The sequence below is a fragment of the Hyperolius riggenbachi genome, chromosome 3, assembly GCF_040937935.1.
Source record: "Hyperolius riggenbachi isolate aHypRig1 chromosome 3, aHypRig1.pri, whole genome shotgun sequence".
Lineage (NCBI taxonomy): Eukaryota > Metazoa > Chordata > Amphibia > Anura > Hyperoliidae > Hyperolius > Hyperolius riggenbachi.
Window position 1 is genome coordinate 92,404,839 of NC_090648.1, and position 144,179 is coordinate 92,549,017.

General features: G+C 44.0%; 3 protein-coding genes across 6 annotated transcripts; 1 reads left to right on the forward strand and 2 right to left on the reverse strand.

The window, feature by feature from the left end:
• Positions 1–17,826: 17,826 nt before the first annotated feature.
• Positions 17,827–77,122, forward strand: LOC137561049 (phospholipase DDHD2-like). Of its 4 annotated transcripts, XM_068272270.1 has the most exons (17): positions 17,827–18,291; positions 26,460–26,650; positions 30,501–30,590; positions 31,591–31,711; positions 36,452–36,541; positions 40,157–40,298; positions 41,427–41,635; positions 45,753–45,823; positions 48,758–48,880; positions 56,864–56,959; positions 60,499–60,600; positions 65,055–65,210; positions 66,947–67,049; positions 70,077–70,217; positions 73,088–73,226; positions 75,082–75,215; positions 76,931–77,122. In XM_068272270.1, the coding sequence occupies exons 1-16, from the start codon at positions 18,111–18,113 to the stop codon at positions 75,158–75,160; spliced, it is 2,034 nt and encodes a 677-aa protein (XP_068128371.1). In that variant the 5' UTR covers positions 17,827–18,110; the 3' UTR covers positions 75,161–75,215; positions 76,931–77,122. The 4 variants fall into 4 exon arrangements, with proteins under 4 accessions (XP_068128371.1, XP_068128373.1, XP_068128372.1 ...); XM_068272272.1 differs by lacking the exons at positions 75,082–75,215; positions 76,931–77,122 and adding an exon at positions 71,553–71,738 and having other exon boundaries at positions 73,088–73,163; XM_068272271.1 differs by lacking the exons at positions 75,082–75,215; positions 76,931–77,122 and having other exon boundaries at positions 73,088–74,185.
• Positions 77,123–96,901: 19,779 nt separating this feature from the next.
• On the reverse strand, positions 96,902–126,757 carry LOC137562184 (sialin-like). Its single transcript, XM_068273515.1, has 10 exons — positions 126,542–126,757; positions 122,406–122,639; positions 117,374–117,461; positions 115,118–115,204; positions 113,068–113,186; positions 110,674–110,832; positions 110,287–110,419; positions 106,224–106,371; positions 101,904–101,994; positions 96,902–97,039 (listed from the first exon to the last, which is right to left on the reverse strand). Exons 1-10 carry the CDS (start codon positions 126,755–126,757, stop codon positions 96,902–96,904), a joined length of 1,413 nt encoding a protein of 470 aa, XP_068129616.1.
• A 114-nt stretch (positions 126,758–126,871) lies between these two features.
• LOC137562185 (olfactory receptor 1E16-like) lies at positions 126,872–130,211 on the reverse strand. The gene is made up of 2 exons (XM_068273516.1): positions 129,258–130,211; positions 126,872–126,931 (listed from the first exon to the last, which is right to left on the reverse strand). The coding sequence occupies exons 1-2, from the start codon at positions 130,209–130,211 to the stop codon at positions 126,872–126,874; spliced, it is 1,014 nt and encodes a 337-aa protein (XP_068129617.1).
• Between the last annotated feature and the right edge of the window lie 13,968 nt (positions 130,212–144,179).

Genomic DNA, 144,179 nt, shown 5'->3' on the forward strand with positions numbered 1-144,179 from the left:
TTCCAGAGCAACAAGGATTGCAAACGACTCGACGCACCCAGGCCATCGCTTCTTCCAATGGCTCCCGTTGGGGCGCAGATTCCGGGCCATCCCCACCAAGACATCAAGACACAGGGACACTTTTTTCCCCACGGCAGTTAGACTCTTGAACTCTGTACGAGCCCTTCGGGGTCCCCCGCCACCCAGGGAGGCATCTACGTAGTCTGACACCAGTGTTAATACTAATGTTCTACTTCTCTCTGTGCTGCTCCTCTTGAAATGTCTCTGTATCTGCTGATGAGTTGCTTACTGTCATGTTGTTTTTTATGATTACTTTGATTTTTTGCTGTATCTACTGCTTTCTTCTACTGTCAGTGTGTCTATGTAAACAAGTCTAAGGTGTTCTGTGCTGCTAAAACCAATTCCGGGCATGACCCAAATCATGCTTGGCGAAATAAATGGATTCTGATTCTGATTCTGATTCTGAAAAATCGACTCAGCAGCACTGAAAAGGTTTGGTGTTTCTTTAACAGTTTCACAGCATCAGAACTTTGTTTCTCTTATACAAGCCTCATTTTTAGCTGCACAGAAGAAAACTGCCCGGGCATTTTTCCCCTGATGCTGTGCAAAGTATGATGGGATTTCTGATGTTGTTGCTCTCCTTCTGCTGTTTTGGTGCAAATGTTTTTTTCTTACATTTTGAATTTGACATTTAAAGCCTAGCACATGCAGCTGGGAGGGGTTATCAGGACACAGGACCGTTGGAACTGTGTCTCCTGCTCACTGTCACCTCCTTTCAACCAAAAAGATGGCTGCCCCCATGACAAAGATGGCAGCCCCCATGACAAAGATGGCAGCCCCCATGAATCACAAACATTTGCCTGTTCTTTTAAAACAGGGTTAGTAAGAGATTATATTACCGTACCTATCTATTCTAATTAACATAACTAATGTAACTTAATGACAGTATGTTTGTTTAGGCTGAAGTTCCCCTTTAAAATGTTTTTTTTTTTAGATATCCCACAGTTTTATTTTATATTTAAATCTAGTTTTTTAAGTTTTTGCTCTCTGAAGCTATTTACTGACAGGATAGTATTTTATGGCTGTAATTAATTATCAATGATGGTTATGCTCTAGTCTGACCCAGTCTGACGCGGATAGAAACTATCACTTGCATGCCTGATGTTTAACTCTTTCAGACAGATAAAGAAAAAAAGGATCACAGCATAGTCATTTGTGTGCTAGGCACTGTACTTACACATTATCTCATCATATCACATGTCTCCTCGGTTGTCCTTTAAGGCCCGTACTCACCTGGAGATGGACCAGGGAATATACAGCAATGCGACTCGATTAACGAGCATTGCCCGATTCATCTTCCTACCCGTTAGAACGCGTGATGTCACACCATAGCACACAACAGACGTGAACGAGAGTTCAAGTGATCGTGACACTTTGCGCGAGAGTTGTCGGGGATCTTAAAGAGCTGATCTGCCATGATGGCCATAATTGCCACGCCTTGCAAAATGTCATTCGAGTAATCTCGCACACACATCCATGTTGCGAGAGCGCAGAAACGATCACTTGTTGTGCAAAAAAATGCGGACAGAGGAAACATTTTTGAAAAATCGCGACGTGTGTATGTAGCTTATTTCATTTACTGGCCTTTGGCAACAGCATAGCCTACTTCACATCGCCACTCAACAAATTATGCCAAACTGCAAACTCATGGGAAAGTGCGCATAAGAGTTGGGGCCACATTATGGTATTTAAGGAATTGGTGGAGAACATTGTCAGCAGAGCAGGGACAAGGTCCTCCAGCACCCAAGGCTGAGACACCAAAGTGCGCCCCTCCATCCCTCCCACCTCAGCTGTCACACACTGATTGCTATTAGACTAAGAGGGCCACAGGGCCCACAATCTCCCCAACACCTTAATATCTAGTTATCCGGCTTGCAGTCACTGCTATGTATCCCCTTTTCTTATTTCTTTCTGCTTCATACACAATTAGGAATGACAGCTGAATGAATTGTGCGCCCCCTCCTACACTGCGCCCTGAGGCTGGAGCCTCTCCAGCCTATGCCTCGGCCCTGATTGTCAGTTATGGTGTGCTCCTGTCTGTCATATCCATTAACCATGAAAACTAAGTAACTGAAGATTAAAAAAAAAGTTAATAAAAGAAAAAAGAGAGGAAATGCAATAATTCTATTACTTACCAATAGCTCAGATGCGTCCTGTCCTGTCTATGCGTGACAGTTATCTCTCACTGAAGAGGAAATCACTAACCAGTTGAATAGGCTGTAATGTGATGCTTCAGCAAGGATAGGAAAGCCTGTTTCTTGCTGGAAAGCTGTGTATACATTACTTTCATACATTTTATTGCTCAGGCACTCTGTAGCCTTTGTTGTGTTTTGTGGTTTGGGTATTGTTGATGTACTTCTATAAGTCACGGTACAGTATACTAGTCAGACTCAGTATTATTTAAATTATGTTTCCATCAATGCAGCTGTGGTGAATAGTATACAGATGAATCGCTGCTCTGTGCCCCCAGGGGTCCACCTCAGTGGCGTAGTAATAGGGGATGCAGAGGTTGCGACTGCACCGGGGCCCCTGGACCGGAGGGGCCAACTAGGGGCCCTCCTTCTCCATCCTATTAGCTTTTCATTGCTGTTATGCTGGTAATGAACATCTCTGTATGTGCATTGCATAGTGGTAATCCTTAACAAAATGTTTCCTTTCTCTAAATACACCTCTCCTTGGCAGGTTTTGGGCTCCATACCAATAGAGTGCTTAGGGCCCCATGTAAAACTCGCACCGGGGCCCCAAGCTCCTTACTTACGCCGTTGGTCCACCTATTGGATTCTAGGTCACATAATGACAATTACTTATCTGAAATAGGTGGCCGGGCATCATGCACAACACACAACAACCGGAGCTAGTCTAGTTTAGGGGACCCACCGCAAATCCCCATAGACAATTTCAGCTGGGCTACAAAACGGAACAAATGTCTTCCGTCTGCTTGTTTAAACCTCCACAAGCCTTATATCCTCTGGTAGCTAAGCATGCCCTCTAACGAATTTTGCGGGTTTCGGTAAAAAAAAAGTTGTAACTGACTGTACAGGAGCCGCCGAATGGCCGCAATTTCGGGTCCGTCAGCCATCTTGGTTCTGCTCTGCATGTCGTTTCTTCCTCCTCATTGGAGGGATTGTTCGGTGGGGGCGTGCCAGCTTCTTTCAGCAGCTAACAAACCCTCCAATGAGGAGGAAGAAAGGACCTGCACAGCAGAATGAAGATGGCCGACGGAACCGAAATTAAGGCCATTCGGCGGCTCCTACACAGCCAATTTCAACTCTTTTTTTGACCGAAAACCTCACAATTCGTTAGAGGATATCAGGGGCGTCGCTAGCCCTATTTTGGGGGGGCACGTGCCCCCAATCTGTCCTGGGGTGCCACGGATCTCCGCCCGGCCGCCCCCTCTAGCAGCGGCTCCCTCCAGCCGCCGCCGCCGCGTCACTCAGACCTCAGGATCAGGCGGCGAGCCGGCGACCAATCGTGCGGGCGCTAGGACCCAGCGCCCGCACTGATATGCGGAAGTGACATCACTTCCACATATCGAGCGGGTGCGTCCAGCGCCCGCTCTTACTGGTCGGTCGCCGGTGATCCTGAGGTCTGCTACGAGGTAAGGGGGGTGGGGGGAGCGGCGGCGGCGGGGCCTCCCTGGCACTCACTCACTCCCTAAAGGGGCTCCCTGGCACTCACTCCCTAAAGGGGCTCCCCCTGGCACTCACTCCCTAAAGGGGCTCCCCCTGGCACTCACTCCCTAAAGGGGATCCCCCTGGCACTCACTCACTCCCTAAAGGGGCTCCCTGGCACTCACTCACTCCCTAAAGGGGCTCCCTGGCACTCACTCACTCCCTAAAGGGGCTCCCTGGCACTCACTCACTCACTCCCTAAAGGGGCTCCCTGGCACTCACTCACTCCCTAAAGGGGCTCCCTGTCACTCACTCACTCCCTAAAGGGGCTCCCTGGCACTCACTCACTCCCTAAAGGGGCTACCTGGCACTCACTCACTGCCTAAAGGTGCTCCCTGGCACTCACTCACTGCCTAAAGGGGCTCCCTGGCACTCACTCACTGCCTAAAGGGGCTCCCTGGCACTCACTCCCTAAAGGGGCTCCCTGGCACTCACTCACTCCCTAAAGGGGCTCCCTGGCACTCACTCACTCCCTAAAGGGGCTCCCTGGCACTCACTCCCTAAAGGGGCTCTCCCTGGCACTCACTCACTCCCTAAAGGGGCTCCCCCTGGCACTCACTCACTCCCTAAAGGGGCTCCCTGTCACTCACTCACTCCCTAAAGGGGCTCCCTGGCACTCACTCACTCCCTAAAGGGGCTCCCCCTGGCACTCACTCACTCCCTAAAGGGGCTCCCTGGCACTCACTCACTAACTCCCTAAAGGGCCTCCCTGGCACTCACTCACACCCTAAAGGGGCTCCCTGGCACTCACTCACTCCCTAAAGGGGCTCCCTGGCACTCACTCACTTCCTAAAGGGGCTCCCTGGCACTCACTTACTCCCTAAAGGGGCTCCCTGACACTCACTCACTCCCTAAAGGGGCTCCCTGGCACTCACTCACTCCCTAAAGGGGCTCCCCCTGGCACTCACTCACTCCCTAAAGGGGCTCCCCCTGGCACTCACTCACTCCCTAAAGGGGCTCCCCCTGGCACTCACTCACTCCCTAAAGGGGCTCCCTGGCATTCACTCACTCCCTAAAGGGGCTCCCTGGCACTCACTCACTCCCTAAAGGGGCTCCCCCTGGCACTCACTCACTCCCTAAAGGGGCTCCCTGGCATTCACTCACTCCCTAAAGGGGCTCCCTGGCACTCACTCACTACCTAAAGGGGCTCCCTGGCACTCACTCACTCACTACCTAAAGGGGCTCCCAGTCACTCACTATCGGGGTCCCTGTCACTCACTACCTAACTGGAGGCGCCTGTCACTCACTAGCTAACCTGGGGGTCCCTGTCACTCACTACCTAACTTGGGGGGCTACCATATTAAGGGGGCATTCTGCCTATTTATGTGAAATGCTGTCTATTTATGTGCCTCATGACTGCTGAATTTGTCTTGTTGGGAGCCTTATGATTTGTTGGGGGCCTCAAGATGCTGAATTTGTCTTGTTGGGGGCCTCATGATTTGTTGGGGGCCTCATGATTGCTGAATTTGTCTTGTTGGGGGCCTCATGATCTGTTGGGGGCCTCATGATTGCTGAATGCGAGACTATGGGAAAAGCTGAATCCTTATCATATGAGACAATAGCATTAAACCTACTTTTTTAGCTTTTTAAAACAGAAAATAAAACTGGGAGGTTCTAAAAAAATGAATACATTTTTCAGGAGTAGGATGGATGAAATTGTTTATCTTCACAGTTTATTTTCAACTTGGATTTTCCATAATGTTCATGTATGAGTTAAAACGTTTGTACAGTATTTAGTTTAAATTGCGGTTGCCACTTTGTGATAGATAAGTGACTTTTGGATTGCAGTTTGGGGACTCGGCCTCCAAAAGGTTCGCCACCACTGTCATAATCTAACGTCCCACCATTGCTAGGTTCATGTAAATTTGTCTCCACCCGGCCGTTACCACACCTATATTCTGGTCCATGGCCCACCCATTTTTCGGTGCGGCACAATAAGCACGCCGCACAACGTGATCCTCATATTTTTGGCACGCTAGCTGCAGTGTGCTGAATTCTGCTGCCTACAGTATGTACAGTATATGCTGTTCTCTAGTGCCTGCACTGTGTGCTGATTTACCTCCAGTGTGTACAGTGTAAGGTGTTACTCTGTGCCTTTACTGATTGTAAACCAGCTATATTGTATGCTGATCCCTGCTACTTTCAGTATGTACAGTATTAGCTGTAAAGCCTGGTACACACATACAATTTTGATTAGCCAATTTTAGCTCTGTTCATAAAATTCATTGTCTGTTGGCCCACTTACTGCACGGGGGTGGTAAAATTGGGGGTCAGTGATTGACCAATCAAAATTGTATGTGCGTATACATCTTTGATCTATGCCTATACTGATTGTAAATTATCCAAATAAAGGACAGGGGGCTCCATCCAATATTTCGATGGGCAGGCCCGTTATCTGTAGCTTACACCGCTGCTAAGTTCATGTACATTTGGCCCCGCCCACTCACCGCATGGCCACGCCCATTTTTGCCTACCTCCACGCCTGGTGCCCACAGGTGCCCCCGATCTCCAAGGACCCTAGAAACGCCCCCTGGAGGATATGCTTACCTATCCATGGGTATAAGGCTTGTGGGGGTTTAAACAAGGTGAAAGCGGACATTTGTTCCGTTTCTGCAGCCCAGCTAAAAGTGTCTATGGGGATTTGCGGTGGGTCCCCTAAAGTAGACTAGCTCCCAACAACCAACACGTGGGGGAGAGGCCGAGTGAGAAGTATAGTGCCACGGAAGACAATGGGTGGAGCCAAGTGATACTCCTGGATGGCACACTTATGTGGCACCAGTAGTGTCCTGTCCTATGGAGAGGGAAGTATGAAGCCAAGCATGAGACATCCCACTGACGGCTGCTGACATAAACTTACACAAAATGGGCCAAATAAAGGCAATGCTGAAACTGCAGCAGACATTAAAGTGGATCCAAGATAAACTTTTACTCATTGCATACTTGTGTTCCTTTCATATGGTTTATTGGGCATTCCTCAAGCCAAATACTTTTTTTTTGTTTGTTTTAATACTCTAATTCCCGATAAACTAAACAAGCCTCGCCCACAGCTTCTCTAGAGCCTTGGCACTCTGAACCTTACTAGCAAGGGCTTATGGGAGCTCAGTCTGGGCAGGAGGAGGGGGAGGTGTTACTAGCCAGAGATTTTAGAGGCAGAGGGGAGGAGGGAGGAGGAGGGGGGAGTAAGGTTTTCACAGGCTGAGGGCTGGAGATGCACAGCAGCTTGCCTGTGTGTAATGTGACAAACAGAACATGGCTGCTCTCATTGTATCACAGGAATAAATAATCATAAGCTGTTGAAACGGTTTGCAGCTAGATTTGCTGTGTAAACTATCTAAACTTTAGATAAGATATATTGACAAGTTACTTGTTATAGTTAGTTTTTCATCTCGGATCCGCTTTAAAGGGAATCTGAAGTGAAAATAAACTTATGAGATAATGAATTGTATGTGTAGTACAACTAATAACTAGTATACACAATGACATGTTTTGGCAGATTTACTGCCAGATCGATTATTTCCAACATGTCCAATCTGAATTCCAATCGATTTTCTATAAAGGTGAACTGAACATCGATCAAAAATCAGATGGGACATGTTGGAAATAATCGATCTGGCAGTAAATCTGCCCAAAAAATCTCATCAAGTGTACTAGGCATCAGACGTTGAAAAATAGCAGCAAAGATATGAGTCTCATACTGTTTCCAGTACATGAAGAGTTAAAGTGTACCTGAGATAAGGTATTAAAAAGAAAATATATGTATACCTGGGGCTTCCTCCAGCCCCCTCCAGACTTATTGATTCCACGCTGTCCTCCTCCACCTTTTCATTGGTCTGCAACCGGTAAGTCTTGCAGTCAGGGCAGCTGGCGCAGTCTGGCCGTCCGCACTCTCCCGCTGCGCTCCCGACGCTGGGAGGTTTCTGGGCCTGCACAGGTGCAGCATAGTACTGCGCAGGTACAGAACGCTCCTGGCGACAGTGCATGGAGGGAGAGCATGACGCAACGCCGTGCATGTGCACTTGGCCCTGATCCAGAGGACTTGCTGGGGCCAATTGCAGAAAAACACGGAGGAGGACGGAGTGGGAGCAATAAGCCTGGAGGGGGCTAGAGGAAGCCCCAGGTATGTACAGTATATTTTCTTTTTAATCCCCCATCTCTGGTTCCCTTTAAGAAACTATGCAAAAGAGCTTTTCTGAGCTCTTTGACCCAACTTGGGTCAAGGACAGTACAACAAACAAAATGAGATAAAACTACCCTTCAGGATAGCCCAAACATCACTACCTAAATAGCAAGCAACCAAGCTAGACAAGTGCCTAAGTAGGGGAAACAGTGCAACCGTACAAACAGACAGAAAATAGAAATAACATTCATGGTATAAGGCACTGTAAAATATCAATAGCTTTATTAGTAGAAGATTGGGACTAACAGGTAAGAATACCCCACAATTGGTCACATTGTCGATTGGGCATGCTCTTGGCAGCACCGATTTTCATCAGATTCGATAATAATTATCAAATCGGATGGTCGATAGGCCGCCAAGTTGAGTAGTGTATGACCACCTTTACAAGGGTCTGTTTCCACTAACGTTTTCATTGTATGGGAGAATGGATGCATGATGCAGAAATCTGCATCAGAAAAATCGCGTGTAGTGGAAACAGGCCCATAGGCATTAATTGGAGTCAGTTTTTCTGCTTCCAGAAATCGCGTGTAGTGGAAACAGGCACTAACTGATGTTTAGGTTGTGTGTAAGAACATATAGAAGAATAGTAGAGACAATTTACTTTGCTGAGTAAATAAAGGAGTAGTGTTATCTGCATGACTGATTGGGACAGCTGCACTGATTGGCAGCTCTGGCTGAAATTGTAGTAGCTGTGCAAGAGCTAATATAAAAATGTAATTGGCTGCTGTTACCACTAACTGCAAAGTGGAATGTGGATATCTGACTTTTATTTCCTCTCTGCTCCAATGATTTTGTCACTCCAAGTCTAACAACACAACCCTGTTAAAAAATATCCAAAATGGTTCAAACTCCCCCATTAACTTCACCAGAATCCTTATCATGTGGTTGCAGAAAGTGCATTGCCAGCTTAACCACTTCAGCCTACAGGGTTGAGAATTTTTTACATCTGAGAAACTTTCACCTCCCATTCATTTACCAATAACTTTATCACTACTCATCACAATGAATTGATCTATATCTTGTTTTTTCCGCCACCAATTAGGCTTTCTGTGGGTGGTACATTTTGCTAAGAGCCACTTTACTGTAAATGCATTTTAACAGGAAGAATAAGAAAAAAATGGAAAAAATACATTATTTTTCAGTTTTCAGCCATTATAGTTTTAAAATAATACTCCATAATTAAAACTCACGTATTGTATTTGCCCATATGTCCCGGGTATTACACCATTAAAATTATGTCCCTATCACAATGTATGGCGACAATATTTTATTTGGAAATAAAGGTGCATTTTTTAAATTTGCGTCCATCACTGTTTAGAAGCCCATAATTTAATAAATCATATTGATATACTCCTTTGACATGAATATTTAAAAAGTTTAGACCCTTAGGTAACTATTTATGTTTTTTTTTTATTATTGTAATTTTTTATTTTATTTTTTATAAAAACTTGTATGTGGGTATTTTTTTGGTGTGGGAGGTAAACAGGGGATTTTACATGTGTAAAAATGTATTTATTCAATGTAAAGTGATTTTTGGTGTAGTTTGCTATTTGGTCACAAGATGGCCACAGTCAAAAAGTCCTGGGAGCGATAGATCTCGCTCCCAGGAAGAAGATAGAAGCAGGGGAACTTTTTGATCTCAGAAAAGCCGCAGCGTCTGAAGAGACGCTGTCGGCTTTTCTCCGGGGGGGGGGGGGGGGGGGGGTTCCGATCAGTCAATCAGCATTGGCGTAACAATTGCCTCTGTGACCCCCGCCAGTGCAGGGGGGCCAGAGGCTTTGGAGTCCTCTGCTCCTCCTCCCTCTCCCCAACTCACAAGTACAGCCAATTAGCCAACAAACCTCCCCGTTCAATCCAAAAAAAATGTCCCCACCAACTCCTCCCGCCATGCAGAGAAGCAAGTAGCGGGAGGGGGTGTGATGTTTTTCTGTTTCCAGACGCTGCTTCACAGCACAACACTCTGCTGCCATTCACTGGCTCCCGTTCACATGACTCCATGGGGGTTCGAGGACCAAGGGGCTCCATACTATCATTTTTGCAGGGGGGCCCTATTAAATCTAGTTACGCCCCTGTTCAGGTGGCAAAATGTCTAGAACAGGCCATGGACTGAAATTTTCCATGCCGACAGTTTTTTTTTTTTAACAATATCATTTTATTGAGAAAAGCAGCAAAAATCTTACAAAACATAGCATAATCATGTGTATATTAAAGCATAAAACCAAGAGCCCAATATAGTGTAGTATGTATTGGAAAATGGGTGAGATTGTATAGAACGTAAGTATTATACTTACAAACCTGGGTTACCACCAAGGCAACCACTGTAAGTGCAGGTGGGGAGCACAAGCCTGTCCCCACTCAGGATTAAGACGTCGCTCTCTGTGAATAGAGGAAAAAAGATGGTGTGACACCCTTCCACCAAGGGTGGATATCTTACTTTATAGAGATGTAGAGAGGCGCCAGGAGGATAAAATTTGTTAAAAACATTTAAAACGTTGGTGGTAGTGGACCAGCCGTCCCAAAACAGACACAATGCTGTTGATTTCAGTAGAAAATATTTATTCACATACTCCTAGAACAATTCGCAACGTGTTTCGCAGGCAGAATCCTGCTTCATCAGGCAATAAACAACAGGAGTATCACACAGCTAGATTGGACCCCTAGCTGTGTGATACTCCTGTTGATTATTGCCTGATGAAGCGGGATTCTGCCTGCGAAATGTGTTGCGAATTATTCTAGGAGTATGTGAATAAATATTTTCTACTGAGATCGACAGCATTATGTCTGTTTTGGAACGGCTGGTCCACCACCCCCCCCCGAATGTTTTAAACGTTTTTAACAAATTTTATCCTTCTGGCGCCTCTGTACATCTCTATTCTCTACATGTGTATATTAAAGGATATGCAGAGATAGCCATGTACATTAACCACTTCAGGACCACAGTCTTTTCGCCCCTTAAGGACCAGAGCCTTTTTATCCATTCAGACCACTGCAGCTTTCACGGTTTAATGCTCGGTCATACAACCTACCACCTAAATGAATTTTACCTCCTTTTCTTGTCACTAATACAGCTTTCTTTTGATGCTATTTGATTGCTCCTGCGAGTTTTACTTTTTATTATATTCATCAAAAAAGACATGAATTTTGGCAAAAAAATGATTTTTTTAACTTTCTGTGTTGACATTTTTCAAATAAAGTAAAATTTCTGTATACATGCAGCGCGAAAAATGTGGACAAACATGTTTTTGATAAAAAAAAACCCATTCAGTGTATATTTATTGGTTTGGGTAAAAGTTATAGCGTTTACAAACTATGGTGCCAAAAGTGAATTTTCCCATTTTCAAGCATCTCTGACTTTTCTGCGCACCTGTCAGGTTTCATGAGGGGCTAAAATTCCAGGATAGTACAAATACCCCCCAAATGACCCCATTTTGGAAAGAAGACATCCCAAAGTATTCAGTGAGAGGCATGGTGAGTTCATAGAAGATTTTATTTTTTGTCACAAGTTAGCGGAAAATGACACTTTCTGACAAAAAAAAAGAAAAAAAAAAAGTTTCCATTTCTTCTAACTTGCAACAAAAAAAAATGAAATCTGCCACGGACTCACTATGCTCCTCTCTGAATACCTTGAAGTGTCTACTTTCCAAAATGGGGTCATTTGTGGGGTGTGTTCACTGTCCTGGCATTTTGGGGGGTGCCTAATTGTAAGCACCCCTGTAAAGCCTAAAGATGCTCATTGGACTTTTGGCCCCTTAGCGCAGTTAGGCTGCAAAAAAGTGCCACACATGTGGTATTGCCGTACTCAGGAGAAGTAGTATAATGTGTTTTGGGGTGTATTTTTACACATACCCATGCTGGGTGGGAGAAATATCTCCATAAATGACAATTGTTTTATTTTTTTTACACACAATTGTCTATTTATAGAGATATTTCTGCCACTCAGCATGGGTATGTGGAAAAATACACCCCAAAACACATTATACTACTTCTCCTGAGTACGGCGATACCACATGTGTGGCACTTTTTTGCACCCTAACTGCGCTAAGGGGCCCAAAGTTCAATGAGTACCTTTAGGATTTCACAGGTCATTTTGAGAAATTTCGTTTCAAGACTACTCCTCGCGGTTTAGGGCCCCTAAAATGCCAGGACAGTATAGGAACCCCATAAATTACCCCATTTTAGAAAGAAGACACCCCAAGGTATTCCGTTAGGAGGATGGTGAGTTCATAGAAGATTTTTTTTTTTTGTCACAAGTTAGCGGAAATTGATTTTAATTGTTTTTTTTCACAAAGTGTCATTTTCCGCTAACTTATGACAAAAAATAAAATCTTCTATGAACTCACCATACTCCTAACGGAATACCTTGGGGTGTCTTCTTTCTAAAATGGGGTCATTTGTGGGGTTCCTATACTGCCCTGGCATTTTAGGGGCCCTAAACCGTGAGGAGTAGTCTTGAAACCAAATGTCGCAAAATGACCTGTGAAATCCTAAAGGTACTCATTGGACTTTGGGCCTCTTAGCGCACTTAGGGTGCAAAAAAGTGCCACACATGTGGTACCGCCGTACTCAGGAGAAGTAGTATAATGTGTTTTGGGGTGTATTTTTACACATACCCATGCTGGGTGGGAGAAATATCTCTGTAAATGACAATTGTTTGATTTTTTTTTACACACAATTGTCCTTTTACAGAGAGATTTCTCCCACCCAGCATGGGTATGTGTAAAAATACACCCCAAAACACAATATACTACTTCTTCTGAGTACGGCGATACCACATGTGTGACACTTTTTTGCAACCTAGGTGCGCTAAGGGGCCTAACGTCCTATTCACAGGTCATTTTGAGGCCTTTGGATTCTAGACTACTGCTCACGGTTTAGGGCCCCTTAAATGCCAGGGCAGTATAGGAACCCCACAAGTGACCCCATTTTAGAAAGAAGACACCCCAAGGTATTCTGTTAGGAGTATGGTGAGTTCATAGAAGATTTTTTTTTTGTCACAAGTTAGCGGAAAATGACACTTTGTGAAAAAAAAAACAATACATATCAATTTCCGCTAACTTGTGACAAAAAATAAAATCTTCTATGAACTCATCATACACCTAACAGAATACCTTGGGGTGTCTTCTTTCTAAAATGGGGTCACTTGTGGGGTTCCTATACTGCCCTGGCATTTTACGGGCCCAAAACTGTGAGTAGTCTGGAAACCAAATTTCTCAAAATGACTGATCAGGGGTATAAGCATCTGCAAATTTTGATGACAGGTGGTCTATGAGGGGGCAAATTTTGTGGAACCGGTCATAAGCAGGGTGGCCTCTTAGATGACAGGATGTTTTGGGCCTGATCTGATGGATAGGAGTGCTAGGGGGTGACAGGAGGTGATTGATGGGTGTCTCAGGGGGCGGTTAGAGGGGAAAATAGATGCAATCAATGCACTGGGGAGGTGATCGGAAGGGGGTCTGAGGGGACCTGAGGGTTTGGCCGAGTGATCAGGAGCCCACACGGGGCAAATTAGGGCCTGATCTGATGGGTAGGTGTGCTAGGGGGTGACAGGAGGTGATTGATGGGTGTCTCAAGGTGTGATTAGAGGGGGGAAATAGATGCAAGCAATGCACTAGCGAGGTGATCAGGGCTGGGGTCTGAGGACGTTCTGAGGTGTGGGCGGGTGATTGGGTGCCCGCAAGGGGCAGATTAGGGTCTAATCTGATGGGTAACCGTGACAGGTGGTGATAGGGGGTGATTGATGGGTAATTAGTGGGTGTTTAGAGGAGAGAAGAGATGTAAACACTGCACTTGGGAGGTGATCTGATGTCGGATCTGCGGGCGATCTATTGGTGTGGGTGGGTGATCAGATTGCCCGCAAGGGGCAGGTTAGGGGCTGATTGATGGGTGGCAGTGACAGGGGGTGATTGATGGGTGGCAGTGACAGGAGGTGATTGATAGGTGATTGACAGGTGATCAGTGGGTTATTACAGGGAATAACAGATGTAAATATTGCACTGGCGAATTGATAAAGGGGGGTCTGAGGGCAATCTGAGCGTGTGGGCGGGTGATTGGGTGCCCGCAAGGGGTAGATTAGGGTCTAATCTGATGGGTAACAGTGACAGGTGGTGATAGGGGGTGATTGATAGGTGATTGATGGGTAATTAGTGGGTGTTTAGAGGAGAGAATAGATGTAAACAATGGATTTGGGAGGTGATCTGATGTCGGATCTGCGGGCGATCTATTGGTGTGGGTGGGTGATCAGATTGCCCGCAAGGGGCAGGTTAGGGGCTGATTGATGGGTGGCAGTGACAGGGGGTGATTGATGGGTGGCAGTGACAGGGGGTGATTGATAGGTGATTGACAGGTGATCAGTGGGTTATTACAGGGAATAACAGATGTAAATATTGCACTGGCGAATTGATAAAGGGGGGTCTGAGGGCAATCTGAGCGTGTGGGCGGGTGATTGGGTGCCCGCAAGGGGTAGATTAGGGTCTAATCTGATGGGTAACAGTGACAGGTGGTGATAGGGGGTGATTGATAGGTGATTGATGGGTAATTAGTGGGTGTTTAGAGGAGAGAATAGATGTAAACAATGGATTTGGGATGTGATCTGATGTCGGATCTGCGGGCGATCTATTGGTGTGGGTGGGTGATCAGATTGCCCGCAAGGGGCAGGTTAGGGGCTGATTGATGGGTAGCAGAGACAGGGGGTGATTGACTGGTGATTGACGGGTGATTGACGGGTGATTGACAGGTGATCAGGGGGGATAGATGCATACAGTACACGGGGGGAGGGGTCTGGGGGGGGGGGTCTGGGGAGAATCTGAGGGGTGGGGGGGTGATCAGGAGGGGGCAGTGGGCAGGGGGGGGGATAAAAAAAAAAATAGCGTTGACAGATAGTGACAGGGAGTGATTGATGGGTGATTAGGGGGGTGACTGGGTGCAAACAGTGGTCTGGGGGGTGGGCAGGGGGGGGTCCGAGGGGTGCTGTGGGCGATCAGGGGGCAGGGGGGGGGAAATCAGTGTGCTTGGGTGCTGACTAGGGTGGCTGCAGCCTGCCCTGGTGGTCCCTCGGACACTGGGACCACCAGGGCAGGAGGCAGCCAGTATAATAGGCTTTGTATACATTACAAAGCCTATTATACTATTTCCATGCGGCGATCCGGGTGCTAGTAACCCGCCGGCGCTTCCGAACGGCCGGCGGGTTACTACGAGCGGTGGGCGGAGCCAGTCCCCGGCGGCTGATCGCGTCACGAATGACGCGATCGCCGCATAGCCACCCACGCAGCCGCCCCCGCCGATGGGCGTATTGCGGTCGTTTGGGCCCGGTCTTTGCCGCCGCCCATCGGCTGGGGGCGGTCGTTAAGTGGTTAAGCACAAAAGAAGCCTGACATAAGTCTGTGCATACCAGACTTCGGGTTTACACAGACCAGTATGACAATGGGATTACAATAAAGGTGGCCACTAACAGTCCAATTTCTAGCGAAAAATCGTTACAGCGAATTTCTGATCGGATTGGTTGAAAATAATCTCAGTTGATGGGCACAATCGATTATGAGCGATTATAAAAAAAATCGTCCGACTGGATTTTTGTCAAACCAAAATTTGGATGTTTTTGATTGGTTGTGATAGACAGGAAGCAAAGATTGGTTCGTTGATGGTGTAGTAAACGATTTTTCTTCTGATCAGAATTTCTGATCACTCGAACGATCTTTTGCTAGAAATTGGACCATTAGTGGCCACCTTAAGAGACCAGCGTTCTTGGCTAAAGAGGGCTAACAGGAGCATGAAAATACTTATTCCTAGGTGCATATTTTGGCTTAAGATTGGTGTGCCCTCTAATTAGGGAGACACTTGATCTGAGCTGGGTACAGTACATGGTATTACGTGAACATACAAGAAGAGAAAGATGTCTATCATGAAGGTCAGCGTGCACAAGACATCCTACACACAGTGTAAGTATAAAATTGCTGCAGGAGGAAATAGCGAGAAAAAATGAGAGTGAAGATGAAGAAGGCAAGATTAGAAAAAGGGCAGAAAGAGAAAGGATGGGAAGAGTTTGCTGGATCTGGGGCCCAAATCTTCAGGACTTAGCAACACGAACCAGGAACAAATTTTGTACTATTATTGTAGGAGGATTACGGGGACAGTTCAGTCACAACATTTTGCCCATGAAATGTTATAAAATGTATTAGGGCAGTTTCTATTGCGGTAGATAATTTTATAGAGACTGTCTGATTAGGGAAGAGGATTGTTCCATCTAAGTTATTTCTTAGCATAGTGGCGCAGTACTTTAATTAATTTTTTTTATGTCTTCTCATGTGATCTAATTTTACCAATCTGAAGACCACCAGCCTGGTAGTTAGAGGACCAGGAAACTCAGAGACAAGCTGTATCGTCTTCCCCACACCTGGGGGGCACATCCAGACCACATGTACAAAAGTACCCTCGGTCAACACACATCTAGTGCAGTCTGCTGACACAGATGGAATTAGTTTATGTAAATGAACAGACATAAAGTAGATATGGTGAACTATTTTAATGGCTATCAGCCTATCCTTGGCAGCTACCTACCAAGTGTGTTTGGAGGTCAGGGATTGAGGACTCAAGGTCTTCAAAAATCGAGGTCAGAGACCTCGGAACGCCATTGCTTTTGCATTTGTCTATTCTCCCTGACCTGTTCCTCAATAGGCAGTCATATGTTGCTGATAGTGGTTTATCCACTTTTAATGTAATGTACAGGATTTCCAAGTCCAAGTGAGCCGAACTGTAGAGGCAGACGCTTGAACTGAAACTACATCGTGTGCCTAGCTTGGTGGCCACCTCCCATGCCTTCAGAGTAGCCAGCATGGCAGCAGTAAGACGGTAAGAATTCCTGACTCTGGATCTATATTAACTATAGGGTTTGGGGTCACACACATCGAGGCTGCATAATAAAAGTAAAAGTTGGGCAACCCTTAGCCATCCTGGTTCACCTTAGGTTGGAGAGACTCCAGGGACATCCTAGGGAGATTGCTTCAGCATATAAATGTAGTTTAATTTTATCAATATTCTGGAAATAACATTTAGGGAATCCAGCAAGAGTTGCAGAAAGTTTTGCTAAAAAGAGAACATTTTAATTAGGTTAGATGTTCCTAATAGGGATGCAAAGAGTTCAAAGCCTTGCATATAACCTCAAATTGTTTAAGTCCAGTTGAACGTTCAACTAAACAAAACGTCTATGGTCGGAGGTAACTTGGATATCCAAATATTTAAATTGTTGGATCCATTGCAATGGAACGCTGAGCAGACTCTGGGATGGGGTCTAGTGGGAACACAGATTTGTCCCAGTTGATCCTGACCCCCGAGACTGACGCAAACTCCTCAATCAACTCCAAGGCTGGCGGAAGGGAAGATAAGAGTCACTGAGAAACAGGAGAGTGTCAATTTGTCTAAACAACCCACCCTAAGGCCCTGAATTTCCCAAGGCAATAAAATAACATGCATACAGTCTGAAAGAACATTCACTATCCAGCAAAAAGGCAGTTTTCTTTTTCTTTTTTTTCTGTAATTGTTTATCAGTGACATCATCCATATTGCTTCATCTCCAGGCAGGTCATCTTCGTCCATCTGATTTTATGCTGGCAGAGTACAAAGTCTGTAGTGGTATGTTACTTTGCCTGTATTAGTCATCTATTCCTGTGGAGCACGGCAGCATTGGATGGCAAGCGAACTGCACTCGAATCACGCAGCCAGCCTGCCAGGAAAGTGTCCAAATAATAAAGCTTTGCTTTCAGTAGGTGATGTCATCCATGTGGGCCACTGGTAGGCAGATCAGCTGATATAATGTTACTATGACACACTGACTGTCATAGTATACTACTCTTCCTGAATGACTTACTGTATGTGGGTGGCATTGCTACGATATAGTAGGTTAGGGCTACACTCTGTTATCAGTCACCTGTTAAACATTGATATGATTCACCTGGCATTATCTCCAGCGGATCCCATCTGATATAATGTTGGTAGAGTCCAAAGTTTGTAGAAGTTTGTTACTGTGAATCGACTATGGAACTGTATAGAATTCATCAAAGGAGGATTGGCTAGTCTCATCCGATATCTTGTGGCTGAGGACAAAGTCTGTAGTAATGTGTTTATAAGAGGCATGTGCTGTAACTGTATACTACACAGTGAGCATTGCATCCTTGAGAGCTCTAATCCTGTGTATACTATAAAAAGAAAGCATGTCTACTTCGGAGACGTCTCCAATCCCCGTTCCTCTGAAGACCAGTGAGATCGTGGAGGCCACATTGACCTACGAGGCAGTAGTTCCTCATTGGTTGTACCAGAGATGTGACTCCAAGGAGCCTTGGAAGCCTTTCAGCAAAGAAGATTCAGACAAACTGGAGGCTGCATTCCGCTCTGGTATAGTAAAGTACATTAAAAATAACTTTCTATAGCTGAGCCATTGATAAAGCACAGATGAGATGCCTCAGTAGGGCAGGAGGGCTTTGGTGACAGGTAGAGTTCCAATTGTCAGTTGTAGGAATATGTGAGAAAATGTGTGACCTGAACACGCCTCTTAGCTTTGTTGGGATGGAAAAGAGAGACACCTTCCAAGGAAAAACTATTTAAGGACCTGATCCCCTTGGGCGATATCGCTAGTCCGGGCTGCACACATGCATGTCAGCTGTGTAGCTACCAATGCATTTTGTTGCTTGGCGTGGGGGGGGGGGGGGGGGAGGGACTAGCAGTGCATGCGGTGGGCGGGGATGTGGCATGAACAATGGGATCGGTGTTGCCGGGGGTGAGCTGATTCGCTTGGCGGAATGCTTGCAGATTGGTAGTTGGCGTACACACACCTGATTACTGGCTGAGGTGGTTGTTATCGGCAGCCTCAGATGACTTAAAGAGAAACCGTGACCAAGAATTGAACTTCATCCCAATCAGTAGCTGATACCCTTTTTTACATTAGAAATCTATTCCTTTTCACAAATGGATCATCAGGGGGCGCTGTATTGCTGATATTGTGGTGAAACCCCTTCCACAAGAAACTCTGAGGACCATGGTGCTCCAGGCAGTTTCCTGTCTATGAACCTTGTTGCATTGTGGAAAATAGCTGTTTACAGCTGTTTCCAACTGCCAAAAACAGCAAGCAGCAGCTACATCACCTGCAGCAGTAAAAATGTCACCATGTAATAAATGTCAGAATGTAAATCAGGGATTTAAAATATTTTACAATGGGCAAACACTGACTAAATCATCATTTATACATAATTATTGTAAAAATGAAGCACTTTTTAATTACATTATTTTCACTGGAGTTCCTCTTTAAGTCAGCCACGTGCAGAGGTTGTAAAATGTTGTCAGTCAGCCCAACTCCCCCCCTCCCCAACCCCTCAAAGATATAATACAAACACAGAGCACTTAACCACTAAATAGTGAAACACAGTACATCCACACAGTTAATAAACCAGTCTCCTTCCCAATCTCTCTCAGGGAAGATGGGCGGGAGCTTCATTGCTAGATGGGCAGGGATGGGAGGAGTAGCATTCGCTTCTGGGGCAAAGCTCAATTTCCTCTTCTTTGCACATAACAGTGGCCACTTTTTACCATGTCACTACCTAAAATGGTAACATCTGTTAAAATAAAAATAAGTGACAATAAAGTTGCTCAGATCAAACCTGTTGTAGTCAGTTACATAACTAATGCAGTTTATGGGCTTGATTCACAAAAGCGTGCTGTTAGCACGCCAGTGAAAAGCTGCTTATCACATGCAAACTGCCTCTTCGCGTGCTAATGCGCGCGTAATAGTTTGCGCGCGTAAAGTTCAGTGCGCATAAAGTTTTGCGCGCGTAAAGTTTTATGTGCCCATTAAACCCTATGTGACTTTACGCGTGCACCGGACTTTGCGCGCGGGACTTTGCGCGTGAGTTTATTCCTCAAAACGGTGCTAACCTACTTAGTGCAATAGTTATCAAGCCCAAAAGTCTTTAGGCGTACTAAGTAGGTTAGCACCGCTTTGTGAATCAAGCCCATTATGTGTTTTGGGCTTTAGCAGTAAGGCTAGGTCCACACTTGTGCCCTGCAGAACGGATCCATTTAAAACGGACCCGTTTTTGTAAACAATTTTTTTTCTCTCCGTTTTGAGAGAAAATGGCTATTTTACAGGGACGTTTGCAGTCAGTGCAAACGTCCCCAGCCCTTGCCTTGGGGGGAGGGGCACCATGCTGAAGGGGAGAGCAGGCAGGAAGTGGGCAGCGTGGGCAGCTGGGGCAGCGGTGGGGAGGGGGGACGCCCCCCTTCTCCCTCACCTGGGTCCCCCCTTCCCTGCTCCCCCTCCAGCTAGTTTCAATCATTTAAAAATAGTTTAAAATCAATATAATGTAGCAGGTAGCGAGCAGAGAAATTATTTCCTTGCTCTCCACCGCTCACTTCGTCACTTCCTGTAATGCCGTCCAATGAACATCAGGGGACAGCATTATAGGAAGTGATGTGGCAGTGGTGGGACGCAAGGAAGTAAATTCCTCGCTTGCCGCCTGCTACATTATATTGATTTTAAACTATTTTTAAATGATTGAAACTAGCTGGAGGGCTAGAAGGGACGGGGGACCCAGCTGAGGGAGAAGGGGGGCGTCCCCCTCCCCGCTGACCTCTGCCACCCCCTTCCTGCCTGCCATCACCCTCCAGTATGGCGGCCCCCTATCCCCCCCCCCCCAGGCTGAAACACAAACGGATTCGTATCTGTGTCAAAATGTTCCTGTGTAGAGGGAAATCCATTTTCCCATTGCCTTTCATTACCCCTCTGTGTATCCGGCTCCAGACCCATTACGTGAAAATGCGGCAGATCCGGACCTTCCGTTCAGGTTTTGAAAACGGGTGTGAGTGAGGACGGCTGCTATTTTGAACATTAGTATCCAGCACTTTGTTTTTCATCAGGGCTGAAAAACGGAGCCATGGATACATTTCCGAACCTAGTGTGGACTAGGCCTACAAGGTTGCACCCTTAAAGGAATACTATCGATTAAAACAACTTTTTTTTTTTAATACTCTATATTAGTGTACACATTACCACTAGTGCTAGGGGCACTTTATTTATTCACCCAGGTCTCTCTCTCGCTACCCCTGCTTAAAAATTCATTTCTCACACAGCTCATAGCTTTGGGTCACCCTGAGCTGCTTGGTTACTCTGTCACACAGCTCACAAATATATTTCACTGTGTCACTCACAGCATGCAGCAAACATGAGGAGAAATAGGCTGATCTGAGGTGGTAACAGGTAACTAAATGAGCTGGAATATTGTTGGAATATAACCAGGGCCGGCCCTAGACTTTTTGCCGCCTGAGGCAAAATTAGAAAAAAATCGCCCCCCCAGCCGTGGGGGGCTGAGCTGGAGGGGTAGCTGGCAGAAAGGGGGTATTGGGCCTAGCGGCGGGGTGGGTGGTTGGACCCCCCCCCCCTCCCTCGCCTGGGTGCCCCGATCTGCGCTCCTCCTCCAGCGTAAACTACCAGCCAGCGCAGAGGATTCACTAGGGTTGGCGTCACCCGGTGCGGAAATACATGGCGTCACCCCCCCCCAAAAAAAAAAAAAAACCACATCCAATACCAGACCAAATGAGCATGGCTATATTGTGCAGGCGCACGTTTGGCCATGCATAGTAGCACACTATGAAGATTTACACTGGCAGTCTTTCTCCTGACATACCCAACAGGTAGATTCCTCTCTGATCATCATCTGATCAGAGATGGATCTATCACTGACACACACTATACATTGCTTTTCAATAAATAGCATGAAGTCTATTAAAGATCCACTGCCACCGCTCCCCCAGGTGTCTCACCTGCTAATGCTGCACACCCAGGGGCCCTATGCAGAGTATTAGTGCAGCAAAGGACTCTAACTCACCTCTTCAGCCAGCTGAGCCAGCATGCTCCTTCCTCTGTGCTGCTGTCATCTCCTGATGCCTGTAGTGACCCGCTGAGAGCATGTACACAAAACATCAGTTCACGGGTCACTATGGGCACCGGGAGATGACAGCAATGAGAAGGAAGCACCCTGGGAGGAGGGGTGAGTGAAAACGCTTTGCTGCACTAATACTCTGCATACCAGACTTCCAAGATGAAATTTGCTAAAAATCGATGTGCAGTGTGTGGCAGTAATAGATCCATCTCTGATCAGATGTCGATCAGAGAAGAATCTGTTGGGCACATCGGGAGAATGTCTGCCAGTGTATGGGGCAGGGTTTAGAGACTGTCATAAAGGCAGGAGGAACAGAAAGGTCTAAGTGGTAGTGTGCTGTTTCTTTGCAGCATTATATTACTAGAGATGCTGCATTGCTCTGTGTTAGGTTTAGCTTCAAACCTGGCCTGCAACACAATTCAGTGCACATAGTATAATGGGGGAGAGGGTGGACTGGCTGCCTCTGCAGAGTGTTTCTGGCTGGGGGAGAGAGGCTGTGATTGCAGGGGGTGGACTGGATGTTTCTATTTACTGCTGTGTTCAGAGACCCTGCGTTTCCTATCCCTTCCACTCTGCAGTGCTCACCCGCTCAGATCCAGCTTCAGAAGCTGCTGCGTTCCCCAAACTTCATCAATCAATCGGGACAGGAGCAGAGTTAACACGGAACAGCTTCACTTGTTGCATAGCAATGCAGACGCTACCCATTAGCCCCAGTCACGTGCTCAGGTCAGAGCAGCTCAATACAGCTGTCTGCAGGGGGAAGTAAACGCAGATCTGCTGTAAGGTACATGAGCTGGCAACTGCAGAACTAGCATGGGAGTGCAGATTTTACCTCTCCCAGCGGTAATAAAAGTACAAAGCCATAATTTTCAGGGGAGTGTCAAAACACAGTTCTGCTGCAACAGAACCTGGTGTCACCCCCTCTGATAGTGGAATGGGGGAACCCTGGTGCGGATCGCACCCCACGCACCTGGCTAGCTACGCTAGTGAGCCAGCGTGCATATGTTGAAGAGGCAACGGGCGGTGGAATCACTCACCTTTTCCGCGTTCCATCGTGCGCTCCACTGACGTCACTTCCTGCAAGGCCGTCCACTTACAATACAGTGGGCGGCATTGCCGGAAGTGACGTCAGTGGAGCACGCGATGGAACGCGGAAGAGGTGAGTGATTCCCCCGCCCGTTGCCTCTTCGTTCGTCATATGCACGCTGGCTGGTACTTTACGCTGGAGGAGGAGCGCAGATCGGGGGACCCAGGCGAGGGAGGGGGGGTCCGACCCCCCTCCCCGCCGCTAGGCCCAATACCCCCTTTCTGCCCGCTACCCCTCCAGCTCGGCGGGCGGCCCCAGCGTCCATGGAGAGGCGGGTGCCGCCCCCCCAGATTTGCCGCCTGAGGCAAATGTTTCACCCCGCCTCATGAGTGGGCCGGCCCTGAATATAACTAGCTATACCACGAGTCTGTGTTTACACTCAGACTGGCTGCCTGCTTGAGGTGATTCACTCCAGGCTGCATCCACTTTACAAGCTGTTGAGAGGGGCAGACCACTGTCTACAATTAGCATTATTAGTATCTTTATCAGTCAAGAGAAGCAAAGATAATAAACACACATTGCTAGAATCTTTAACCCCTTACCACCATATCAACAAGATTCTTTCAGCAAGGTGATAATTAAACTATAAACTGAGGAGCTGATAGCAACTCCCCTGTGCAGAGATATGGTCTAGCCCTCTGGGAGCAGTCAGTATTAGATACATTTTGTATCCAACACTGACGCTAAAACTGAGGGAGGATTTTACAGCTAAGAGGAACAGCTGTGTGAGGAATCAAATTGCTCCTAGTACTTGCCCTAATGTGTGCTACAACATACAACATTTAAAAATAAATGCATACATCGATAGTATTCCTTTAATGCATTCATTCCCATTTTCTAAAAAAGGCACCACGACACATATAACAGGATAACCAGTTTTACGTTAATTATCCTGGTCTCAGCATCAGAAGCACTTCCTGTATGTACCGTATTTTTCAGCATATAAGACTCACTTTTTTCCCTGAAAAATGGGGAGAAAAAGTAATTGTGCCTTATATGACAAATGGAGGTAGTCCCCGACTTACGAACGCCTATCAATACAAACCGCTCACCTTCTGCGATGCCGGGGACTCTGTATCGTCCCCATGTCTCTCTCGGCCCCCTCCATGTTCTCCTCCGCTCACCCGTGTATAATTATAAGCAGCGCCAGAATGACTCACCTCATCCGTGATTGGCAGATGCAATCAGCAGAAGCCGGCACTAGGGGAACAGTGAGGGAGAGGACAGGTCTCTGACCGCCACTGGAGACGATGGATGAGGTGATAAGAGGACACGGGAGGGGGGATGGGCATGGGTGACAGAAGGACACACGTGGGGACAGAATGGGACACATGGGACAAAAGGACACACATGGGGACAGAAGGGAACACAGGAGGACACTTGAAGTACAAGGGGGGGGGGGCATGATAATAGAGGGGAGAAAATCTACAAGACACACCTGGACCATGGATTCACCAGGCTTGGTATCTTTTTTCCCCTGGTTTTTTCCCTCTAAACATAGGTACGCCTATAGTCCAGAACATCTTATATGACGAAAAATACGGTATATACTGTATTACAGTATATTGGTATGTAACCCACCCTCCCAGTGATGTCACAGCCTAGGCTATTTTAATGCTTGCTTCTGCTCTGTGGGCAAACCACAGGAGTGTGAGCAATACAATGCAAATGTTTAGCCAAGAATTTTACCTATTATTATTACTTAGTATTTATATAGCACTGACATCTTCCGCAGCACTGTACAGAGTATATATAGTCATGTCACTAACTGTCCTCTCAGAGAGGCTCACAGTCTAATCCCTACCATAGTCATATACAGTGGAGGAAATAATTATTTGACCCCTCACTGATTTTGTAAGTTTGTCCAATGACAAAGAAACGAAAAGTCTCAGAACAGTATCATTTCAATGGTAGGTTTATTTTAACAGTGGCAGATAGCACATCAAAAGGAAAATTGAAAAAATAACCTTAAATAAAAGATAGCAACTGATTTGCATTTCATTGAGTGAAATAAGTTTTTGAACCCCTACCAACCATTAAGAGTTCTGGCTCCCACAGAGTGGTTAGACACTTCTACTCAATTAGTCACCCTCATTAAGGGCACCCGTCTTAACTAGTCACCTGTATAAAAGACACCTGTCCACAGAATCAATCAATCAAGCAGACTCCAAAATCTCCAACATGGGAAAGACCAAAGAGCTGTCCAAGGATGTCAGAGACAAAATTGTAGACCTGCACAAGGCTGGAATGGGCTACAAAACCATTAGCAAGAAGCTGGGAGAGAAGGTGACAACTGTTGGTGCGATCGTTCGAAAATGGAAGGAGCACAAAATGACCATCAATTGACCTCGCTCTGGGGCTCCACGCAAGATCTCACCTCGTGGGGTGTCAATGGTTCTAAGAAAGGTGAAAAAGCATCCTAGAACTACACGGGAGGAGTTAGTGAATGACCTCAAATGAGCAGGGACCACAGTCACCAAGAAAACCATTGGAAACACATTACACCACAATGGATTAAAATCCTGCAGGGCTCGCAAGGTCCCCCTGCTCAAGAAGGCACATGTGCAGGCCCGTCTGAAGTTTGCCAATGAACACCTGAATGATTCTGTGAGTGACTGGGAGAAGGTGCTGTGGTCTGATGAGACCAAAATAGAGCTCTTTGGCATTAACTCAACTCGCTGTGTTTGGAGGAAGAAAAATGCTGCCTATGACCCCCAAAACACCATCCCCACCGTCAAGCATGGGGGTGGAAACATTTTGCTTTGGGGGTGTTTTTCTGCTAAGGGCACAGGACAACTTAATCGCATTAACGGGAAAATGGACGGAGCCATGTATCGTGAAATCCTGAACGACAACCTCCTTCCCTCTGCCAGGAAACTGAAAATGGGTCGTGGATGGGTGTTCCAGCACGACAATGACCCAAAACATACAGCAAAGGCAACAAAGGAGTGGCTCAAGAAGAAGCACATTAAGGTCATGGAGTGGCCTAGTCAGTCTCCGGACCTTAATCCAATAGAAAACCTATGGAGGGAGCTCAAGCTCAGAGTTGCACAGAGACAGCCTTGAAACCTTAGGGATTTAGAGATGATCTGCAAAGAGGAGTGGACCAACATTCCTCCTAAAATGTGTGCAAACTTGGTCATCAATTACAAGAAACATTTGACCTCTGTGCTTGCAAACAAGGGTTTTTCCACTAAGTATTAAGTCTTTTATTGTTAGAGGGTTCAAAAACTTATTTCACTTAATGAAATGCAAATCAGTTGCTATCTTTTATTTAAGGTTATTTTTTCAATTTTCCTTTTGATGTGCTATCTGCCACTGTTAAAATAAACCTACCATTGAAATGATACTGTTCTGAGACTTTTCATTTCTTTGTCATTGGACAAACTTACAAAATCAGTGAGGGGTCAAATAATTATTTCCTCCATTGCACCTAATTAGCTGTTTGGCTATACCTGCCATTGAATAGGAATGTAACTATAGTTTCCACTATACAGCTGTAGCTACAGTTTGAACACTTTCTCTTTTTTTACCTCATTTACCAGGAAAAAATCCCAACAGTATTGTGATCCCAGTGTGTGGAGGACGGTACGACGTGTACCTGGGCAGTCGCCGGATGCTGTCTGTCTACTGGGAAGAGGCAGATTCCATAGTGCAGAGATGCACTTGGTTCTATAAAAAGGGAACCCTTGGCACATATGTACCATATCCGGAGAATTTCAGTGAAAATCTAGAAGTAAGTACATTTTCTCAACTTCTTTAATTAGTTTTCATATTTATTTATATCTCTCTTCTGTTTTTATCTATGTGTAACGCATGCTGTGCTTTCCAATATTGAAATGGTATATAACAGAGTAAGCATGAGGTTCTCTCCAGTTTACTCTGCTAGAGGGGAGGAGGTTTAGCCTTTCTAAATGAGTCAGGTTACTGTGTGTACAATATGATCTTTTAGTCTGTTTTGAAACACGACTGCTGTATGTGGCTGCATCCTATGGGAGGAAAGCTCTTTACAAATGTTATTGTATTGTAACATAGTATGCAGCACTGTAAAATAAATAGGGGAAACATCACAGTATTATTAAACAAGGTACAGGGACAGGTCACATAATACGATGCAGTGGGAATCAATGGCCCTCATTCAATTAACTTTTTCTCCCAGGAGATAATTTTTCAACTTCCCTTTTTTTCATCTTCCCTATGCAATTGGAAAAGTAACAAAAATCAGTTGAAAAAGTACTGTAAACATTACTTTTAGTATTTTCTTGCTTCTTGGTAAGGTGTGACAATATCAAGAGCAAGAAAAAAACTCATGAGAAAAAGTGAATTGCATGTGGGCCAATGAGTCCATGCGATGGGGGAGAGATAACATGAGGGAAGAGGGCTCTGCCAAATAGGCTTAAAGTCTAAGTGATGATAGTGATCGACTTTATTAACCACTTGAGGACCCACCCTTTACCCCCCCTTAAGGACCAGCGTTATTTTTTGTGATCTGTGCTGGGTGGGCTCTGCAGCCCCCAGCACAGATCAGCTGGCACACAGAGCGATCAGATCGCCCCCTTTTTTCCCCCCTATGGGGATGATGTGCAGGGGGGTCTGATCGCTCCTCCTGTCTGGCATGTTGCGGGGGGGGGGCACCTCAAAGCCCCCCTCCGCGGCGAAATTCCCCCCTCCCTCTCCTATCTGCTCATCCCCGGTGATCGGGGCTGCACAGGACGCTATCCGTCCTGTGCAGCCAGTGACAGGCTGTCCCCTGTCACATGGCGGCGATCCCCGGCCGCTGATTGGCCGGGGATCGCCGATCTGACTTACGGCGCTGCTGCGCAGCAGCGCCGTACAATGTAAACAAAGCGGATTATTTCCGCTTGTGTTTACATTTAGCCTGCGAGCCGCGATCGGCGGCCCGCAGGCTATTCACGGAGCCCCCCGCCGTGAATTGACAGGAAGCAGCCGCTCGCGCGAGCGGCTGCTTCCTGATTACTCAGCCTGCAGCTGGCGACGCAATACTGCATCGCTGGTCCTGCAGCTGCCACTTTGCCGACGCGCGGTATGAGTGCGCGGTCGGCAAGTGGTTAAGGAACTGACTTTGGTATGGTTGATGGAATGTCGATCGACTAGTAACCCACACATTACAAATGATATCCTAAGCGATTCACCTTCACATGCAATATGATTAGGGATGCTCATTCGGATTCCGCGGAAATGCAATTTCCATCTGAATGCGGAAATCGGTAATGCAAGTGCGCATCGCGGAAATTTCCTCCGGAAATCGTGGAAATTCCACCCGACTTTAACATCGATTTTCTCAAAAACTATAAGGTCTTTTTGAAAACTTTTTTTGCATCTTGTTCACAAGATTCAGTTTAAAAATTTGGTGTTTCTAGGACTTATGGAAGCTTTGCTATTAACCGCTAAATTCGGCGGATTTTTACTGTAATGTAAAATGCAGAAAATCTGCATCTGCCTATTTTCTGCATTTTACATTACAGTAAAAATCCGCCGACTTTAGCGGTTAATAGCAAAGCCCCCGTAAGTCCTAGAAACACCAAAGGGTTTTTAGAGTTTATTAAACAGACTCTTCTGAACAAGATGCAAAAAAAAGTTTTCAAAAAGACCTTATAGTTTTTTAGAAAATCGATGTTAAAGTCAGGCGGAATTTCCGCGATTTCCGGTGGAAATTCCGCATCAGAATGCGGAAATTGGTAGCGGAAAGCGGAATCAGTAATTGGCAATGGCGGAATGCGGATTTACCCCGGAATCGGAAATTGGCATTTCCGACCATCCCTAAATCTGATGTTGTGTCTCCATGCTCTGAATGCATGGTCTGTGAACAGTAGACAATTTCTGTGCGATTGACAGATATCTTGCATCCTGCTCGACTAAGCTGGTCAATTCGACATGAAATCTGCCACTTTTCATTGATTGGGAATTGTGGAACACTCTCGATTCTCTCGAGTCTATAAAATGATTAAATCGAATGGTCGATCTTACAGCCAAATCGCTAGATGTATGGCTACCTGAAGGGTCTAGGACATTACTTCCTATTCCTCACATGCTGACTCCCAGGCTAAACATGAAATATATTTATAATTACTATTTCATACGTTTAACCTTATTAGAAAAAAATGTGTTAGCAATGAACTTACTTAATAAATATACTGTAAATAAAAAATGCATTGATTTAAATGATTAGGCTCACACTGGGAATGCCTGTAGTTGTTTCTTACATAGGGATGCCATATTGTGGCTGATATAACCAGTCTGGTGTACTTATATTATTCTCTCCCTGGCAGTGGCATAGCTAAGAAGCTGTGGGCCCCAGTGCAAGTTTAACATTGCCCCCCCCCCCCAAGCATGCTATAGATTACAATTAATACAACACACCAAAACCAATCACGGACAACCACAGCGTCAGAGATGCAAGAAGGGGATGGGAATCTGTGTGTTAATGATCACTACTGTTCAAAACAACTATAGAAGTGAATATTAACAGCAAAGGACCAATAAAGACAATAATACTGTGTTTGAGTGGTGGGCCCCTAGGGGCCCCTCTAGCCCAAGCCAGGGCCCGATGCGGTCGCTACCTCTGCACCCCCTATTGCTACGCAACTGCTCCCTGGGTATATACACAAAAGTTTATGAATTATAAATAAATCAAACTCTAGGTAATCCTGTATTAATGACATCCACCACAGGTTTGGCTGGGAGGTAGGATAACATTCAATAGAAGGATCCTGGGATTAATTTTGTGCCAGATGCCCAGAAGACAAATGACCATGTTTCAAGGAACTATGGGTAGGAGACCTGGTTACCCCATATTACATAAGGAGCCACAGGAGCAAGTAACTGCATAATTTAGTGTACTTTCTTGTGAAACCTATCATTGGGAGGCAGCAGAGCAGGCAGACAGCAGCAGGCAGTGGAAAAGGGCAGTGCTGGGCAAATACAGCACCCTTTTTAGCAGCAACATCTGAGTATCCTGATCTCTGCCAAACCAAAATTTGTCTGTCAGAGCGCACAACGGGACAGTGGGATTCATCACTCCAAAGCTTGTGTTACCACTACTCCGAATTATGTTTTGCGATACATGAAGGACTTGCTGAAACTGCACCACACCTCTCACAACCTCAGATCAGCAGGATCTATAAACCTGGTCACTCTCAGAGTGCACCTCATAACCTTTGGAGCCAAAGCTTTCTGTCATGCTGCCCCTACCCTTAGGAATTTTCTACCACACTCAGTAAAGACAGCCTCATCCCTGGAGCTATTCAAATACATGCTGAAAAGCCACCTGTTTAGCCTGACATTTGCAGACTTATAGAATTTTCCCTCTGCACCACAATTTACCAATCAATTACTGGTCTGAGCCATGCTTATGAACGTTGAGTCCTGTGGGAGAAAAGTGCTTTGCAAATGTTATTTGTTGTTGTTGATATTACACATATTCCAGGCTTGTGTGCAGCTTCTTTACCTGAGAACCTCCCAAGCAAAAGTTCTGGTGCCAATCTGACATACATATAGCTCCTCAGTAGGGCCGATTCTATAGATAATCTTTCTCTAAATATCAATCTACCTGTGTGTTCCTGCAGGAGGCTTATATGATAGCAGTGACCCTGAATGAGTGGGAGAAAAGGCTGGAATACCCTCCCTCGGACCTCATTGTTCTGCACAGCCCAGAGGTAATATCATGAGAAGTCTATGCATGAGATGACTGCTGGTGACATTGGGATTGGAGATTGCAAACTATACAGCTTGGCTTGTGGGAATAGTTTGTGTTGGTTGATTGCAATTCACCAGGTTCATCTTTGTTCCGTCTGAAAAAATGTGGGATGAATCTCCATATTAACGGAGAAAATTCTAATAAATGATCCAATAAGAAATTATTTAACTTACCTATCCTGTTGCTCTTAGTGTTCAGTGCCATCATTTAAAGTGGACCCAAATTAAAAATACAAGATTTCAAAAATTAAATTTATTTTCTAAATTATAATAATAAATAGCAGCCTTTTTTCAGCTGCATGATGACAAATATAAAATATTTTACATTTATTGGAGGAACCCCTCCCTTCCTTTCAAATTGTCGGGACAGAATCCGGCAAACTGGTGGAGTAGGTGGTGTCCGGCAATGGAGAAATTGCTAATGGCTGCCCCCAGTATAATCCTAGTTATGAAAAGAGAAGGGTGAAAATCATGCACTGAAATGCTCATAGGTTTGAAGGAGTGTTTATTTATCTTTGTATGTGTCAGAGTAGTGCAACTCAATATTTTTAATTAAAAAAATGTTTGGTTTGGGTCCGCTTTAAGATTGATATGGCCTAGCTCCTGGCGGCTTTCTGGCATCTTTCATTGAACAAATCCCGGCGTGTCATCTGGCCCGTACCGGATCACATGACATGCCGGGAGCCGTGCACGGACGCCGGAAAGCCGACAGGAGATACAGGAAGGCTAGAAGACGGTGCAGGAGGCTCGGTGAGTATTTTATTCTCTGCAACTTCCCCAAACCCCCAAAACACAGTCCCTGTTATCCCCTCATTAGTTGAGAGTTTTGGTTGCCTGGGTTCCGGATAACGGGGACTTTTCTGTATTTTGTCTTGGTAGATGCTACATATATCTTTCGGTTTAAGCTGTCATACTTGTGCTATCATGTGAACTTCCTAATTTCCTCTGATGTATTTACAGCTCATGGTGCACTACAAGCCATCAAGAGTCCCCGTGGAGTGGGGGGATGTACCAAGTGAGCAGGGCCACGCCAACACAGTGAAGAGAGGGGTGGAAAATATCGCTGCAGAAATACCTCGAGGTAATGCAAAATTGTGGAAATATAGGCAAGCAGCCTGATGCTCCTTGCCAGCAGTAAACATTAGAGATGGCCCAAACTGTTCGCCGGCGAGCAATATTTTGCCAACATCCTCTGTTCGCATTTGCAGCGAACAGTGAACATTTGGCATGTTCGATTTGCCCCCTATACATTATCAGTGAGCTAAACTTTGGCCCCTTACCTCACAGTCAGCAGACACGACACATGGCAGCCAATCAGCTAGCACCCCCTCTTGGACCCCCCAGCCCCCTATCAAAAAGCAGTTGCAGCGGCCATATTGGATCCATTCTCTGCTGGCTGCTGACTGTTAGTGAGAGCAGGGTCAGACTTGCTGCAGATAGGTAGGGAAAGCATTAGCTAGGCCTGTGTTCTTGTACAATAGGAGACCATTGTGTTAGCCCTCAAAAGGACTGGGGGGGGGGGGGGTCACTTGCTGACACCCCCCCCCCCAGTCCTTTTGAGGGCTAACACAATGGTCTCCTATTTTTTTTTTTTGCGTGTGACACTCCACAGCCCACTGACACCCAGAGCTGTGTGCACACTACTGCTGTTGCCTCATTACTTTGCAAGCACAGAACCACTTTAGTGCATTATTATTTAATTGTATTCTGATAGTACTATTGCATTTCTCTGTTTGTGACACTTCACAGCCCACTGACACCCAGAGCTGTGCATAGTGTGATTTCTGCCCTTTAGAGATTAAAACCCGACTTTGCGCCAACTCCGTGATTTTTGGTGGGACTTTTGGCATGGATCCCCCTCCGGCATGCCACAGTCCAGGTGTTAGACCCCTTGAAACAACTTTTTCATCACTTTTGTGGACAGAAACAGTCTTTGTAGGTTGTTCAAATTTGCCGGCCCATTGAAGTCTTTGGCGGTTCGCCAGATTCGCCTGCTCGCGAACATTTGCGGAAGTTCACATTCGCCGTTTGTAAACAGAAAATTCTATGTTCGCGACATCTCTAGTAGACTTGTCACCACCTGTGATAAATCTCAGAAAATAAATCAGGGTGAGGAAGGAACACTGACTAAATGATTTATTCAAGAATATTGTAAAATAAATAAAGTGTTATTTTCAGTATGGTTCCTTCATGTAAGGCAGATGGGTAGTGAAAAATTAGATTTAGTTTCACAGCAAACCTGACGTAAACCGATGAGATAATTAATTAATTAATATAGACCTAATCCTAAATAAGACTTTCCTGGAACCCCAGAGCCTTATTTTGTATTTAAAAGTTAAAATCTATATTAACACTTTTTTACGGTCTAATTAGTTAAGCTATAGTTCAACTGCAGGGAAACTGCCTATTAGGAACTATACCTTTGTTTTCGTGCTGTTAGCAGCTAATGGTTAACTTTCTCTGTTAATTCGCCAGCCACCAGTAGGTGGCTCAGATGTTTGCTGTTGTTCCTGATCTCGCCTGTGGATGGCGCATAGAGTCACGTGTATGGACTCTCTTCCACCAGCAGAGGCTGCCACCCTTCTGCTACATGTGCAATCTATTGCAGGTAGCCATAGAACATAGAAGAACTGCTCTGGCTTGCAGCAAGTGCCAGAACTTCAATACCCTTGTCCTGAGGAGCTGCCTGGCCTCTTCTGTCTATTGCTCTCTGTGATCTGGTCATTGATCACAGAAGATATCACTGTTCTCTAATCTGTTGTATCTGAACTTGGCTTGTTTGACTACGATTATTGTCTGCTGATTTGGTCCTGCGGTTTTTGTATATAGACCCGGTATATTATTGTTCTGTATATATGTATATTAGCTAGTTAGATACCGGTAGATAGGTTGTGGTGTTTGGAGGTTATGATCGTGGTGTTTTGGGATATTTTGCTATATGTCTGCATTGCTGTGGTTACATCACTGGTGCACTTTATAAATGTGTGTTTAACCCTCTGGGGACCGTCTGCCTAACCCCCCTTAAGGACCAGGGCATTTTACATACGGAGGGGGTGGGGGTAGGGGAGGGGGCGTTTGGGGGGTCAGGCAGCCAGATACCCAGTACAGATAGTGTCCCCATTGGTGTCTCCAGTATAGCCAGTAGTCCCCCCGCATAGCCAGCAGCCTTTACTCACCTTCCTGGGTCCTGCAATGAGCAGCTCTAGCCCCCTCTGCTCTGGCCGGCATCCCTGCTCGCACTGATGATGTCATCAACCCGTGACCCAACACTTTTGTCAGAGCGAGCAGAGATGCCGGCCAGAGCGGAGGCATGCGTCGATCGCCGGGGAATGTCAGAAAGGTGAGTCCCGTCTTCTGGATCCTCTAACCGTGGCTGCACAATAGTGATCACTACGTTCGGCCGGCAATCGTAGTGATCATGTGATCAGGAGCCAATCTCGATGGCTCCTGATCACTGAGTTGAGATGTCATTTGTCATGTGAGAGCTTAATCTCCCCTCTCGAGTGCGCACGATCGCATCGGGAGTGGAAGCAGCAGGTAGCGTAAATCCTACGCTGCATCAGAGTTAGACAGCCACAAGTGTGGTGTAGGAATTACTATCAGTGGTCCGCAGGAGGTTAAACATATGCAAATTCTGTCTTGTGTTTCTCTGCCATTGTGGTGTTCACTAACCAAACCCATTTGTAACAGTAGGCCAGAACTTACTTTTACTTCCTCCGCTGGTGGAAGAGTCCATACACGTGGCTCTTTGCGCCACCCGCAGACCAGATCAGGAACAACAACAAACATCAAAGACACCTGCTGGTAGCTCGTGAAATAACAGAGAGAGTCGAACGTTTGCTGCCAACAGCAGAAAAAAATAAAAAACACTGACAGGGAAACTTCCTGAAATCCTTCTGTCTTATTTTGTTTCTAAAAACTAAAAATCTAAGTTTTAAGTTTGTATAGTTTCAGTTGAATGATGACCATTTGTTGTTTTTACTGCTCCAGTTCTTAAGTATTAACCTTTTTATCTGTTATCTACACTTAGAAGTGTTCCTCTACCATACAGTAGTTTTATACCTTCTAAGTAGTTCTCAGTGAGAGGTACACTACCGTCTGTATCCGACTTTCGGAGAAAGTCCTGGATTCTTAACCCTTAGGGCTCGTTTCCACTGTTACGGTGTGGAATCGCCTGGATTCCATCGCTGATGAAATCGCATGCGGATGCGATTCCGCATGCATTTTTTGCCGTAAGGGTATATGCGATTTTAACCATGTCACTACCTGTGTGAATTTACATTGGTACCTATGTGAATTCGCATGCAAATTCGCGGCAAAAAACGCATGGGTAAAACGCATGCGATTTCCCTATTGAATACATTGTGTGCGATTCGCCTGCATTCCACACGCAGGCGAATACTGCAGGGTGTTCCGTGCAGATTTTCTCCACACAATAAAACGCTCCCGCAGACGCATAAGTGGAAACAGGCCCATTCACTTATATTGTCTATGCGAATCCGCATACGCAAGACGCATGCGGATTCGCGATAGTGGAAACGGGGCGTTATAGCCAGAAAAAAAAATAGGAACACAGTCTAGTTCTATGTTGGCTGGGGACTGTACATGCAGACATTTATCTTATCATGGTACATATCTTTAATTGAACTTTCCTGCAGTAAAACCTTATCTCAAGCTGCCACTCACTGTTTCTCTGTTTAAATGCTTCAGAAAACAAGTTTTTATCTCTTCCTGTACTGGAAAACAACACGGGACACCAGGTCAAATGGTTTGGAGAAATGGGGGGGAGTAGCCATAAACTACCACCTGTCCTTGTGCCCACTGCTGCCCCCATTCTCCTCTCTGCCCCTCGTAGCTCAACTAAAAGCTCCCCGGGATCCTCTTCCGGTCAGCCGGAACTTACTGCGCAGACGCCGGTGTTGTGTCTGATTACGCTGCCTGTTGATTTGCGCTGCCCCGCATGCGCAGTAGGAGACTGTGCGGCCACAGTTCCTATTGAATGATGCTGCTGGTGGTAAAATAGTAAATATCTCCGCTCCCACACCTCTTACACTCCCCAAATTTTAAGGGTAGGGAGGGAACCCATAGAACAACCTTTATGCCAAATTGCAGCCCCCGAGACCCACTGGTTCCCGAGATAGGTTTCTCTAATCTATTTCCTGAACCAGCGGGGCTGCAATTTGGCATAGAGGTCGTTCGGGGGATCCTCTCCCTACCCTGAAAATTTGGTGAGTGTATGATGTGTGGAAGCGGAGATATTTATTATTTTACCACCAGCAGCATAACTAACTTCACACTGAGCATGCGTGCTACTCAGTGTGGAAGGGAGCTTCCGGGCAGCGCAATCAGACATTACACCAGCTGAGATGCATCCTACAGTGTGCAACCGTGGCGGGAAGTCCACTACCTATGTGTATGACATCACTGCGTCATGCACATGACGTCATACACATGCGCAGTGCGCCTTTGGCCACTGGCACCAGCTGTAGGACGCGCAGCCTGGCCGGCGCCTGTGCAGTAAGTCCCAACCCGGCCGGCCGGAAGAGGATCCCAGGGGGCTTTTAGGTGAGCTACGGGGGGCAGAAAGGAGAATGGGGGGAGCGGTGGGCATAAGGACAGGACAGGTAGTAGTATATGTCTGCTCCCCCCCCCCCCCCCATTTCTCCAAACCATTTGAGCTCTGGTATCCTTTAAGCTAGTGCAGTGCCATGTATAGATGACCACTACAGGGAGATGCTGAAAGCTGTGAAGGCATACGGTGTCTCTCTCTAGCATTTAACATTTCTACACTTTAATTTGATCGTTTACTTTTGTCTTTCAGGGGAGTCAGAGCAGATTGATCACTTGGTATTTATGGTTCATGGTATCGGGCCAGTTAGTGATGCGCTCTTTAGAAGCGTTGTACAGTGTGGTAAGTTACACCATTTAAAGTAACCCCTTAGTGAATCAGTGACTTCCTAACTACTTCAGTAGTGTTGTCTAGGTTACGATTGGGGCTCTCTTGAGCTCTGGTGAATGACCACAGGACTCTACTACTTACTGATCAGTATCTCCCTACCCTCTCCCCCTTGTGGAAAGCAATGGTGTTATCAGGAGGGGTGTGGCAATGGAAAGGAAAGGAAAGAATTTGGCACAGGAGGAAAGATGTGTGACTGAGAGGAAGTTTGCATGACTCGGCCTTCAAACAAGAAGTCCAGCCAGACATTGGCACTTACTGCCAAGATTTCTGGAGAGGGCCTTTCACACTAGAGGCTGCGGTAGAAAAGGCTGAAAGTCAGCCTTTTGCTTAACGCCAATACATAGCGTTTTCAAAGCGTTTTCAAAGCCTTTTGAAAGAGTTTTACAGCCCATATGAAAACGTCCTTTTTTTTTTCTTCTATAAAAGTAAGTGAACAAGATAGCTGTAAAACGCTTTGAAAAGGCTTTGAAAACGCTGAAGTTGGCGTTTTCCATTGACTATCATTGAAACGCCAACAGCCAACTTCGGCTGTTAACAGCCCTGAAAAAGCTCCTGGGAGCGTTGAAACGCAACGCTCCAAAACGCCGAGTTAGATGTGAAAGGTAAAATGAAAGTCTATGGACTTTCTTTTACCTAGCAAAACGCCAACTTCGGCCGTGGCGTTAAAACGCCAAAAAATCCCTCTGGTGTGAAAGGGCCCAAAAGTCCCCTACTGAAAAAAGCACAGCAGAATTCAATTTTGAGTTTCTCAAGTCTAGACCAGGCATGGGCAAACTTGGCCCTCCAGCTGTTAAGGAACTACAAGTCCCACAATGCATTGCAGGAGTCTGACAGCCACAGTCATGACTCATGAAAGCAAATGCATTGTGGGACTTGTAGTTCCGTAACAGTTGGAGGGCCGAGTTTGCCCATGCCTGGTCTAGACCCACCAGAAAAAAAGTTGGTGGCTCTGGTTCTTCATCTCATATGGGAACTGTAACATCCACAGTTACAGCCATCTGTAAATTTATTGGAAGTTTGTAAAAATGATCCCCTTTTTATGTTCTGTCCATGGAAAAAAAATGCTGCCTGTCATTATCACACCTCCCCCTTCCCAGCACTAAAACTGTGACACTATAACCAGAGCAGGATCATCCACCAGGAGACCTAGGCAGTGCTTGGGGCCTAGTGGATATCAAAGGGCCCACCAGCCACCTTCTCTGATCTCTCTCCACTTCAGCTTACCAAAAGGACCACAAAGGGGAGCCATGTCTACTACCTTGCCTAGGGCCCCATTATATCTTAATCCACCTCTGACTATAATGAGGAGTATCATAATGGGGCCACTATAAATGGGAGCACTAGGGAAAAACCCAAAAATATATATACTGTGTATATGTTTTTTTTGCGTACACTTATACATAGAAATGGTATTGGATGCTGATATTATTTATTACTGTATGCATCTGCAACATGAATTAGCTAGAGGTGCATTGTTGACAAGTGTCTCTGGATGTGCATCCGAATTTTGAGGGCAGGAAATTTATAAATAGCGGCTTTAGTGAGATAAATAGCAGGTGTCGGGGTGCAAAGTAAAATATGGCTACAAATAGCAGGTAGCACTGGTTAAGGGTAGGAGAGTGAGGGGTGGGGAGGTTAGGGTTAAAGTGGACCCAAACTAAAAATACAAGATTTCACAAATAAAATCTATTTTCTAAATTATAATAATAAATAGCAGCCTTTTTTCAGCTGCATGATGACAAATATAAAATATTTTACATTTATTGGAGAAACCCCTCTCTTCCTATCATATTGCCGGCAAATAATCCGGCAAACTGGTGGAGTAGATGGTGTCCAGCAATGGAGGAATTGCTAATGGCTGCCACCTGTATAACCCTAGTTATAAATAGAGAAGGGTGAAAAGCATGCACTGAAATGCTCATAGGCTTAAAGGAGTGTTTATTTATATTTGTATGTGTCAGAGTGGTGCAACTAAATATTTTGAATTAAAAAAATGTTTGGTTTGGGTCCGCTTTAAGGGGGGCAAGACGGTTGAGGTTAGGCATGGGGGCGGTTGAGGTTAGCCATGGGGGGTGGTTAAGGTTAGGCATGGTGGGGGGTGGTTAAGGTTAGCCGTGGGAGGGTTCTATTATCAGCTATTCAAGTGTGGCCAAATTTCCCCGTGCCATTTTGCTCAGGATGTTTCTTCTTGCTTTTTTGGAGAAAAAATGTGTACTCTGCGAATGCTATTTTCCTGATCGTTGTGTTGATTCTCTGTCTTAATGACTTTATGAATGACTGACTGGGAACAAATATGTAGATCAGGTGTTCGGACATAGCTGGCTGCATGCTAGTTCCGGGTATGTGGCTAAAAAACGCGTACATCAAAAAAGGGCGTCGGGAAAAAAGGGCGCGTGGTGTAAACGATAAACAGTATTATCGTTTATTGAAATATTGTGTAGAATTTCGTTTAGAAATAGTGTTTTAAGAATTTATAAATCACTAAATAATGTGTATGAGATCGGCAATTCTTAAAACGTTAATCTTCCCCATTTGTAAACTGAAACTTATATTTACGTTTGTTAAAACCCTCCCTGTACCTATCCCTAACCCCTAGACCCCCTGTTGGTGCCTAAACCTAAGACCCCCCTGTTGGTGCCTAAACCTAAGACCCCCCTGTTGGTGCCTAAACCTAAGACCACCCAGTTGGTGCCTAAACCTAAGACCCCCCTGTTGGTGCCTAAACCTAAGACCCCCCTGTTGGTGCCTAAACCTAAGACCCCCCTGTTGGTGCCTAAACCTAAGACCCCCCTGTTGGTGCCTAAACCTAAGACCCCCCAGTTGGTGCCTAAACCTAAGACCCCCCTGTTGGTGCCTAAACTTAAGACCCCCCAGTTGGTGCCTAAACCTAAGACCCCCCTGTTGGTGCCTAAACCTAAGACCCCCCTGTTGGTGCCTAAACCTAAGACCCCCCTGTTGGTGCCTAAACCTAAGACCCCCTATGGATAATAATGTTTTACAGACATTAATAAATAAAAAATGTAAATAAAAAAATGTAATTAATTTTTTGGGGTGAATAATAATGTTTTAGAAATGTTTTAGAAATAGTGATTTAGTATCTTTATAAACGTTATTCGTCACGGGCTCATTTTGTAAAGTTAAATCATCACAAACATAGTTATAAATCCTTAAAAATCTCCGGGCGCCGTTTGTTAAAACGTTAATAATCTCCGGCGCCTTTTTTCCCTGTTCGGCGCCCGGTAAACGATATTTATAATGGGAGTGAATGGGGCGCCCTTTTTGTCCACTTGTCTCATGCGCCCAAATCTCCTGCTTCCCTAAAAAACTACTAATGTCAAAGCATCACCAAGGTACCCACTACCAGGTAATTAAAACTAAACATGGCAGACGCCAAGCTGTCAGGGTTTTTTTTGTATTTTGGCAACCAATCATTCTGTGTTTCTCTTGTAATGGGCTTTAAAAATGACAACAAGGAATCTAAGGATTATGGGTAGTTTTTTCACTCATGCCAGGAGGAGGAGCTTTGTTTAAGTTTGTAACTGTGGCTTATCTCCATCTCTTTGTCAGTGAATGATTTCCGGCTTATTTCTCTGAATTTTTTGCACACCCACTTTAAGAAGGCCCAGAAAAATCAGCACATTGGCCGTGTGGAGTTCCTGCCTGTGACCTGGCACAACGCCCTCCATGATGGCTCCAAAGGAGTAGACAAGTATGTCTGTAACTGTCTGTAATACCATTGGTGTTGTTTCCCTCCAGTCTGGACCTAGTCCGTCTATAGTGTACCCCTCAGTGATAAGGAATTACAGTCATAAAACATTTTCCTGGAAGGGAACATCTTCTGACTGCATGTCAATAATTCATATATTTTAGATTTTGGGACACTGAAAAACTCTATCAGTCTAATGAAACGGTACAACATGTTTTAGCTTATACACAAAAAAATAAAATAAAACTGTGACATTCTAAAAAAAGGGGGCCAGTTTTAGGAGTAGGAGAATAGATACAATTATTTATCCCATTGTTTTTTTTTCACGTTGGATTATTATTATTATTAGATTTATATAGCGCCAACATATTACGCAGCGCTGTACAATAAATAAGTTCACTTATAACGTCTTAAATGGGCCCATTTCACTAATGAAATACATGTACTTTATTGATCTTAGCCCCATTTATAATAATACTGGCATGTCACCCGCAGTATACACATATACTGGCAACCCTGCTGATCCTCTGCCTCTAATACTTTTAGCCATAGACCCTGAACACGCATGCAGCAGATCAGGTGTTTCTGACATTATTGTCAGATCTGACAAGATTAGCTGCATGCTTGTTTCAGGTGAGTGATTCAGACACTCACTACTGCAGCCAAATAGCTCAGCAGGACTGTTAGGCAACTGGTATTCTTTAACCTCCCTGGCGGTAATCCCGAGCTATGCTCAGGCTAGCTGCCGGGAGCTCTATGCAGAGTGTAGCGCACAGCGAGCATTTTACTCACCTTCTGGTGGATCCAGACGTCGGTAATCGTTTCCCTTACTGTCCTCCGAGGCTCTGAATCACTCTGGTGAGATCGCCGTCTTTGATCTCACCACAGAGTTACAGCGTCACCCAGAGGATGGAGGTAGAATTGCAGCACAGGTGCCCAGGGAGGTGAGAGAGTGCTGGGGCTGCTGCAGAGACTCTGGCGGCATAATTTTTCCTGATTTTAGGGTCTGAAACGTTTTAAAAAGACCCTAAAATCTGGAAATAATCATACCGCCAGGGGGGTTAAAAGGAAATAAATATGGTAGCATCCGTATCCCTCTCATTTTAATGCATGTTTTTTTTTCTTTCTTAGAGAGATTGAAAGGATTACACTCCCCAGCATCAGTCGCCTACGGCAGTTCAACAATGACACGATTCTGGACCTGTTCTTCTATAATAGTCCAACGTACTGCCAGCTTATTGTGGACACAGTGTGTGGGGAGATGAATCGCCTGTATGGGCTATTTCTGCAGCGTAACCCCTCCTTCACAGGGCGTGTCTCAGTGACCGGACACAGCCTTGGTATGTTTCAATCTGTGCTTGTAGGTGATTCCTGATGTGATAATCGCTTATCGATGACTGATCTGTTTCTTATGCATCTTGGGACTGAATACCATCCAGTAAGATGAGTACTGGTGGTTGGACCTCTTCACCTCCCGAGTCCCCCCACTTCACCACGGACAGGGGCAAACCCAGGATTTTCAAAGGGGGGATTCCAAAAAGGTCTCCCTCAGCCACGCACCATAAAGTATAATAATACGGTAGGACATTATGCTGGGTACAAACAATGCAATTTTCTGTCCTACTGACAGGATCTGACAATTATTTCATAAATGTCCGATCTGCTCCCGGTCGACAACGGGATCGATCAAGAGCAGTTTGGATACAGATAATAATGAGGACAGCCGACATTGCTTATGAAGGGGAAAGTGAAGCCTTCAAACAGAAGGGCACAGGGCTGTGCTCATACCTGACTCTGTTAAGTTCCCCAGAGCTGCTCCATGCTCTGTACACACACTGCTGCTCCATGCTCTGTACGCACGCTGCTACTCTATGCTCTGTACACAAGTTGCTGCTCCATGCTCTGTACACCTGCTGCTGCCCCATGCTCTGTACACCTGCTGCTGCCCCATGCTCTGTACACCCGCTGCTGCTCCATGCTCTGTACACGCGCTGCTGCTCCATGCTCTGTACACACACTGTTGCTTAATGCTCTGTACACCCGCTGCTGCCCCATGCTCTGTACACCTGCTGCTCCATGCTCTGTACACACACTGCTGCTCCATGCTCTGTACACACGCTGCTGCTCTATGCTCTGCACACATGGTGCTGCTCCATGCTCTGTACACATGCTGCTGCTCCATGCTCTATACACATGCTGCTACTCCATGCTCTGTACACACGCTGCTGCTCCATGCTCTGTACACACGCTGCTGCTCCATGCTCTGTACACACACTGCTGCTCAATGCTCTGTACACACACTGCTGCTTAATGCTCTGTACACACGCTGCTGCTCTATCCAAAGTCAACTGTAGCAGGGAAAGAAAGGGGGCAGTGCTGTGGGCTGCAGGATACCTGCAGATATTCTGGTGTCTCAACCTGTTCCTGTCCCCAGACACTGCACTGGCCCTGGTCTGAGGGGGGATTCTGGGCAACTGTAATCCCCCCCCCCCCTCCCATGTTTGCCTATGACGGAAATGTTATAGATATGTTGTGCATACAACTCATTCATTTCACAAAGTACTCATTGCTATGTTGGAATCTGCCTGCCAACCAAAAAGTCTTCTTCAGGTGCAAGTAGACATTATTACTACTGGGCAGCAGGGTGGTGTAGTGGTTAGCACTCTGGCCTTGCAGTGCTGGGTCCCTGGTGTCTGTATTGGTTTCCTCCAGACACTTGGTTTAACTCCCACTTCCCAAAATCATACAGATGAGTTAATTGGCTTCCCCATAAATTGGCTCAAGACTACAATACACACCAGGGTCGGGCCGAGGCAGAGGCGAGAGAGACTCCAGCCCCAGGGCACAGTGTAGGAGTGAGAGCACAACTTACTCAATTATCATTCCCCTTTTGTGTTTGAAGTAAAGAGAAATAAGAAGAGGGGATACATGACAGTGACTGCAAGCCAGATAACTAGAGATTAAGTTGTTAGGGAGGGGTTGGGGGCCCTGGGGCGCATCTTAGTCTAATAGCAATCAGTGTGTGACGGCTGCAGTGGGAGGGATGAGGGGGCACACTTTGGTTATCTCAGCCTTGGGTGCTGGAGGACCTTGTCCCGGCTCTGATACACACACATGCTATACGACACATACATAGACATATGACTATGGTAGGGATTAGGTTGTGAGCCCATCTGAGGGACAGTTAAAGTAGATCCGAGGTGAACTTTTACTCATTGCATAATTGTGTTCCTTTCCTATTGTTTATAGGGCATTCCTCAAGCCAAATACTTTTTTGTTTTTGTTTTAATACTCTAATTCCCTATAAACTAAATAAATCACACCCACAGGTTTTCAGAGAGCCTTGGCAGTAGCAAGGGCTCATGGGAGCTCAATCTGGGCAGGAGGAGGAGGAGGAGGTGTTACTAGCCATTGATTTCAGAGGCAGAGGGGAGGAGGGGGGATTAGGTTTTTTTCACAGGCTGAGTGCTCAAGATACAGATAAGCCTGCCTCTGTGTAATGTTTACAAAAAACATGGCTGCTGTCATTGTATCACAGGAAGAAATAATCATTTTCTGTTATAGCTGTTTGCAGCTAGATTTGCTGTGTAAACTTTAGATAAGATATATATATAGACAAGTTACTTGTTATAGTTAGTCTTTCATCTCGGATCCGCTTTAAGTGACAAGACTATATACTCTGTACAGCGCTGCGAAAGGTGCTGGTGCTATATAAATACTAAATAATTATTATTATTATTATTTATGTATAAAGCTCCAACATATTCTGTGGCGCTGAACAAAGTTGGGAAAACAAACATGGGGCACATAATAATACCGACAATAGTTTACACTTAATATAGACACTGGAACAAAATTCAGGATTGGTAATTACAGTGACATATTTAACATGCTGAATAAAATGTACAACAGATTGTAAGATACAAAATGAATAACACATTTCAAGACGCAAAAGGGTGAGAGAGACCTGCCTTTGCAAGCTTACAGTATAATCTAAAGGAATGAGGGGCGACAAGAGGTGGGGAAGTATGCAGTATTCATACAGGCAGTGTGTTTTTAGGTTAGTAAGGAGTACAACTCGGAAGAGGTGGAAGAAGGAATGGCCTAAGTTAGAGCATGTGCTTGTCAGAAAAAGTGAATTTTGAGGGAGCGTTAAAGATTTCAAAGACTGGAGAGTGACAGATGTGCTGTGGAAGGGCATTCCAGAGGAAGGGTGAGGCACGTGAGAAGTCTTGTATATGTGAATGCCAGGAGGTAATTCTAGAGGAGGATAAAAGAAGCTTGTGTGCAGATCTGAGATTGCAGTTGGGTTAATATCTGGAAACTAGTGAGGAGATGAACGGGGAGAGAGAGATTGTGGAGAGCTTTGTAGGTTAGGGTTAAGAGTTTGGAATGGATTCTTTCGCTAATTGGCAGCCAATGAAGAGTTTGGCAGAGAGGAGCAGCAGAGGAAGAACAAGAAGAAAGATGAATGAGTGAAGCAGCAGAGTTCAGTACAGATTGGAGACATCTCTCCTTTTCCTGTCCGTGCTAAAAGGATGAGTCATCAGTTAGGCTACGTTCATACTGGTGCCTTGCACCGGACAATATAATCACATTGCTAACTAGGGAAGGTCAATGATATGCAAATAATTTCGAGTTGATGCAGCATTATGCAAATTTGTATGATAATTTATGCAGCTTATAAATGAATCAATCAAATCCTGCTGAGGTAAAATTCGACCAGCTGATTTCTTGTCGATAAAGTAATTTTGTGAGGTATTTTAGATGTCAGGATGGAGCTTTTTGAATTATTTATGCAGGAGTTTAATTGTATCCAGTGGAGAGCTCATCAGAGGAAAAAGATGTCAGTCATGGCTACTCATATCTTTAGACCTCGTATGGTAATAAGACCTAATTACCGAATGCTTAGACCAGGTCTAAAAACAGGTCTAAAACATTCGGTAATTTTTAGTGAATTCCCTTTTGATGTGACTGATTGCCGGTTTACACCAAACCATAAGTAGATTAAAACCATCAGTAGACTAGTCTAAACTGCTTAGTGAATTGAGACCATTGTGTACTGTATACAGACAGAAATAATAAAATCTCTCTCTAGCTGGGACAAGGCATCTGCCAGAGGCTCCTACCCCACAATAGGTGCAATGGAATCACAGACAAAACCTCAGTGCTAATGGAAGCCAATCTGGATACTTGTGTCCAAACAGAAGTAATTTCCTCATTCTGGTAAATTCGATTTAGTTGCTACAGCCTTATAACGCTACCCTTTGAATGTGAACTGAAGTCAGCCGTGAACTGACTAGAGCAGAAACTGTCAAACATCATGGTTGAATTGTCACTTTGAGCAGATCACAGCTTCACTGCAGAGGGTTTTCAGCAGTCTAGTAAACCTTTGTGTTACAATTCCTACATGTGAAATGTTTATATGAACAATATTATGCTGTTTCCTTCTCACAGGATCTCTGATCCTATTCGATCTACTAACTAACCAGACAGATGCCTCATCCAGAAACCAAGAAAGGCTGGAGGTATGTACTGTATTCTCAGCCTTTATTCAGCTTTTTACCCCAGTATAGGCTCCAGTCAGTGGGGCTCGTCCTTTTCTATCATGCTTTATTATCGTGAAATTAATCTGTTCATTGACTTGGGTGTTGTTCATTGAAGGGTAACTATAATTTTCACTCTTTCTATTGGCTTGCTACTGATACAAAAGAAAATAGAATTCTTTGATTTACATACAGTACATCTGCACTTCTTGTCTGCACCTGTACTTTCTTGTACAGCTAATATTATACTAGCTATGATAGTGTCTGCTTAAAGCAGCAGCCATATTATGCCAGGAAAAAAAACATATATCAGTAGATAAATACTTGTTCTACTAACATAACATATGTATTGTACTGTCCACGTTTTGATTTCAGTGAATTTTATACTGAAAATAAAGAGAACACTGTGTCAGGCATTTTCCATCTTTACTGCCTCTGACTGAATCCAATCCTGATGTAATTTCCCCCTTACTCTTTTTTTTCTCCTAGAAACTACACTGTCATATCTAGCTTACTTTGTAAACACATGTGAGCACAGCATGAATCATATTTCATCAGCTTCTGCAGGAGTGAGGTGTAGTTCCCATCTCAGCCTCCTGTCACACTGAACTGCCCTCAGCCAATCAGTGAGGAGCAGGAATGTGGGAGGGGAGATTACAAGCTTCCCTCTCCCCAGCAATGTACCAGAAAGAAGCCAGGCTGACTGAGATTATAACATTTATGATTATATTGGAATGCTTGCAATGTAGACTGCATGCAGACTACATAATAAACAAAAGTACAGTGGGTACATTTGATTTTGTGGCTTCAATACTTCCTCGACCGGGAACTAGTTCAGAAACTCTGAGGCAATTTTCACATCCGATAGTATTCTCAGATTCCTTCACCGGCACCAAACAATTCCCTGCTGAGATCCTTGTGTGATATCCTCTAGCTCTGCAATTATTACATACGGTAATAAGTGTAGTATCAGCAGGGCAAGGGTTGAAGTGCAGAAAATACTCCATACTACTGCTGTATGCAAAGTGACTTGGCCTAATTCTTACATGTCCCTTAAAAAGTAAAACAAAGAGTTCAGTGTATTTAAATTTCTATACATTGGCTTATTCTAACATTCCTGAAGAACTTTAAGGTTATCCGGTAGATATGATGTAATCTATTGGTCTTGCTTGGATCTTTCAGGCTGACATAGCGTTTAAATCCTGCTTTTTCTGCAGGCGCGTTTGCGTTTGAGTAATACGTTTTGTAATGCGATTTGCGTTTCGCAGTTGCGATTCGCAAGTGCATCTTTTGTGCGTTTCTATGCGTTTTGCCTGCGTTTTAATGCGTTTGCGGTTCACTAATGAAAAACGCATATGCATTTTGTATGCGTGTTTTTTGTTAATCTATGCAAATCACTAGGAAGTGGAAACACATCAGAGAGCTTTACTCTTTAAATAAAAAAAGCAGTAAAAAACTCATTAAAAACGCAACGCATATGCGTCACCATAGACTTTCATTATGTGCGTTTTGGAAGCCAGCCTGCATATTATGCAACACTGCAAGCGTTTGCAGAACGCTTACTGTAAAATGCAAGTGCAACGCTGGTCCTTCTGTGTCCCATAGACTAACATTGCTGCATAAAATGCAGCGTTTCCCACTCCGCAAGCGTTTCTTCCATGTGTGCATCCAGCCTCATCCATTTACCTTCTCCCATCTCTAAAAAGATCTGAGTACTCCCATAGCTGCCGTTACCAGCAGACTGTACAGCCCATACAACAGTGCCATGGTTACTGCCTGCTTTCCCTGCCTCTGCCCTTTCCAGTTTCCGCTATTGGGTATCTCAGCAATATACACAATCTATGCAATCTGTTATGCGCATGTAATTCCTATCAGTGCCAGAGAGAAAGCACTGAAGATTTCCCAGAAAACCAATGCGCTATTTGTAAAACCGCTGTGGTACTTCTCTAAATGTGGGTGTGCTTTCCACCTAGAGAAAAGCGGGAGGCAGAATCGTGGGAGACAGAGGCTAAATAAATATGCTGCATCCTGCATAATATTATATGCACAACCAAGGTAGAGAATATTTATCTGGACCTTTGGTTTCCTTTAAGTTAGTCTTAATTTTTTTTTTAACTACTATATTTCGGCATTGATAGAGAGTTTATGGTGTGGCTGTGGTATAAGGTATAGTACAGTATTAATTAGGGCTACTTTTAATAGTAGCTCTCAAGCAGCCTGAAAGCACATTTATCTGGCATTTACCGATCCCCATAGGTGGCAGATACAGTTAAGGTGCATACACACGCACTACGGAAGCCAACAACGGGTCTGTCAGACCCTACCGCTGGGCGGACTTTCAGCTGACAGTAGTGCGTGTGTACGCACTGTTGGTGGACTGATAAGGCTGTTCCTGAACGATCCGAGCGGATCGTTCAGGAACAGCTTTATCAGTCTGCCGACAGTGCGTACACACGCACTACTGTCGGCTGAAAGTCCGCCCAGCGGTAGGGTCTGACAGACCCGTTGTTGGCTTCCATAGTGCGTGTGTATGCACCTTAACTGAGATTCTGCTGTCCACGATAGTCTGAATTTACTTTAGACAAAGAAATAAGAACTACAATAAAATAAATTAACTCACAATGCACATTTCCATGGATGGTTCCAAAGAGTAGAAGCAGCATGACAGAAGGCTCTGGCTACAAAGGTTTTGAGGTGAACTCTGGGGGTGACCAAGTTTATGGATCGTGCTAATCTGAGGTCTTGGGAGGTGTGGTGCAGTTTCAGCAAGTCCTTCATGTATCCAGAGCGCAAATTGTGTAGAGTGTATGCCAAACTGCTATATACACAACTGTAGTGCGTGTTGCACAATTATCCCTTTGTATGTATGTGAAGCCTGAGCTGCCAGCTGCTGTCACATGTGTGTTGTGTTTGCAGGCTTCAGACCTCGGAGCAGAGGCCCAGAGGAATAAACCAACACTGAGGGAAATGCTGGAGGAGCTGGAACTGACTGAACTAAGCAGTGTGTTCGAGAAAGAAATGATAGATGCAGATTCACTGGTAACCTGTCATCATGTCTGTCTGTGTGATAATATCTGCCATGGTAAAAATATGGGAGCCGCAATTAATGATTCCCCCCCCCCCCCCCCGCACCCTACTTAAAAACTGCCAGTCTTCCACTTGTCATTCATTTAATGGCTTCACTGCTTAAAGGGAATCTGAAGTGAAATAGAACATTAATAGCAAAGAAACTAGTTGTCACGGACGGTTGCGGGGCCGCAGACGCGTCCTGGAACCGCCCATGAAGAAAAAGCGATCGCACTCGATTCCCTGCATCGATTGCGCTTCAAATCGATACAATCTGGGTTGAGTGTGTAGGGGCAGCTGAAGTCCTTTTCTTAGCAGAGAGAGAGCACCATCCTAAAGGCTGGATGGCTCTTTTGATATGCTAATGAGCCTGGGCCCAGAGAGTCCCTGGCTTCAAGCTGTGCTGATGGCCCATCCATCAGGTATAAGGTGACAAGCACCATGACAGAACCAATCTAGAGTGAGGAAACTTAGACACTCCGGCTCCTTTTCCCAGCAGGGCGCCGACATGTGGCTTGCTGCTGCCAACTTCAAAGAGCCTTTGCCTGGGAATGACCTGGTATAAATCCCAGGGGTCTCTCATATTCCATAAACTGCTATATGTATCATATTTTCTGTGTTGCCAGGCTGGCAGACCCTCCAAACTAACAGAGCAGGCTTGACCCTATCTGGCGCTGGTTCTGAAGAAATTTCAGACCATCCTGAGGGAAAGACTGCCAGTTAGGCAGTTCGGAAGTGCCCTGCTGATACCACAAGGGTCCCACCCCTCATGTTTGGTATCAGGCTGCTGGGTACATCGAGGCAGACCTGAAAATATTAATAAATCTGCCCTGACCTGTACGGTTCTGTGAGATAGAGCCCATATATGGTTAAGGCATGATTTCTGGCCCCCAGGACAAGGGGAGGACTCATCTCATGTTCTAAAGGGGGGTGTGGGCCCGCCCGCCCTCACTCCCTCCTACTGAATCAGGGGCATAAGAATGGCAGAGGAGCCAAACTCAGTGTCCTCCACCCTGAAAACACCTTGAACTCATCAGGTGCCAGCTTGAGGATATGCTGGCATCCACCTGGTCTGAACTCTGAACTCTGATTGAAACCCAGAACTCTGTTTTTCCCACAAAAAGGACATCTTTCCAGGAACTAAGTATTTTTCTCCCTTCTTTTATTTTTTATACTGGATATTACTGTCTTAATAATTGTGATTTTAATAATTGTCTGTATATATTAATTATTTATATTGCGTGAATAAACGACTTTCTCCAAGTCATTCACTGTCCGCTACCCTGCTTATCAGCACACACAGAACTGATCCCGGGTCTCTGAAGATACGCTACTGTTTGTTTGTTGTTGGCTAGACAGAATACCGTGTGTTTAACCGTTTTATTCGCAGGACTAGTCAGTCAGTTAGTGGGCTCCACGGTCCCATGGTAACCGCGGTGGTGGCAGTTTACTCTGAACCAGTGGGTGACGTTGTAATTACCCGTGTCTCACAGGCTCCCTTCTGAGTTGTCTGCGGCTAATTCTTAACGGTTCCTGCGCATTGACTGCGACCAGAGTTCGCACGATCCGTGCGCTGGCACCGTTTAGAAGGCTAAGTGCGGTCAGCCACTAGGGCTCCTGTGACAGTGTTAGGCAGCGGTTGGGACCTGTGTTGTGCTGAAAGTATCTACGATAGCGCTAGCGCTATCGAGAAACCAACTAATTCGTTGGTGTAGCTGGAAGGCAATATATTTTTTATATATACAGAGAGACTGTGTAGCCAGTACCCCTCCCCAAAAGTTTTATTTTATTTGGCATGGAAATGTCCGGGAACTACAAGAAAATGTGCCTGGCGGACCTGCAAAATCTTTGCCAAGAGAGAGGCATTGATGTCGGCCGCAAGACACAACGGGACCTGATAACGGAATTGTTTCAATGGGATACCCAGCAACTGCGGGAGCCGGGGGTGTCCGCTGAAGTGGATACCAGCCCATCTGACCCAAGTCAAGGGGAACCAGAAACTGAAGATTCTGCGCATACGGAGGTTGAGCATCCTGCGGGCCCTGCTGCAACAGTTACGCAGGAGAATGTCAGTGTGGACCCCAATCCCAGAGTTTCTGAAAGTACTCGCCTGGAACCGGCCAGTACTGGACTGTCCGTTTGTACTGATCAGCCAATGCAGCAGGCATTACAAAAGCTGATGGACACTGACCTGGACAAGTACCTGCAGTACATGCGTGAGGAGCGCCAATCTGCAGAAGCGCGGACAGAGCGCCAAATGCGGGAGGAACGGGAGCGGCAAGCTGCTGCTGCTGAACGCCACGCGGAGAGGGATGCCGCAGAGGCGCGGGAGAGACGACAGCATGAGCTCAACATGGCAAAGGTTCAACAGGCCAGCCGGAGTTCACCGCCCAGCCTCCCTGCTGACGGAGCTGCAGCACCCGTAAGTGCAAAATTTAAATTTGCTAATATTGAAAAAGACACAGACATTGACTTGTTTTTGCGGTCTTTTGAAAAAGCATGCCGTCAGTATCGTCTGTCCCAAGACCAGTGGGCCAGACATCTGACACCTTTGCTGCGCTACAAAGCGCTTGATGCCTTCGCAGAATTGCCTGCGGAGAAGGATAATGATTATGCTGCTATAAAAGACGCTATCATTACTAAGTACCAGCTGACGCCAGAAGCCTATCGGAAGAAGTTCAGGGCCTGGCAGAAAAAGTCTTCTGATTCGTACCGAGATGTGGTCAGCAGCTTGCTTACCACACTCCGCCAGTGGACTCTGGGCCTCACCAAGGGGTCTTATGGCGTCCTGGAGGACTTGATAGTCCTCAAACAATTTCTGAACATTTGCCCTGCTGATGTACGACAGTTTGTGTTAGAACGCAGGCCGGCTTCAGCCACTGTCGCTGCAGACCTTGCTGAGACTTTTGCAACTACCCGGGTGGCTGATACCCGCAGAACTGTCCCATACAGCTGGAGAGGAGGTCAGCCCAATACTCTGGCAGACTCTCCTGCCCCTGTGAGTCGTCCGCCACAGAGGCCACCCAGCGCAGCTGCTGCACCCAGGCCTGCAGCACCTGGAGAGGTCACCTGTCACTACTGCCGCCAGCCCGGACACATGAAATTCGACTGCCCGAGCGGAGACAGACACCCGCCAGCGAACCACAGCCTGGATCATCAGATTTTGTCCTGTTTGCCCGCGGAAAGGAAATCCGCGACCGAACCGACCAGCAGCAACTTGTTAGAGTGAACGGCAAAGTTGTCACCGGATTTCGAGACACCGGAGCTGACATCACGTTAGTTCACTCACACCTTGTGCCAAAGGAGAGCATCAGCTCCAGCCGATCCCTTGCCCTTACTGGAGTAGAGGGCACCCTTTTTCACATAGCCCACGCAACAGTGAAGCTGGATTGGGGATTAGGGATCCACGAAAGGGTTGTTGGGGTTATGAAGGATCTCCCAGTCCCTGTGTTGCTGGGGACTGATTTGGGCAAGCTTGTGTCCTACTATGAACCTGCCACGACCGCCTTGTCGCTCACGGAAGGAGACGGACTCTCCACCCACCACCAGGTACTTTATACACTTGGGGGAGCACCAGGGGGAGGCGGGTTGAATGTGCCCAGTTCAAGGGTACCAGGTTCAATAGTGCCTGCTTCAAAGGCACCTGAGTTTGATGTACAGACTGTCTGTTGTGATGATGCTGTAACTGTACCTGAGTTTACTGTACAACCTGTCTGTAATGAAAAAATGTCTATACCTGTCAATGTCATTACTGCATGCAATGATGATTTGAGTAATGTCCGTCTGTGCCATTCTGACAGTGTACCTGTGCTAGCAGTACCGCGCAGCTGCACTGCTCAGAACCCGAGCTCAGAACAGGTGGAGGGGGTTCTGGCCTCCTCCCCCTCCTCTGACCGCAGGGATGAGACCTTTCAGCCGCTGGCCTCGTGTGACATGAGCCAGTTGGCTGAAACTGACAGCGCCGTATTCTCAGCCGCACTACAAAGTGACCCAAGCCTGGAGGTGCTCAGGCAGCAAGCCGCTGAGCCCCTCGCAGACGGGGCCGCTTTCAAGGTGTACTGGGAAGGTGGGAGACTGTACAGTGAGTCTGTACAGCCCCCTACAGGTAGATCCCACGCGAATACCAAATGGCTTGTGGTCCCGAGTGCGTTCAGGGGACATGTGCTGAAATCCGCACATGGTAATCCTCTGACAGGGCACTCGGGTGTCCGCAAGACACTCGCCGGTATTCGGAACCAGTTTTATTGGCCCCGGATGAACAGGGATGTAGCAAACTACTGCAGGGCATGTGCCGTCTGTCAGGAGCTGGGAAGGTCCAGGGATCCCCGCGGGGTTCCCTTAGGTCCACAGCCACTTAGCAGGGGAACCCTGCGTGGGCTGGCTGTTGACCTAACCAACCCACTGCCCGTTGTCAGCAGTCCCGGCAGACACCACGTCCGACTGCAGTGGCGCAAACGCCCTGTCCAGAACGGTCCATGTCGGGTCAACCCTGAGGGTAGCAGACCACGACCGGTCCAGGGGAACCGAGCCACAGGCTCCAATAGGTTTTCCCGCCGTACCGGCAACTCGAGGCCCGTCAGCCAGGTTAGCGGCGCCACCACACATCTTGCGGATGCGTGGCTAAGCCGCAGACAAGGGGGAGGGCTGTCACGGATGGTTGCGGGGCCGCAGACGCGTCCTGGAACCGCCCATGAAGAAAAAGCGATCGCACTCGATTCCCTGCAACGATTGCGCTTCAAATCGATACAATCTGGGTTGAGTGTGTAGGGGCAGCTGAAGTCCTTTTCTTAGCAGAGAGAGAGCACCATCCTAAAGGCTGGATGGCTCTTTTGATATGCTAATGAGCCTGGGCCCAGAGAGTCCCTGGCTTCAAGCTGTGCTGATGGCCCATCCTTCAGGTATAAGGTGACAAGCACCATGACAGAACCAATCTAGAGTGAGGAAACTCAGACACTCCGGCTCCTTTTCCCAGCAGGGCGCCGACATGTGGCTTGCTGCTGCCAACTTCAAAGAGCCTTTGCCTGGGAATGACCTGGTATAAATCCCAGGGGTCTCTCATATTCCATAAACTGCTATATGTATCATATTTTCTGTGTTGCCAGGCTGGCAGACCCTCCAAACTAACAGAGCAGGCTTGACCCTATCTGGCGCTGGTTCTGAAGAAATTTCAGACCATCCTGAGGGAAAGACTGCCAGTTAGGCAGTTCGGAAGTGCCCTGCTGATACCACAAGGGTCCCACCCCTCATGTTTGGTATCAGGCTGCTGGGTACATCGAGGCAGACCTGAAAATATTAATAAATCTGCCCTGACCTGTACGGTTCTGTGAGATAGAGCCCATATATGGTTAAGGCATGATTTCTGGCCCCCAGGACAAGGGGAGGACTCATCTCATGTTCTAAGGGGGGGTGTGGGCCCGCCCTCACTCCCTCCTACTGAATCAGGGGCATAAGAATGGCAGAGGAGCCAAACTCAGTGTCCTCCACCCTGAAAACACCTTGAACTCATCAGGTGCCAGCTTGAGGATATGCTGGCATCCACCTGGTCTGAACTCTGAACTCTGATTGAAACCCAGAACTCTGTTTTTCCCACAAAAAGGACATCTTTCCAGGAACTAAGTATTTTTCTCCCTTCTTTTATTTTTTATACTGGATATTACTGTCTTAATAATTGTGATTTTAATAATTGTCTGTATATATTAATTATTTATATTGCGTGAATAAACGACTTTCTCCAAGTCATTCACTGTCCGCTACCCTGCTTATCAGCACACACAGAACTGATCCCGGGTCTCTGAAGATACGCTACTGTTTGTTTGTTGTTGGCTAGACAGAATACCGTGTGTTTAACCGTTTTATTCGCAGGACTAGTCAGTCAGTTAGTGGGCTCCACGGTCCCATGGTAACCGCGGTGGTGGCAGTTTACTCTGAACCAGTGGGTGACGTTGTAATTACCCGTGTCTCACAGGCTCCCTTCTGAGTTGTCTGCGGCTAATTCTTAACGGTTCCTGCGCATTGACTGCGACCAGAGTTCGCACGATCCGTGCGCTGGCACCGTTTAGAAGGCTAAGTGCGGTCAGCCACTAGGGCTCCTGTGACACTAGTCATTTATTGTTTCCAGTACAGGAAGAGTTAAGAAACTTCAGTTGTTATTTATGCAAAAGAGCTTCTCTGAGTTCCACGACTAAATTGATCGCTGATTTCTGGAGCACTATACATCAAAGGTGACGGACAGCTTCAGATGAGGTTCAGTGAGAAGAGAAGTTCAAAGGGTCATTAGCTCTGCAAACCACTCTCTGTATTTTAAACTATAAGACAGTGAAAACTGCAAATACAGTATGACAATATGGTGCAATGCTTTAAAATACGCTATATAACTGAAAATAAAACTATGAGACTCGTTTCTTTGCTACTAATGTTCTATTAATTTTCTGTACTACACATACAATTCATTATATCATAAGGTTTTTTCTTCGCTTCAGTGTCACTTTAAAGGTCGATTTTCACAAAAATGTGTAACATTTTAAATACATGCAAACAAATACAAATATATGATGTACATCTCTCCCAGAGTAGAATACACTATAAATTGCTTTTTCCCTATGTCACGGTAGGAAGTAAACATCTGATAGAACTGACAGGTCTTGGAATAGTCCATCTCTTCATGGGTACTTCCTTCATTCTTTACAAAAGCACTGCCTGGAGAGGGTGTCTTACCTCCACTTGTTTACACACTATTTTGACATTTGGAGTGAGCACCTGATGTTCAGCAATTGTTATTGGATAAGAAGAAGATAGTTCAGCTCAAGATAACTGGTGTGATGGCTGTGCGTCCAGACAAAAAAGATTCAATAGTGATTTTACCAAGTGCAACAGAATTCAGGCACCAGCCAGTAAAGTCCAAATCATCACCTTTATTTCATCCTCAAATCACAAAACATAAGTTGTATACGGTAAGTGCAGATGCCTGGATCCTGTTGCTCTTGGTAAATCACAACTCAGTAATTGTTTTTGAAAATAAAGAAAACCCTGCCTAGCATACATGTATTTAAGGCACCAGGAGATTTGGGCGCAGGGTAAAGCCGAAAGACAGCTCACCCTGCTATCCCAGCAGTGTAAATTACTATTTCCCCTCCAAGCCGGCATGGACTTAGGGGAAAGACGTAATTTGGCTTCCATCTATTGCTGGCGGACTAATTACACTGTCCTGCCATCATTTGGATGCGCCCAAATTACTGACTGAGCGCCGCTATAGCCTTAATACAAATAATGGCTGATGGTGGCGCCCAAATTTCTAGCACTCTGTTTGCCTAACTCACCCTGGATAACCCCATGAGGAGATGGACTAGTCCAAATCTGTCAGATTGTAATTTTACTACTCACTATGCATGACAGCAACATAGGAAAAAAGTCATGTGTAATGAATATCTTACATGCAAGTATTTGACATTTTACAGTTTATGGCTATTGTAGTCCTGTAGGCTATGTTGCCTAAAGGCTCGTATACACGTTCTACAAAAGCACATAACCAAGCGATTGCGCAACTTGTATTTTCCGCGCACCAACTAACTGAACGGCCAACTCATTTGCATACTGTGCACGCAAGCAGAATGAGGGACTGCATGATATGGGTGGGTTCAAAACCAGCACAAGTCTTTCAAACAACTTGTACACATGTTGCCATCTGCACGATATCAGCCCAACTGCAGGTTGAGTTGATCCACCGGTTCAACTGCCTGTTATCAGTCGCTTGTCATAGTCATTTTTCACCCATACACAAGCCCAACTATCGTCCAACAGTCCAAGTTTTGATGAAAGTTGGGTGAAAAAGTTGCATGTGTTTACGAGTCTTAAAACAACAAAGCAATCTTTTCTGACAGTTTGTTGAAAATCAGTGTTCTTAATTACATGTAGGAGTTTACTATTTGAAGCATTGATTTGTATCCTGTTTGTTTTTAGTCTCTGTGCACAGAGCAGGACCTGAAAGATATGGAAATCCCACTGGGGCCAAGGAAGAAATTACTCAACTATGTCAAACACAGGAGAACTCGGAAGGTAAAACAATCTATTCTCTGCGTAAGGAGGTTGTATGTTGTCCCCATGTTTGTGTGGGTATCCTCTGGGCACTCTGGTTTCTTCCTGCTTCCCAAAACATTCAGGCCCATATACAGGATCTTCTCAAAAAATTAGCATATTGTTATAAAGTTCATTATTTTCTGTAATGTACTGATAAACATTAAACTTTCATATATTTTAGATTCAAATACACACAATTGAAGTAGTTCAAGCCTTTTATTGTTGTAATATTGATGATTTTGGCATACAGCTCATGAAAACCCAAATTTCCTATCTCAAAAAATTAGCATATTTCATCCGACCAATAAAAAAAGGTGTTTTTAAAACAAAAAAAGTCAATCTTTAAATATTTATGTTCAGTTATGCACTCAATACTTGGTCGGGAATCCTTTTGCAGAAATGACTGCTTCAATGCGGCGTGGCATGGAGGCAATCAGCCTGTGGCACAGCTCAGGTGTTATGGAGGCCCAGGATGCTTCGATAGCGGCCTTAAGCTCATCCAGAGTGTTGGGTCTTGCGTCTCTCAACTTTCTCTTCACAATATCCCACAGATTCTCTGTGGGGTTCAGGTCGGGAGAGTTGGCAGGCCAATTGAGCACAGTAATACCATGGTCAGTAAACCATTTACCAGTGGTTTTGGCACTGTGAGCAGGTGCCAGGTCGTGCTGAAAAATGAAATCTTCATCTCCACAAAGCTTTTTAGCAGATGGAAGCATGAAGTGCTGCAAAATCTCCTGATAGCTAGCTGTATTGACCCTGCCCTTGATAAAACACAGTGGACGAACACCAGCAGCTGACATGACACCCCAGACCATCACTGACTGTGGGTACTTGACACTAGACTTCAGGCATTTTGGCATTTCCCTCTCCCCAGTCTTCCTCCAGACTCTGGCACCTTGATTTTCGAATGACATGTAAAAGTTGCTTTCATCTGAAAAAACTACTTTGGACCAGTGAGCAACAGTCCAATGCTTCTTCTCTGTAGCCCAGGTCAGGCGCTTCTGCCGCTGTTTCTGGTTCAAAAGTGGGTTCATGCTTCCATCTGCTGAAAAGCTTTATGGAGATGAAGATTTCATTTTTCAGCACGACCTGGCACCTGCTCACAGTGCCAAAACAACTGGCAAATGGTTTACTGACCATGGTATTACTGTGCTCAATTGGCCTGCCAACTCTCCCAACCTGAACCCCATAGAGAATCTGTGGGATATTGTGAAGAGAAAGTTGAGAGACGCAAGAGCCAACACTCTGGATGAGCTTAAGGCCGCTATCGAAGCATCCTGGGCCTCCATAACACCTGAGCAGTGCCACAAGCTGATTGCCTCCATGCCACGCCGCATTGAAGCAGTCATTTCTGCAAAAGGATTCCCGACCAAGTATTGAGTGCATAACTGAACATAAATATTTGAAGATTGACTTTTTTTGTTTTAAAAACACCTTTTTTTTATTGGTCGGATGAAATATGCTAATTTTTTGAGATAGGAAATTTGGGTTTTCATGAGCTGTATGCCAAAATCATCAATATTAAAACAATAAAAGGCTTGAACTACTTCAGTTGTGTGTATTTGAATCTAAAATATATGAAAGTCTAATGTTTATCAGTACATTACAGAAAATAATGAACTTTATCACAATATGCTAATTTTTTGAGAAGATCCTGTACAATTAACTTTTTCTTCTAGGTGATATTTTTAAACTTATCAATAAAATTACTTTTAAGACACCAGCAAGCAAGAGAATGCTCAAAATAGTTTTGATAGTACTTTTCACCTACTGTACTTTTTGTTGTTTCAACTGCAAACTGATGAAAAGATATTTTAACCACTCCAGCCTTCAGTGTTGTTTCACCTTGTTGCATCCGAGAAAATTTCACCTCCCATTTATTCTCCAATAACTTTATTACTATTTATCAATAAATGATCTATATCTTTTTTTTTCTGCCACCATTTAGGCTTTTTTTGGGTGGTACATTTTTGCTAAGAGTTATTTTAGTCTAAATTCATTTTAACAGGAAGATTAAGAAAAAAATGAAATAAATTCATTATTTCTCAGTTTTCGGCCATTATAGTTTTAAAATAATACATGCTACTGTAATTAAAACCCATGTATTTTCGTTTCAAGGGAAAACCCATGTATTTTATTTGCCCATTTGTCCCAGTTGTTACACCATTTAAATGATGTCCCTATCACAATGTGTGCCGCCAATATTTTATTTGGAAATAAAGGTGCATTTTTTCATCCATCACGTTTTACAAGCCCATAATTTAAAAAATAACAGTAATATACCTTACTACATACATATAAAAAAAATTCAGTCCCTAAGGTAACTATTTATGTATTTTTTTTTGTATTGTACTGTATATATATATTTATTTTGTTTTTACAAAAAAATGTTGCGTAGTTCTTGGGGAGTATAGGAGGGAAGGGGCTAATTTTAAAAATAAAAAAATGTCATTATCTGGAAATTTTCATTTCCAGATGTAATTTTACTATTTGGCCACAAGATGCCCTCGCAGCTATCTTCTGCATGTGTAGTATTACTACACAAAGTGGAAGTAAAGTAAGGATGGGACAGAACCGTTCTTGTTGACGGCGTCGGTCTTTCCTACGGGGACTTAGACCAATGAATGGGAACCGTGTTCCCATTCATTGATCTCTGGGCGCGGGAGCGTGCGCGATCGAGCGCCCGGCTCAGCGGCAGCAGTGCAGGCTATCTGGATGGAAATATCCGTCCAGATAGAATTAAGTGGTTAAATAGAAGATGAAAAATTATCTCCTAGGAGACAACTTAGGAGAAGAAGTGAATTGCATATGGCCCCTTGTCAGTAAAATGCCCTTTAAACCACCAGCAACCGGAGTCTAAAGTTGTGCAAAATAGACTTGTATTGCCTGAAATGCTTGTTCATCAGAAATGGTTCTCTAGGCAAGATAGAAGTGTTTACCCTCCACTTATGATCTATGGATTTTTTTTTTTGTAAGACTTGGGGGGAGGGGCTAGCATCCATCCACCAGGCCTCTAGACTCTCTCCAAGCCCTAGGCAAAGATTTCACTTCATATTATTATTTAGTATTTATGTAGCTGACATCTTCTGTAATGCTTTTACAGAGTAAATTTAGTCATGTCACCAGCTGTCCCTCAGAGTAGCTCACAATCTACTTCATAGAGCAGGATCATCCACAAGGTAACCTAGGCAGGTGCCTGGGGCCTGGTTGTTGTCAGGGGGCCCAACTGCCACTTTCTCTGACCCCTTTCTATTCTCAGATTAGCAAAAGTACCATGAGGTAGCTACTGCCTTGCTTAGGCTCCTATTTCATCTTAATCCATCTCTGATAAGCAGTCTATAGGTCTTGTAGCCCCCTATCAGTGTAGAATCTTGAAGCACTGCATGAGGCTGAGCTGAGCACATCCATAGTGCTCTTCTATTCCAGCTTTTACTAGTGAAGGAGGTCTAGCGGTGGCTACATGCGATAGATCATTGATATGAATGTGTTATTATTATTGTGGAATTATCTATTTACAGGAGGCTGATCGCCCTGCACAGGAAACTGCACATCCTTCTGATACCAATCCAAATCTGCCGAGTTCTGGGGGCTCTGAATACTCTGATATCACGATTGGTCAGGTGAGAGTGAAATGGATGATTCTGTAATATGCAAAATGTAATCATAAAACCGTAGTCTGAGGCGTAGCATCAGCTTGAAAATGTTTTTTCATTGTAATTGTAAGGGGCTTTAAAGTAATCCTGTAACTTTTTTTTTTAAATAAGTTACATAATTACGATAAATAAGTTACATAATTACGTTAAATATGTTACATAATTCGAGGCTTCCCAGATCCCTCATGACCCCTCAGATGTCACGTGAGACCCTCTTCCTGTTTGTGGCCGCTCTCCTCTCCTTGTACGAGCCCGGCCATACTGTGCAGGGGCCAGAGGGGTTACACATACACAGTAGCATGGAGCCACTTGCAAACAGAGAAGATAGCTGTGTGTCATGGATTTGCCTGCACAATTGCACAAAATTGAGCTCGCAAAGCATGATTCAGAGTGTCCCTTTAACTTTGTAGCTTTGCTTAAAAAAACAGCATTTACTTGTGTGAACAGTGTGAAGCACCTCATATCCTTTGGGTCTACTTCAAAGGATCACTGGTCCTACATTTCTGGCTGTCCAAAATCACATTCCTTTCCCATATCCAGTCAGGGAGAGGTAATCCAATGCCCTATAATTAACCTTGTAATAAAATAATATTCATTTTACTAAATGAATCAGCTTTCCATAGATACCAGCCATGTCAAAATAAGCAGTTGCTCATTGAACTCAATCTCAAGGTGTTTGAGCCAAAAAGCGTCTGCCTACCATCTTCTGGCACCGAGATATGGTTTCCTCTGAAATGAAATATCATAATATATATGTGTTTAGACTCAGAGTAAAGCAGAGAAGGCCAGGAAAATGCAGGTATCATTCTGGGCCCTTTTTCACTAGAGGCGATAGCGATGCTGAATCGCAAAAACGCAAATCACTAGCGATATTAAAATCGCTAGGGCTTGCTGAATAACATAGGAATTGTGGTAGGTAATTTCCACTACCGCAATTCGTTTTTTTACTAAAGCGCGATCGCGCCACGGAGCGATTTTTCCCGCGATTTTGCTATGCTATGCAGTGCATAGCAAAATCGCAAACGCAGGGAAAAATTAGGACTTTGCTGAATCACAATCGCTAGCGTTTAGTGCAAATGCTAGCTATTGCTAGTGGAAAAGGGCCCTCTCTGCATGTTCTGATCAACTGATACAGCGATATGATCATTTTAGGTATTTAATATTTCTTTCTGCTTCTCATGTCAGAGGGGGGAGCTGGAGCATGTAGCAGACACTGCCCCTCTCCCATTTACGTCTCCGCGATCCTGCACAGGCGCACTAGCCGCTCTTCGTTCGAGTAAGGTGGAAAATAGCCAAGAGCAATCATATCCACTCACTTGCTCAGGTGTAAAGGACTTGTGACTGCGAGTAGAGTGGATCTGCTAGTGCGCATGCGCAGACTCTCGGTAGGTAAATATTTACCTCGCCACTGTTCGGGGGGGGGGCTGCAGCTCTGGATTGCCGGGACACCGGAGGGCGGAGGAAGCCTCATTAGGATCCAGAGGCTTCCCCCTCCCGAGGTAAGTATACCCAGAGGTTTTTCTTTACATTACAGGTTTTCTTTAACCCTCCTGGCGGTATAAAAAAATACGCCAGGAGGCAGCGCGGCAGTTTTTTTTTTTTTTTTTTTTCTATATCATGTAGCGAGCTCAGCGGCATCCCCCCGCCCTCTTCGATCGCCTTCGGCGATCTCCGATCAGGAAATCCCGTTCAAAGAACGGGATTTCCTGGAGGGCTTCCCCCGTCGCCATGGCGACGGGGCGGAATGACGTCACCGACGTCACTGACGTCGGGTCGTCATTGGGAGTCCCGGGCCACCCCTCGGCGCTGCCTGGCACTGATTGGCCAGGCAGCGCACGGGGTCTGGGGGGGGGGCCGCGCGCCGCACCGTATAGCGGCGATCGGGCGCGCGGCGGCGGCGATCAGGGTGCTGGCGCAGCTAGCAAAGTGCTAGCTGCGTCCAGCAAAAAAAAAATTAAACAAATCGGCCCAGCAGGGCCTGAGCGGCACCCTCCGGCGGCTTACCCCGAACTACGTTCGGGGTTACCGCCAAGCAGGTTAAAGCAAATCTGTAGCAAAGCAAAAATAGAAAGAAAAGAAAATGAAATACGTCAGTAGAGGTAAGCCGCTGGATGCTGCAGAGGATTCCCCAATCCTCCTAGACCCCTTCCGCTGCCAGCCAAGACCCTCCTCTTCTTCATGGCCATGCTTCCCTCTGTGTGCGAGTTTGGTCGCACTGCCCACGCGCCAGTAGGGTTTGCGCCTGCACAGAAGTTCAAGCATGTAGGAAAAAGCCATGTACAAACGGCTCCAATCTACCATGCAGTCGTGAGCCATACTCTGCTCCTGCGCAGTGCAGCTGTGCTTGTACATGGAGTGGAGCAAAGCCGTGAGCCCTATATTGAACAATAGTGTTGAATATTTTCAAAGGGTCATAGTGCAGGAACGGAGATTGGGTAAGCCTATAGTGTGTCCCAAGGCTTCCCTCTAATGAGGTAAGTGTCTAGGTCTTTTCTTTTCTTTTTTAAAGACTTCAGACTTCTTTTGAAAAATTAAATAAAAGTACTCCTCAAAGTTACATCAGCAATTATTGATGAGCGCAAATTTCGCATACTCGTAATTTTGCATTGTAATTTGCAATTATGATGTGAAATCGTAATGCAAAATTTCGGAAAAAATCATAATTCATTTCATATATGTAAACATAATCAGGAATTGTAATTTTAAAATTTCCCACCAACTTTAGTGGTTAATAGCAACGTCTCCAGACAAGCTATCATCAACAAAATTGCTAGGTATGTTAAGGGTATTAGAGGGAACAAGTTTATACAAAAAGACCTTGTAGTTTTTGAGAAACTTGATTTTAAAAATGAAAAGGAAAAATTGTTTTTAAACTGATTTTCTGAGTTTAAAATCAGTTTTCCTTTGTATTTTTAAAAACAATTTTCTCAAAAAATACAAGGTCTTTTTGTAAAATTATTTTTTTACTTGTTCCCTCTAATACCCTTAACATACCTAGCAATTTGGTGACAATAGCATGCATAGAGGATTTGATATTAACAGCTAGAGTTGGCACAAAATTATGTGAAATTAAAGCGGTTTAAAACCCTGACATAATATTGAATAAAAACACGTTTTTTTTTTCTATATGCCATATGGTTATAATATTTGCATTTGTGCATAAGTATTATTCATATAGAAATTATAGGTTCCCAAAAGTACACTTTTTTGCTTTGTAAGCTGACTTTGCATTTTATTAATAACTGGTTTTATTAATTATGTATTGAAGGCAGACATGCTTTCAGTGTCTCTCTGTCTCCAGCTGCTTCTGCACAGTCAGAGAATGTGTCACATTCCTCACTTGATACATTTAAGTAAACACAAGATAACATAATCTACAACTTTGGGATGTGTCCACATTTCTCTGCACGGAACTTTCAAGCTCTGTGTGTAACCCTTCGAATGCTGGTCTAGTAAAAAAAAATGCTGGTTGCATATAATATGCTGTAAATAATGTTTTAGAGCAAAGATGAAATGCTGGGTTATATTCCGCTTTAAGAATGATTACACAAAAGCAATTGAATGTTCAAATCATAATTATGCATGGCCATAATTGTGGATATTAACATCACATTTCTCGTAATTAGCAAATTTCGATCATCAATGATTTAAATATGCTTTTCCGGCCCCAGAAAAAAATCATGTTTTTATCTAGCCACACACATATAGATTTCCACCCAATGATCCAAAATTATCAATTCCTCTGATTGGACTCAATTTAAAAGAAATACAGCACATCTATTTTCAATAGATAGCGGTGAATCTATTGAAAATTGATCGTACCGCAGCGTTGCACTGTTTGATGCAGTGCAACACTATTTGCTGTCGATATATTGCTGCTCTGGCCCCGCCCTAATCAACCTAAATTTTATGTTCTGTCCAATCGATATTTTCAATAGATTTTTGGTCAAAATCGAAATTGGTAAAAATTTTATTGATCTGACATTTTAGAACAGTTAATTCCTGTCCGAGTGATCGAATCTGCAGAGAATAACATGAGAAAATCAATGTGTGTGTATGGGCACCTTTAAGCCCCATCTACATGATACAATTTTTTGTGCAATTCAATTTGATTAATCGATTTGATTCAATTCAATTTGCCATTGCAAAACAATGGCAAATTGAATCAAATCGAATAGAATCCCAAACGAATCGAATCAATGAATCGAATCGCACAAGAAATTGTATCTTTTTGTAGACTTTTCAGAAGGTCTTTTCATACCTCTTGCTGTGCTAACAAAGATAAGCAAATTCTCCCAGGCATAGTGTACTGTTCCTGAAGTTGACTCTTTAATCTTTTAGTCATTTTGTACAAATATTGTTCCAGTTAAACAATTGATTGATTGATTGATTTGTTTTTGATAGCAGTGATTTGTTTTCAGGTGAAGATTAATTACCCCCAGATCAGCTTCCATCCCGCCATATTCTTTGCCTGGGGATCCCCCGTTGGGATGTTCCTGAGTGTACGAGGACTGAAGAGAATCGACCCCAAGTACCAGTTCCCAACATGCAAACGCTTCTTGAATATCTATCATCCGGTATGTACCATCAGCTGTTGCTGTCTAAATGTAAAGATGCATATGTACACACATTCCCAGCTTAACCACAAATTATGTTGCCCGCCACATTCAACCTCAATCTATCGGCTGATGCAGACGTGTTGCTAGGCAACACTATAGGGAGGTGAGGAGGCAGGGGTGCTACTTGGGGCTTCACCAACAGCAGGGGCCTCCCAAGCTGACAGGTCCACCCTGTCTGTGACTTGTGTATGGCTGTCGCTGCCTCCCGTCCCCGACAGACCTCAGATCAGTGTGAACAGACGGGAGAGCGGTCCACTTACCACAGAGTAAACTGCAGATGCGGAAGTGAGGTCATTGCTCATTTCCTGCATTTGAGATGTGCTGCAATGTTACTGTGTGCTGCTCTCCTCTCTTCGGTCGCCACTGATCTGCAGGTCTGTGAGTGCTGGGGATGAGGAGGCAGCAGGAAGCTACATACCCCCAATGCCACCAATGCCCTATATGGAGGGGGGGGGGCTTGCCTATCTATACTGGTGGTGGTTACCTATACCAGGGGGTGCACATTTTACTACCACCTACCTATACAGAAGGGATATGCTAATTTTTTTATGTATTTTTTTTTTTTGGGCGAGGAGGGGCATTGGCTATTATTATTATCATTATTATGTTAAAAGGGACCTCTGAATAGTGGTGGTGGTGAGGGAGGGGGGTATGGGCCACAAAGTATGTGCTGCTTGGTACAAGAAAAGCCTTAGCAGCAACCCTGGGAGGAGGAATGAGATGCATTCACTAGGCCTATAAGTGGATCGCGAGTATTGCCATTAAATGCTCTCTGAAGTAAAGCAGCACTGATTGTAGGAAAGCACTTTTCCTCCTGTCCCAGTGGCTGCTCTGTCTCGGTCTCCGTCTTCAGACCTGTTGCGTTCTCCAACTGGTGCATGTTATGTGCAAATTACGCCAGACATAGAGAAGACATACGCAGCATGGCTGATGATGGAGACCAGAGCGGAGCCTTCCCCGGGTCAGGCGAGTTATTACAAGGCAGCTGAGCTACAGAACCTGCTGGGGGCAGCTTGGTGGCATGACGGGCAGCATGGTGGTGTAGTGGTTAGCGCTCTCGGTCTTGCAGTGCTGGGTCCCAGGTTTGAATCCCAGCCAGGTCAACATCTGCAAGGAATTTGTATGTTATACTGGTGTCTGTGTGGGCTTCCTCCGGGTACTCCGGTTTCCTCCCACATCCCAAAAACATACAGTTAAGTTAATTGGCTTCCCCCTAAAAAATTGGCCCTAGACTACAATACATACACTACATGATACATACATAGACATGTGACTTTGGTAGGGAATAGATTTTGAGCCCCTCTTTGAGGGACAGTTAGTGACAAGACTATATATACTCTGTACAGTGCTGCGGAAGATGTTGGCGATATATAAATACTAAATAATAATAATGGAGAGCAGTCAGGGGAGACCACCTGGGTGCGTGGTGGCACGGGGGCCCCTGGATCGGTTAGGGCCCTGTGGCAATTGCCCCCTTTGCCTCAATGGCAGTGCCGGCCCTGACTCAACATTAGACGTCTGTGTCTTCTTTTTCATTGACTCATTGACATTACTCTCCTGGCAACAAGGACAACAATGCTGGTGTGAACGTAGCCTTTCTGTGTAATTCTTTTTTTTTCTTCGTGATGTTATAAATCATATGTATATTGTATTCAACCTACTGGTTTCACCAAATATTTTCTCCTCTCTCCTAGTTTGATCCAGTGGCATACAGGATCGAGCCATTGGTTCTCAGGGGTGTGGAATTTGAGGCAATGCTGATCCCTCATCATAAGGGCCGGAAGAGGATGCATTTAGGTAACCCCAGGGACTGGGGAGGGGGAAGGAAAGAAACCGTAGGGGGTGTGTCATGCTGAATAAGCTCTAAAGTTTTATGATGACAGTAGTATAGTAAAGTAAGCCTACTGCAAACGTGAAGAGTAGAAGCTGCATACTGTACAATTGTCATTAACTCTGCATGCAGGCCACAATTATTTGCATTTCATTGACCAATGATATGACCATTTATATTATTAGAGAATGATGTGTAATAAAGGTCTAATAAATAAATAAAAGGCTAATAAATAATAGATTGGGCCTGAGCCAATTAAATTTTTCTCCTAAGTTTTCACTTAGGAAATAATTTTCATCTTCTGTGTCAAATAACTTTTTAGCACTCTGCAATTGAAAAAGTAACAAAAAGTTGTTGCTTGCTGGCGGCTAAAAGACATTTTATTGATAAGGTGTGAAAATATAACCTAGAAGAAAACTTGGAGAAAAAGTGAATTGGATCGGGCCTAGTGATGGGCGAACACCTGGATGTTCGGGTTCGGGAAAGTTCGCCGAACATGGCCGAGATGTTCGGCATGTTCGGGCCGAACCCCGAACTTTCCGAACATCCAGCTTTTGGGGGCCCTATGGGGTCGCAGGCATAAGGGGGGAGCATGCCCCGATCGCGGGGGGGGTCGGAAATTCCCCCCACCCCCTCCGCTAGCGCTCCCCCCTCTGCCCGCTTCCCCATAACAAAGTTTCAAAAAGTACCTGGTGTGTCCGGTGGTAGTGTGGGCGGCTGGCAGTGGGCGGCACTATGCAGTGACTTAATGAGGAGGAGGAGTCCGGAGAGTGACGCGTTGAGGGAGGCCGGGCAGCGGGCGGTTCAGCAGTTCAGTACTGCTGAACCGCCCGCTGCCCGGCCTCCCTCAACGCGTCACTCTCCGGACTCCTCCTCCTCATTAAGTCACTGCATAGTGCCGCCCACTGCCAGCCGCCCACACTACCACCGGACACACCAGGTACTTTTTGAAACTTTGTTATGGGGAAGCGGGCAGAGGGGGGAGCGCTAGCGGAGGGGGTGGGGGGAATTTCCGACCCCCCCCGCGATCGGGGCATGCTCCCCCCTTATGCCTGCGACCCCATAGGGGGGCAGTATTCGGCCGAACAGGGCCCTGTTCGGCCGAACAGGGGCCCTGTTCGGCCCTGTTCGGCAGCCATTAGAAGTTCGGGGCGAACCCGAACTTAAAAGGCCGAACACCATTAGGTGTTCGGCCGAACGCGAACATCACCCGAACAGGGTGATGTTCTGCAGAACCCGAACAGTGGCGAACACTGTTCGCCCAACACTAATCGGGCCCAGTTATGTGATTAAGTTTCTGATGCAGGGTTGAACAGGGGTTTTTTTTTTAATTGATTTTACCCACACCTAAGTATAAGTACACAAACACTTTAGAGCAATCCTCCTTCTGACTTTTTTTTTAGAATCAAATTGTTTTAGTTTGTGTTTAAAATATTAAAAAGTAGGTTTAAAGCAGAACTGTAGTGAACATATGGTAATTCATTAAATTGCTTATTATTAAACATATTCATTTATAAAATACTTAGTCAGTGTTTGCCCGTTCCTCTCCCTGATTTACATTTTGAAATTTATCATAATTAGCCCAGCCACTGGGAGGGCAGAGCTACATTCAATTTACAGCAATATGTAGATATGGGAACTGTTTTTGATGCCGAAACCAGGACAATTATTGTAATAGTGTCTAGCCTGAATAATTTACTGCATTACAGACCTTTTTTTTATCTATCCCCTGCACTCAGAAGTTATTATCTGCCAGGCAAGAGTGTTATGGCTTGTAATTAGTTATCAATTTTGTCAGTGTCAGTGTTGCCAACGCATCCCTTTAAATACAGACACATATGAGTTATACAGGTCTTGTGGCTGGTCAAATGCAGTTTGTGCACTGATTATGTGTAACTAACCCTGGAACCTGTGTAACTTAGAGGTGTCAGTATTTAAGGGGATGATTTGGCAACCCTGGTTAGAGTTATGCTATAGTCTGACTATGCAGGAATTGTCATTTGCTTGTCTAAAGTCTTGAAAAGAAAAAAAGGAACAGCCTAGTTACCGGTATATGTATCCTTGGCACTAGATGATGAGGTGAACATATGTATGTACAGACATACACGCTTATTTCGTCATGTTACATGTCAGTTCAGACACACTTTAAATATTTACCACTTTAAGAGCAGTAAGGTTAATATGTAAGTGAATATAAAAATGCTTTAAAGTGAAACTAAACTCAGAATTTCCCCTTTGCTGTAAAAGATTAGCCACAGCACGATAACCTTTAAGGACACAAGCATTTCTTCATTACAATTTATGGAAATCCTAAAAGACCTAAAGTTTACAAGTTGGTTTCACTTTGCACTGAGCATTGAAAAGGTTAAGCCTCAGAGGAGCTCAACAGAGCTTGGGCCCTTTCACACCAGCTGTGTTCTGTTTGGTTTTTGAAAAAGTCTTGCGATTTTCCAAACACAAGTACTGTACTTTACTGTACTTTTACAATGGGAATCCTGGGAATGCAGTCACAATGAATGCATTTCCGATTTTCTAAAAGGGCAATCTCTGCTGCATTCTTCCTGATTCCCAACCAACATAGGCTAACATAATGCAAATCGCAAAATGCAAAACCTGGAATGCAAAATGCATTAGGCAATTTTGGTGTGAAAACTTGATCTGGTGTGACACTTTGATCTGGCTAAACAAGTACAGGAACATAGTGCAGTGGATTTCTTCAGCAACTATATGCGGAATAAAGACTTTTCATTGTGTGCTGTGCAAGAGTTCAGGTCTACTTTAAATTGAATATGGAACAAGGGTAAGAAACCCTTCCTAAATACTACATGTAAGTTGCCTTTTTGGGCGATCTTGACAAATGTGTGGGGGGCATTTGATTAGTGTGAAAGCTAGAACCTATGTTTCTTCATGTGTGTAGTTACTGGGCTGTATCGGATGTCCTTCAGTACAATGTGTATCATGAAAAGGTTTATCTTGTGTTTTTGTGCTTCCAGAGCTAAAGGAAGGAATCACAAGGGTGGGTACCAATATCCTGGGGTCACTACAAGTAGCCTGGCAAGCTTTCACCCAGCCTCCTGTACCTTCTCTACCACCTCCTGCTGCTGATGCTGCAACGTCTGGAATGGCTGAATCTGGTAAACCTGCATAACATCATCCTTCAGGAAATGTAGTGGCCATGTAACACCAACACAACTGGGCAGCAAGATGTATATGGTTTGCGTTTATAGTATGTAGGAAAGCGATAAAGCTCCTGTTCCTTGTGTCATTCAGGCCCCTGAGAACTAAAAACAATTATAATAACTGTGTGACACCTAAAAAAGAAAACTTTTAATACTGTTTTCAAACTTGTATTTCCTTGGTTGCTATGGTTATAGTTTAGCTTCCCTTGTTAAAGATACACTAACTCTGAAGTGAAAAGTCCAGGATGTCATATTTGTTTTAGACCAATAATTTCCTATCTAGTAAAGCTATAGGATAAGCATAATAGCAAGTGTACTTACAATGAATTCTTTAGCGGAAGTTCGGACTGGATAGAAAACAGAAAAAACACAAGGACACCGGGAGCCCGATATCGCGTGATAACGTCTCGGTATTTGGATAGAGTAATGATAATCAATATACTCACAAAGGTGGGTCGCTTATGAGGGAAACCACTATCAGTGCATGTCGAGAAGTACCGTCTCCACTCGGCCTTTAAGGTCGCTGCTCCTGAGAAAAAAAGGATGTCCTATACAGCGGTAGGAACATCCACCCTAACCAGTAGGGTATGAGATCACAGGAAATCGGAGGAGTAGGAGGCGCCCTTTAGTGTAGCACAATAGTGAATAGATATTTTAAATTTATAGGGTAAGATAAAACGTTCCTACCTCAGATGAAAAGTCTCAGATCGATATATTGTAAAACAATTTAGCACTTGGACAACGCGTTTCGCGACCACAAGTCGCTTCCTCAGGTCAAATAATCGTGCTGTAGTGCTAACGCGGATTGCTGGGCGCCCAGCAATCCGCGTTAGCACTACAGCACAATTATTTGACCTGAGGAAGCGACTTGTGGTCGCGAAACGCGTTGTCCAAGTGCTTAGTCCAAACTTCCAATAAATTGTTTTACAATATATCGATCTGAGACTTTTCATCTGAGGTAGGAACGTTTTATCTTACCCTATAAATTTAAAATATCTATTCACTATTGTGCTACACTAAAGGGCGCCTCCTACTCCTCCGATTTCTTTAGCGGAAGCTCTGGCTCTGTCATGGCAGGTTCTCTTTTCTCTATAAGGGTCTATGATGTGATAAAAGTGCACATGTGAAATTTCAGATGTTTTTTTTACTGTTAACCTCCCTGGTTATGATAACTTATAAAGCACTTGAGAATTTTGTAGTGTCTGCACTAATTGCACCAAACGGACCTTTGAGGTGACCGGGCCTATTGTGATAACTTATGATGGTGGTATGTTTTCTTCCTGATTTTAGGGTCTAAAATTGGTACAATTTTTCCATGTGCTTTTGAACCCTAAAAGCAAGAAAAAAATCATATCACAAGAGAGCCTGCAGCAGCCCCTGCACTTACTCACCTCCCTGGGATCCAACGCTGCAGTTCTTCCTCCGTCCTCCAGATGGTGCTGTAACCCTATTGTGAGATTGCCAGCTGCCATCAAGGTAAGTCATGGGTGAAATAAGGTTTGCCATGGGAGGGTTAAGGTAAGTCATGGGGGGTTAAAGAGGGACTTCAGCCTAAACAAACATACTGCCATTAAGTTATATTAGTTATGTTAATTAAAATAGATAGGTAATATAATCTCTTACCCACCCTGTTTTAAAAGAACAGGCAAATGTTTGATTTCATGAGGGCAGCCATCTTTTTGGTTGAAATGAGGTGACAGGGAGCATGAGACACAGTTCCAACTGTCCTGTGTCCTGATCACCCCTCCCAGTTACTAGGCAATGTGAATAACAACATAGGAAATTACATTATGCTTTGCACAGCATTATGGAAAAAAGCCCGGGCAGTTTTCTTTGATGGGTGAAGCTTAGCTAAAAATGCAGCTAAAAATGAGACTTTGGTAAGAAAACAAAGTTCTGATGCTGTGAAACTGTTAACCAGCTGAGCGGTCTGGACGAGCTCAGCTCGTCCAACACCGCCAGCGGCTGCCGCTCAGGCCCTGCTGGGCCGATTTTAACGAAATAAAAAGCAGCACACGCAGCCGGCACTTTGCCAGCCGCGTGTGCTGCCTGATCGCCGCCGCTCTGCGGCGATTCGCCGCGAGCAGCGGCGAAAGAGGGCCCCCCTAGCCGCCTGAGCCCAGCGTAGCCGGAACAAAAAGTTCCGGCCAGCGCTAAGGGCTGGATCGGAGGCGGCTGACGTCAGGACGTCGGCTGACGTCGATGACGTCACTCCGCTCGTCGCTATGGCGACGATATAAGCGAAACAAGGAAGGCCGCTCATTGCGGCCTTCCTTGTTTATTCTGGGCGCCGGAGGCGATCGGAAGAACGCCTCCGGAGCGCCCTCTAGTGGGCTTTCATGCAGCCAACTTTCAGTTGGCTGCATGAAATAGTTTTTTTTTTATTTAAAAAAAACCCTCCCGCAGCCACCCTGGCGATTTAATCAGAACGCCAGGGTGGTTAAAGAAACACCAAGCCTTTTCAGTTCTGCTGAGTAGATTTTTAGTCTGAGGTTCACTTTAAGGTTAACCACAAGGGGATTGGTTACGATTAGCAGAGTTTTGTTTCAGTGTGAGAATAGGGTTTACGGTTATGTTTAGCTGTAGTATTTATTACCAATATTTTACTATTTTAATTTGAGTAGAGTAGAGTAAGAGTATCAGAAAATTTACTAATATTCTACTATCGGCTTTTTGGGGGCGCCCCGGCCTCCCTTTGTTTATGTACGCGATGATAGTCTTGTGCGTTGCTGTGGCTGCAAGACATCTATTATTGTTTGCTAACACACCTCTTCTGTCCATATGAAATAACTTGTATTTAGCATCTCTATTCTTCTCTTTTGTAGCTCCAGTGAAGGGGGATCTGGCACACATTGATGTAGGAATGCTAAACGGGGGGCAACGATTTGACTATGTTCTGCAGGAGACACCAATCGAAAGCTTCAATGAATATCTGTTCGCACTAAAGAGCCATCTGTGTTACTGGTAACAGCTGTATATATTTTATTTCCTTCCCATTCGAAGCCATAGAGATGATCAAGGTAATCACGGCATGCGATTGATTTGATCAGATCATTATTACAAATCTTTGAATGGCTGCCCGCTGTCATGTGATCATGTCTCACATGGGCTTCCTGTTTTAGTCTACACAGGAAGGAGAAGAGAGTCATGATTAAAGCCTGTCAATAAGAAATGTGCAAATGTATCACCTGATCATATGGTTCTAGATCTAACAAACAAACAAACAAACACAGAACACTTATATAGCGCTTTTCTCCTGGCGGACTCAAAGCGCTAGAGCTGCAGCCACTAGGACACGCTCTATAGGCAGTAGCAGTGTTAGAGAGACTTGCCCAAGGTCTCCTACTGAATAGGTGCCGGCTTACTGAGCAGGTAGAGCCAAGATTCGAACCCAGGTCGCCTGTGTCAGAGGCAGAGCCCTTAACCATTACACCACCCAGCCACTGTTCTAGATGATTGCTTCCCAGGAAGAACGTCTGTAGAGTTAATTGTTAGCCCTCAATCATTACAAATGTTGGAGTTAGAGGTGAGACCAACCTCATACAAAGCTTTTTTTTTTTACAGTTTTTGATAAAGAATGGAAAGGTGAAAACTACTGATGGTTTATTACTGTCTATGTACATGCTAGAAACCTTTTACCTCATTCGCTGTCATCATTGGTGCGTCCTACAAGAGGTACAGAAAGTGATGAAACTCTTGCCAAGATGGACATAGTAATCAGCCTGTCTGCCGTCTTCTTTCATTTGAGCAGTGTCAGAATGCCCTATTTAGTTGTGTTGAATGTGGCCATGCCACACCATACTCTACAGCAGGGGTGTAAATACTTTTTAGGCCAAGGCTCATATTGCCATTCTTGAGAGTACTAGGGTGCTGAACTAGCGAAATTAGGCACAATTTTTGCTAATTGTCTTTAGATACACTATGCCTGTGACATTCTGTCAAATAAAATATTTCACTGAGAAATAACCTATATTACCATGTGCAGATGGCACAGTGGCAGCTGATAATCAATGGCTGTTGTTGCTGGCATAGTGGCGGCTGCTAATCAGTGGCTGCTACTGCTACAGTGGTGGCTGATAGCCTACAGGTGAGCAGAATGTGAGGCTGAGCGGCAATACTAGGTGGCTCCTGCGTGCAACACCGCAGCTGCGGCCTGCAGGGAATTAACAACTGTAGAGAGCATTGGGGGCCACCAGAAAAGGCTCGACGGGATGCATTTGGTTGGGCCATACTTTGGACATTCCTGTTCTACATCATCAACCATCAGTACCACGCTGTGTGCCACACCCAGCACTGCTGCCAGTCTGTAGAGGCCCTTACTGCCCTCCCTCCTGACTCACATTCATTCTTTTGTCTCCTGTTTGTGGAGCAAATCACAAGAATGTATATCTGGCACAGAGCCAGATTTCTGGAAAGACCACATATGTTCAGGCTATTGCAGGCTACTTCTACTGGGGGCACATCTGGCTACCTAGTCGCTGCCAATATCCGGTGCTAGAATTAGTTTCCACAACTCAGGGGGTTATAGGATCAATGCCACCCAGGAGTTTGACTACAGCAGGGTGAGCTGTCTTTTGGATTCACTCTGTGACTAAATTTGGCTGCGCCCATTTCAAATGTACGCTTGTTCAGGGTCTACGGCTAAAAATTTTAGAGGTAGAGGATTAGCAGGACAGCCAGGCTATGTGCATTGTTTAAAAGGAAATAAATATGGCAGCCTCCATATCCCTCTCACCTCAAGTGTTAAGACTATAAGGAATCGCATGTACCGGTACGTCTTTAGATTTCACAGGCTCTGACTACAGATTTGCTTTCTTAGGTCATCTGAAGACACTGCACTGTTATTTCTTAAAGAGATTTACCAGACAATGGACATCAGCTTGGACCAGCCGCTATGATAATAATGTATCTCCAAGCAGACTGGCATGGAAGAAGTAAAGATTGTGTCTATAGGTGAGTGCTGAGCTGGCAAGCAAAGTCTCAGTCTCTTAAGGCCCGTACTCACGGGCTGCAAAACTCGCCTGTCGCCAGCACACGTGAGCGTGTGGGCGACAGGCCGGCGACAGCTTCTCGCCAGGTCCCTCCGCGTACACATGCGGAAGAGGGACCAGCGGCAAGGCGGAAGCTGTCGCTGACGTTCCTCCTCCCCCCGCCGGAAGCTCACCGGAAGGTCTGTGAACCTCAATGGAGGTTGCTGTCGCTAGTCCGCGTACTCACGCGGACTAGCGACAGTTGCGGCGGGGGGGCAGCGGCGACTGTCGCCATGCGATTGAAAGTTTCAATCGCATGGCGACATAGCGACGGGCGACAGTTCGGGGGCGCGCGCGCGTGCGACGGCCCATACTCACGGGCGACCTGTCGCCGCAACACGCGCGCGCCGCGTGTTGAGGCGACAAAAGTCCCTCGTGAGTATGGGCCATAAGAAATACATTTGTTTTGTTTTGTCAATAAGTAAACTGCTCTCCCGCTGGGATTTCTGGCTCGGTTTGTACAGTTGGAGATCTTGGTGTTGCACACCCCACCCCCTACACAGTAATGCTGGCTCTACAGAAACTCCATTTTCCTTCTTAGGCAGGCTCTAACTGGCAAGCAACGGTTATGGCCATGATTGGTGGCTGAGAAATGACTGGAGATTGGCCTTCAGGTGGGATGGGTTTCTTCTCTATGCCTGGTAATCCTCTTCTGCCCACTGAAGAAAATATGTATTGTTGCCTTTCAGGTGTCAACATTACACCAGCAATAACCCCCTCTGTCCTCCTTTTCACCCGTGTTCTCCTGTCTCTGCCCCCCTGTGTCTCTGGAGTCCCCCTCTTCCTGCTATGTCTTATCTGCCCACCTGGTAAATTTTATACTTGCCACCGATGTACCAGCAAATCCAAATGAAGTGGCAGGAGTTTAGTCATTCAACTGCTCCCTCCATGTGAAAGCCGCGGCTCGCGTCAGCCTCCAGACGCTGTGCGGCCAATCAGTGCTGGAGCGCTGCAACCTAACAAGCCAATCAAGGCCAGCTGCTCTCTTCTGACTGATGGTCTTGAAGGCAGGACCATGGCTTTGTCATTGGGCCAATCACTGCACTCGCTCAGTAGCAGCAAGTGCAGTTAGAGGATGAGGAGGACACCAGAGACACAGAGGGACAGAGACAGGAGGACCTAGTCGCAAAGTAGGACAGAAGGGGGACACCACAGGGTAACAGAGGAAACTCAGTGGGACAGAATAGGTTATAAGGGGACAAAGGAGGACACGGGAACATCGGAGGACACCACGGGGGAACAGAGGAGACACAGGGGGAGAGAGGAGGTCATAAGGAGGACATAATAGGTACAAAAAAGGCACAAGAGAGACACAAGAGGTACAAGGAGGACATAATAATTGGGGCGATTGATGGAAGAAGTTCCACAAGATGCCTCTGCACCATGGATGCACCAGGTTTAGTATATTTTTTTTTTACCCTGGTGTTTGTGCTCTAAACCTAGGCATGTCTTATGGTCCGGAGCTTCTTATGGTCTGAAAAATACAGTATATAATAGATTATGCTGAGCCTGGCTAACACACATACTTGCTCTATGGAAATTCTTAATGCTCCTCCAAAGTTACATATTACCCACTATATCCCTGTACTCCAGACTTGCTTATATACTGTAACACATTGTTTTAATATCCTTTCTTAGGTCCATTTGGAACACCTACTTTCCCGAATGCAAATTTATTTTTTTAAGAAGACTAGGAGCCTCTGAAAATCACGAACCAGCTGATAGTATGAATGTGTCTCTCAAACGTCACTGTCTATATATGATCCTGACTTGTTTTCGATTGATGGATATATTTGTTAGACTTTTTTTCTGTATGTAAATAAAAACTTTTTGAAGCATAAAATTGTTTCTCTAATGTTCCAGTGAACATGGTCCAGTTAATTTCAACTAATAGTATGGCTAAGGCTGGGAGCACACTAGGCAGTGTTTTCTGCACTGTCAGTTTTTATGTTTTGCTGATTTGTATTTCATGTTTTTATGTGTTTTTGGTGTATTTCGCGTTTTTATTATTTGCAATAATTAATGAAGTAAAATACAGCAGCATATTAAAAAAAAAAACGCATGTAAAAATGCATACCCCAGCATCTCTCCCAGCACATCTTGCTACATAATTTTCAAACGCACATGTAGAACGCACATAGAGTATCTCAAACACTATGTGTGTTCTACATGTGCTTTTGAAAATTATGTAGGAAAAATGTGCGATTTCAAAAATGCACATATATGCATTTTTACATGCGGCCCCATAAACTAGTGCTAGCCTTTTCCGTAACACTAGCATTTGTGCTTAGTGTGTTCCCTGCCTCGGTGATGTTTTCCCGATGCTTCCATTACATGGATTTTTTGGGAATTCTTGAACTTCAACATTTTATAGTTGATCAGGGCCGGGCCAAGGCAGAGGCGAGAGAGGCTCCAGCCTCAGGGCACAGTGTAGGAGGGGGCGCACAACTCACTCAGCTATCAATCCCCTATTGTGTTTGAAGCAGACAGAAATAAGAGGATACATGGCAGTGACTGCAAGCCAGATAAGTAAAGATTAAGGTGTTGGGGGCCCCGGAGCGCCTCTTAGTCTAATAGCAATCAGTGTGTGACAGCTGGGGTGGGGGAAATAGAGGAGCACACTTTGGTGTCTCAACCTTGGGTGCTGGAGGACCTTGTCCCAGCTCTGTAGTTGGTTATTAAATATGGTTATTAAATATTATGGATATAGATAGGAGGTCAGAACCTTCAGGAAGCATGTGGAGATGAAGACTGATGGTACTGGAAAAATATGATACGAACCTCAGAGCCTCATCTCATGCATGGCTACAAGACTTCTCTAGCACAGCCCCCATTCTCTGGAATTAATTCTAGGGATGGGACGAATCCACAATTTCTTCGAATCCGAATCCGGATCCGAATCTAAAAAGGTTCTCGAATATCTCGAACCTTTCGAATCCCGAATCTAACGAATCCTGCACATAAGAATTGTGCGATCCATGGTATAGTTGCCCGCAGTATAGGTACCCAGGCATAGGTGCCCGCAGTATAGGTAGCTAGGTAAAGGTGTCTTCAGTATAGCTAACAAGGTATAGGGGCCTTCACTATAGGTTGCAAGGTATAGGGGCATTCAGTATAGGTTGCAGGGTATAGTGGCCTTCAGTATAGGCAGCAGGGTATAGTGGCCTTCAGTATAGGCAGCAGGGTATAGGGGCCTTCAGTATAGGCAGCAGGGTATAGGGGCCTTCAGTATAGGCAGCAGGGTATAGGGGCCTTCAGTATAGGCAGCAGGGTATAGGGGCCTTCAGTATAGGCAGCAGGGTATAGGGGCCTTCAGTATAGGCAGCAGGGTAGAGGGGGCTTCAGTATAAGCAGCAGGGTATAGGGGCCTTCAGTATAGGCAGCAGGGTATGGGGGGCTTCAGTATAGGTAGCAGGCTATGGGGGGCTTCAGTATAGGTAGCAGGCTATGGGGGGCTTCAGTATAGGTAGCATGCTATGGGGGACTTCAGTATAGGTAGCAGGCTATGGGGGGATCCAGTATAGGTAGCAGGCTATGGGGGGATCAGTATAGGTTGCAGGCTATGGGGGGATCAGTATAGGTTGCAGGCTATGGGGGGCTCAGTATAGGTAGCAGGGTATGGGGAGCTCAGTATAGGTAGCAGGCTATGGGGGCTCAGTATAGGTAGCAGGCTGGGGGGCTCAGTATAGGTAGCAGGCTATGGGGGCTCAGTATAGGTAGCAGGCTGGGGGGCTCAGTATAGGTAGCAGGCTGGGGGGCTCAGTGTAGGTAGCAGGCTGGGGGGCTCAGTGTAGGTAACAGGCTGGAGGGCTCAGTGTAGGTAACAGGCTGGGGGGCTCAGTGTAGGTAGCAGGCTGGGGGGCTCAGTATAGGTAGCAGGCTGGGGGGCTCAGTGTAGGTAGCAGGCTGGGGGGCTCAGTATAGGTAGCAGGCTGGGGGGCTCAGTGTAGGTAACAGGCTGGGGGGCTCAGTATAGGTAGCAGGCTGGGGGGCTCAGTATAGGTAGCAGGCTGGGGGGCTCAGTATAGGTAGCAGGCTGGGGGGCTCAGTATAGGTAGCAGGCTGGGGGGCTCAGTATAGGTAGCAGGCTGGGGGGCTCAGTATAGGTAGCAGGCTGGGGGGCTCAGTATAGGTAGCAGGCTGGTGGGCTCAGTATAGGTAGCAGGCTAGGGGGCTCAGTGTAGGTAACAGGCTGGGGGGCTCAGTATAGGTAGCAGGCTGGGGGGCTCAGTATAGGTAGCAGGCTGGGGGGATCAGTATAGGTAGCAGGCTGGGGGGCTCAGTGTAGGTAACAGGCTGGGGGGCTCAGTATAGGTAGCAGGCTGGGGGGCTCAGTATAGGTAGGTAGCAGGCTGGGGGGCTCAGTGTAGGTAGCAGGCTGGGGGGCTCAGTGTAGGTAGCAGGTTGGGGGGATCAGTGTAGTTAGCAGGCTGGGTGGGCTACCTTACCTACACTGCAGTAGGTAGCTGGGTCATATCCTCCTCCTCACGCTCCCCGCAGCCTCCTCCGCTCGCCCCCCTGCATAAATAAGCAGAAGCAGCCTCTCACCTCCAGCGTGGAGTGCAGTGCAGCAGACTTCACTTCCTAGTTCCCCCTAGTGGCCGCCTGACCGGCTCTTACTGATGACGTAGTAAGAGCCAGTCACTAGGGGGAATAAGGAAGTCTGCAGGAGGTCTGCCGCTCCGGAGTCCGGGCTCCACGCTGGAGGTGAGAGAGGCTGCTGCTTCTTATTTATGCAGTGGGCGAGCAGAGGAGGCTGCGGGGAGCGGGAGGAGGACACTTGCGAGCGGGGGAAGCGGCGGATGCGCGGCGATGCAGCGTCGGGATTCGGCGGATTCGGCGAGCGGAAAATGGCGTCGGGATTCGAGTCCACGAATCTCGAATATTTCCTAATATTCGAGGGATTCGTGGATTCGCCGGATTCGTCATCCCATCCCTAATTAATTCTATTTCCTCATCCTATTAGGCTTACTCTCACTTTTAACAAGTTTGAGATATCCCTTAAAACCCACTTGTTCTTTTTAGCATTCTATCCTTCGTCTTCTCTATTTTGGACCTATTTCCCAACAGCCATGTCCCATCTCCTCCATGTGCTGCCATATGCCCACAACCAGATGGATCTCCGCTGATGAATGATCATTCCCAGATCCATTTGGCCAAATTGGTAAACGTTGTTGGCAGCGGCATAACTATAAATCTCTGGGCCCCCCTGAAAAACTTTGGATGGGGCCCCCTCCCACCAAACCTTATCCCCCCTATGCATTTTCTCTATAAGTAACATTAGCTTCTGCGATAAAACATGCATGTTTTCACACCTAAAGCCACACATGGTGTGCAGAAAGCACATACAGAAAAGTGACAGACGAGTGTGCTCTCAGCCTCAGCTTATGACACTCTCTCTGTCCATCTCAGATGGAGCAGAACTGGCTCTGCAGCCTTCTCCAGCATCACTATAGTACAGAGCACTTGGGGAGCGGTAGAGCGGTTGGGGCTGGGTGCTGTACACAAGACCCTGCTGCACACTGAATAGGGACTGTATAAAAATCTTTGTCTACAAAACTTTGTATGATTCCTTATCAGTGGCTGAGCAGATGCAGTCTTTAGAACAATTGTGCACAAAGAAGAATGTTTTTTTCTCTCCTTGACCTTAATTGTCAGTCTCTCAGGACGGGGCCCCCTGTGGCTTCTGCCCAACCCCCCCCCCCCCCCCCCCGGGGCTGTATCCCTTGCAGAGCCTATTGTTACGCCCCTGGTTGTTGGTGCCATTGTAAACAAGCGATCGTGTAAATGTTTGTTTACACAGTGGTGACAAAACCTCACGAAAGAATGTTGATCGAAACAATCCTCCACGATTCAATCCAACATGGCGGTTGTTCTAAGACAAACTTGGTGGAGTGCGTTGTGAAACATTGTTTAACAATTTATGAATCAAGGAACATGCGCTAATATATGCTATTTTCTTTTATTCTAAATATACTTTTTCCATAAAATGACAATAAAACAGTATAAAATTCCTATAATCACCCTTACTAATTATGCATTATACGCACTCTCATTCATACCATCCACATTCAAGAAATTCTCCAGATCTCGGAAAATTAACTAAAAAAGGATTAAGCAAATCCCAAATCTTGTGCAAAACTTTCAGATCCACAGTCAATATTGTGATCAGAAGAAAAGGGGATTAATTATCCAATATGCATAAAATAGATTGCAATCAATTGTGGGCGTAATCTAGGTTGCAAGACTCCCAACCGTTAAGTCTGTTACTGTGGGACCCGTCTTGTTAGTATACAACGGGTTTGGTGTAAGTCTTTTATACTTCTTCAAATAATAATTAGGTACATTGTCTCATCAAGGGATACCTTTAAACAGTCTGGTGTCACTCCGTTTGTACAGCTGCGTATACAGCTAAAAGACTTCTGAGCTCTGGCTCTCCGTGTAGCTGTTCTGCAGTATCCGTGGGCATACGTCAATTCCTACTGCTAGTTCCAGGACGACGCTCGCTCTTCCGGATCTCACCGCTATCAGCTGCTTTTCGGTGACGTCACCTTAAAGATAGAGGAGCTTGTGTATATGTGATTGGCCGCTGAGCGCTTCCACAGCCTTCCACACTCCTGAATCCTTCATAAAACGGAGAATATAATCTTATTTACACCTCAACGCGTTTCTGCTAATAAACGTTAGCCTTCTTCAGGAGGAACAGTCTCATTTCACCGGAGTCGTCTGTTATACTGGTTGTCCTGACCATAAAGCCGCCCATATATAGGATTCTCTCCTCCCACAATCCAAGCATTGTGGGTATATGCAAATTAATCTCTCTACCTGTTTTAACCTCTTCCATACCCTCATTCAATCCATCCTATATTCACATACATGTGAGCAGCAATTGCAAGGGTTAATTGTTAAAAACATATTATTTAAAAAAAATGCAAAAGTTTCCATCTCGCTATTTAACCCTTTAGGGATTAATGTATCCAATTGGAAGATCCACTTAGACTCATTCCTAGACATTTTCTTAATAAAATCACCCCCTCTTAAGCTTTTCTTTATCACTTCCAGACCAAAAAAGATGGTACCTCTTAGGGTTCCCCCATGTTTCTCTTTATAATGGTTAGAGAGTGGGTGTTTTTCATTTTTCTTTATGATGTTCTTAAAATGTTCACCAATACGTGTATGTAGTGCCCGTTTGGTTCTACCTACATACAATTTACAGCATGGACACTGTATACAATATATGACCCCACTGGTATTACAGGTAATAGAGTCTTTAATTTTATAGCACACCCCACCTGCTGTTGTCACTTCCATAATTCTACCAGGGTTGTGTGTCGCTTTACAGCCAACACACAAACCACATCTGATGAATCCATTTTTCCTTTTCGATTCTGTTACATCTCTTTTACTTTCATTTGCAGCTGTAGCTATTGATAGCCCAATATTTGGAGCCTTTCTGAAAATTAGTCTAGGGATTTCCGGCAATAAGTCACCCAAGATTTTATCCTCTTTTAATACCCTCCAATGTTTTTTCACAATACCTGCTATCGATTTCGATTGAGAGGTATATTGGAGGACCAGAGGAAGATCCACATTACTTTTTTCTGACTTGACTTTTGGAGCCAACAAATCTTCTCGACTCTGTTTCTCTATAAGGCTTCTAGATTCCTCAATCTGGTCTCTTGGGTAACCTTTTTCCAGAAGACAGTCCATTAGTCCATCCGCTTCTATATTGTAATTTGTTATCTCTGTGCAATTACGGCGTAGCCTCGTGAACTGTCCCCTGGGAATACCATTTAGCCACCTTGGCAAATGGCAGCTACTGTAAAGAATATAACTGTTTACGTCAACATTTTTCTGGAAGGTCTTGGTCTTTAAAATTCCTGATTCTATATATATTTCTAAATCCAAGAAATTAATCCTTTGATCACTTATATTTGCAGTGAACTTTATATTCCAGTCATTATCATTAACAGTGCTCACAAATTGTTCCAGTGAGCTTCGGTCACCTTGCCAGATCAGCAGCACATCGTCTATAAAACGACGCCATAGGACCCGGCTCGCACCGGGACCACCCACTCCATATATATTGTGGGTCTCCCAGTAAGACATAAATAAATTTGCGTAAGCCGGTGCGAACCGGGTCCCCATCGCTGTGCCGCTGACCTGCAGGTACCACTCTTCCCCATACTGGAAATAATTATGTTCCAGAATGAATTGTATAGCCTCTAGGATGAAGTCTGACTGCAATGCACTCATGTTCTCATCACCATCCAGATAAAATGTGACCGCTTCCAGTCCTTTCTGGTGTTCTATTATAGTATATAGCGATGTTACATCAAGAGTGCACAACAGCCATCCCTCCTCCCATTTCACACCTTCCAGAATATTTAAAATATGTTTGGTATCCTCCAGATAGGCTTCAGTTTCCTTAGTATACTTTTGTAAAAAAGAGTCCACATATCTAGAAAGGTTAGAGGTTAGGGACCCTACCCCGGATACAATGGGTCTGCCAGGAGGGGCTTGTATACACTTATGGACCTTCGGCAGGTGATAGAATAAGGGTTTTCTAGGAAACCTCACGTTCAAATATTCATATTCTTTCAATGACAAAATGTTCTGATCAAATCCCTTATCTAATAATGTTTTTAATTCCTTCTCAAATCCAAAGATGGGGTCACTCCTCATAACATGATATGTATTTTCATCTCCCAACAATCTCATTGCTTCCTGATGGTATGCACTCGTATCTTGTACAACAATGCCTCCACCCTTGTCCGCTGGCCGTACAGTGATCGCTGGATCTTCGCGTATTTTTCTTATAGCTGCCCTTTCTCCTTTTGTTAAATTGTCATTATATATTTTCTTAGGTTTTAGGCATCTAATGTCTCGCTCTACAAGATTCTCAAACGCGGTCATTGCGTCACTGTATTCACTCAGCGGAAAAAAGGTTGAGGGTCTTTTTAAAGATGTATGTTGAAAGGTATTTTGCTGTGTTTCTTCCTGTATAGGCCTTTTCAGGAAATATTTCTTTAAGCATATCTTCCGCATAAATTTCTTTATGTCGACATATGTGTCAAATTGATTTATTTTATTACAGGGAGCAAATTTTAAGCCCTTTTTCAAGAGACTCACTTCCTCTTTTGTTAATTGGCGTTCACTGATGTTGAATATACCTCCCCCCCCTTGTTCATCTCCCCCCATTTGGTTACCCTCTTCCAGTACTGTCACCTTTTTTGATTTCCTCCTCCCCCCCCTACACCCCCTTTTCCGGGGATTGGCCGGGGTGTCCGTAAAAAATATTGGCTGATGGAATTCCTTGGGGGCTCAACTATAATATTATGACTATTTTTCGGTTTTATAAAATCCTTATTCCTCCGATGTGACATTTGGGGATTTCGATGTGTAGGTGCCGGTGATTGTCTGGGTCTACTGTTATTTTTTCTGAAACTTCTCTGCCTAGTGAGGGGTGGTCCACTTGGGGTTCTGTTTCTATCTACTGGATTTCTATTTATACCCGAGTTACCCGACAATGGTGTAAATCTATTGGAGATTGGTATATTCATTGTTATTGGGTTGGGATTAGCTTGATGCATTATATTTATCTTTCCCTGGCTGTCTATTAGTCTATTACCACTTCTATCATGACTTGTTTGGTTATGGGCGGCTTTATGGTCAGGACAACCAGTATAACAGACGACTCCGGTGAAATGAGACTGTTCCTCCTGAAGAAGGCTAACGTTTATTAGCAGAAACGCGTTGAGGTGTAAATAAGATTATATTCTCCGTTTTATGAAGGATTCAGGAGTGTGGAAGGCTGTGGAAGCGCTCAGCGGCCAATCACATATACACAAGCTCCTCTATCTTTAAGGTGAGGTCACCGAAAAGCAGCTGATAGCGGTGAGATCCGGAAGAGCGAGCGTCGTCCTGGAACTAGCAGTAGGAATTGACGTATGCCCACGGATACTGCAGAACAGCTACACGGAGAGCCAGAGCTCAGAAGTCTTTTAGCTGTATACGCAGCTGTACAAACGGAGTGACACCAGACTGTTTAAAGGTATCCCTTGATGAGACAATGTACCTAATTATTATTTGAAGAAGTATAAAAGACTTACACCAAACCCGTTGTATACTAACAAGACGGGTCCCACAGTAACAGACTTAACGGTTGGGAGTCTTGCAACCTAGATTACGCCCACAATTGATTGCAATCTATTTTATGCATATTGGATAATTAATCCCCTTTTCTTCTGATCACAATATTGACTGTGGATCTGAAAGTTTTGCACAAGATTTGGGATTTGCTTAATCCTTTTTTAGTTAATTTTCCGAGATCTGGAGAATTTCTTGAATGTGGATGGTATGAATGAGAGTGTGTATAATGCATAATTAGTAAGGGTGATTATAGGAATTTTATACTGTTTTATTGTCATTTTATGGAAAAAGTATATTTAGAATAAAAGAAAATAGCATATATTAGCGCATGTTCCTTGATTCATAATTTTCTGTATTTTATTTTAGGGGTTTTGGGAACCCCCTGTTTGGAACCTGCAGCTTAGTTAACCCCTAAAGCGCCGCTTCATTTACATTCTTTGATAATTTTATTGCTAATTCCCTAGAGGCATGGCAGCTGGGGGTAATTTTTTGGGAGTTTAGGATTAATCAGGGTAGTAGAGTGAGAGAATTTTTTAATCAAGATAATGGTGTAATAAGAGAAGTTGAACATTATGACATGACTCATACTATGAAAGAATTAGAAAGATTGATGGTTAAAGAGACAAAAAATGTATGGGAGGTTGCCTCACTGGAAAGATATTTGCAATGGGAAATTGCCCCGAGGGGTTTGGCAGTAGCAAAAGTTGTATCAGAGGATCTGGCGGATGAGGAAACTTTGGAAAAATGGGACTATATGTTCCATGTGTTTTCTATGGAAACCACACAATTTGTTTTAGATGCAAGAAAAGCCCAATCTAGAAAATTAGGGGGTGAAATCAGGGATATTCAGAAGATATTGGTCCCCCATAAATCGCAAAACGACTATAAAAGTCTAGAGGTAAGTATACAAGCTAGGCTTGAAACATTAGAGAAAGAGATTGTCAGCAAAAAAATTAAGAAATTTATTAGAGACTCGGTGCCAGTTACAGGAGAGCAACCGAAATTAATAATGGAAGAGTGTAGGGGGGGTGATAACACTCAAAGTGAGATAGGAACCCTAGAGACAATTGATGAAACTGGAGAAAATATGGAAGAGACAGTGGGTAAGTATTCACTCTTGCAAGATTATGTGGACATTAGTGAAGCTGACACCACAGAGGAGTCAGACTTGGAGGAGGAAAGGGGAGAATGTACAAAGTCACAACATTCAATAGTTTGGGAAGAGGGTCTACGACCTAACCAAACAAGTCATGATAGAAGTGGTAATAGACTAATAGACAGCCAGGGAAAGATAAATATAATGAATCAAGCTAATCCCAACCCAATAACAATGAATATACCAATCTCCAATAGATTTACACCATTGTCGGGTAACTCGGGTATAAATAGAAATCCAGTAGATAGAAACAGAACCCCAAGTGGACCACCCCTCACTAGGCAGAGAAGTTTCAGAAAAAATAACAGTAGACCCAGACAATCACCGGCACCTACACATCGAAATCCCCAAATGTCACATCGGAGGAATAAGGATTTTATAAAACCGAAAAATAGTCATAATATTATAGTTGAGCCCCCAAGGAATTCCATCAGCCAATATTTTTTACGGACACCCCGGCCAATCCCCGGAAAAGGTGGTGTAGGGGGGGGAGGAGGAAATCAAAAAAGGTGACAGTACTGGAAGAGGGTAACCAAATGGGGGGAGATGAACAAGGGGGGGGAGGTATATTCAACATCAGTGAACGCCAATTAACAAAAGAGGAAGTGAGTCTCTTGAAAAAGGGCTTAAAATTTGCTCCCTGTAATAAAATAAATCAATTTGACACATATGTCGACATAAAGAAATTTATGCGGAAGATATGCTTAAAGAAATATTTCCTGAAAAGGCCTATACAGGAAGAAACACAGCAAAATACCTTTCAACATACATCTTTAAAAAGACCCTCAACCTTTTTTCCGCTGAGTGAATACAGTGACGCAATGACCGCGTTTGAGAATCTTGTAGAGCGAGACATTAGATGCCTAAAACCTAAGAAAATATATAATGACAATTTAACAAAAGGAGAAAGGGCAGCTATAAGAAAAATACGCGAAGATCCAGCGATCACTGTACGGCCAGCGGACAAGGGTGGAGGCATTGTTGTACAAGATACGAGTGCATACCATCAGGAAGCAATGAGATTGTTGGGAGATGAAAATACATATCATGTTATGAGGAGTGACCCCATCTTTGGATTTGAGAAGGAATTAAAAACATTATTAGATAAGGGATTTGATCAGAACATTTTGTCATTGAAAGAATATGAATATTTGAACGTGAGGTTTCCTAGAAAACCCTTATTCTATCACCTGCCGAAGGTCCATAAGTGTATACAAGCCCCTCCTGGCAGACCCATTGTATCCGGGGTAGGGTCCCTAACCTCTAACCTTTCTAGATATGTGGACTCTTTTTTACAAAAGTATACTAAGGAAACTGAAGCCTATCTGGAGGATACCAAACATATTTTAAATATTCTGGAAGGTGTGAAATGGGAGGAGGGATGGCTGTTGTGCACTCTTGATGTAACATCGCTATATACTATAATAGAACACCAGAAAGGACTGGAAGCGGTCAAATTTTATCTGGATGGTGATGAGAACATGAGTGCATTGCAGTCAGACTTCATCCTAGAGGCTATACAATTCATTCTGGAACATAATTATTTCCAGTATGGGGAAGAGTGGTACCTGCAGGTCAGCGGCACAGCGATGGGGACCCGGTTCGCACCGGCTTACGCAAATTTATTTATGTCTTACTGGGAGACCCACAATATATATGGAGTGGGTGGTCCCGGTGCGAGCCGGGTCCTATGGCGTCGTTTTATAGACGATGTGCTGCTGATCTGGCAAGGTGACCGAAGCTCACTGGAACAATTTGTGAGCACTGTTAATGATAATGACTGGAATATAAAGTTCACTGCAAATATAAGTGATCAAAGGATTAATTTCTTGGATTTAGAAATATATATAGAATCAGGAATTTTAAAGACCAAGACCTTCCAGAAAAATGTTGACGTAAACAGTTATATTCTTTACAGTAGCTGCCATTTGCCAAGGTGGCTAAATGGTATTCCCAGGGGACAGTTCACGAGGCTACGCCGTAATTGCACAGAGATAACAAATTACAATATAGAAGCGGATGGACTAATGGACTGTCTTCTGGAAAAAGGTTACCCAAGAGACCAGATTGAGGAATCTAGAAGCCTTATAGAGAAACAGAGTCGAGAAGATTTGTTGGCTCCAAAAGTCAAGACAGAAAAAAGTAATGTGGATCTTCCTCTGGTCCTCCAATATACCTCTCAATCGAAATCGATAGCAGGTATTGTGAAAAAACATTGGAGGGTATTAAAAGAGGATAAAATCTTGGGTGACTTATTGCCGGAAATCCCTAGACTAATTTTCAGAAAGGCTCCAAATATTGGGCTATCAATAGCTACAGCTGCAAATGAAAGTAAAAGAGATGTAACAGAATCGAAAAGGAAAAATGGATTCATCAGATGTGGTTTGTGTGTTGGCTGTAAAGCGACACACAACCCTGGTAGAATTATGGAAGTGACAACAGCAGGTGGGGTGTGCTATAAAATTAAAGACTCTATTACCTGTAATACCAGTGGGGTCATATATTGTATACAGTGTCCATGCTGTAAATTGTATGTAGGTAGAACCAAACGGGCACTACATACACGTATTGGTGAACATTTTAAGAACATCATAAAGAAAAATGAAAAACACCCACTCTCTAACCATTATAAAGAGAAACATGGGGGAACCCTAAGAGGTACCATCTTTTTTGGTCTGGAAGTGATAAAGAAAAGCTTAAGAGGGGGTGATTTTATTAAGAAAATGTCTAGGAATGAGTCTAAGTGGATCTTCCAATTGGATACATTAATCCCTAAAGGGTTAAATAGCGAGATGGAAACTTTTGCATTTTTTTTAAATAATATGTTTTTAACAATTAACCCTTGCAATTGCTGCTCACATGTATGTGAATATAGGATGGATTGAATGAGGGTATGGAAGAGGTTAAAACAGGTAGAGAGATTAATTTGCATATACCCACAATGCTTGGATTGTGGGAGGAGAGAATCCTATATATGGGCGGCTTTATGGTCAGGACAACCAGTATAACAGACGACTCCGGTGAAATGAGACTGTTCCTCCTGAAGAAGGCTAACGTTTATTAGCAGAAACGCGTTGAGGTGTAAATAAGATTATATTCTCCGTTTTATGAAGGATTCAGGAGTGTGGAAGGCTGTGGAAGCGCTCAGCGGCCAATCACATATACACAAGCTCCTCTATCTTTAAGGTGACGTCACCGAAAAGCAGCTGATAGCGGTGAGATCCGGAAGAGCGAGCGTCGTCCTGGAACTAGCAGTAGGAATTGACGTATGCCCACGGATACTGCAGAACAGCTACACGGAGAGCCAGAGCTCAGAAGTCTTTTAGCTGTATACGCAGCTGTACAAACGGAGTGACACCAGACTGTTTAAAGGTATCCCTTGATGAGACAATGTACCTAATTATTATTTGAAGAAGTATAAAAGACTTACACCAAACCCGTTGTATACTAACAAGACGGGTCCCACAGTAACAGACTTAACGGTTGGGAGTCTTGCAACCTAGATTACGCCCACAATTGATTGCAATCTATTTTATGCATATTGGATAATTAATCCCCTTTTCTTCTGATCACAATATTGACTGTGGATCTGAAAGTTTTGCACAAGATTTGGGATTTGCTTAATCCTTTTTTAGTTAATTTTCCGAGATCTGGAGAATTTCTTGAATGTGGATGGTATGAATGAGAGTGTGTATAATGCATAATTAGTAAGGGTGATTATAGGAATTTTATACTGTTTTATTGTCATTTTATGGAAAAAGTATATTTAGAATAAAAGAAAATAGCATATATTAGCGCATGTTCCTTGATTCATAATTTTCTGTATTTTATTTTAGGGGTTTTGGGAACCCCCTGTTTGGAACCTGCAGCTTAGTTAACCCCTAAAGCGCCGCTTCATTTACATTCTTTGATAATTTTATTGCTAATTCCCTAGAGGCATGGCAGCTGGGGGTAATTTGTGGGAGTTTAGGATTAATCAGGGTAGTAGAGTGAGAGAATTTTTTAATCAAGATAATGGTGTAATAAGAGAAGTTGAACATTATGACATGACTCATACTATGAAAGAATTAGAAAGATTGATGGTTAAAGAGACAAAAAATGTATGGGAGGTTGCCTCACTGGAAAGATATTTGCAATGGGAAATTGCCCCGAGGGGTTTGGCAGTAGCAAAAGTTTTATCAGAGGATCTGGCAGATGAGGAAACTTTGGAAAAATGGGACTATATGTTCCATGTGTTTTCTATGGAAACCACACAATTTGTTTTAGATGCAAGAAAAGCCCAATCTAGAAAATTAGGGGGTGAAATCAGGGATATTCAGAAGATATTGGTCCCCCATAAATCGCAAAACGACTATAAAAGTCTAGAGGTAAGTATACAAGCTAGGCTTGAAACATTAGAGAAAGAGATTGTCAGCAAAAAAATTAAGAAATTTATTAGAGACTCGGTGCCAGTTACAGGAGAGCAACCGAAATTAATAATGGAAGAGTGTAGGGGGGGTGATAACACTCAAAGTGAGATAGGAACCCTAGAGACAATTGATGAAACTGGAGAAAATATGGAAGAGACAGTGGGTAAGTATTCACTCTTGCAAGATTATGTGGACATTAGTGAAGCTGACACCACAGAGGAGTCAGACTTGGAGGAGGAAAGGGGAGAATGTACAAAGTCACAACATTCAATAGTTTGGGAAGAGGGTCTACGACCTAACCAAACAAGTCATGATAGAAGTGGTAATAGACTAATAGACAGCCAGGGAAAGATAAATATAATGAATCAAGCTAATCCCAACCCAATAACAATGAATATACCAATCTCCAATAGATTTACACCATTGTCGGGTAACTCGGGTATAAATAGAAATCCAGTAGATAGAAACAGAACCCCAAGTGGACCACCCCTCACTAGGCAGAGAAGTTTCAGAAAAAATAACAGTAGACCCAGACAATCACCGGCACCTACACATCGAAATCCCCAAATGTCACATCGGAGGAATAAGGATTTTATAAAACCGAAAAATAGTCATAATATTATAGTTGAGCCCCCAAGGAATTCCATCAGCCAATATTTTTTACGGACACCCCGGCCAATCCCCGGAAAAGGGGGTGTAGGGGGGGGAGGAGGAAATCAAAAAAGGTGACAGTACTGGAAGAGGGTAACCAAATGGGGGGAGATGAACAAGGGGGGGGAGGTATATTCAACATCAGTGAACGCCAATTAACAAAAGAGGAAGTGAGTCTCTTGAAAAAGGGCTTAAAATTTGCTCCCTGTAATAAAATAAATCAATTTGACACATATGTCGACATAAAGAAATTTATGCGGAAGATATGCTTAAAGAAATATTTCCTGAAAAGGCCTATACAGGAAGAAACACAGCAAAATACCTTTCAACATACATCTTTAAAAAGACCCTCAACCTTTTTTCCGCTGAGTGAATACAGTGACGCAATGACCGCGTTTGAGAATCTTGTAGAGCGAGACATTAGATGCCTAAAACCTAAGAAAATATATAATGACAATTTAACAAAAGGAGAAAGGGCAGCTATAAGAAAAATACGCGAAGATCCAGCGATCACTGTACGGCCAGCGGACAAGGGTGGAGGCATTGTTGTACAAGATACGAGTGCATACCATCAGGAAGCAATGAGATTGTTGGGAGATGAAAATACATATCATGTTATGAGGAGTGACCCCATCTTTGGATTTGAGAAGGAATTAAAAACATTATTAGATAAGGGATTTGATCAGAACATTTTGTCATTGAAAGAATATGAATATTTGAACGTGAGGTTTCCTAGAAAACCCTTATTCTATCACCTGCCGAAGGTCCATAAGTGTATACAAGCCCCTCCTGGCAGACCCATTGTATCCGGGGTAGGGTCCCTAACCTCTAACCTTTCTAGATATGTGGACTCTTTTTTACAAAAGTATACTAAGGAAACTGAAGCCTATCTGGAGGATACCAAACATATTTTAAATATTCTGGAAGGTGTGAAATGGGAGGAGGGATGGCTGTTGTGCACTCTTGATGTAACATCGCTATATACTATAATAGAACACCAGAAAGGACTGGAAGCGGTCAAATTTTATCTGGATGGTGATGAGAACATGAGTGCATTGCAGTCAGACTTCATCCTAGAGGCTATACAATTCATTCTGGAACATAATTATTTCCAGTATGGGGAAGAGTGGTACCTGCAGGTCAGCGGCACAGCGATGGGGACCCGGTTCGCACCGGCTTACGCAAATTTATTTATGTCTTACTGGGAGACCCACAATATATATGGAGTGGGTGGTCCCGGTGCGAGCCGGGTCCTATGGCGTCGTTTTATAGACGATGTGCTGCTGATCTGGCAAGGTGACCGAAGCTCACTGGAACAATTTGTGAGCACTGTTAATGATAATGACTGGAATATAAAGTTCACTGCAAATATAAGTGATCAAAGGATTTATTTCTTGGATTTAGAAATATATATAGAATCAGGAATTTTAAAGACCAAGACCTTCCAGAAAAATGTTGACGTAAACAGTTATATTCTTTACAGTAGCTGCCATTTGCCAAGGTGGCTAAATGGTATTCCCAGGGGACAGTTCACGAGGCTACGCCGTAATTGCACAGAGATAACAAATTACAATATAGAAGCGGATGGACTAATGGACTGTCTTCTGGAAAAAGGTTACCCAAGAGACCAGATTGAGGAATCTAGAAGCCTTATAGAGAAACAGAGTCGAGAAGATTTGTTGGCTCCAAAAGTCAAGACAGAAAAAAGTAATGTGGATCTTCCTCTGGTCCTCCAATATACCTCTCAATCGAAATCGATAGCAGGTATTGTGAAAAAACATTGGAGGGTATTAAAAGAGGATAAAATCTTGGGTGACTTATTGCCGGAAATCCCTAGACTAATTTTCAGAAAGGCTCCAAATATTGGGCTATCAATAGCTACAGCTGCAAATGAAAGTAAAAGAGATGTAACAGAATCGAAAAGGAAAAATGGATTCATCAGATGTGGTTTGTGTGTTGGCTGTAAAGCGACACACAACCCTGGTAGAATTATGGAAGTGACAACAGCAGGTGGGGTGTGCTATAAAATTAAAGACTCTATTACCTGTAATACCAGTGGGGTCATATATTGTATACAGTGTCCATGCTGTAAATTGTATGTAGGTAGAACCAAACGGGCACTACATACACGTTTTGGTGAACATTTTAAGAACATCATAAAGAAAAATGAAAAACACCCACTCTCTAACCATTATAAAGAGAAACATGGGGGAACCCTAAGAGGTACCATCTTTTTTGGTCTGGAAGTGATAAAGAAAAGCTTAAAGAGAAACTCCGACCAAGAATTGAACTTTATCCCAATCAGTAGCTGATACCCACTTTTACATGAAAAATATAATGATTTTCACAAACAGACCATCAGGGGGCGCTGTATGACTGAATTTGTGCTGAAACCCCTCCCACAAGAGGCTCTGGTACCGTACGGTACTCTGGGAAAACTGCCACAATGTAACAATGACACACACAGGAAATGGCTGTTTATAGCTGTCTGTTAAAGCCAGAACAGCTACATAATCTGCCCACAGTAACAATGTCACCATGTAATACATGTCAGAATGTGAATCTGGGAGAGGAAAGATTTTACAATGAGCAAACTCTGACTAAATCATGTATACATAATTATTGTAAAAATTAAGCACCTTTTTATATTAAATTATTTTCACTGGAGTTCCTCTTTAAGAGGGGGTGATTTTATTAAGAAAATGTCTAGGAATGAGTCTAAGTGGATCTTCCAATTGGATACATTAATCCCTAAAGGGTTAAATAGCGAGATGGAAACTTTTGCATTTTTTTAAATAATATGTTTTTAACAATTAACCCTTGCAATTGCTGCTCACATGTATGTGAATATAGGATGGATTGAATGAGGGTATGGAAGAGGTTAAAACAGGTAGAGAGATTAATTTGCATATACCCACAATGCTTGGATTGTGGGAGGAGAGAATCCTATATATGGGCGGCTTTATGGTCAGGACAACCAGTATAACAGACGACTCCGGTGAAATGAGACTGTTCCTCCTGAAGAAGGCTAACGTTTATTAGCAGAAACGCGTTGAGGTGTAAATAAGATTATATTCTCAGTTTTATGAAGGATTCAGGAGTGTGGAAGGCTGTGGAAGCGCTCAGCGGCCAATCACATATACACAAGCTCCTCTATCTTTAAGGTGACGTCACCGAAAAGCAGCTGATAGCGGTGAGATCCGGAAGAGCGAGCGTCGTCCTGGAACTAGCAGTAGGAATTGACGCATGCCCACGGATACTGCAGAACAGCTACACGGAGAGCCAGAGCTCAGAAGTCTTTTAGCTGTATACGCAGCTGTACAAACGGAGTGACACCAGACTGTTTAAAGGTATCCCTTGATGAGACAATGTACCTAATTATTATTTGAAGAAGTATAAAAGACTTACACCAAACCCGTTGTATACTAACAAGACGGGTCCCACAGTAACAGACTTAACGGTTGGGAGTCTTGCAACCTAGATTACGCCCACAATTGATTGCAATCTATTTTATGCATATTGGATAATTAATCCCCTTTTCTTCTGATCACAATATTGACTGTGGATCTGAAAGTTTTGCACAAGATTTGGGATTTGCTTAATCCTTTTTTAGTTAATTTTCCGAGATCTGGAGAATTTCTTGAATGTGGATGGTATGAATGAGAGTGTGTATAATGCATAATTAGTAAGGGTGATTATAGGAATTTTATACTGTTTTATTGTCATTTTATGGAAAAAGTATATTTAGAATAAAAGAAAATAGCATATATTAGCGCATGTTCCTTGATTCATAATTTTCTGTATTTTATTTTAGGGGTTTTGGGAACCCCCTGTTTGGAACCTGCAGCTTAGTTAACCCCTAAAGCGCCGCTTCATTTACATTCTTTGATTGTTTAACAATTTGTTGTCAAACAATGTTGCGTGATATTGCAAAAAGAAATCATTTGTCGTGAAAAAAAAATTGCAAAAATTGCATTGTTGGTATGGGCCTTTACATATAGTATCTATTACAGCTTATTTTAGATTGTAAGCCTTTTGGGGGCAAAGTGCACCTATCCTTGTGTGTCATCATGATTCTGTGATTGACTAACCCAAGCTTGTAATCTTCCTTCATTGTGTGATGATCAGTATTATCTACGATGTTAGTGCTTCTAAATAAAGAATATTAATAACCTGACACTGTGAGAACATGAAGTGCCTAATAAATTGCATAGACAAGCTAAGCTGACCAATGGTATGTTTGGCAGAAGATTCTTCTTCACAAGCAATATGCCATTGCAGCAGACTTTTGTCACGTGCAAGGAGCAAATCTGGTGGGCTAATGTCCTGAGGGACAAACTACCGGGAATGACTCTTTTTACTTGTGACCTGGTAAAGGGCTCCTAAAATTGTGGCACATAAATCATATGAAGTAAACATATACATTCACCCACTGCTATGTCATTATGGTGGTGGCAGGAGGGGTTCTATGTTCCTTCCAGATCACCACCACCCACTATGCCACTAAGGTCAGAGGTTAGCTGTAAAGAATGTATAGCCTAGGGCCCCATTTCATGTTAATTACTTCTGCATATAGCAGCCAAAGAACCACTTACCAGTTTATTGAGTGGGCGGACACCAACTGGCCAACTGGCTTATTCGAGACAATTTCTCTTCACCTCAGATTGACAATATCACATATAAGAAAGATATTATTTTATTACTTTGTATTTATATAGCATATTACATACAATAGTTATATATTATTTATTATCTTCTGCAGCGCTGTACAGAGTATATGGTCTTGTTACTAACTGTCCCTCAGAGAGGCTTACTATCTAATCCTTACCATAGTCACATGTCTATGTATGTATTGTGTAGTGTTTGCTTCGCAGTCTAGGGCCAATTTAGGAGGAAGCCAATTATCTTATCTGTATGTTTTTGGGATGTAGGAGGAAACTGGAGTGCCCGGAGGAAACCCATGCAGATGCAGGGAGAACATACAAACTCTGTGCTGATGATGCACTGACTGGGATACAATCCGGGGACCCAGCACTGCAAGGCAAGAGTGCTATTCACTACACCACTGTGCTGCTACATATGATATCTGGTTCAGCCTACTGGATCCCCTAAACAATAATACGATTGCTGAACTCCAAATGCAACTGAAGAAGATATATACTGTATATAACAATAACATTAATACAACTGTATATAACAATAACATAAGTGAAAGCTATTTGCAAGTGTTCTCAATGTCTCTTAGCTCTTCTGTGGTTTGTTGTTGTCCATAGCCCAGTCCTGCACTGAACCACTGGCGAAGGCCAAATAGAACAGAGCTCCAGCCAGATTTATGGCAGCAGCAATATAGAAAACCATCCTCCACTGCTCCACTGTGTTCTGCAAAAAATAAAACAACACATCAGCATCATACACAGGAAATAACATCTAGAGCTGGGGTGTCAAATTCAAATACAAAGTGGGCCGAAATTGAACACTAGGACCTAGTTGCAGGCCTCAATGTCTACTGGTCACCTTTCTCCCTTATAAAGTTCCCAAGTGTCTAATGGCCCCCTCCCTCCCCTATACAGTTCCCCTGTGTCTAGTGGTCCTCTCTTCTTCCCCCATATGGCTTCCCTGGTGATCTAGGGCTTCACCACCAATATAGCTTTCTTGGTAGTCTAGAGTGGGCCAAACATAATGCAAAGTGGGTAAATCACTTTGGGGCTAAATTTATTACCACGTATGATCTAGAGTATTCGCTTCATATAATGAAAATTCTCATAAACAAACATGTACATCAGGAACTATAACCACACGATGCAGTAAACCACAAACAAGTCATAACGATGTCATTTAGTCATAGAGCAGCAAAATATTTTTTCATGAAAGGCTTCGACTTTGCAATGGAATTGTGCAAAACTTGGAATTTTGCGTAGCTAAAACAGCTCCTGTGGGTCCCAGGCAGTGGCGTAGCAATAGGGGATACAGAGGTTGTGGCAGCACTGGGGCCCTTGGACTAGATGGGGCCCACTAGGTGCCCTCATTCATACTTCTTATTAAAGAGAATCTGTACTGACCGATTTGTACAATAAAAAACATACCAATTGAGTCACTGTGATCTCCTGGATCACTGTCTGCCGTTTCCGTTGCTCCCCGCTGCAATCCTAGCTTTTAATTGCCAGTTTTAGGCAGTGTTTACAAACAAAAAACATGGCCGCTAACCAGGAAGTGATGTTTGTTAGTGATGGGCGAACAGTGTTCGCCACTGTTTGGGTTCGCCCGGATTTTGGCCTGTTCGGGTTCGGTTCGGCACCCCCCGAACACCTCATGGTGTTCGGGATGGTGCTCGGCCACGCTGCCCGAACCCAAACAGGCCTTCTTTGTTCGGCCGAACACAGCCGTGTCCGGCCGAACATAGCCCCCTATAGGGTCCCAGCATAAAGGGAGAGCATGCCCCGAGCGCGGGGGGGGGGGTCGGAAATGCCCCCCACCCCTCCCCGCTAAGCTCTCCCTTCTGCTGGACCCTATAAAATTAAATCTAAGTCCCCCAAAGGTACCTTGCAGGCTGGCAGGAGGAGGGCAGGAAGCGGGCAGCCGGAGAGTATAGGCGCTAGTACCATCTGGTACTTCCGCCCTCTCTCTGACGCACTTCCTGTTTACTTTTGTAAGTCGCGTCAAGAGACAGCAGGAGTACCGCGATGACGCGTACGAGGGTACGTGTCATCATGTAGATGACGCGTACCCTTGTACGCGTCATCGTGGTACTTCTGCTCTCTCTTGACGTGACTTACAAATGTAAACAGGAAGTGCGTCAGAGAGAGGGCGGAAGTATCAGATGGTACTAGCGCCTATGCTCTCCGGCTGCCCGCTTCCTGCCCTCCTCCTGCCAGCCTGCAAGGTACCTTCGGGGCCTCAGATTTAATTTTATAGGGTCCAGCAGAAGGGAGAGCTTAGCGGGGAGGGGGCCATTTTCGACCCCCCCCCGTGCTCGGGGCATGCTCTCCCTTTATGCTGGGGCCCTATAGGGGCCCCAAAGGGACATGTTAGGGTTGGGTTCGGGGTTTGGCCCGAACATGCCGAATATCGGGGGCATGTTCGGCCGAACCCCCCCGAACCCGAACATCTGGATGTTCGCCCATCACTAATGTTTGTGTGTGTGTATATATATATATATATATATATATCTCATGTTACAGTATACTAGAAGTTTTTATTACATAGTGAACTCCAGTCAGGGATTCTCACAGTTTCTCAGCATAGGCAACCCCCTTCCCCCTCAGACAAGCTGAAATTGAGAGCAGAGACCTGTCTGTGAAAAATAAACAAAGCACACACACAGAGCCTGCAGGAGGCGTGGAGGGGGGATGCATATCTTCTCCCTATCACAGCAGAGGCAGTGCATTCCTCTTTGGGTCGACAAAGCTTGACAAAGAAAAGAAAATTAGATATATTACAGAGACAGTGCAACTAGAAAAGGCTGCCGTAATCCAGAGCACATTAGAACAGGTATAGGAACTTATAGGATAGAAGAAATAAGGCTGAAAATTTTGTTACAGAGTCTCTTTAACTTTTCACCGGTGCAATGCTGGCAATGAACACCTCCATATGTGCATTGCATAGTGGTAATAATGAACAAACGGTTTCCTTACTCTGATTACACCTCTCTGACACTGCAGCTGTCCTTGGTAGGTTTTGGTGCTGCAGTGTTTGGGGCCCTATGTAAAATTCACATTGGAGCCCCAAGCTTCTTAGTTAAGCCACTGGTCCCAGTCCTTTAAGTACTTTCACATTGGAGACTTATATTATTACAAATACATACGCGTTTCTAACTCTTGGAAATGTATGCTGTGGTTTGGTGCACAACCATTCACTTGTAAGATGAAGCTGGTATTTGAAGGTCTAATTACCTTATAATTAACTACTTAACGCCAAACCATTGGCGGCGTTAAAGAGAGCCCGAGGTGGGCTCATATAATTTAAAAAAACAAGACTATCTGATCCGGGGGCTGGATGGATCGGGTAGCCTCCATCCACCCAGCTCCGTCGGCCTGCTAGGGCTTTCTTACGTTTTTTCGTGACCTGTGGGTTACGACCAGTGTCGGACTAAGAACTGGGAAAGCTGAGGAAATCCACTTGCTGGCCAAGCAGCAGTAATCAGGTGTTGCTGCTCACAGTGAGGACTTGCTGCAGGTTTCTATTGGGAGAGATAACACAGGGTTACTGCTACTTGGCCAGCAGGTGAATTTCCTCAGCTTTTCCACCGCCCAGTCCGACACTGGTCACGACGCTGGAAGGGGAGAGATCTTTCTCTCCCAGCGCACAGGGAGGCAGGGGATCGGCAAAGGGCAGGGCCAGGGAGAGAGAGCTGCCCAATAGCAGCTCTGGAAAGCCTTCGGGGAAGTCCCTAGTGGGCGTTTTGAGCAGGGAATCCCTCTCCTCCCAATACCCTCCGAGATAGCAACAAATATTGTCGCTAATTTCAGGGGGCTATAGCGCGGTGGTGGGGGGGGGGCAGAGAGCAGCAGTGGGGGGACACAGAGGCATGTCATGAGGCAGAGAACATGACTCTGTGTCCCATCTGCCCCCCTGATGCATGTCTCGGATTATCTTTAAGCGGGCACACGTGTGCACTTGTAGGAGCACGGGCCCCCCAATAACACCCGTGGGCATATTGCGATCATCTGCTGATGCAAAACAGTTGTTTTAAAACGTCCATTTTGCATTAGTTAGCCTCTGGTAGAAAAAAGCTAGTGTACAAACAGATTATTCTGAGTTTTTACTGTTGTCAGTGTCCCTATCTGATAAACTTCCTTCCTTACCTTTCCTGATTAAAAAACTCTACTTCAACAGGGACAGCAACAAATTCAACCATTTCTGTAGCATAGTGAAATAAAAGAGTCTATGTATGTAATCCTAAACTATACCAAGTCAGCTCACATTACAGTGTCCCTGATAGACAAAATGGAGTAGACATTCAATTAGTGCAGTATGGACAGTAAATCTTTTTCACAGATGAAAAATAAGTGAAACATCTGCACAGTGCCATAATTCATAGTAAAACATGACTGGAAGATACCTGCCTACCCCATGTACTCTGTTAAAGCAGTATAAAATTCTGACATAATATTCAATAAAAACATGTTTTCTTACTTTTTATATGCCATACGGTTAGCATATTTGCTTTTGTGCATAAGTATTATTATTCATTTAGAAATTATACATTCCTAAAATACACTAATTTTACTCTGAGAGCTGACTTTGCGTTTTATTTATAACTGCTTTATTCATCCTCTAACTTAATCAGAAAGCACAAAGGTCCGTACACACGCCGGACTGCATGCAACGACGGGTCTGTCGTCACCTCCCGCTGGGTGGGCGTTCCAGCGACAGTCCGGCGTGTGTACAGTCTGTCTGCAGACTGATACGTCTGTTTCTGAGCGATCCGCCCGGCGGATCACTCAGAAACAGCCGTATCAGTCCGCCGACAGACTGTACACACGCCGGACTGTCTGCTGAAAACCCGCCCAGCGGGAGGTGACGACAGACCCGTTGTTGCCTTCAGTCCGGCGTGTGTACGGACCTTTATGCTTGTCTCACTGTCTTTGTGAGACTCCTTGGTGTGAGAGAAGGCTTTGTTTACATTCCTGACTTGATACAATTAAACACTAGATAACATTATGTAAAGTTTCCGAATCGGCCAGCTCTGCTGGAAGGGAAGCTTCTAAAGCCTGTGTTAACCCTTTGAATGCAGTTCTAGTAAAAAAAAAAAAAATGCTGGTTGTATATAAAATGCTGTAAATAATCTATTAGAGCAAAGTAGAAATGCTGGGTTTCATTCTTAATGAACCAAGGAAAAAAAGTGAAACTAAGCCTGAGCCTGGAGGAGGAGGAGCCCAGCTACAGGGGGAGAAAGGAAACAAACTAGCGTCAATCTAGCAAGGCACACCAAAAGCTCAACCGTAAAAATAAACAGCATGTGGGACGTGACAGAAAGTGTTGGAGCTACTGTCAACTTTTTATTGCTGTGCCTCATTTGCTATACATGGGACTACCTGGAAGCCATGGAGGTCAATAGAAGGGCAGGAGGGATTAAAAGGGAAATCTAACCTCTTTTCACACTATCCAAAAGTATTTTTTAGCTGCTTGGCTTTACAAAACAATAAAGGGAAACAAAAATCTTCCTTTGGTATCATTTCCTTTTTGAATTTTGATGAATCAAGACTATAACCTGTTCCTATAAAAATCTTCCATCCACACTTACTTCACGAGTTAAACTTTTAGCAGTTATGGGTGCCACCATGCCAGGAATTGTAGCAATTGTATTTGTGATTCCGAGCAACAAACCCGCAAAGCTGTAAAACAGGAGAAATGTGAGGTCACAATTACTATATTTGTGAACACAGGACAGTCTGCATTGCTGCATAATTTATCCTTTCTCTATCTATAAGTCCTCAGCTCAACACAACACGTGTCATAAATTATACTGAAGGGTGCACACATCCTGCAAGAACAGAGAAAGACATTTAAAAGAATACTTAAAGTTTTCTATAAAAAGGCAGTTTTAGTTACCTGGGGCTTCTACTGTTCCCCTGCAGTCGCCCTGTGCCCGTGTTGGTACTTAGCAATCCTCCAGTCCCCCGCTACAGCTCATTTTTGGTTTCGGCCACTGAGCCTGTCAACGCCCACTGCGCCTGCGCTGCCCTGGCCACGCGTATCCTCGTTCATGCTCCCGGTGCTGGGTGCTGTCACACGCCCCCTAGTGGCCGGACCGCTCAATGCCTTCCAATCTACTTCAACCTACAGACTGTCCAACCTCGTGAATGCAATCGATGCATTGAAACCACTGGAATTGGGCAGCAAAAAGACTAGGAGGAAGCGTGCGAGCGACACAAACACTTTACTACACAATATTTTGAGTACAGGGCTGCCACCACTCCCATTTACAGGCTGAGACTGTTCTAAATCTGCAAATAAAGACTGTTAAAGACTAAAACAATACAATCTTTCAGGTAGCGAATCTTCAGAAAGGCTAGTATTCTTCTGCATGGCTTAAAGCATGTTTGCAGGTGAGAAAATGACTTTTATTATGAATGCAATATCAATAATTTATATATACAGAGGGTCTCTGGGGATGCACTTAATTAATGCCTCTCGAATTTTAGTTGCAAGAAATTGGAAGTGTCAACAGGCTCCCTCCATAAGGGAATGGTTCATAGAAATTGACCAAATTTACCAGATGGAAGAACTTTCAAGTATAATTAAGGGAAGAGAAAATCGGGGGTGGGATAAATGGTTAGAATTCAGAGAAACAGAAGAGTATGAGAAGGGTATGACATAGCGCCCAGAAGGAGATGGGAGGCTCGCCTATGGGCAGGGAGACATAGGCCTTAGTTCACAGGTATCTGCTGGAGGCCGAGTGGTTGGTGGAGGTGGCACACGGTGGAGCACCGGGGCTGAGGCCACTATGTATAAATCTTGGTCTGCGAGAAGAGAAAAACAGATGGGACTGGTGGGTATCTACTCATTGCACTGGGTGTGATCTAAACTTTTGGGTGGTGGTTCTAATCTTATACCAGTGCCTCTTAGAGGGTAATGTAAACTGAGGATAGGGAAAGCGCTTTTCCCCAAGATGGGAGAAATGTTAGGAAGGAGGCAGGGCTAATAAGAAATGGAGTAGGAAGAGGTGAGAGAAGAAGAATTGCCCTGGGAACAGTGGAGGTGGGTCAGACTTGGGGAAGAGGGGGGGGGGGGGAGGTAGGGATAGCTTCAGGAATATATGTATAAGATGTTGTACTGGTATCTCTTTGTTCCTTTTTGTAAGATGATGGAAAATATTTATTGTTGGATAAATAAAGAATAAAAAAAAAAAAAAAGTTACAATTATACAGAGAATAGCGCAGGTAAAATAAAAGGAAAAAACAAAAGAAAATGAAAACTTAAAGTTTTGGGAGAAATATGTCCTATATGGAAAATCCAAGCAATATGGAGGGATCTTTTGTTACAGAATAAAAGTCTGTCAAAATGGCAGCTGGCCTGGGGGTTCTCTTGCCAACTGCTTGCAATCCTTATATGATGTTAATTGGAAAATTGTTTGCCGAAAATGCTTTGTTTCTTTTATACAGATCTACTCGGAGGGCGGATCTCAGAGCCAGCCCCTGGACTGGGGTTTGGGGGTTTTGGCGGGAGTCTTTAAATCCAAAATATATGACATTTTCATATTTCAGACCACGTTCATCACACCCAAACAATAATAACAAATTCACAATCCCCAAAGAATATAGATCGCACTGATAGCAGACATGAATATTGTAGGGCATTTCATTACTGAGAAGTTTAATGACTCGGTTGCTGGGTATGCCAGCTTCATCAATTCAATTTAGGGATACTCAGCGGGACCTTACCAATCAAATGATAAGTTAATCATAAGTACAGTATCTCTTAAGAAAAGCAAAAATAAGAAAGTATAGTTATTAAATATATGCCCACAGTGGTGCCTGGCTGTCTGTTGTCCCGTTGTGCTCCAGTTTCCTCTGCCAACAGTAGAACCAAATGGTCCCTTTCAGGTTGCAGTTCATACTTCTGTGTAAGTTGGCTGCTGAAGGGAGATCCTTTTGTTCCCGGAAATTAAAGAAAACATTGTAGTCCCCAGAAGAACAGTTGTTCTAAAATAGGGTCATTTGTGGGGTTCCTATACTGTCCTGGCATTTTAGGGGCCCTAAACCGTGAGGAGTAGTCTCAAAACCGAATGTCGCAAAATGACCTGTGAAATCCTAAAGGTACTCATTGGACTTTGGGCCCCTTAACGCAGTTAGGGTGCAAAAAAGTGCCACACGTGTGGTATCACCGTATTCAGGAGAAGTAGTATAATGTGTTTTGGGGTGTATTTTTACACATACCCATGCTGAGTGGGAGAAGAATCTCTGTAAATGGACAATTGTGTGTAAAAAAAAATCAAAAAATTGTCATTTACATATTTCTCCCACCTAGCATGGGTATGTGTAAAAATACACCCCAAAACACATTATACTACTTCTCCTGAGTACGGCAATACCACATGTGTGGCACTTTTTTTGCAGCCTAACTGCGCTAAGGGGCCCAAAGTCCAATGAGCACCTTTAGGCTTTACAGGGGTGCTTACAATTAGGCACCCCCCAAAATCCCAGGACAGTGAACACACCCCACAAATGACCACATTTTGGAAAGTAGACACTTCAAGGTATTCAGAGAGGAGCATAGTGAGTCCGTGGCAGATTTCATTTTTTTTTGTCGCAAATTAGAAGAAATGGAAACTTTTTTTTTTGTCACAAAGTGTCATTTTCCGCTAACTTGTGACAAAAAATAAAATCTTCTATGAACTCACCATGCCTCTCAGTGAACACTTTGGGATGTCTTCTTTCCAAAATGGGGTCATTTGGGGGGTATTTATACTATCCTGGAATTTTAGCACCTCACGAAACATGACAGGTGGTCAGAAAAGTCAGAGATGCTTCAAAATGGGAAAATTCACTTTTGGCACCATAGATTGTAAACGCTATAACTTTTACCCAATCCAATAAATATACCCTGAATGTTTGTTTTTTTATCAAAGACATGTAGCAGAATAACTTTCGCGCTCTAATGTATAGGAAATTTTACTTTATTTGAAAAATGTCAGCACAGAAAGTTAAAAAAGTCATTTTTTTGACAAAATTCATGTCTTTTTTGATGAATATAATAAAAACTAAAACTCGCAGCAGCAATCAAATAGCACCAAAAGAAAGCTGTATTAGTGACAAGAAAAGGAGGTACAATTCATTTAGGTGGTAGGTTGTATGTCCAAGCAATAAACCGTGAAAGCTGCAGTGGTCTGAATGGAGAAAAAGGCTCTGGTCCTTAAGGGGCGAAAAGACTGTGGTCCTCAAGTGGTTACAGCCTGGTACAAACTCTAAATTATAATTGGCCAATCACTGACCAAATTTGCCACCTCCATGTAGTATGAGGGTTTATGTACACAATCTCATAACATTCAATATCTGTTCAATATTTGTAGACCCTACGGCCCATTTCACACTCACCACGGCGTCGCGTCACCGTACTCTCCTCCACTGCCAGTTCATCACAGGCTGAGGGGCCATTACTGTCTATTAGACAGACCACAGCGGCACAATGTGACGGGAGTGGTCCTGCTGATACAGAGCTGCAGGCATTGCTGAGCAGTGCGCATGGTACTGAGCAGCCCATGACTCTACTGGAGTCAACGGCACCATGAACAATCTTTATAGACTGTCGCAGTAGCATACAGGTGACGTAGTTCCTGCTTGGAAGTTTGCACATCACTGAGCGAGAGGGGGGTCGGGGTTATGCAAATTACCCCATCAGCGCAGTGAAAGGACTCTCATGGAGTTGGTAAAATTGGTCAGTGATTGGCCAATAAAATTTGAAAGTGTGTACCAGGCTATAAGATTATGTAGCTTGTGCTTCTGTTATTATTTGCACAAGAACGCTGTGGTTCTATATAGACCTGTATTTCACATTCAGCCCTGACTATATGAATTTTTCTCACACAAATGCAGCTTATAGATTGTGAAATTGTAGCACTTACTTGGGTGCAATATCTAAGTGATTTATAGAGTACCCAGAAATGGTACATCCTCCAATCGTGGAGGATAATGTCAGGAATATCACGGCTAGAGCGTAATCACAACCGGTGTAAGCAGCTGCCACTAGAAATATGGACGGTCCAATCGTACCTGGAAATAAAGGATATTCCCTGTTTTAGAAAATCTGTATATGGGCTACACATTCAGGCCGGTTTCACACTGGGGATCGGCACTAGCGGTATGGTGTACATCTGGCACTTGGGCAAGTAGGAAGTGACGCTCACTTTCTGTTGGTGAAGAGTTGACGTGCTCGGAAGGGTATTGCTAAAATACACTTCCGCACATGCGCAACGCGTTATACTTGTGGCAGGCATTATAGCATACATGCATCGCCATAGACTTACATAACTTTGGGTCTGCTGCACGTCTCTGCAGGTCGATGCAGAACCGCGCGGTAACGTAGAGTTGTCCTAACGTCAGCGATGCAGCGAAAACGTCACTTCCTTTGCATTGCGCCACACTGCATCTGTATTAAAGTCCCCATAGCATTTTATTGCCCTGCTGTGAGGTGTAGTAAAAATACCTCACTGCCCCAGTGGGAAAGGGCCATAAAATATAGAAGGATACCCGAAGTGACATGTGACATGATGAGATAGACATGGGTATGTACAGTGCCTAGCACACTAATAACTATGCTGTGTTCCTTTTTTTCTTTCTCTGCCTGAAAGAGTTAAATATCAGGTATGTAAGTGGCTGACTCAGTCCTGACTCAGACAGGAAGTGACTACAGTGTGACCCTCACTGATAAGAAATTCCCCTTTTTATCTCAGTCCTGACTCAGACAGGAAGTAACTACAGTGTGACCCAACTGATGAGAAATTCCAACTATAAAACACTTTCCTAGCAGAAAATGGCTTCTAAGAGCAAGAAAGAGATAAAAAGGGTCAATAGTTCATAGATTTTAGCTCTGGCATACTTCAATGAATGTGTCATTGAGCAAAAACAATAAAATTAAACAATATAGTTAAAATTTAAAAAGTAGATTTAAAATAAAACCATGGAATTTGTTAAAAAGTCATTTTTAGGAGAAGGAAGATTGATACAATTGTTTATTTCAATAGTTTATTTTTGCCTTGGGTGTCCTTTAAAAACAAAAACATGTACAATAGGTTAATGCTTCTAACCAGAGCTGTTGCCTTTTAAAGATCTGTCTGTATGGGAGGTGAATAAACATTATGATGCACCTGAGGCAGTTAAAGCTTTAAAGAAAACCTGTACTGAAAATAAAAGTCAAAATAAGCATACACAAGTCATACTTAACTTCCATGTAGTCTACTCCTCAGTGTCTTTCTCCTGTCCCGCGTCCTATTTGTTCACTATGATCAAGGGAATTTTCCGTCCTCCATTTTGAAAATAGCCATTACCCCATAACAGCTTTCTGGTCAGCACACAGTTAAACTGTAACATCGCCCACTTGAGCCATAGGGAAACATGAACATTACCTGGTACATCCGTTTTCCTCTCAGCTATAACTGACAGCAACTGATATTTTACTGACAGCAACTGATATATTTCAGATCTGACAAAATATTGTCAGAACTGGATGGGATTATTGTCAGAAGAAAATGGTGAGCTTCTGAGAGGAACTGATGGCAAGGTAACTATGTAATGTTCATTTGAAGTTACCTCATGTGTTTATTTTAAATATTTTTACTCAGTACAGGTTCTCTTTAAATTTGGATTTTCAAACTTTTAGGGGAGGAACACTCTAATCGCATATGTGTTTTCCCATATGTGCTATGGGGAAAACTCATGCGATTCTGCCTAGTGTGTTCCTTCCCTTAAAACCAAATTAAAAGAATACTATCGATACCCAAGTGTTCTAAAATGACAATGTACAGATAATGTCTAAGTAGCTGTGTAAACATTTTCCTACTTTTCATGTTAAATATCAGAGGCAAAAGCTGTAATTTATTGAGGGTAGGATTTAGCTATATTGGGACAAATCAATTGCAGAAGGGGTGTCTGCTTCAATGCACAGCCAGAGTTGCATATCAGACTACAGAAAGCAAATATCAAACATATCAAACTCTGAAAGCAAAAACAGTATGAAAAGCGGTGACAATTAGTTAAATTTCCTCTGCTCTCTTCAGACACCTCAGGCAAAAACACAGGACACAGAAGCTGCAGCTGTTGGGAGCTCTCTTCTCTGTCACACACAGAGCTACACATAGAGTTAACTGATCAAGTGTGAGGGGAATTTCCCCTCTCCTCATGGCTCAGTCTGCCATCAGTTTTGTCAGTAAAGTTTGAATGTATTTTGATAACAGTAAACAAAGAAGTTGCTACTAAAATGTATACACCAGTACTTAGCAGCACTTCCCAAACAATTCCTGTGTCAATTGAAAAAAAATATGTGAATCGATAGTATTCCTTTAAAGAGGCTTTAAACTCAGTCCCCTTTAGGACCATGAGGTTCCAGAAAAGTTTTACTTAGGATTAGAGCGGTACAATGTGGTCTGCACACTCAACCATACACAGATACATTGTATTGTACACAGTGGTGGCAGTGCTACACTGGGGCCAGCTGCTGGGGCACTGGCCCACTTGCGAATCAGTGTGCCCCTCTCAGTGCCCCCCCCCTCCACACACACACATACTCGTAACATGCAGTTAACCATTTCCAGGCTGCAGTAGAATGAACTAAATAGGAAAAACAAGCTGTCTGCCTGTCTGCAGCAATGCAGATATAGCAGTGCAGATATATGGAGATAAGTAATTGCACACACAGTTAAAGGGACTCCGAGCTCTACCTAAAAAGTAAAATAGTACTCACCAGGGGCTTTCTTTAGTCCAGCGCTGGTCGGGAGGTCCCACGACGGCGTCCTGGCTCCTCTCCTAGGCCCCGCTCCGGAATGGCTGGACGGCGGCAGCCCGGGCGACACTTGGTTGAGTGTCGGGCTCCTTCTTCCGCGTATGACGCGGCTGATGTCACACGCCGGCCGCCTCGCGTCATCACGGCGGCCGGCGTGGCAGTGCGGCGCATGTGCGCTTTAAGCGCGCATGCGCCGTACTGCCACGCCGGCCGCCGTGATGATGCAAGGCGGCCGGCGTGTGATATCAGCCGCGTCCTACGCGGAAGAAGGAGCCCGACACTCAACCAAGTGTCGCCCGGGCTGCCGCCGTCCAGCCATTCCGGAGCGGGGCCTAGGAGAGGAGCCAGGACGCCGTCGTGGGACCTCCCGACCAGCGCTAGACTAAAGAAAGCCCCCGGTGAGTACTATTTTACTTTTTAGGTATAGCTCGGAGTCCCTTTAAGGAAGGGGTGTGACTTGACCCTGAAATGATTGTCAGTGGTACAGATGTACATGTATCTGGAAGTCGTGGAATAAATTACTCTGGCTGATACACTTCAGTGTTTAGACCATTTTCTACTGGTATAATACATTGGCCATTGGTGCCGTTGCCCAGGTCTATGCTCCTCTACAACAAGGGCAGCGATCTTGTGCCACCTGCCTCTCTTTTATATGGTTATTTGGGATCAGGGCTATAGATACAGTTGTTTAACCAATTGGTTTATTTTCTGTTTGCTTTAAAAACCTAATCTAGGCTCTGATCAGTAATGACACCAACTCACATACTGAATTTAGTTCTGTTCTAAAATACAAGTTTGTCCCTACAGTAAAAATATGAGCCACCAGTAGCCCTGTGGCCTGTACTTGATAATGTTTTCAGTAGAGGAATAATAATGTAGTAAATCATTTTTATCTGTAAAAGCAGAAAATTCAAAGAACGTTTTTCAAGCAGATCTCAGCACAAAGTGTGGCTTACTATTAGTGTAATCACAGTGTAAAAGCTTATTCTGTACACTTTGGGTGTGACATGTCTGTATTTTAAAAGGGGATAAAAAATAATAATGCAAATGCATTCCCTTGTCAATTTGGCCCCAGAGCTCAGGTGATGAACACTTATCAAGAGTTAGTGCTCAATATTTTAGACAGCTATTTTACTCCAATAGTGATGTCACCTCCAATGACAAACACACCACATGCACAATCTGCTTACCCAATGTATTGAAAATTTTTCGCACAGCTACGGTTGTAAAGTTCAGCCTCTCACTCATGAAGTCCGCGACGTGGCCAGTGATGATCATGCAAAGCCAACATCCAAAGTAAGGAAGAGCAGAGAGAAGACCATTCTGGAAACAGAGACATAAGTCAGGCATGTCCAAAGTCCGGCCAAATGCAGCCTGCCGAGCCATTACTGGTGGCCCCCAAAGCTCTCCACAGATGCGGCCCACCATGCGATGTGATGGAGGCGGAGCTTCACACCGCAAGCGCACTGGCCAGGTATAAAACCAGCCTTAAATTACATCCTGACAATTCCATGCATGTAGTCAATCACCATACTTCATAAAAAAAGATCATTTCTAACTGTTCCAGCTGAGCTTACCTCCAGAGCATTAAAATGCAAGATGTCCTTCATGTATGTAGGCAGCAAAGTGAGCAACGTGTAAGCAATCCAGTTATCAGAGAAGTGGGTTATACCAATGGCCCACAGGGGTAAGGACTTCACTATTTCACAGACAGGAACTTCCTTGACGTTAAACATCTTGGAGTAACATTTACGGGGAAAAACAGAAATAATATGGAGACAACTGGTAATATATTGTAATTACGGCTATTATCAACTAATAATAAGTCACTTTGTAGAAAAACTACTTCATTGCTTCTTTGATTAAAGAGTACCTGTACCACCACAAAAACTCGGTTAAACATAAAAGTATTATCTGAGCAGTCTTGCTATCTTTCCAATCAGTGAACATGCGAAAATCATGCAGCCCCCTTCTATTAAGACCCTCGCTATCGTGCAGGTACTCGCCACCGCCCTTTAGAGGGGAGATGAATGAATGGGAACGCAGAGTCAATGATCACATCAATGAGATGCCGCAATCATTTGTAACTTTAAAGTAACACGTCCACGTATTACTTCCTGTTAAAGGAAATAATGCACGAGGACACCTTGTGCCCAATAGTAAAATTACACCTACATACCTTTATTTTAATAAAGAGACCCACATTTGCATTTAAAATTAACACCTTACCCTCCACACTATTCCATAATAACCAAAATAAATTACATGCTTATAAAAAAATATACAAAAAAAAAAGATATACCGGTAGGTACCTTAGAGACTGAATTTTTTTTTCAATATGTATGTCAAAAGGGTATATTAGTGTCATTTATGAAATTATGAGCTTGTAATTAGTGACGGACACAAAATTGAAACAATGCACCTTTATTTCCAAATAAAATATTGGCATCATACATTGTACTAGGAAATATATGAGAAATGTTTTAATAACAGGGACAAATGGGCAACTAAAATGTGTGAGTTTTAATGACAATGGCATGTATTATTTTAAAAATATAACGACAAGAAAAAAATGATGATTTTTTTTCCCCTTTAAAATGTATTTAGAATAAACTAATTCTTAGCAAAATGTACCACCCAAAGAAAGCCTAACTGGTGGCGAAAAACAAGATATAGATCAATTAATTATGATAAGTAGTAATAAAGCTATTGGCGAATGAATGGAAAGAGTGCTAAAAGGTGAAAATTACTTTCGTATAGCAGGGGAAAAACCCCTCAGCAGCGAAGTGGTTAAACAAAAACAAACAATGGGCTCAATCACATCTAAGGTGAATTATGTGGGAAAAAACTGACAGCCTGTTGTTAAATGATTTTTCTCATACAAAAATAGTATGGTGTAGAAAAACCGCAGGCAAAAGTACGTGTGCATCTTCTGCGCATGCAAGTGTAACACTTGCCTAAGTATCTAAGGGCCTTGTGCAAGACTTGCTATGGTAATGTTAAGAAAGTAACATGACATGCACAATGCTCACAGTATGCATGTACTGCTGGTCACGCTAATTGCGCTATGCACGGCACTATCCTGGTGTTAGTACCAGTAACAATGTCAATATTATCGGTGGTTTGTGCATCAAGCCTTAAAGGGACTCCGAGCAGTGCAGAAACTATGGAAAGATGCACATCATTTTAAAGCTCTCTTTCTCCTCTTTCCAATGATATATAAACCGCCACCCTACGCCTTTTAGTTTTCGCTATTTTCGCGATTGAAATTGCCGCGGCCGTGATTTCGATCGCGAAAATAGAGAAAACTAAAAGGTGTAGGGCAACGATTTAGGTGTCGTCAGAAAGAGGAGAAAGGGAGCTTTAAAATGATATCATCTTTCCATAGTTATATTGTATTACACAGGGCGACTTTTTGTCAAAGTCAGCAGCTGCATTCAGCAGAATGGAGCTGCTGACACTGGGGAAAGTGTCGTCCTGTGTAATACAATATAACTATGGCTTGATGGATATCATTTTAAAGCTCTCTTTCTCCTCTTTCTGACGACACCTAAATCGTTGCCCTACACCTTTTAGTTTTCTCTATTCTCGCGATCGAAATCGCGGCCGCGGCAATTTCAATCGCGAAAATAGCGAAAACTAAGAGACGTAGGGTGGTGGTTTATATATCATTGGAAAGAGGAGAAAGGGAGCTTTAAAATGATATGCATCTTTCCATAGTTTCTGCACTGCTCGGAGTCCCTTTAAGTCCTCCGAGAAACCCCCTGGCAACAGCTGCAAAGCTGTTCTGAATTATTTGGTAATACCACAAGAGTAGTTTTGCACAAATTTGCACACATGCAAAATTTGATATGCTAAGGAGACACAGTTATCTTATATTGTTAATGTAAGCAAAACATGAGTGTAAAATAATGAGGAAAAATATATTATTCATGTATGGGGGTTCAACCTGAAATGTGCCTTAAATTTACCTCATTCTTGAGTGAGGACAGGATATATTCTTTCTCATTGTCAGAGATTGCGTGATGAGTCTGTGGGCTGTCGCTCACCAAGACATACCACAGCAGAAACCACAACACTCCAAATAACCCTGTATGAACAAAGAACAAAATGAAGCACCTAGTATACCTATTAACACTAGTTTTACTTTTATGTGGATATATATTACATTTAAACTACAATATTGTATTTAAGGACAAAAAAACACTTTTTGTTTTGAATTGACCCGAGGAAGAAGGCCAGCACTGATTTCTATAGTGCTTGAATTAAAATGATTTTCCAGTAACACTGGTCTTAGGGTGGCCACACACCATACATTTTTTTTAAATATCTGTTCATTTCAAGACCAGCAATCAATTTTTCAGACTGATTGTAACAATTCAAAAATCTGACCAATGCACCACACACCTTCATGTTCAATTTTTCCCCAATCATGAATCAAATAATTCAATCCATCACACACCATACAATTCTTGATAAAATTGGTCTGAATTTTACAGCTTATCCAATCTCCAAAAATCGAAAAAAAATCGGGAAATTTGATTGGATTTATTGATCGAAAACAAAGAAAATCTCTTGATATTTTGGGGACAAACCATCAAAATTATCGAATTTGTGAAAAATTGGATCTTTTAATTGTATAGTGTGTGGCCACCTTTATTCTTCAAGAGATGTAAGACCAACATGGCTTTTTCTTTTTAGACTGTTTGTAAGAATTTTGACCATACTGGGCCCCTCCGCCCTTTTGGCATTGTCAGTTTTGCACCTCTGTTGGGAGGTAGTAGTTTTTTAGTTTTACCCTAAAGAACCCAAGGAGTGGGCCATATCAGTTCCTGTTTCGCAGACCTGGAAAAATGAGTGGGAGAATATTTACTAACATCACTATTACACAAATGATCAGCGATGCAGCACCATTGGGGTCCTGGTCTAGCCTTTTCCCTTACATGATCTTAGGGTTCCGGTAACCACAAATGAAAGACAGGGCAGGCACAGAGAAAAGTAGGTTTTCACAGCAGCATCGGCAATGCTGAGCAATGATTCCAGTCTTTGCTTACTTAGACATAAGCACCATGAATCTCTCTCAGGTCCCAGTACTCAACTAAATGCCACAGTGGGAGAATGGGTAGTAAATTGCAAGTGGCATCTCAGTAGAACTATGTAACATTCCTGAAGCCTGCACATAATCAGTATATGGCCCAGTGGAGAAGGAATACTAGTTCCAACTTCAGGGGGAGACAGCTCTATTGTGCAGAGCGTGTCTGAGTAATATAGAGCCTATGTCAAACACTGAAATTTTTCCCCACCCCACCCAGGTCAGATCCCCCTTCTCCTCTAAAAACAGCATCCTTTCTCACGTGCACGTGTTTTGGTTGCCTGTGTTTTTTAGCTTGGGATATTGCTGAGTAGCCATGTTCCCCAGATAACCAAAGTAATCTGATCTGAGGTCTGAGTGTCTGGAACGCACAGCGGCAGGCATGGGGGTGCAGCACAGGGGCAAGCATGGCGCCCACGGTGCTGTGGTGCCCATGGTACGAGCCATGGCTGCACCCCCTAGATACGCCTCTGCTGTTGTGTCATGCGGTTGTAGTAACACAAGTCCTATTCACTCATCTGAGCCTGGTAATTTTTACCAATGTTTTACTGTCCTCATTACGCCTGTAAATATTTCTTCATTTTCATTGTTATAGACAATATTTTGCAATTTCGGCTTCTTTCTGCGCCCTTTTAAAAATCGTTATTTTAACACATATATTATTCTAACTCAGATAAAGATGAAGAAACGATAAAAAAACATTTTTATAGACGATATCTTAAAATGTTGGCTTCACCCCGCTCCCTTTTTCCTGGCACCCTTAATTAATGTATGCCTCAGGAAGTCCTCAGAGGGGTGGCCACATGATCACTATTTCGTCTCTAAAATGCAGGTACCAGTATTTAGAGAGATTTCTCAGGGCTCTGCTTTAAATCAATGTTTTCATAATTTTAAATCATGACATATTTAGAAACAATCATGTTACTTACCAAAAATATAGAACACATAAGCCCAGTCCATGTGATAGCAGATTAAGCCGGAGAGGGGAAGGGAAACAATTGTCCCAAGCTGTGCCCCTGAGAGGCAAAAAATCTAATTAACTGAAATTCCACAAATATATATATATGTATCAGTGTAGTGAGAATAACAGGACATGGTAAATGAGAAAATACTCTATAGAATTTGGTATATATCTGCATATATGAAAATAACACAAGCCTCATTCTTTCCAGCATCACCTTTTCAGAACATACAAAGAACGACAACAACAAAAATATTTTTATGGTTACACAACTGCACGCTAACTCACCCTGGCAAGCAAGATTTTGCATTTGTTTCTTTAAAGCGCGATTGTCACCATAAAAATCAAATTTCAACAGCATCTGGTCTGAGTGTATTAAGTGATAAAGATACTAATCCTGCATTCAAAACTTTTTCTACTGTTATGGTTTGGAGTTATCACATACCTTAGGAGCACTGGCCCTTTAAGTGTCATTGCCAAACAGATGCATTCTGGGGTTCTTTTTATCTACAACATGTTCCTCCTCTTCCCTCTAGTTCCCCCTCCTTCTAATGACATAAGACAGTGCACTTCCTAGTATTGACCTCAGTGGGACCTCAGTGGGAGTGTCTGAGGACTCTGGGAGGAGTGCTGGTAACGAATACACAATCAGTAAGAGGAGAAAAAAAGAGTGGGGTGAGGAAATCGCAGGAGGTCAAAGGTAACAAAGATGGAAACTGCCTAGAATAGGATTCTCAGTTTTTCCTTTATAAAATTCACAGGAATCATAACATGGACAGTGCAATGCATATGTTATGTAAGTAGAACTAGTATTTATCTACTTATATATGTTTTTTATTTCTAGATTAGCATGGGTGTCACTTTTCCCTTAAAGATCATGTGGGCTACAATGTTGTACTCGGTCACATAATGGTTAAGTGAATAATAGGCTGTATACCATATTGTTGTACAACACTGTCACTTCAGGAGACTAGGATGCTGCCACTAACAAGGTTCAGTGAGTCCCTATGTTTGGCTGGACTTTCTGGTGTGGAAACCCAGCCATGCCCCTGTCCTGAGATAAAGGGAGGGGGGACACCAAGAGCCCAATAGTGTGATACTGTATAGATGAAAATTAACAATGAGTAATATAACAATGTAATACTCACAAACCAGGGTTACCATTAGGCAACCACTGTGAAGGCAGGTGGGGAGATTAACCTGACCCCACTCAGGATTAAAAGTCGCTCTCTGTAGATGGGAGAAAGATGGGTACAACCCTCCACCAAGGGTGGACTTAGCAATATGTAGAAGCTTTCCACAGGCGCCAATAGAATAAAAGTCACTTAAATGAGCTTAAAACCGATGAGGCAGTGGTGGACCTATCCCATCCATGCGGACAAAGCAAACAAAGGAAGGACTGTGGCATCAACAGTCAAACAACAATTTACTGATACTCCACAGTAAAAATAGGCAACACGTTTCACGGGCTCAATCCCGCTTCATCAGGCCAACCAAAAAGGAGCATACAGCTTTTCAGCATCAAAACCACACTGAGCGCCTCTGTGTGGTTTTGATGGTGATAAGCTGTATGCTCCTTTTTGATTGGCCTGATGAAGCGGGACTGAGCCCATGAAACGCGTTGCCTATTTTTACTGTGGAGTATAAATAAATTGTTGTTTGACTGTTGATGCCACAGTCCTTCCTTTGTTTGCTTTGTCCGCATGGATGGGATAGGTCCACCACTGCACCATCGGTTTTAAGCTCATTTAAGTGACTTTTATTCTATTGGCGCCTCTGGAAAGCTTCTACATAATGCCCCTGTCCTGCTTGCACCGACCCTGCCACACCTCTTACCCACCCATCACACCCCTCTCATGCTGACCATGCCCCCTTTCTTCAACCTTCTGGTAATTCCATTGCTTGACCTCTGAACCAGTACCAAGGCCATGGAGATATGATTAGTGAGGGAGAGTGGAGTTAGTAGTCAAGACCATAGCTGAATTCTCACCCTACTATGGGGATTCAATGAGTGTCAGTAGAGCCTCATTTACAACAGCAGCCAAGAAGTAAAGCTGCCAGTGCCTAGTATGTAGCCCTATCTGGTAACTAACTACTGCTGCCACTGACTGCCTGCATAGGACTAGAGGAGATTGGCCTTGACGCCAGCAGAGGGGCTTAACAATTTTGTGCTGTGTGTATTACCTAAAAGCAAAAAGATTCATTGAGTCTTTGAAATACTGACCTGCATAGGAAAGGCTTAGCAGTCTATTGCGCTCGGGCGGCGGTGCCCATGAGGACCACATGGCGTGCATGGCTGGGAATGTCACACCCTGTACAAATATCAATTCATGTCATTATGGTGAGGACTGTACCTAGTAGTTAATTTTTAGCATCAATAGAGGTTACAGCGGGATGCAAAAGTTTGGGCAACCTTGTTAATCGTTCTGATTTTCCTGTATAAACTGTTGGTTGTTACGATGTCAGTTAAACATATCATATAGGAGACACACACAGTCATATTTGAGAAGTGAAATGAAGTTTATTGGATTTATAGAAAGTGTGCAATAATTGTTTAAACAAAATTAGGCAGGTGTGAAATCAATATTTAGTAGATCCTCCTTTTGCAGAAATTACAGCCTCTAAACACTTCCTGTAGGTTCCAATGAGAGTCTGGATTCTGGTTGAAGGTATTTTGGACCATTCCTCTTTACAAAACATCTCTAGTTTGTTCACGTTTGATGGCTTCCGAGCATGAACAGCTCTCTGTCACACCACAGATTTTCAATTATATTCAGGTCTGGGGACTGAGATGGCCATTCCAAAATGTTGTACTTGTTCCTCTGCATGAATGCCTTAGTGGATTTTGAGCAGTGTTTAGGGTCGTTGTCTTGTTAAAAGATCCAGCCCCTGTGCAGCTTCAGTTTTGTCACTGATTCCTGGACATTGGTCTCCAGAATCTGCTGATACTGAGTGGAATCCATGCGTCCCTCAACTTTTGAGTTGAAGGAAATAACTTTTCCTTTAAAAAGAAACCACCACCATATTTTACTGTAGATAGCAGGTGTTTTCCTGGCAATACTGTGTCATTTTTCCTCCATGCTTAACGCCCCTTGTTATGCCCAAATAAATTCGTTTTAGTTTCATCATCACAGCATCTTATTCCAAAATGAAGCTGGTTTGTACAAATGTGCTTGAGCATATCTCAAGCAGCTCTATTTGTGCTGAAAAGGCTTCCTCTCCATCACTCTCGCATCTCCTTGTGTAAAGTGCGCCGAATGGTTGAACGATGCACAGTGACTCCATCTGCAGCAAGTTGATGTTGTAGGTCTTTGGTGCTGGTCTGTGGGTTGACTCTGACTGTTCTCACCATTTGTTGCTTCTGTTTATCTGAGATTTTTCTTGGTCTGCCACTTCAGGCCTTAACTTGAACTGAGCCTGTGGTCTTCCTTTTCCTCAACACGTTCCTAACTGTGGAAACAGACAGCTGAAATTTCTGAGACAGCTTTCTGTATCCTTCCCCAAAACCATGATGGTGAACAACCTTTGTCTTCAGGCCATTTGAGAGCTGTTAAGAGACCCCCATGTTGCTACTCTTCAGAGAAAATTAAAAGAGGAGGGAAACTTACAATTGACCCCCTTAAATACTCTTTCTCATAATTGGATTCACCTGTGTATGTAGGTCAGGGGTCACTGAGCTTATCAAGCCAATTTGGGTTCCAATAATTAGTTCTAAAGGTTTTGGAATCAATAAAATGACAACAGTGCCCAAATTTATGCACCTGCCTAATTTTATTTAAACAATTATTGCACACTTTCTGCTAATCCAATAAACTAAATTTCACTTCTCAAATATCACTGTGTGTGTCTCCTATATGATATATTTAACTGACATTTTTTATTGTAACAACCAACGATTTATACAGGAAAATCATGACGATTAACAAGGTTACCCAAACTTTTGCATCCCACTGTAAATACTGTATATGATACTATTTGTATTTGCACTACCAGTGATTTATTAGAGGTAGGGCCTTTGTGAGTGTAGGGAGTGAGTTCTCATAGTCCTGATGAAGGAAAGTTTTACTTCTGAAACGTATTCCTTGGAGGAAATAAAAAGGACCACATGTATATAATTATTTCTTTTATTTCTTCTTATTTCTGTATTATAATTATTTCTTCTGAGAGTATAATTCTATACAAACAAAATATATCCTACATTTTAATATTTACATTTGTCTTCACTCCAATCTATCTTCTGTTTCAGGTATTTTAGAAAAAAAATAAAGTATTGTGTATTTTATTTTAATTTTTTTAATAATAACACTTTTTTTTAATGAAAGGCTTAAAGGACCACTATTGCAAAAATCGTAAAATTTTAAATACATTTAATAACATACAAATAAGAAGTGTGTTTCTTTCAGAGTAAAATGAGCCATAAATGACTTTTCTCCTATGTTGCTGTCACTTACAGTAGGTAGTAGAAATTTGACAGAACCGGCAGGTTCTGGACTAGCCCATCTCCTGTCAAAAAAGTGTGCAGCAAGCAGGGAGGCTGGCCAGTATCATTGTATAAATCCTTTTCAGAGAATGTCTTTATAAAGAATAAAGACCATGCTGAGAATCCCCCATGAAGAGATGGACTAGCCTAAAGCCTATCGGTAATGTCAGATTTGTACTACCTACTGTAAGTGACAGCAACATAGGAGATAAGTAACTTACAGCTCATTTTACTCTGGGAGAAACATACATATTTGTACATTTTACGATTTTCGCGATTGTGGTCCTTTAAAGCACACTAAAGTGAGAGAGATATGGAGGCTGATGTATTTCCTTTCAGATTGCCTGGCTGTCCTGCTGATGCTCTGCCTCTAATACTTTTAGCCATAGACATGAACAAGTATGCAGCTCAGATGTTTCTGACTGAAGTCTGACTGGATTCACTGCATGCTTGTTTTAGGTATGTGATTCAGATACTACTGCAGACAAGAAGATCAGCAGGACTGCCAGGCAACTGGTATTGTTTAAAAGGAAAGAAATATGGCAGCCTCCATATGCCTCTCATTTCAGGTTCACTTTAAAATGATGCATTATTTCCTTTAACTCAAATAAGGAATATAACATGTGGGCACGGAATTAATAGAATAATCACCTTTTATATTGGTGGCTACCATGAAAAGCCATTCTGTACAGTCAGCGTACCAAGCTTTGGGATCTGAAGTTGTCCTTTGTGCCCTCTGAGATAATAGTTCCCTTTTTCAGTAGGACTCATGCATCCTGATGTGAAGTTGGATGATAAATAGAGCCGGTGAACCCTTCACCCTGTACTACTTCCGGGTCGCGATGATCCGTAGTAGTACGGCTGTGCTGAGCCGGCGGTGCGCGTCCTTGATCGCGCGCCTGTTGCCGGGCACTTTCTGCACATGTGCGTGACGTCATGAGTGATGTCACGCTCATGCGCAGAGAGTGCCCGGCAACAGGCGCGCGATGAAAGATGCGCACCTCCGGCTCAGCACAGCCGTACTACTACGGATCATAGCGACCCGGAAGTAGTACGGCCACATAGAGATTCGCAGGCAAACTGTTCACTCACATCATTAATGATAAAGATGTTTTTCTATGTTCTTCCAAATTCACTGTTGCAAAACCTCTTTGTAGATATTGTCCACAGAGGTCAAGTCTAGGCCTACTGGAAAAGACCCCGGCCCATATGCAATTATCTTTTTCCCCCGGGTTTTCTCCTAGGAGATACATTTTCATCTTCTATTCAAAGTAACAACTTTACAACTGAAAAAGTACTGAAAAATCGGTGAAAAAAGTACTGACAAAATTATTTGGAGTATTTTCTTGCTTGCTGGTAACTTAAAAGGCATTTTATTGACAAGTTTAAAAATATTACCTAGAAAAAAACTCAGGAGAAAAAGTTAATTGCATATGGCCTCCATGTCCACTGACTAAGGGGAGGCACCTGCCACCAGCTACCTACTGGGAGATTGCGCTGTTTGGGGGGTGTTACGGCCTGTGTCTGGCGAACATACCATTTGCCCTGGCTTCTGATTGACTCAAAGGCCATACTGATGCAGACATCCCACATTAGGCTTATACTCCTGCCAATCATTTCTACAGAGGCGCCTACCAAGTGTCAGTCAGCCTGTCCCTTTATCTGCTCAGTACCTTTCAATGGTCTGGTTGTGTCATTTTGGACAAGTGTAACTATAGACTGAATATCCTGCACGCTCCAATAGGTTAGCTACACCACAAGAGCTTCTATAATCAAACAGCTATTTTCTAGATGGTTATTTAGAGGTCAATAAGTTGTGTTTTGCTTTGCTCAGAAGTTTAGGAGTTACATGACACACAGCTTCCCAGCTGTCTCTTGATCGCTTATTGCAGTAGATAAGGATGAACAAATACAACAGAAAGGTATTTTTTTTCTTCAGATCTAAGTGTGACTGCAAACAGAGAAGAGAAGGTTTTCCTGACTGTTAGGCCTGGTGCACACCAAAAACCGCTAGCAGATCCGCAAAATGCTAGCAGATTTGGAAACGCTTTTTCTTCTTTTTCTGTAGCGTTTCAGCTAGCATTTTGCGGTTTTGTGAAGTGTTTTTGGTGTAGTAGATTTCATGTATTGTTACAGTAAAGCTGTTACTGAACTGCTACTGTAACAAAAAACGCCTGGCAAACCGCTCTGAAGTGCCGTTTTTCAGAGCGGTTTGCGTTTTTCCTATACTTAACATTGAGGCAGAAACGCATCCGCAATCCAAAATCTGCAGCAGCCCGGGAGTATGCGTTTCTGCAAAACGCCTCCCGCTCTGGTGTGCACCAGCCCATTGAAATACATTACCCTAGCGGATCCACACCCGCAAGCAGATCGCAAAACGCAGCAGAACCGCTCTGGTGTGCACTAGGCCTTAGAGTTTTCTGAATTCATTTGAGGTAATGTATGCATCTTACTGGCATTTACCAGCCCTGCTTTATTCTGCGCTAGGGAAGGGGGGTGGAGGGGACTTGAGATTTTTACACAGATGACATTATTACAAGTTTTATTGAATATTATGCCAGGTTAATTGCACTTTGTGGGGAATATTTTTTGTTTTACAGTCCATATTGCTCCGGATGACAAAAAACACTTAGATGAGATGAGGGTTTCCTCATCTAAGTTTTTTTTATAATCGGAAGCAAATTGATCCAATATGCTACTTTCTATGCTCACATTTGAATTGCTATTTAAAGCCCAGCTATTATATAAGAATAATTTATGCTGGCAAAAAAATTACCTCTCCAAGTCCTTCTAGTGCTCGAACCCCTATGAGGTACCCTGGTCCTAAATCTGCCGCTAATGGCGTTAAAAGCGTAAAAACAGCCGTGCCTAGAACACCAAATCCCAGAAGAAGTTTTCCACCAATTTTACCAGCTAGGTATCCACCAGGAATCTGAGTAAGTATGTAGCCATAGAAAAAAGCGCCAAGAATCCAGCCTTGGGTATCTCCATCCCAGTTGTATTTCTTGCCCTTGCAAAAGAGAGTAAACCATGTAAAGGAAGTACATACAGGGTGTGCGCTAATCACTTTTTTGTCAAGATAAAAATTTGGCTATGCTGCAGTATGTTGTCATTTCATATGTCAAAAACTGAAATAACTTTGCCATTAATCTTTGCACGAGTCTGGTAAAAAGTGAGCCAGTGATGTGGGCGCAGCCGGCTCCACCATAAGCCATAATGTGAATTACAAATTGCGTCTTACCCCTGACTCAATGGCAGCCCGGGGGGAGGGGGGGTATAGTAATGAACACAGCCAGGACTTTTGCAGGAACAGGGTGAGCTGTTTTTCAGCTTTACCCTAAGCCCAAATTTCCTGGTGCCTTAATACAAATATGTTTTAAATGCCGTAATACAAATATATTATGGGTGTCACAATACAAATTATCGTCTAGCCCCATTCACGCCCATTCAATTATAATTTTTAATAAAATGGCCCAATGCTGCACCTGGTAATTTGGGTGCTGCCTTAAGGCTCATACACACATCAGACCATAGTCTTTGGAAAATGAAAGGTCACAGACCAATTTTACCCCCTTCCATGTAGTATGAGAGCCATACCTACACAGTATATTCTGTGGAGCTGAACTCCCCATCAGACAGAAATCTTTGCAAGATGCTGCACACAAAGATGCTGTAGAAATTCAAACGATCAGTATCTGCAAAAGATCTGTTCCTGCAAAAGATCCGTTCCTGCAAAATGCATTCATAGTCTATGATATCTGCAGATCCTCATACACACCTTGTTTAACAGACATTCATCTGCAGATCAGATCCACCAGGATGGATTTTCAGATCTGCAGATGATTGTCTGATTTGCAGATGAATGTCAGTTAAACAAGGTGTGTATGATGATCTGCAGATCTCATAGACTATGAATGCAATTTGCAGGAACGGATCTTTGGCAGGAACAGATCTTTTGCAGATACTGATCTTTTGTGTCTGTACAGCATCTGTGTGTGCAGCATCTTGCAAAGATTTTTTTCAGATGGGGAGTTCAGCTCCATAGAAAAGACTGTGAAGGTATGGCTCTCATACTACATGGAAGGGGGTAAAATTGGTCTGTGATCTTTCATTTTCCAAAGACTATAGTCTGATGTGTGTATGAGCCTTTAGACTGCAATGCAATTCGCGGCTATAGCAGTGCCAGGTGAGTAATTTGGGTGCTGTAATTAGTGGTTTCTCAGCCACTCGCGTAAATTACAACTTGACAGCTGCTTGGGAAGGAGGGTAAGTGTTAGGCATAAAAAGGGAAAAGTTAGTGTTAGGAGTAAGTGGGGGAGGTTAATGTTAGGAGTAGGTGGAGGGAGGTTAGTGTTAGGAAGGGGGTGGTTAGCGTTAGGAGTAGATGGGTGGAGGTTAGTGTTAGGAGTAGGTGGGGCTGGTTAGTGTTAGGAGTAGTTGGGGGGAGGTTAGTGTTAGGAGTAGGTGGGGCTGGTTAGTGTTAGGAGTAGGTGGGGGAGATTAGAGTTAGGAGTAGGTGGGGAGAGGTTAGTGTTAGGAGTAGGTGGGGGAGATTAGAGTTAGGAGTAGATGGGTGGAGGTTAGTGTTAGGAGTAGGTGGGGGGGAGGTTAGTGTTAGGGTTAGGTGGGGGGAGGTTAGTGTTAGGAAGGGGGAGATTAGAGTTAGGAGTAGGTGGGGGGAGGTTAGTGTTAGGAAGGGGGAGATTAGAGTTAGGAGTAGGTGGGGGGAGGTTAGTGTTAGGAGTAGGTGGGGGGAGGTTAGTGTTAGGAGTATGTGGGGGGAGGTTAGTGTTAGGAGTATGTGGGGGGAGGTTAGTGTTAGGAGTAGGTGGGGGGAGGTTAGTGTTAGGAGTAGGTGGGGAGAGGTTAGTGTTAGGAGTAGGTGGGGTAGGTTAATGTTAGGAGTAGGTGGGGGAAGGTAGTGTTAGGAGTAGGTGGGGGTGGTTAGTGTTAGGAGTAGGTGGGGGAGATTAGAGTTAGGAGTAGGTGGGGAGAGGTTAGTGTTAGGAGTAGGTGGGGGAAGTTAGTGTTAGGAGTAGGTGGGGCACTTAGTGTTAGGAGTAGGTGGGGGAGGTTAAGGTTAGGAGTAGGTGGGGGAAGGTAGTGTTAGGAGTAGGTGGGGCTGGTTAGTGTTAGGAGTAGGTGGGGAGGTTATTGTTACGAAGGGGAGGTTAGTGTTAGGAGTAGGTGGGGAAGGTTAATGTTAGGAGTAGGTGGGGGTGGTTAGTTTTAGGAGTAGGTGGGGAGGTTACTGTTAGGAGTAGGTGGGGGAGGTTATTGTTAGAAAGGGGGAGGTTAGTGTTAGGAGTAGGTGGGGAGAGGTCAGTGTTAGGAGTAGGTGGGGGGGAGGTTAGTGTTAGGAGTAGGTGGGGGGAGGTTAATGTTAGGAGTAGGTGGGGGAGGTTAGTGTTAGGAGTAGGTGTAGGTGGGGGGAGGTTAGTGTTAGGAGTAGGTGGGGAGAGGTTAGTGTTAGGAGTAGGTGTAGGTGGGGGAGGTTAGTGTTAGGAGTAGGTCTTAGGTGTAGGTGGGGGGAGGTTAGTGTTAAGTGGGGGGAGGTTAGTGTTAGGAAGGGGGAGATTAGAATTAGGAGTAGGTGGGGGGAGGTTAGTGTTAGGAAGGGGGAGATTAGAGTTAGGAGTAGGTGGGAGGAGGTTAGTGCTAGGAGTAGGTGGGGGGAGGTTAGTGTTAGGAGTATGTGGGGAGAGGTTAGTGTTAGGAGAAGGTGGGGGGAGGTTAGTGTTAGGAGTAGGTGGGGGAGGTTAGTGTTAGGAGTAGGTGGGGAAGCTTAGTGTTAGGAGTAGGTGGGGGAGGTTAATGTTAGGAGTAGGTGGGGGAAGTTAGTGTTAGGAGTAGGTGGGGCTGGTTAGTGTTAGGAGTAGGTGGGGGAGGTTAATGTTAGGAGTAGGTGGGGAAAGGTAGTGTTAGGAGTAGGTGGGGCTGGTTAGTGTTAGAAGTAGGTGGGGAGGTTATTGTTAGGAAGGGGAGGTTAGTGTTAGGAGTAGGTGGGGGAGGATAATGTTAGGAGTAGGTGGGGGAAGGTAGTGTTAAGAGTAGGTGGGGCTGGTTAGTGTTAGGAGTAGGTGGGGGAGGTTAATGTTAGGAGTAGGTGGGGGAAGGTAGTGTTAGGAGTAGGTGGGGGTGGTTAGTGTTAGGAGTAGGTGGGGAGGTTATTGTTAGGAAAGGGAGGTTAGTGTTAGGAGTAGGTGGGGGAGGTTAATGTTAGGAGTAGGTGGGTGAAGGTAGTGTTAGGAGTAGGTGGGGTGGTTAGTGTTAGGATTAGGTGGGGAGGTTATTTGTTAGGAAGGGGAGGTTAGTGTTAAGAGTAGGTGGGGAAGGTTAATGTTAGGAGTAGGTGGGGGTGGTTAGTGTTAGGAGTAGGTGGGGAGGTTACTGTTAGGAGTAGGTGGGGGAGGTTATTGTTAGGAAGGGGGAGGTTAGTGTTAGGAGTAGGTGGGGAGAGGTCAGTGTTAGGAGTAGGTGGGGGGGGGGGAGGTTAGTGTTAGGAGTAGGTGGGGTAGGTTAATGTTAGGAGTAGGTGGGGGAGGTTAGTGTTAGGAGTAGGTGTAGGTGGGGGGAGGTTAGTGTTAGGAGTAGGTGGGGAGAGGTTAGTGTTAGGAGTAGGTGTAGGTGGGGGAGTTTAGTGTTAGGAGTAGGTCTTAGGTGTAGGTGGGGGGAGGTTAGTGTTAGGAGTAGGTGGGGGGGTTAGTGCGATATTCCAATAATGGTTACATTACCAATTGCTATTTTTACACGGACGCATTACTCAAAAACAATTAAAGTCTAATGCTCAGTGTGACAGTTAGGCAACTGGCATTGTTTATAAGGGAATGGAGATGGCAGGCTCCGTATTCCTCTCAATTCAGACTCCCTTTAAGTACATAGTTGATTCAGGTATCCTTTAGACTGTCTTACCTTGGATGGATGAGGCATACTAGCATGACTTGTGTGGTTGGGGCACCTTTTGTCACCTCTGTCTTCTTGCTTATTCGATGTTGAGTTGACCATGTCCACCAGTGCTACACTCAGATTAACCCGTAATGCAAACACAATGAAAAATCCAAGTAACGAAACAACCGCCAGGCTATAGCGTGCAGAACAACACAGGGATGCTGCTACACAGACAGACATCTTCCGTACAGACTGAGAAACACCCGGAGGAGTGCCAACATACAGCAGACGAGAGCCTGGCTATATTGTTCTGTTTAGTGTTATAATTGATGTTAGCGCAGAGTACCTCATGCTTCAATAAGCAACACGGATGTTGATGACGGGATAGGAGAACTGAAGACTGTACAAGTCTAGCTGAAACCCAGATAAGACCAGAGACATTACTGTGCTTGGAGAGATTTCATTATTATTATTTTTTTATTTAAAACAGTAATATTGTCTTTGAAAATAAAACTACAAAAGAAGAAGCAATATTAATATTATTTTTATTTTTAAATGTTATATCTGTATTTTATAAAAGTGTAACCTCCAGGATGGCAGTGATCTGTAGCACAGTGCAGTGTGTAGAACTGGCAATTAGAGGAGTCTATGGGAGTTCTGTGGGGACAAATGTATCACATGAGCAGATAGTCAAATGTTATTGTTCAGCATATAAAACCATCCTTTATTACACCATTAAAATATATAATCAGTACACATTTTAAAAAAAAACCAATAGAACCCACAGTTCCAATAAATAATTGCTTATGTCTTATAACAATAATGTAATTGTTATACGTGATAAGCAACTAATTAATTGAAACCGTGGGTTCTATTGTTTTTTTTTTTTTTAATGCGTACTGTTTATATATTTTAACCACTTCCCAACTGAGGGGTTTTACCCCTTGACCACTAGAGCAATTTTCACCTTTCAGCGCTCCTTCCATTCATTCGTCTATAACTTTATCATTACTTATCACAATGAAATGAACTATATCTTGTTTTTTTCGCCACCAATTAGGCTTTCTTTAGGTGGGACATTATGCCAAAAATTATTTTATTCTAAATGTGTTTTAATGGGAAAATAGGAAAAAATGTGGGGAAAAATGTATTATTTTTCAGATTTCGGCCTTTATAGTTTTCAAATAATGCATGCTACTGTAATTAAAACCCATGAAATTTATTTGCCCATTTGTCTCGGTTATGAAACCGTTTAAATTATGTCCCTATCACAATGTTTGGCGCCAATATTTTATTTGGAAATAAAGGTGCATTTCTTTCAGTTTTGCGTCCATCCCTAATTACAAGCCCATAGTTTATAAAGTAACAGTGTTATACACTCTTGACATAAATATTTAAAAAGTTCAGTCCCTAAGGTAACTATTTATGTATTTTTTTTTTATTGTAATTTTTTTTTTTATTACAAAAAAAAAAATTGGGGAGTGTGGGAGGTAAGGGGTTCATTTTTGGGTAAAACTAATGTAATTGTATGTGAAAAATCCTTTAGGATGTAGTTTTACTATTTGGCCACAAGATGGCAACAGTAACTTTTTGTTTATTGCGACCTGCAAGCATCCTTCCGGACGCTTGCAGGAAGTACTAGGAGGCTGTGAGTGTTTTTTTTTTTTCACAATGATCGCGCTGCTGATCGGATAAGCAGCGGATCATTGCGGGGCTTAGATCAACAAACGGGAATGGACTTTCCCGTTCATTGATCTCTGGGCGAGCAGCCGGCGGCGTGTTTACTAGTGGGAGTGCGCGCTAGTTCGAGCGGGAGCGCGGGCAGCGGCGGGAGCGCGGAAAGTACGCATTTCTCCGTCCCTGGGGGTGAAAGGATGGAAAAAGGGACGGAGAAATGCGTATGGGCGGGGGTAATGTGGTTAATGGTGTAATTAAGGATGGTTTTTATACGCTGAACAATGACATGTGACTATCCGCTCATTTGATCCAATATTTGTCCCCATTGAACTTCCATAGACTCCTCTAAATGCTTTTTCACATACAAGGGAGGATATCTAAAATTATTGGGCTTAGCCCATTTATTAGTGCTTGATCATTTATGGGTCTCCAATTTAAATAGTCACAATATGTAGAACTGGGCAAGGGCATCGTTAGCAGGGGGCGTAGCCCCTGCATCCACCAGGTCCCCATTCAAAGTATTGGGGGCCCTAGTACCTTCGGCACTGTCAGACAGGCTGTCTTAATGATGATGACTGATTTGGGGGGTCTCAGGCTTAAATACTAACCTGATCCAAGGTGATTGGGTCACAGTTGATGCTATGCTCCTCTCCTTGGGAACACAGTTGTGGTCATGTTTGAAAAGGCTGCCAAAGCTCTTGGGAAACCTTGCCTCAGCCCGCCCACAGCTTGGCAGTCACCAATGATGCAGCAGCTGCCGAGCTGGGAAAGATCGTGGCAATGCAGATGGGGGTGGCCAGAGCCTCGACTGTGATTTTGAAAAAAATCACCATGGCTGCATCTCTGAGGGGAGTGGAACAATTACCTTCTTGGAGGGATAAACAGGTGAGAATTTAACCCTAACAACCCCCTAATCCTCCGTCATGACAGGCTCTGTCGTTTTTACCAGAGTACTCTTTAAATAGTCCTATCAATTATTGATAATCGCACACCTCAGCATATTTCCTTAGATATGATACTGCTGCTTTGTACAACCAATAATTCTACTTATTGCACCTTTTACCTCTTTGTTCCTAAGGCTATAAATAAGAGGGTTTAGCATGGGGGTGATAGCAGTGTACAAGACAGAGAACACCAAGTCCTGCTCCTCTAAGTGGTCTGAGGGGGCTTTCATGTACATACACATTCCCGTGCCATAGAAAATCAACAGTACAGTGAGGTGGGAGGAGCAAGTAGAGAAGGTCTTTCTCCTGCCATGAACTGACTTTATGCTCAGAACATTCTGGATGATTTTAACATATGAGGTCACACTGAGGATAAAAGGGCATAGGGCCAATGCCAAAGTCTCCACATAAAGAATAATGTGGAATCCAGTGTCATTGCAGGAAATTCTCTCCAGAGCTTTAATATCGCAGAAGAAATTCTGAATTTGATTAGAACGGCAAAAGTCGAACTGATAAATTGAGAGGGTCATGAATAAGGAGTTTAGGGATCCAGATAACAAGGTGCCCACCAGAAGACTGACACACTTGTTCCTCTTCATGATCTGGTGGTAATGGAGAGGTTTACAGATGGCCACATAGCGGTCATACGCCATGCAGGACAGCAGAATGTCCTCAGAGCCGGCAGCAAACATGAAGAAGTACAATTGTGTGAAGCACTGCAGGAACGTGATGGAGTGATCACCCGACAGCAAGATGTCCAACAACTTAGGAAGGGTGGAAGACATAAAAATAGCGTCAACCAATGACAAGAAACAGAGGAAGACGTACATAGGGATGTGTAGATGGACATCAAGAATCACAACTGAAACGATGATTATATTACCAAGTACTCCAGTCATAAAAATAACAAAAAAGACGGGAAAGAGAAGACTGTAATTCTCTTTGGAGTTGGAAAACGCCAAAATATGGAAATGCTTGATGTGCGTTCGGTTATCCATCTGCTGCTGTTTCTGTAATATAGTGACATGCAATGAATGAGTAAAGAAGTTCAGCGATCTGAAAAAAAGCGTCATTTTAACAAAACTATGCTATTTTTCTTACTTACAGGTGGATTGCCTCTAAACAGACCCTTCAGACCTCAAATTTGAGGCTAGGTTCACAGTGTTCAGTTGCATCGTGCACGCCTTATGAGTGTGAACTGCAATGGAGACTGGACATAGACTTTAATACAAAGCCTGCATGCAGTGTTGCCAATCTCGGAAATACATTTTTACTGACAAAGCATAAAAAATTTACTGACAGAACACTATTTTTACTGACATCTAATATTACTGAAATTAAATGAAAGATATCACACATGCGCCCCACGTGCAATACACCTGCAACCACGTGGGGCGCGAATGAGGAAGAAGAGTGCAGTGACCGACACCGGACAGAAAAAGTATTAATGCACGGCATCTAAGGGGGGGACGGGGGACGCTTTGATACATTTACATTTGGGGGATGCGACCGGGGGTTTCCATCATGTTTGTTCTCCATTATCGCAGCCCTTGCCGCTGCATGCACCCAATCGAGCATGCCAACCTGAGATTTTCCAGCATGTCCAATTGATACATGCGATCGATACATGCAACCAATGTTGGCCCGAAATTGGTTTGATTGTATAGGCATTGCTCTAGGTGGCACTAATTTTTATAATATCAATAATAATTGTCTTATCTGACACTCGATTGGCCACCAAATCTACAGATGTATGGCCACCTTTAGCTAGAGCAGTGTACATTCCAGAGTTAGACGTGAATTGATAGAAGTGATGTGATCTTTTGGGAGAGAGAGGTTTTTTTTTACTGACACCACATAGTTTTTCATGGACTACTGACAGCCCAGATTTGTTGACTTTTTTACCGACTGTCAGTAAATTTACTGACGGTTGGCAACACTGCCTGCATTCAGCCAGTTAGAATAACACAATCAATTACATCACAGTACTGAAAACAGGCCCATAGAATTGTATGGGCAGTGAGTTGACATGCAGAATTATTCTGAAAAGCACAGTGATCAGTGTGAACTAGCCCTGAAAGGTGTCAAACATCTTTGAACGCTCATTTTTACAGTATTCATATTCTTCAGCTAAAGTATAATTTCTGACATTTTATACTTGCAGGGTCTGATTTACTAAAGATGAACTTTAAACCAAAATTGGACTTCATCCCAATCTGTAGTGGTACCCACTTTCCCATATGAAATGTCTACCTTTTCTCTAATAGATCATGGGGGGGGGGGGGGGTGTTGTATGGGTCTGTATGGCTGATAATGTGGTGAAACCCCTCTCACAGTGTGATGCCCTAGCCCTGACATGAACCCTGTTGCATTGTGGGGAATATCAGCTGTTTCCAACTGCCAAGCAAGCAATATCTCCCTCTGTGCAAAGATCTCTCAGTAACAAACATTCTGTACAGATCACCTGACAGGACTAAACATGTCACCACTAGTGATACATTTCAGGATGTAAATCAGGGAGAGGAAAGATTTTACAATGGGCAAACGATGACTCAATAATCTATAAATGAATATTGGGAAAAATAAGCAAATGTATTCTGTTTAGTTATTTTCACTACCGTTCCTCTTAAAGCTGTAATGAGCAGAGATCCTAGGGGGATCCACTGGATCTAATTTCTCCTACTTTCGGAAAACATACTTGCGCATGTGCCCAATAGTCATAATATGACTGTTGTGCAAACCATGGATTTACACTGGCATGATAATACAATTGCTACGTCTATTCCCCAAGTGATGGCTAAAGTGCTTACTGAAACATAATAGGGGGCACTGTTTTAGGCTAGTGTACACTATAGTCCAACACCCTATATGCTGGTGCAGCAGACAACAGAAGGAAACAGACAAGCAGAGAGTCTTCAGGCTTTCTTATAGGCCCTTTCACAGACATGCATTGTGTTGCTCATTGTCAAAAAGGGTTACAGTAGGCATTTTCCAGACACTGGACTGCATTACTGTTCATTGGCTGAATAGCACACCTGACTCTAAGATATCAATCAAAAATGTCATGACTGGAGTACAGTAACAGGATTCCTGCTTTGGACATGTGTAATATCACAAATATATTTTTAGACAATGAAAAGGGTTGCAAACAAATTACTAGTAATATAGATATTTATGCGTAGATTAGTAGAAGGATGGCAGACAACTAGGAGTTGGACAAGCACCATACTATGAGTAATTATAGTAAAAGTTGTTTCAAACTGCACAGAAACAGTTTCCTTTCATACATACAAAATCCAAGGTAGCTGCAGCAGAAAGTTCCCAGAAGGATTGAACGTCAGTATCAGTCCCTTATGAGTCCTATTGGATGAAACACGAAGGGCGAAGCCAGAGCGTCGTGATGTCAGCAAGCAGGAAGTTACCAGCTGGTTTTCGAGTGGTAGCGTTAGCGGGAGCCGCCAGAGGGAGAGGGGACCCAATTGGAGCAGGACGCCGCATATCCAAACCGCGCCTACAGTGCCCGAGTGGACGGCATACCATTGTACAATGCGATGAGAACACGCGCTGGTGTAAGTGTATTGCTACCTTTAGCGTGAGAAGCTTTTATTACTGTGTTACGTGATGGTTCTTTTGTGTTTTTACTGCATATGTCCAATTAAATACTACTTTTATGGAATCAAGAAGTCGTTGAGTGCCGTGGTTTGGGAGATGGAGTTGATATTTCTGCAGATACATGCTAGATCCACCTGGTGTGTGAGGTGGCAACGATCTGGTGAGCCCCATTACTGTTGGTGGTTGGCCCCTTGTCCTTCTGCACACGTGAGGTGGTCCTGTTTTTGGAAATAGGGAAAATTCCCCCACTGAGGCTCTTCCCTTATATGATATACTGTTGCTGAAACTGAATTACGCTATGGGAAGTGTGTTTGTTTATTTTAGGAATCTCTCATATGAGTAATAATTATAAATAATAACAAAAACAGAATGGTTTGGGTGCTAGGGACAACCTTGAAGCCAATGCCAACAAAAACAGAATCCCAAAACAGCACCAGACTGGTTAAAAAGAACCCGTTAGTCTTTAAAATGTTTCAGCACTCTGCAATTGACAAAGTACCAAACGTAGGTAGAAAAACTGCTGTCAAAATAATTCAGTAAAAAAAAAAAATTAATATAATAAAATAATTTTAAAAAATACATTAATAAAAGTATTTTAACGCTTGCGGTGGCATTTTATTCAGATGGGAAAATATGACCTAGGTGAAATTTTAGGAAAAAAAGTGAATTGAATAAGCGAACTGACCTGGATTTATTTCTGTGAAGCTTCTCATTTGTCCAGGTCATGTTATATCCCCCCCCAAAATACGGACGCTTCAATTGGACGCCTTTATCTGCTCTAGAAGACATTTTTTCCCCTCATTTTGCAGGAGTTCTAAAGAGTATAGGAGATTTCTAGACATTTCTTAAGAGATCACTATTATCAGATTTAAATGGCCGCTCGGGAACCGCACATCATTTGCGTTCCTTTCTGTTTTGTATTCACGTTTTTTCCATTATTTAACATTGGACAGTTGGCGGCATTTTACTGCACGACTCGCATTTCTGATTGAAATGTATTTCACAGCAGTCCAACATTCGCTAACAAATGCAGAAAATCGTGTGTGGGAGACGTGATTGCAAACGCATATTCTGAAAATGTCAGCGAAATTGTTTGGTCAAGTATGCTTCCTGCTTCAGTCAACAGTCAAGCTCAGGCCTTTTACACAATACAAAGGACAAATCCGATTTGCGACTTACGATTCTGATTTTCCCTGGATGCTATCAACACATGAACAAAAATGCAGAAAAAAACACAGCATACAGGACCGATTAAAAATTGGAATCGATTTAAAATCAGAATCACATGTAAACCACAAGTAAAAACGGGTCCAAATCACAAATCCAAATCGCATGTAGTGTGCAAGAGGCCTAATAGACACTGTTCTGTAAATGATAACAGTTTAGATGTTCGTCTGATGATTATGCACTATCTTCAAAATTCCTAGGCAACGATGATAAACTAATATTACATGTTGATCACAAACGGGTGTGAAATCTTCCTTGCCTGTTTCAGTTATATGTGGCCTTTTTGTTACCGTTCTTACTCACTAGTTTTCTTTTGTGTGCAAAAGGTGCACCTTACCATCCTTCAAAGAGAGTCCTTTCTCCTCGAGTTGTAAGTAGACTGCAGAGTCCACCCTCCTATCTTGGGCCATGTGCATACTCATGAGTTGCTAGGTCTCCCTACTGTAGTAATATCTGCGCTCCTTAGTACAATGGACTACATACACCAAGTTGCTTTGCTTGTGTTTAGCGGTTGGATCCTTAGGATGTAGAAGTTTGCCTGAAAAAAAAAAACAACTGACCCCCTTTGAAGAGGTAAGAAACAGGGTTAGTAACTTCCAAAGTGGCTGTGTTGGAAAAGAAAAGATTGATAGGATTTGGGGTCTGTGGAATCGGTAAATGGAATGTGGGGTTAAGGTGTGAAGTATGAGAGTATCTAGTCTTGGAGTCTTATGCAAGAATAGCTCCCGCAACTATTCTTTTTCCTTTTCTACTTCTCCAATTTCTTCTGGATTGGTGGTAGTGCTGTCCAACTACCTACTTTTCAAACACTCCTTTTAAAGTTTTTATGTTGCACTGGTTGCAGAATTTTGTTGACAGGCGAGGGGAATTTAATTTTGCTATGAGGCCATATAAAGGGGACATATGCAATTAACCCTTTCTCCTGAGTTTTCTCCTAGGAGGTAATTTTTCATATTTCATTTGGAATAACTTTTCAGCACTTTTTTTTCTTATTATACTAACAGAGGCATAACAATAGACCCTGCAAGGGGGGATGGGGGCCAGAAGCCGCAGGGGGCCCAGTGGGGGGGGGGGGAGGGGGAGAAGTTTCATTTTCCTGTCCTGAGAGAGTGATTACTAAGGGCATGGAGAGAAAAAAAGAACAACGTACTGCTCTCTGCGCAATTGTTCTAATGACTGCATCTGCTCAGCCACTGATAACGAATCATACAACATTTTTGGGACAAAGATTTGTAGACAGTCCTTATTCAGTGTGCAGTAGGCTCTTGAGTACAGTGCCCAGCCCCCAACCTCTCCCCAAGTGCTGTGTACTGTAGTGATGCTGGAGAAGTTTGCAATGCGAGTTCTGCTCCATCAGAGATGGAGAGAGTGAGTGTAATAAGTTGAGGCTGGTAGCACACTCATCTATCGGTTTTCTGTATGCATTTTCTGCACACCACATGTGTCTATATGCGTGAAAACATGCATTTTTTTATCACAGAAGCCAAAGTTTTGCAGGGGGGCCAGTGATTTCTAGTTAAGCCCCTGTATACTGGCAAGTTAAGTGCAAGTCCAAGGCGCATAAAATTCACATCAAATTTGTATTAGCACAAACCCATTAGTATCTTATAAACCATTTTTAATTACTGTACTACCTAATATACAACAATATTGTGAAATTCAAGAAATATATTTTTATGAATACCGTATTTTTTGGACTATAAGACCAAAACTGAGGGGGAAAGTCTGTGCGCCTTATAGTTCGAATGTACCATTCAGAGTGCAGGTCGGGAGAGCGGCAAACGAATGACGGGTCTCAAATTACCTCCCAGCACGGTCCTTTGCAGCCGTTTTAACATCCTGCCTGCGGAGCCAGCAACTTTGTTGTGCCCAACGGGGAAGACTCGTGACCCCGATGTGCAACAAGAGCGATGTGGCTGTGAGGGGAGCTGGAGGAAAAGCAACAAGGTGGCGGAGCTCCAGACAGCTGCGACTGGGGCTTACCGGTAGCTGTGGCTGCAACTCTGTACAGCGTGATTGTGCAGGGGAAAATATGCTTGTTTCCTGGCCGTCATCTCCTCAAACTCCCTGCGTCTGCATTATACTGGTACTCCTGCTGTGTGGTCATGTAGGGGCGGCTGATGTCACTCTCCGCTTCTATCTCGCTGTCGGGGCTGCTTGTACTTGACGATCCACTGGCAACCGCAAAAGGATTATCACTGACAAGATAAAAAAGTAGTGTGGTTCCACCCCTACAAATTATTCCACAGTTTAACGTATACAAACAAATGGGTTTTTTTTATGAACCAAAGTTCTCTTTTATTCTTCAATGTTTTCCTTCAGAAAGCAGGTAATAAACGTAGATATAACATCGGACCATCACTTAACATAAAAATGCCTGACACGTGTTTCACGGGCATAAGCCGCTTCCTCAGAGGCACACCGTAAACAAACATCTGAAGACATAAAAACGCGTACGTTAAAAAGGGGCGCTGGGAAAAAAGGGCGCCGGGTTTTTAACGATAAGCATTGATAACGTTTAAAAATGTATTGTACTGTATTTCGTTTAAAATTAATGTTTTATAAAGTTATAAATCATTAAATAATGTGCATTAAATCGGCAATTGTAAAAACGTTAATCTTTCGTTTAAATAGTGAAACGTATAATAACGTTTAAAAAAAAAATTACTAAGTAACCCTCCCTGTACCTACCCCTAACCCCTAGACCCCCCTGTTGATGCCTAAACCTAAGACCCCCCCTGTTGGTGCCTAAGTAACCCTCCCTGTACCTACCCCTAACCCCTAGACCCCCCTGTTAGTGCCTAAACCTAAGACCCCCCTGTTGGTGCCTAAACCTAAGACCCCCCTGTTAGTGCCTAAACCTAAGACCCCCCTGTTGGTGCCTAAACCTAAGACCCCCCTGTTGGTGCCTAAACCTAAGACCCCCTGTTGGTGCCTAAACCTAAGACCCCCCTGTTGGTGCCTAAACCTAAGACCCCCCTTTTGGTGCCTAAACCTAAGACCCCCTGTTGGTGCCTAAACCTAAGAACCCCCTGTTGGTGCCTAAACCTAAGACCCCCCTGTTGGTGCCTAAACCTAAGACCCCCCTGTTAGTTTTTTCGTTTAAAAATAATGTTACAAAAAAAAAAAAAAAAAAATGTACTGTTTTTCGTTTAAAAATAATGTTTAAAAAAAAATATTGTACTGTTTTTCGTTTAAAAATAAAATTTAAAAATGTATAAATCATTTAATAATGTGTAATCATGAGAAACAGTAATAAAACATTAAGTCTCCGGGCGCCGCTTTTAAAACGTTATTTTTCTCCGGCGCCCTTTTTTCCTATCGGGCGCCCATTAAACGATATTTATTATAGGAGTGAATGGCGGCGCCCGATTTGTCCACTAGCCTCAGGCGCCCGAATTTACTGTTCCCCATAAAAACACCAACACGATCTGAAGTATGTAAAGAGAAATACCCTCAGCGCCGATCCCAGTGAAAATGGGCTGCAAGTATTTATCTTTACATACTTCCGATCGTGTTGGTGTTCTTATGTCTTAGGCTTCGGATGTTTGTTTAGGGTGTGCTTCTGAGGAAGCAGCTTATGGCCGTGAAACACGTGTCAGGCATTTTTATGTGAAGTGATGGTCTGATGTTATATCTACACTTATCACCTGCTTTCTGAAGGAAAACATTGAAGAATAAAAGAGAACTTTGGCTTGCCAGGCATCTATCTGCGTGCGTGCCTGTCACAGTACAGCGTGTGCCTGGCTAAGAGCACCGGCTGGTCCAGCAGACAGCATTTCCCCTTGCAACATCACGTGGCATCAAAGAGAAGGGGAAATGGTGCTAGCGTGCACTGCTGTGTTTTACAATGCTGGCGCTTAGCATGAATATAAATAAGTGTGGAAGCTGCTCTCTCCTGCTGCCTGATCCCTTCCTATAGTTTCTCCCAGACCCTCTCACTTAAAAGCATATTTCCAGCACCAGAGAGCAGTTTTGCCAGTGTTGTAGCCCAGCACAGACACAGCATGCTAGCATAATTTCCCCTTGACACTGGACAGCCTGGCAGATGAAGGGGGAAAGGAGGTGTCTGGAGCTCTGCTGCCTGCAAGACCGATCCATCAGCTGTACCTTTGGGGTCTCCTGGAATGTGGAGGAGAGGAGGTATATGGGGGGTCAGCAGGGGTAAGTGTAGTATAGTTAGTATATCTGGGGGTCAGTAGGGGTGAGTGTAGTGTAGTTAGTGTATCTGGGGGTTCAGTAGGGGTAAGTATAGTGTAGTTATTGTATCTGGGGGGTCAGAAGGGGTGAGTGTAGTGTAGTGGTTAACGTAGTGTAGCTTAGATAGAGACAATTTGTGGTGGAAAAGGTCTTCAAGGCGTCCCTGCACCATAGACGCACCAGGTTTAGCATATTTTTTTCCTGATTTTTGACCTCTAAACCTGGGTGCGTCTTATAGTCCAGAGCGTCTTATGGTCCGAAAAATATGGTATGTTTCTTAGGCCTCTTTTCCACGGACTGTTGATAGGCAGTGAAATGCCTCTCAAACTCCCACAACTGCTTGCTGCTGTCTGGTAACTGCTTGCTGCTGCCTGGTAACTGCTCACTGCTGCCTGGTAACTGCTTGCTGAGCACACAGTTCAACAGGCCGTGAAAAGGAGGCCTTATAATGGCTGTTTGATAGTTACCGACAACTCCAGGCTGGAGGTAAAATACCAAATACCTCACTTGTTTTACCACATGCTCTATTCTTTGTGAATTGCATTTACCTCACTAGTCGGTAATTTACCTCTCAAGTTAGTAATTTACTTCACTAGTTTTCCATGTGGTAACAGCCTAGGGATCATTTCAACGAACTGTGTGCTCAGCAGGCAGCAGTGAGCAGTTACCAGGCAGCAGCAAGCAGTTGACAGGCAGCAGCAAGCAGTTGTGAGAGTCTGAGAGGCTTTTCACCGCCTATCAACAGCTTATGGAAAAGGGGCCTAAGTGAATTGGCATTTCACTAAATGTTTGGTAAAATTAGCTGTTTCTGCTTTCCTACATGCAGTAACACTTTGCTTATTGAAGTAATTGTGCTACATTAGCAATGCACACTAAATACCAATCTAATTTTGGCCTGGATTTCGGCCTGCCCACTCAACCGAAACAGCTCTCACCAAAGTGGTCAATGACCTTGCCTTAGCTAAAGCTGAAGGTAAATACTCCATTCTCCTCCTCCTTGACCTTTCAGCAGCTTTTGACACAGTAGATCATCCCCTACTCCTCCAGTCCCTCCAGTCAATGGGTATTCACGACCTCGCCCTGACCTGGCTTTCATCCTACCTCTCCAACCGCTCCTTCACGAATCACAACCTCCTTCTTCCTCATCCACCCCCAACCACCTCTTGGTGGGAGTCCCCTAAGGCTTGGCCCCCTACCGTTCTCCCTATACACATCCACCATTGGCAAGGTTATCTCCTCCATAGGTTTTAACTATCATCTGTATGCAGATGACACCCAGATCTACCTCCACACCCCTGCCATATCCACCACTACCATGGACAAGGTCTCCTCCTGCCTATCAGCCATCTCCTCCTGAATGTCCGCTAGGTTCCTGAAACTAAATCTAGACAAAATGGAATTTATGATCTTCCCACCCCGGCCATCTCTGAACCTCCCAGATGTGCATGTCACTGTTAACCACACTACCATTCGCCCTACCTTTTCAAGCCTGCTGTCTGGGAGTCACCCTGGACTCCGCACTCTCCTTCACTTCCCACATCCAAAACCTCACAAAGTCCTGCAACTTACACCTTCGTAACATCTGCAAGATCCGCCCTTTGCTGACCTCTGCCACCACCAAACTCCTCATCCATGTCCTCTAATTTCCCACCTTGACTACTGCAATACCCTTTGTCTGGTCTCCCTATGACCCGAATTGCCCTGCTGCAGTCCATCATGAATGCGGCAGCCAGAATTATCCACTCCTCCCATCGTTCCACCACGGCAGCTCCCCTCTGTGAATCCCTCCACTGGCTTCCTATCCAATCCAGAACCAGATTCAAGATACTTTGTCTGACCTACAAATCTGTCCAGAAAACCTATCCAACCTACATTGCCGCTCACTCCGCTCCTCCAATGAACTGTCCCCCGCATCACCCAGTCCCATGCACGTCTCCAGGACTTCTCAAGAGCTGCTCCAACACTATGGAACTCCCTACCGCCACCCATTAGGGCAGCACCCTCCTTCAACATCTTCAAGTAGGGCCTCAAAACTCAGCTTTTCACTCTGGCCTACTACCCCTCACAAGTGCTCTAATCCTGCAGCTGAACTCTGGTCCCCTACCTTTCGTGTCCCTACCTCTCCCTCTCGCTTGTAAGCCTTCGGGCAGGGTCCTCCTCCTTTTGTGTCCTACCTGATCATGCACCTCCATTACTGTGCACCCATGCTATGCATCTGAGTGAACTCAACTAACTTGCCTAATCTCCATGCTCCCCTCCAGTGACTGACTAAGCATTACCTTGTACTCATACTGTGCTGTGTGATCTGGTTTTTCTTGTATTCCTGTACTGTCATATTGCGGTTTGTCACCCCTAAATATTGTCTGTAACCTAAACTAATGTCCAGCGCTGCGTAATATGTTGGCGCTTTATAAATAAATAATATTTAAAAAAAATTATGTTGGTCAAACAGTAGTGTCGCGCTCAACATTCAACAGTGCTTTGTATCTTAAAGTTTATCAGTCTTTTCTCCATCCACTTTACTAGATCACTGCACTAGTTGCAACACAACGATAGTCCAGTCTTAAAATCCAAATGCTGCTCTTCCTCCCATTAAAAGCAATATAATGCGCTCACCAGAACTTGTAGCTGATTATTTATAGTCAGCAATAATCATGTACTGTACTGCTCCTGTTCCTCCTGGTCTTTTGTAAGTGCTAGTGATTTGAAAAGCTCTTGCTAATGTAATACTATGGGGAATTTTTATAAAATCACATCGCTCTAGTGGGATCACACCAATAGCATTACATTAACAGGAGCTTTTCAAATCGCAAGAGCTTAGAAATGGCTTAGTAACGTACTGCTAGTGCGTTCAAGGGCTAATGTCAGCTTTCATAATCTCTTAGCACAGGTCCACTTTAATCCCCTCCTGACTGCCTAACACCGATCGGCAGCGGGAGGGTGGCAGCCCCAGGACCGCCTAACTCCAATGGGCATCAAGAGCGGTGGGCATGCACAATCGTTCCCTGCTGAGACACATATTCAGCCTGCCTGCCCATGACTGCAGCTGGCAGGCTTTTAACCCCCCAAAAAACCTGGTGTGTTTTCGTCTGTACAGCGCTGCGATCTAGCGCAGCACTGTTCAGGGACATTAGCTGCCTCTCCGAGTGGCACACGGAAAAATCCCTCTCATAGGCTAATGCCTATCAGAGCAGAGGAAGCGTACGGATAGCCAACAAGAGACAATTTGGGGGGGAGGGAGCGGGACTACAATCCTTTTATTTAAAAAAAAAACCCCTTTTTTAATTTAAAAGAAAAGAAAACTACCGATCGCAGCAGCGATCAGAGACCACCAAAGAAAAGCACTGTTAGGGACAAGAAAGAGAGGCAAGATTCATTTGGGTGGTAAGTTGTAAAAAATAACATACAACAATGCTGCGCCACCCCACTTTTAGTCCACAAGTCTCTATTATACTAAAGTGCGCTGTGTCCAGTCCTCTTGAAATACTCTGCATACAAAACGATCCACTGCACGCTTATACCTAAAACGAAATCCTAAAATAGTGTAATACTGTTTCAAGCATACATTCAATGCTACTCTTTAATCGTGCTCGTGCCAAACAGTGTGTCCAATCGTGACCCCACCACCTCTAATATCAGAGCGGCTCACCAGATTGAAGCCACCTATGCACAGGTGGAAGCCTCGCTTAATATGTGGTGCACTAGGAACATCAGCCTGCCACATCCAATGATCAGGTAAAAAGGCCTTCTTTTATTCTTAGATAAAACATAAAATAAAACTCATTGCGCAGTATTCAAATACTAATTAAAACAATCCTGCGCCTCTCGCGCCTGTATCACACTCACAAGATCCACATGAAGAGATCAGCTTATCACAGCGGCTGGGCTTAGGGCTCCGTGCGTCTCCTTCCACTGGACCGTTCGCGGCGTCCCGCTATGTCCCGCTCCACGCACTCCCACAGCACTTCCGCGTTGTGCGTCAGGCGTACTGGCTCCGCCCTACGCGTTTCGTCACAATGACTCATCAGGGGCTGGTGAGCGGCCCCTGATGAGTCATTGTGACGAAACGCGTAGGGCGGAGCCAGTACGCCTGACGCACAACGCGGAAGTGCTGTGGGAGTGCGTGGAGCGGGACATAGCGGGACGCCGCGAACGGTCCAGTGGAAGGAGACGCACGGAGCCCTAAGCCCAGCCGCTGTGATAAGCTGATCTCTTCATGTGGATCTTGTGAGTGTGATACAGGCGCGAGAGGCGCAGGATTGTTTTAATTAGTATTTGAATACTGCGCAATGAGTTTTATTTTATGTTTTATCTAAGAATAAAAGAAGGCCTTTTTACCTGATCATTGGATGTGGCAGGCTGATGTTCCTAGTGCACCACATATTAAGCGAGGCTTCCACCTGTGCATAGGTGGCTTCAATCTGGTGAGCCGCTCTGATATTAGAGGTGGTGGGGTCACGATTGGACACACTGTTTGGGACGAGCACGATTAAAGAGTAGCATTGAATGTATGCTTGAAACAGTATTACACTATTTTAGGATTTCGTTTTAGGTATAAGCGCGCAGTGGATCGTTTTGTATGCAAAGTTGTAAAAAATACTGTATATTCCAGTGTATAAGATGACTGCGTGTATAAGACGACCCCCCAACTTTTCCAGTTAAAATATAGAGTTTGGGATATACTCGCCGTATAAGACTACCCCTCTTCCAACGCACACTAAATAAAATTTTTAAAAACATCATATGCTGGTGCTACGTATGAACAGATACTGGTGCTGTACTGCATGTGGTACCCAGTATATAACAGTATATAGGCGATTGACTGGTTGGAATTGTCAGCTCTCCTTGTCTACCTGTTTACCAGAGCGATATGGAAGAATATATTGTACTGTGCCCATAAAACACGCCTCTTTCACCCTTCTGGCCCACCCTTGTATCCTATTTACCTCCTTCTCTGCCTCTCAGATCTCACACATGTGCGCCTGCGCCGCTTCACTACAGTCCTCAGCAGCGAGATCTGAGAGGCAGTGACAGGATAGGGCGTATCACTCGGCATCAATGACACCCGGCGTATTAGACGACCCCTGACTTTCCATAAGATTTTCAAGGGTTAAAAAGTAGTCTTATACGCCAGAATATACAGTAAATGTGGTTAATAAAAAAAAGGAATCTAACTGGCCACTATTTATTTATTTTGTAGCTTATTCAATTCTTTTAATATTATATTCAACATACAATGTGAAAATATAAAAATAAATAAGTAAAATTGAGAAACACCTCTTCACAGGTCTGCACCCATTTCGGTCATATCTGTTCTATCAGAAGAAAAAGTAAAAAAAAATATTAAAACCTTGCAGCAGCTACAGGAATACGGCATATATCATGTGCGTAAACGATCTAAATGAATGTATACATCATTTGATATATAATGTGTCTTCCTCTTGTACCTTTATTCCAAAATACATTTTACCTTGTAGCACAATACTGGTTCCAGATCTCATAAATCATCAAAGCCGCCGAGAGGGGTTTTTATAGCTTGCAAAATTCTAATTAATTCTCAAGACGTGTCACCTCCAAGGATTTGCCAATAGTTCAGGGACTCAATTCTGTTGTTGCTAAAGAGGTTTTAATGATCTGTGCTTTCTTATTTGATTTATTTTTTTAGTAAACTTGACATTAACTATTTTTATTTTTCAACAGTTCTATGAAATAATATGACAATGTATGTAAATGTAGAAACAGGACATTTGGGTGCCATTTGATAAATAGACAATTTGGGAGTTGCCATTATTTATTTATTTATTTTTATTTATTGTATTTAAAGAGCGCCAACATATTATGCAGCACAATTGGCACTAATGTTATGCTATAATTATTGTTTATCGTTTATATTATCGTTTATGTAGTAAATCTAGTATTTCCTCTTTTTTTGTGGCACGACTGGTTACGGTTAGGCGTTAGGAAGGGGGTTTGCGATAGGGAAGGTTTGTATGGGGCGGGGG

Coding starts and splice junctions, on each gene's coding strand:
- LOC137561049 (XM_068272270.1), top strand. CDS start 18,111: ATGTCTACTTCGGAGACGTCTCCAATCCCCGTTCCTCTGAAGACCAGT. Junction 41,636..45,752: donor AGTGACCGGACACAGCCTTG/GTATGTTTCAAT, acceptor TCCTTCTCACAG/GATCTCTGATCCTATTCGAT. Junction 65,211..66,946: donor TCTTGAATATCTATCATCCG/GTATGTACCATC, acceptor CCTCTCTCCTAG/TTTGATCCAGTGGCATACAG.
- LOC137562184 (XM_068273515.1), bottom strand. CDS start 126,757: ATGTCTGTCTGTGTAGCAGCATCCCTGTGTTGTTCTGCACGCTATAGC. Junction 115,205..117,373: donor GCTAAGCCTTTCCTATGCAG/GTCAGTATTTCA, acceptor TTTGCCTCTCAG/GGGCACAGCTTGGGACAATT. Junction 110,420..110,673: donor TGCATTTTAATGCTCTGGAG/GTAAGCTCAGCT, acceptor CTCTGTTTCCAG/AATGGTCTTCTCTCTGCTCT.
- LOC137562185 (XM_068273516.1), bottom strand. CDS start 130,211: ATGACGCTTTTTTTCAGATCGCTGAACTTCTTTACTCATTCATTGCAT. Junction 126,932..129,257: donor ATAGCCTTAGGAACAAAGAG/GTAAAAGGTGCA, acceptor TCTGGGTTTCAG/CTAGACTTGTACAGTCTTCA.